General features: G+C 45.1%; 2 protein-coding genes across 3 annotated transcripts; one reads left to right on the forward strand and one right to left on the reverse strand.

The window, feature by feature from the left end:
- Positions 1 to 26,875: 26,875 nt before the first annotated feature.
- Positions 26,876 to 43,211, reverse strand: LOC126522646 (toll-like receptor 6). The gene is made up of 3 exons (XM_050171404.3): positions 43,066 to 43,211; positions 34,425 to 34,532; positions 26,876 to 30,566 (listed from the first exon to the last, which is right to left on the reverse strand). The coding sequence occupies exon 3, from the start codon at positions 30,507 to 30,509 to the stop codon at positions 26,970 to 26,972; it is 3,540 nt and encodes a 1,179-aa protein (XP_050027361.2). The 5' UTR covers positions 30,510 to 30,566; positions 34,425 to 34,532; positions 43,066 to 43,211; the 3' UTR covers positions 26,876 to 26,969.
- Positions 43,212 to 51,339: 8,128 nt separating this feature from the next.
- Positions 51,340 to 109,996, forward strand: por (Protein-serine O-palmitoleoyltransferase por). Of its 2 annotated transcripts, none has more exons than XM_055066519.2 (12): positions 51,340 to 51,388; positions 70,429 to 70,627; positions 75,376 to 75,571; positions 77,186 to 77,229; positions 77,303 to 77,603; positions 78,241 to 78,351; positions 83,770 to 83,870; positions 83,933 to 84,012; positions 85,875 to 85,938; positions 86,603 to 86,688; positions 97,644 to 97,751; positions 109,743 to 109,996. In XM_055066519.2, the coding sequence occupies exons 2-12, from the start codon at positions 70,429 to 70,431 to the stop codon at positions 109,839 to 109,841; spliced, it is 1,389 nt and encodes a 462-aa protein (XP_054922494.2). In that variant the 5' UTR covers positions 51,340 to 51,388; the 3' UTR covers positions 109,842 to 109,996. The 2 variants fall into 2 exon arrangements, with proteins under 2 accessions (XP_054922494.2, XP_054922493.2); XM_055066518.2 differs by lacking the exon at positions 51,340 to 51,388 and adding an exon at positions 69,884 to 69,919.
- Positions 109,997 to 126,608: the final 16,612 nt, after the last annotated feature.

A 126,608-nucleotide genomic window follows, 5' to 3' on the forward strand; every position in this document is an offset into this window, starting at 1 on the left:
ACCTGTAGAGGAAAAGAATCAACTCACACTGGACGAAAACGAATTAGGAAACGAACCAGTACGATGCGAAAATGAGAAGGAAAGCAAGGTTAAACGTAAATAAAATAACAATAATAATAATTGAATTCACAACCTGTTCCCTTAAACTCCGCCCTTTCCTTTAAGTATTATTATGTTTAGTTCTTTTTATTTCTTGTTTAGCCAAGGCCGACAGCGTTGTTACACATTATTTTACTGTCGAATTCCGTAATTCGACCTCGGTTAATTCAACACTTCGTTTAGTTCGAACACACTGTAAGTTCTTGGCTAAAAACCACACTTTGCTATAGACGGAAAACTCGTTTAATTCGACCCCAAGATCATGCTGCTTAGGTTAATCCGACTCCGACTGGTGCCCTCTCGTGAACTTAGCGGTTACAAAAAGCTTGAAAACACATGAACTTCGGCAGACAGTGCTACTGCTTCCCTAGCCGCGCAGCTGCCTTATTTAAAAATATTTTTATATTTTAGTGACCGACGCTCCTACCGCCCGTAACGGCAATTCGTTCCCGCTTGTCTCTTCGACTTACGCTGACTGAGTCACCCGCTTAAAGAACAATAAACAAAAATACGTTACTGACTTCTTCAAGATACAATAAAAAAATTGAATTCATTCATTTTGTCACCGTTTGTTCATTCGACCTTCCGGATAATTCGACAAAATCTTGCGGTCTCGCAAGGGCCGAATTAACGGAAGTGCTGCAGTTAATGTATCATCTGTTTCGTGCGCATCTTCATTTATAGGTTTCTTATCATAAAAATTTGGAGGACGCTTAAGCTTTGTCTTTATAAGAGTGGAACGCGATAGCATTCAAAGATTCCTGAATGTTTCTCACGCTTCCCGGCAACTGGAGCGTATGTAAACGTAATGTTTACCTGGAAACCCTTGCCGCGAACGCTATGCACGAAGGCGAGCTTTGTGGTGGAACCACGGCCTCTTGCGTGGACCGCGATGCGGCCGAGGAGAGCGCCAGCTGGAGTTAATTAATGCAAGGAACAGGGCGCGCCGCTCCGTGGCCCCCAAGACACGCATCGCGCAGGCGCGCGCAAAATGGCGGACGCCGCGGCCGGTCTGTGAACGCCGTGGTATTTGTGCGTGTTTAGGGGTTGCTTTGAGTTTTCGCGTAACAGAATTATGTTTCCCCCTATAGTCAAATTACAATCCATGAGCTGTTATGTCTGTAGGTTGTGTGCAAGCGTAGTTTACGATTTTTCCGCGTATATTAACTTGAGAAATTCAATTAGTTCAGTCAATTTCTTGCATCATATGGAAGGCCTGGGTATATGTAGTTCGAAAATGTTTTTAGCCGTATTTTTTTGCGACATGGCCACCTTAACGCTGTCGCGATGATACCACGTCGCTCTTGACTCATCCCCAACAGTGGGCTTCTGACATTGTCGAAGGAAGGATCATCACTATCAAACGCAGGAATAGGATACAGGGTAGGTGCAGGGGGAAGAGTTCAGCGATGCGAATATGCCCAAAAGCGGAAAATGAAATCAAAAGAGAAAGATTTTACAATTCAAAACACAGTGCGCTACTGTTCCAATGCATATTAGAATGTCTGAGAACACATTGTCAAAAGAGAAAATTTGTCAGGGACGACTGTGTACATATGTGTAGCGTGTAAAAATAACACAGAGACCTTAGAGGGGGCGTTTTCCGTTAGCATGCCACAACGTCCATGCAGAGCTACATGATGGCGTAGTCATCCTGCCCGAGGCATTGTGCTTTAAGGATAATAAAGGAAAGGTTCATGGTTCTCCGGTTGAGAAAAAGTAAAACACAGCTGGAGTGTTGGTCGCATAAAGGCAGGAAAAATACATTAGTCTTTAGGCCAACACAGTTCTTGCAGGTTCAGTGGTTTGTTAACGACATGTTAATGTGCTTGGGGGCATCAACCACTACCCCGTTTCAAAGGAGATGCGTATAATATCCATTCATTAATTTATCGAGCCGTTAATCCGTCCGTCCGCCAATCCATTCAAATCTCTGCACATAGAGAGAGTCGCCGTCCGGGAATAACGGAGCTCTTCTGGCAACTCATTGCTCCGTGAAGCGAACAGAATGATAATAAGCGTAATGATGATGCTCTCGACTGGCGACATACCTGAAGCTCTATCACCGTAAAAATCGGCGTGCTGCTGAACAGGAATAACAGTAAGTAATCAATTAGCACGTCTCATCGATTAGTCGTATATGGAACGTAAGCCACTGTGGGCCGCCAGTGCTCACAAAAAAAAGAAGAAGAAGAAGAACAATCCCAGAGCATCGTTGCTGAACGGACGCTCGAAAATGAGAGCCCGTATGTGGTCTATATGAAGAGCTTCCGAAAACTTCAGCTTATCGAAGATCTAGCAGGCCGTGGAGAAATGCACGCCAAGCGCCTCGGTGCTCGCGTCGCTGAGAGTTGCGTTAAATCTTGCCTTGCCTCGGCGCGCCCCCTGCATGCTCGTTTCGCCCCTCTTTCCCAACGCGTGAGATGCCCAACGGCTTCTCACTCGCGGCGTGCTACTTCTTTTGCTGCTCCTGCATGTTGCCGAGCGGCTTTCTGCTCACTCCTCGCGCTACGGGCAAGCGTCTGCGCGAGGTTATACCGCAAGAGCTTCGGCAGCACGATCCCGCACGACCAGATGCCGTTACGCAGGCGCCGAGCAAGGCGTCTCCGTGCAGGCGCGTCTGCCAGCTGCCAGAAGGCAACCGCGTGTCTGGCCAACGCTCTCGAAGGGCGCAGCTTGTGGACGCCACGTGCAATTCGTTTTAGAGGAATTTCCGGCGCTGATCTGATAAGGCGTGCACGCTTTATGTCGCGCTCTCCCATCCGGAGCCAACCCCTTCACTTTTCTCGTAATTATGATTATAATAATAAGTGTGCCGTTTGTTGCCCATGCTGAACGTGCCCTCTTCAGTGTAAGGCGACTTGCAAAAGTAGTGCCTACACCGCAACATGTCCAACAGCGAAAATAATCTAGAAGGGAAGCCAAGAACACACTATCACGTTAAAGAAAAGTGTCGCTGAAATTATGGACACATATGAGACAATCTCACGACAGCTACATCGGGCCGCACTGTGTGCCTGACTTTTCTGCAAGCATTAGGATACGATTTGACCGGTTTCTAAGGGCCGACGTTACATTTGCTTAGATTACGTTAAGGACTTTGTTTACTTATACGTACCTCTGCTACCGCAACCCTTAGTCGAGCTCAAAGGACGCATCAGTGCTGCAGTGCAGGCAATTGACAGGACTATGCTACAGAATGTATGGAATGAGCTCGATTATAGTCTGAACGTGTGTCGTGTCACGAAAGGAGCACATATTGAACATTTGTAGATGTTGTATAAACTTGGTGAGTTTGTGCTTCCTTTCGTTTATCTTTAATGTGTGTACGTGTAACATCTTTGAAAATATAGTATTTTTAAAACGAATGAATCATTTATGCTAGCCCTGTATATTTGTTTCTTTCTTTCATGGTATTTGTTACAATAGCATTCAACCCGACATTCACCAGTTGTTCATAGTCAGGACTGGTACCCCATTTTGGTGAGGTGTTTGTCCTTACCACCCTTCTAAAGTGAAGCCAACGTTTCCGCACACAGTATGAACGCTGCCTTTTCTGTGTGCGACTTTCATTGTGCCCTCCATTCTCTGGCTAGCCCTGTATATTAGATACATAAATAGCACTGGCGCAGGTATCAGTGAAACTGGATCAGTTTGAGACTGTAATCCCAAATATTGTTTTGCATATTTTTCAATGGTTTAGGATAGCTAAAGCTATATATATATATATATATATATATATATATATATATATATATATATATATATATATATATATATATATATATATATATTTACACTGCGAATGAAACGTTTTATGACTGTGCCTTGCGCGCTCTGCAATTGCCCCAATTCTGACGAATAAATCCGTCGAGACCACAAAGCCTGCATGGTCAGAGCAACTTCGGCGCTTCAATAATATAGCATCTGTCTAGCATATATCGAAGAATTCATACGGACCACCACACCGAAACCGACACCCACAGGCGAAACTTTGCCACAAGTTCGCAGACAATTGTCCGGATAATTGCTCTCGCAATCAAGGAATACTCTTATCACTTCGGAGTATCTTACGTTGTAACGCTTCTAAGCGACAGTTGCATTGAATGAATTTCGGAAAAACTTTCGGTGCAATGACACGTGGCTCGGCGTCGGCGTGGAATGTGCTCGGTTGCACGTTGCACGGTACTTGGCACCTCACCAAGCGGAACTCCCATATGGCAGGTGGCAAATGTCCGTCGCCCCCACACCTGCGAAACGTACGCAGCGGGTGCTACGCCTCATACTGATTGGCTACAGCTTCTAGGCGTCCGACGATTGCATGGTGAGTGGCGATAGAGACATCGCTTCGACTCGGCACAAAGTAATTAGCGCTATACATTCTTGGAAGAAAAAGAAATTATTCCCGCCCCACGCGCAGCGGGAGTCGATGGACGCGAAGCTTTCTCGGCGGCTCCTATCGCACTCCCAAACATCGAGACGTTGTCGGCATCGCCGGTAGAGGTGGGATTGCAAATGTTCTGGGTAGTGTACGAAACGCAACGATTGACCTTTAATCGCGTCTACACCCCTTACAAAGACGTGGCCAATGGCACCTACCAATCGCGACGTTGGTAGACGTCGTTTAGTATCCCACCGAACTATGCGAACGCCATTTGCGCCGCGTATAATCCACGGAAACTACGCAAGTATTTCGTAACAACAGTCCTTCATAAGACAGGTCATTAGGGCGGCCGAGGTCAGCGGGGACCTGGACTAAAAGGGCTCCGACCATTGCACGAAAATACTTTTAAGCAATGAAAGCTTTTCTCGCTCTCTCGCTCTCTCGCCAAACTTCTCGCTTGCGCCAACGGTGCTCTGTCTTAGTTCCCTCTCTGCGCCTCAGCTGTTGAGAACAGTAAGAGTCGACTGAAATATGAATTGTTGGAGCGAAGGAAGGAAAAACTTACAATGATGCGAACTCTTCGAGTTTAGAATAATGTAGAGCTTAGTGTATGAAGTGCTTAAAGGTTAAGGTACAGCAGAAATGTATAAGGTGCATACAGTGGAATCTAGTTGATACGACCTTCACAGGAACCGGAAAATAAAACGTATCATCCGAAAATCGCATTATTCAACTCAAGTTCCAGAAAGTATGAAAATACGCGTACTAGGTGACAAACTCAACAGCAGAGGTTCGTGTGGCGTCGAGAGATACTGCTCCGCATAGAAGTTATGCGGAGCAGGATACCAGTAAAAGCCTACTTCTGTAGCCCTATTAATGAATTTCACGTGAAAACGCGATCGCAGTAACCGTATTAAAAGATGCTGCTCCTGTGGGACGCTGGCCGGGGAAGCGTAAAAAACGCATTATCCCGAAAAACGTATTAGGCAGAATCGGATTGACGGGATTTCAGTGTCATGATGCCAGAAATATTTAAAGAGCAGGCCTGACGTCATGTGCCAGCAGCTACCTCTGAAAACGATGCTGATATCATCGCCATCATCATCATCACCACCAGCATCATCATCATCTCACTGCCCTTCCATAAATAAATTCTTCTTCCTCGTCACAGAGAGAAAGAAACAAAAGTTGTTGAAAAGGCAGAGTGTTTAGCCGGTATATGTTCGCCTACACGCTACTTAATCTTGTCCTCTCCTTCCCCCAGCCCCAGTACACTGTAGCCAACCGGGTTCATTCATGAATAACCTGCTTGTCTTCCATTTATCTTTCTCTCTCTCTTATGTGAGGGACAATAAGAAATAACAGACGAATTAAATAAACAAATATGTGGCAGTTCCGTGGTGTTTTGTCGTTACTATAAGTTTTCTACAGGATGAAGGCATGTTTTTAGTGCAGAGCATGGGTTAAATCAAGAAAAAGAAAAGTTAAACAAACTTCTTGATTAGTAAAGAAGGGTGAGAAAGAGCTTAGCAAGCAAGTCTATTTCATCGAGGTGTGAAAACAAGAAGTTCTGGGTTGTGCACCTTGTTTATGGACAAGACGAAGGGTCTCGCAATCATTTTAAGATCAGTGAGCCTTTATATATCTTTTTCATGTTCGTGTGATCATCACGTTCATCCACCATTTCCACTAGAACAACCGCGTTCATCAGATCGCCGAAGCAAAATAAGCAGTATATTGCGCCTTGTCAGCATTTATTTATTTATTTACTTATTTATTTATTTATTTATTTATTTATTCATTTATTTCAAATGCTCGCAAGGCCTCAAGGCTTTAGTGAGACGAGTAGTCAAATGAAGTACAACATGTGTAAAAAAAGTTAACAAAAAACGCAGTGCACGGCCGGCTTGCAGTTTATGGCTACAGCTTAGAACGACAGAAAGCTGAGCTAGTTGGTAAAGGTTCTTAATGCAAAAAAGGGTAAGGCGTGCAGACACGGACACGAGAGAAGTGGAAAACACGAACACCGCCGTTCGTGTTGTCCACTTCTATTCTCTTGTGTCCGTGTCTGCACGCCTTGCCCTTTTTTGCATTATGAATGGTTACAGCTAGTGTCAACGGCGAGGACAAATAAAGGATTCACACAGGACGAACAATGAACTCCAACAACATCTTATTCGCGAGAAAAATGGGCTACAATCCACGCTGTGAAGGTCGTTCGCCAGTGAAGCTGTGATATCATCTGATCCGATAGACCAATGTGACGTAGCCTTGAACTGGATCCTGCACGACGCCGTTGTGCATGTTGACGTTGCTGTTGACGTCGCCACTCGTCGTGTTCACGCTGCTCATCGGGAGTCCTAACTATGCGTGGACTTTTCATAGCGCTATCAGAACACAAGTGAAATCAGTTGCTAGGCGGGTTCCTTTAATATGAAAGTGTAGTGACGTCACTGCCTGCTTCGTATGCTACAGCAGCCGCTTCCCGGCAACTGCAGCTTATGCAACCGCAATCTCTACCTGGAAACGCTTGCGGTGAACGCTATGCGCGAAGGCGAGCTTTCTGATTCTTTTTTTTTTCGTTATCCCCCGCACGGCCAGCGCCGCGGATGCGCGGCGGCGAGCGCCATCTGGTGGTACCGCAAGGAACCCAGTGGCGCACGCGACGCAAGCGGCGTGCGCGTCCCGCTGTGATTGGTTGAGTTTGTGCGCGCAGACATGACAAATGCATTCGGGGAGGGCGGGGGGGGGGGGGAGGGAGTAAGTATAAAAACATTTGTTTAAATACAAACTGAAAGCCCTCAAGTCCTGCTATCATGCCATGAGGACCACAGAGATATAGAAAAAAGAAAATCAAAGCGCGAGGATACCAAAGATACCACAGGAGCGAAAGATAATTTAAAAAAGAAAGACATGAAACGTTGCATTCGGACGCCCGGGACATCAGACCGCGACCCAATCAGTCAAAATTGCACCACATTAGAAAATGAAAGCAGTTTCTGCTCGCAGAGACGTCGCCGACCACTACGACGACGACACGTGAAGCTGCAGAGTACTTGGCAAAGAAAGACAAAAAAAGAGCGCATGACTACTCTCTTTGAAACAAAGTTATTTCGCTTTCTATTAGCGAAATTGATGACTGGCTGACGCGCGCGGACCCTCCTTTTTTTCATACGATACGCCTCAACCAGACCGCGCGCTCTTTGATCTTCGTGTTGGAAAAGCGCCGAAGCATCCTTGAAGTCGTTGGAACGATAGGAGATGTGAGCCGCACATTGTAACAGAGGACTCCCGGTCAGGCCATGTGGCGTTGGCCTCACTTCTTCCTCGAAACGAAAATTCGCCAGTCTCCGGCAGGAAATTGATCCGCCACCCCACTCCTACCGCCCACCAGGCCCACCCCAGAACACCGCGCGGCTTGTCGCGTCCGTCTAGCATGCGAGGTGCTTCACGCGTACAAGCAAGCCGGGTCGGACACAGCGGAGGCTCCGCTGTTCTCCCGCGGGCCCGCTTGTGCGTGAGACCGCGCCCACATATGGCGTCTCACGAACTTCCTGGAAGAGAGCTGGCGTTGCAACGCGCCTCTCCGCGTTTGTGCGCAAGCCGCCGCTGGACCTGTCGCCTCGAGCGCCCGGTCCGCCTCCCTCGCTCACGCGTCGCCTTTTCCTTTTCCTTCTCGCTTTCCTAGGCACTTTTTTTTTTTTTTTTTAAGATCGCCTGTCCGTGTTTCGCCTTTCCCCGTTGCCGCGGAGTGGTACAAGGTGCTGCATGCCCACCTATGTAGGCTTCTCTCATGACTCAAAAGCCATCGCTTCCTCATCATCCACAGCGGTCTGCCATCGAGAGGACTGTGACGTGCAGCCACGGTGCGGTGCCGCCGGCAATGAGCGAACGATGCCAAAGCGCTCGACTGCTGTTGCTGCTACTGTTGCTGCCGTACGCAATTGGTATTTCTGCTAGTTGCGGTACTGTTCAGCCCATGTGCTGTCCGTGAATACAGAGAAGAAAAATAAGGCAGTGATGATGTTGATGACGACGACAACTGCGACGACGACGGTCAACGGCTGATGACAATGATAACAGTGATGACCTCGTCTATCGTTTATTTGCGTGTGTCGTCTGTTCGCGCCTAACGTCCAACTTAATGCCGGACGCAGCGCAGTCCGTGAAGGTGGTTTCCGTCGGCATGATGACGCAGAATCTCAACTACGAAACTCGCCCACTACGGGGTACAAACATATAGGCCTTGAATCGGGCGCAGAAGGGAACAAAGGCCAACTAGTAGCCGAAAACAAAATGAAAGAAAGTGCATACGAGAAGTACAATGTCAGAAGTGTGTAAATGACAAGTCAGACTCTAAATCTAAACTATCAGAGATGTATTACGTAAATGAGCGATAAATTGCCACTGTAATAATGTTTTCGGAGTATAAAGAAGTTGTGTGAACTGTATAGCAGATAGATAATTTTAAAAATGCGAATATGGAAATTGACAAGGTAAACCGGTTCGTTGGCAAACCGGTTTGCCTTGTCCCATAGGGCCAAACAAGCGTCTTCATGTTGTGCAATGCATACAGTATCAACATTACTGTAGTCCTAAACTAGCAACAAGAGAGAGAGAGAGAGAGAGAGAGAGAGTGATTGTGAAGAGGAAGAGGCGCTATTTTCTGCAGCTCTTCAGGGAGCACGCCTCAGTGTCTTGGGGAAGGGGACGTAATGACCTTGCATAGGGTACCCCTGATGCAAAGGAGACTAGGCCTCCCTCAGAATATCGCTAACGCTTCGGGCAGAGACGATTTGCACTGACGTCAGCCTAGCCGCCATGTCGGAGGAACAGCACAATGGTAAGCTGCATGCGTCCGTTATGCCCCAGCAGCCTTCCGACAGCATCGCCGTGAGATTGAAGCAGGTTACGCACGGCAACGAATGTACTACACTGACTTCATCCTAGTCGCCATGTTGGAGGACCAGAACGGTGGGAAGATGCGTCCGTGACGTCACGTCATAGTTATCAAAGCTAGCGTCACGGCAAAGCGGCAACCATATGGGACACAATACTGAAGTATTTCCAGCGTGCCATCATACGATATTTGGGGGGTACGATGCTCTTTGGGCGCGCAGTAATGCCGGAACTTCTTTCTGGGTTTGCTGGCGAAAAATCCCTAAACTTACTACAAACAATTGACAAAAGTGCAACAGGAAAGCAGAGATTTGCAGTCATTAACAGCGGTCAAACGAGGGATGTCTCTATAGAGCCAACGTTTCGACAAATGGTAGAAGTGGGTGAACTTTTCCGAATACGAATCGAATACGACTAGTATAAGTATCGAATATCGAAATATCGAATATTCAAACGCATATGCATGTGTTTGCAGCAGGAATATTTATTTCAGTAGATTTAGGTACCAAGCCCGTACCGACTAGTGAAAGAAAGAAATACCTTGCTATCAAAGGAGTATAATGTCATTAATTGTCATTAAAACAACTGCAAAAATAGCCTCTGAATATTTTTAGAGCCTGGCTGCAAACAAGCTTCGCGAGAATTAATGGCTGCTGTACGACTAGCTTTTCGAGAACGCTAAATAAATGGGGGCCGACAAAATTAGCTAAAGATGTGGAAGAATGTAAAAATAAATAAATAAAGCTACCAAAGGGTCCGTGTGCCGTAGGCACACATAATAACGCCCATTGTCAGGAGAACATCATTGGTCGTAGCGTAAAAAAAAAATACTTCTGCATAACTAGACTACCAAAAACACTAATGATGACTGACTACAAGCAACAATCGCATGTTTTTATGTAGGCCTCCGCAACAAAACCGAAAACAAAGCTTGCATAACTCATTTTGCTTCTGCATTACTTCGATTTCATTTTTATTGCCTCTTCTCAAATTTGAGATACTTTGTTTAACAGGTGGAGAACGGTAATTAGACTAACGTACGAACGTAAAACCTGCACATAAAACTGAGGTTCTTATAAAAAATTTTCAGATAACCACTCTCAATAATTAAACAACCATAGAATCTGAATCTATACTCTTTCGCATGATGCGTATACCGTCCTCTCGCCTTTCGTCGGCACGGAGGCTCCGTTCATTAAGTCGACGGAATAGCGCATCTGCGACTACTTTCACGCAGGAGGTATATATATACACGAGCCTTGTAGCTATGGCATATCACACTTTGCTGTAGCACCGGCAGAACGACAGGGACACAGAGAGACACATTAGACAAACACACGCGCGCGCTATGTGTGTTTGTTTATGTGGCTCCTGTCGTTCTGCCCGCGCTGGAACAAAGTGTAGAATTCACGCAGACGTCGACCGCATGCTTGGCATAGTAAGCGTTCTGCAGTCATTAACACCTTCCGAGAGTATTGTGTTTCTGTTGCAGAAGAGTGGAACCGTGCCCAGTATACCGCGAAACATTCTTCACGACTTTGCAATACCACCGCCGAGTCATTCTGGTATACCGCTCTCGGTTCGCCAACACAAACATGAAGGTGGAACTGCCAGCATTACTAAGCAAGTATACATGAACAGTTTTCTGCCGTTTTACTACTGAAGCACGACACTATACAAACCTCGCTGGCAAGAGAGTTTTAAGAATATCATGCGTATACGTTGTCAAAGAAACCATCGATCTCCTAGTTTTCTCGATGGTGCATGTCCGAGACTGCAACCCATCATTTCACGTACATGCACTGGGTCTACCGTCCTTTTTTTTTAATTTTTATTTGTTGTGTACATGTTCATTGTCATACTGTTGGAATCGGTCATTGAGGCGAGTTCATTGAGCCGCGAAAACGTGCTTGCAACGTTCGTAATGTTCAAGGGCGTTTTTGGCGCTTCGTTCCGTAAAGCTGAAAGAGCGCGTCTCAATGATCGATTCCAACATTGCGGCAATAAGTATATACAGTACACTGGAACGACGATAAACCTTCCTGCTATATTAAATGTTAAACTTCTTTCCCCCAAATCAAAGCTGTTTCTGAGTTACGGGCGAAACTAAAAGGTTTATATAATGCCGCGAAGGCTGAAAAGTTTTCAGTTTCGTTGCCGTGTGTAAGAAAGGTCCGATAAACTATGATTTTTGTGAGAACAGAAATCCAGAAAACATCCTTCGAAGTTACTCATAATAAACTCCGAAAACGCAAAACTCTGCTTAAATTGGTGCAATAACCCTGTGGAACACTATTCTTGATAACGTAGCTTCATGCGTGGACCGAAAATATTTCGCGAAAAGTTAACCAGCCACCTGGTATCTCAAGATACTGTCAACGCACCATGTGTTCCCGTTTTCTTTCCCTAATTTTTTTTTTCGATTACAATGTTGAAGCCCGTGTAAATACAAATTGTATCATCGTCTTCATTCTACTGCGTTAATTAATGCGTGTTCTATTTTCTCCCTAGCACTTTCTGTTGTTGCTTTTTTTTCATCGATGATTGCCCTTGGATGTATGGCCCCCTCTTAGTGCCAAAATGGAAGAAGCGAAATAAAGGCTACAGAGGATTGCTTTGTTCTCCCACTGTTGGTCAGTTGATAAACGCACCTTAAGCGCGAGAAGAATTCGTACACAAAGGAGGGCAAACGAAACGATCGTTCATTTTTGGCGATAATTTACGTGAATACAATCGGGCGCAAGACTATACCTGAGTTCCACGACAAATGTGAATTTATTCCCTGCTAGCTGCAGGGTGCTCCTATTTTAATGCATCACTCTGTAGGTCGCAAAGTCTCGACAACGTCGCGAATTGACTGCGTGCCTGCAGGCTTCCGGGGTATTCAGGGATTTCATTTTTTTTCGCATGACCCGGCCGTGTGTCCCGTAAGCTTTTGTGGCCGACAGTTATAGCACACGTGGTCTAATCGCGCGTAACGACCAATTTATAGTAATGCTAGGCGCGGCGAGTTCCGTGTGTACGTGTGTACGTGTATATATATATATATATATATATATATATATATATATATATATATATATATATATATATATATATATATATATATATATATATATATATATATATATATATATACACACCGTGCAGCGTGGAATTGGTACGTTGACATGCCTGGCCCGCAACCACGCGGGACGTGATACGTGCTAGATATCGTTTGACCGCCTTAAACGGTATAGTCAAACTCTTCCGCCAGTTTCTTATTTATTATGATTATTATTATGTTCTTTTATTATTCTTTTATTTTTGATAGAGCTCGAGAATATATGGCTTCACGGAAAATGGCCACCTATACTTGTCGACGCGTTTACAACGAACGCAATAAAAGAAACGCTCTGTGGTCCGAGCGCACGGCCACGTGCCATATTTTATATGCTATATATATATAGTAGCGAGGAGAATAAATACGGAAAGTCCGCGTTGAAAATGCGGTGAACGCCCCATTTCTCCCGCAATTAGATCTCGTAATGTCCAGTCAGAACTGGAAATTATTCTTAGTGCGCAATCACTGCTGTTTCTTTTTTGTTTTTTCGACGATTCCATTGTGAACAGCGCTAAAATTAGCTTGAATCCACCAAGTATACATTTCGAAAACCAGCTGGACCTTCGCTGAGAGAATTCTAAAAATAAATAAGGCGCAATGTGGTTAGCAGGTATCTTGAGTAGCGCAAGAATCGATTCTTACAATAGCGAACACGCAATAAAGAAAGACGCATCCGAGGGCTGTAATTTTTTTTAATACCGTCGCGCGTGCTTATGTTTTCGACAAAGTGGTTATCAAGTGCTTCGCAAAAAAAAAAAAAATTTGTTTCACATTTTACGGCCGTAAATGCATCAAAAGGGATTACGTACGTATGAGGAAAATTGAATTGCATTCAACTATAGGTAGGGGGGAGAGGGTTAGAGAGCGAGAAAGTTGTTAATCTTTAAGGCAGGGCAATGCATAAGCAATTTCAATGCGGAAGATTTCAAAAACAAGTATTTTAATGACGTACATCAGTTATGGTGGATACGGTGCCCAGAATTCCGCGTTTCAGACAGTATCAGCGTATGATTCTCCATACGCGTTCGCGTCCAAACTACCGTGGTGAAAGGGGCACACATCTTCAGAACGGATACAGGAGGAACGCCTTCCGCATACATCTCTGCTGCACCCGATGCTTTCAGAAGGGTCTCCTATAGCCCGCAATGAAGTTTCGAGCCTTCCCCTTACATTTCTCGGAAACACTGATTTGCTGAACGCGCAGTAAATGCCCCAGTGACACTGCAATTAAGAGACGCTCAGGCGCAGAAGTTTCTGGCCTAGATCACCAAAGAGAATTATTGTACAACATTTGTCCAATTTTACCAATCAATCTTTGTCAGAAAAGGCCCTATCAGGACCTTGGGCGGACCCTTGTCGTCGGCGTGATGTTCTAAAGGCCCTCGCCAAATTCTTGCACGAGAGCGGTCTGGATTCGAGACTTTGAGGAGAATTTGCTGTTCAAGTCCACTGACAACTATTTTCGTCCTCTCTTTCATTTTTTACTCTAATTTGTCTTACCCAATGCTGGGAGTAGCAGGTCACAACTTCGATTTAGGCTGACCTCCATACTTTTCTATTATAATTAACCTACCTCTCTAAATCGTCAGACTGTATTCGCCGCCACTGTACGCACAGTTTGAAGTATCTCTAAAGCAGGACAATGAGCGCAAGCGCATAAAAACCTTGGCAAACACGCTTTTCCCATTTTCCTTGCTCATACCTAACCTCGGGGGTTGGCTTTACCGCAGAGCTCTGCGCATCCACCAGCTAACCATTCGGAGTTCACGAAATGCTCGACAACGTGTAAACGTCCGGCTTATCAATGAGTCGAACGACATCCCTGCTCAAAACACAGCCTGCCCAGCACAGGTGCCTCTGACGTAGTCAATGTCATCGCGTCTGATTCCGTCACTGTGCAAAATCCTTACACAAGTCCTTACACAAAATCCTTACACAAAATCCTTACACGCATCTCCTCAAGCCCCCCCCCCCCCTCCCCCCTCTTATTTATTTTTCAGCTCGTTTCCGCCTGACATCGTTCAACGATTTCTTCGTCAGTGGTTTTCGGTATATGAGCACCTTGCTGTCTTCCCATTAATTTCAGTATTTATTGCCTACATGTCTGTCTGTTTCTTTCTTCGATGTATTTTTCTGCTTAGGGTTCATCCGTGCGTTGATCGGCCTTGTAGCGGAGTGACTTCCAAGTGCTGTCCACTGCACGAGGCATATTAGAGGTGCCTCACCCATGAAAGTTTTATGTGATCTTGGAATAACTATGAATAAAGCAACACGCAGAAGACATGTATTGGGTATCCCTCAATGTGCGGGAGGCACCGACAAAATTGGTTTCGAAACGAGACTACAAGGAACATGAACCAATATAGGCAGGCGGCTTCAGTACTTCGGTAAATCTGTGTGGAAAGAATAACGGCGCACCGTTGAGAACTGAACCAATCATTATTAAGTAAGAAAAAAAAGTGTGTTAAACGTAAAGTCAAGGGATCAGAAACAGCTTACTGTACGTGCCTTATGGATAAGAATCCAGTGGCGGAGGTGTGCCCTAGAACGAGAAATAAAATCGGCAAGGAATGAATGCGGTGTTATGAAAATTCGCAGGACAGTGTTCTACTGTTAGTACTGAAGCACTAACGACATTTTCCTTACTCCATTTTTTGCTTTAAATTGAAGTACTAGACCTCGAAAGACTAAAGAAAGAAAACTGGCGAGCCTCAAAGCCCCCTGCATAATTTACTGCGACATATTTTCTATTAACCTGCTTCGATTTCGTTTCCCAGGAAGTCTACATGCGTCTGCGTCATGACTCGGAACGTGGTCACGTGGGAGCAGATCATCGCGACGTTTTGGCCAGAGTGACCTAGTTCTGGCATTCGCTCCGGTTCGCTGGGCCCGTCGTTGCGCAGCGCGATGTTGCAGCCCGTTAGCTTTAGAAGCAGGCTTCTCATAGGCGCTCAGACTGTTTCAAAGACAAAGCTCTCAAACTGACGAAAAAAAAAAAAAAACACGACACCAAGTTCAGCTCCTCAAGTAATACCAAATGTCGCTGTTCCGTACAACGCATATGTGTACGAAACGGATCCACTCAAAATGTCATTTTGCAGCTAAATTAAAAGTTGTTACTTCGTTTGCAAAAAATTTCCAAAAATCCCGCTCGTGAAACAGCACTATATGCTCTACATCCACGTACAATAGGGCTGCTTTGGTAGTTCCAGATGTCCATTTATGGTTTGCTTTATTTTGGCATGTCCAAATTCCTAAAATCATGAGGGTCCAAATTTAAGCCTGCCCCCATCATCACGCAGGTTTTAAAACGCAACAAATTAGCTCACCTAACGAGGGCATTTATGTACTCGGCGGATAATTAAAAGTATCGGATCCTTTTTCAAAGTTTCCTTCCAGCACTTGAAGAGACAGTAAAGTGGATTGTTAAAGGTACGATAGAACAAAAAGCTTCCGATTGCACCTAAGCGCTTCTAATGTGTTGCGAATGCGAAAACATTATGTCCACTTGAACGCCGCTGAGCGGTCCTTCGAGTTTTGCGCTGAGAGTAATATTTTCGATACTCTGCCGTCCGGTATCAATACCGTTATGACACCGCTTCGTTACTGCCGAGGTTGCGGCCGCCGACGATGTAGATGCTTCAGACTCCGTATCGGAACGTGCTACCCGAGCCAGCAAGCAGCAGCAGCAGCAGCAGCCTGCGATACCATTGACGTCCTGCGCCACGAGAGATCGAGGAGGCAGCAGCTAGCGGCCACCAAGGCCGGCAGGCGCACGCGCAACAGCCAAGCCCCGTGCGGGTGAGAGAGATACGGCGCGCTGAGGACGTGGCGTCGCGGCGATGCCCTCTCCCTTCACGAAACACCTGGCGCGCTACCACGGCAGTAGGTGTTCCGATTCGCCTGGTCTTCTCCAACGAGGCGCGCTCGTGGCGTGGCGTCGCAGCCAATGGGAATTTTGGTGCTGTTTGGCTGCTACAGATGCTAGCTTTCTCGCTCAATTAGCTATTTGATGCTATCGCATCAAATATTGGACGACGACTCAACCTCCAGCCGAAGTCCATGAAAAACAGCCTTCCTGAACGATTTAGGGGTGAAAAAGGGGTGTTTGAACCGAATAATTTCTTCAAACAGGCTCGCAGCGTCTTAAACCAGAGGCGGAACGTCCCAACGCCAACGTCTCAAAGCGCTAGCTGTCACGGGGGAAGAATACGAGCCCGCCGCGGTGGCTTAGCGGCTGTTGTGTTGCGCTGGTGAGCACGAGGTCGTGGGACCAAATCCCGGCTTCGGCGGTCGCATTTCGATGGAGATGAAATGCAAAGGTGCCCGTGCCCCGTGCATTGGGGTCACGTTAAAGATCCCCTGTTGGTCAAAAATTAATCCCGAGTCCCCCACTACTGCGTGCCTCATAATCAAATCGTGGCTTTGGCACGTAAAACCCGAGAATTCATTCGTATGAAATATTAGGACGCTTAACTTACCACCGGTACCGATACCACAGGAAACATCTGTGCCACACGGTGGTACCGCCGATACACCGGTAGCATGGTACGCAGGTTGAAAAAAAACCAGGTGATCCAAATTACTTCGGAGTCCCCAACTACGGCCTGCCTTATCGATTGTTTTGACACGTAAATCTTCATACTCTAGCATGGTACGACCGGACCAGATCTATCTTCGGGATTGCCCAGGGAGCAAAAGTCGGCTGCAAGTGCTCCAGATTCATCTTGACTCAGCTAGTGCTAAGTTAAGCTCCAAATTAGACGTCTTTTGTAGAGCTTATGTTAAATGTCTTCAAGACTTCTGCTGCAAGACCTGATGGAGACGTAAAAGCGCTCGTACATTTTTAAAGTCGATCTCCAAGTCATACAAGCAAAAGTTGTGCGCTATTTTTTTACCTCCGGCTTTGAACGATTTGCTCGACAAAACCATAAGTGGAATGATTACATCGGTATGTTATCGTCATATAACAATGCTCCACAACATACAATAATCAACCAGTGTACTGCAAGGCTTATGCATGAAACGATTTCGCAAAGACCGCTGTCGATTACAGCGCGCGTATCAATACCTGCGAGTTCAAATTCACCGCGTCATCCGACACTGAAGGCCGGGCCATAGTTTCATGTGCCCTTGATCATAATACAACAAAAGAACTTTCAATAAAAATGCGTGAAGTTATTAGGTATTTGTAAAAGGTTCAATAAAAATATTTGAATAAAGTTTCACAAGAACATGGCGTGGCACAACAGTAGGTGAACTACTGTGGCGTGGCCGCTTCCAACCATAGCTCTCATGTACATTGCTTCCGCATGACTAGTGCGCTTTTTAACGTGTTCAACGGGTCTGTTCCACGCATGCATCGCATAGTCTGTATTTCTGCGTTCAAGTAGCAGCTTCATTTGGGTAATTGATCAAGGTTTTACCTCTTTTGAAAGCTCTGTTGCACGATTTTAGCTCCATGATCAACTTGGTCAGTGCATGTCGGCTATTGTTTCGAATTTCCTTGCGGCATGTCTAATGTCGCGGACACAACTTAATAAACTCGCATGGTTGAGATTACATTTTGCTTGGCGTAGGATCACTCAATGCCGTTGGTATCGATTCTCCGTGCTAAAATCGTTACGTCGGGAACCGATTCTCGCTGAGTTCCCGCGTAGTTTCTTTATGGTCGAAGATTGGCTACTTTTTTAAGCTGGTGTTGTAACTATACAAACGAGACCTATACCATTTATTCAGAAGGACCATCTGTTGGGCTAGTTGGGCTAACATTGTAAATTCCAAATACAGAGCAAAATGTACACATACACATAAAGAAGACACGAAAGACGCGGACAAGCGCTACACCACCAACTGCTTATTCCAATCGACGTACCCTCCAATTTTAGAAAGTGAGCCACGCACAAGTGTCACGCCCCTTATCCCATGCGAAAGTGATAAACATAACCAAAAACTAAAAAGGTGAACAATACTGCCGCCTGCTTTAGATAGCAGAATTCAAGAAGTCCAGTGCGGCATTGTGCAAAAGAATAGATGCTTCGCTTATACAGATGGGTGAATTTTTGCGGATATGAAATGCTTCTGAAGCCACTCGAGCCGTGTGGTTTGCAGACTTGCCTAAGATAGTAGTCTCAGAAAAGAGTGCCTCGCAACCACACGAGATGATATGGTACATGATATATGACAGTGCTCGTCCGCGTCTTTCGTGTTTTCTTTATGCGTATGTGTATTTTTTGCGCTGTGTTTGGAATTTACAGTACCGTTTATTGACATACATTACTTCGTTGACGGTCTGAAAACTGCATCTCCATGCGAATAATACATCTGCGTCCCTCCGACTAATTGCATCGAGACGTAAGCACGTGCATTCACAGTGTCCAATGCGTTCGTTTTATTAAGGAGAACAAAAAGCAACGTGGCTCACAACAACAAAATGAGACGTCGTGCGAACGCTGTTGCTGCCCGCTGTATAAAATACGCTTTGATACCAATACAGAACAGTCGCCACAGTGTGGCTACACTGAAGACGAGGAAGACGACGTGTTCCCGATTGCTAAAGGGTAGCCGTCTTGGCCACCGTTGCCCTACGTGTAAATATTGTGTAAACAGACTTGTGCATCAGCTACACGTAACATTATCGGCGGAAGTGCTGGATATCGATCCACGTGCCTCTCGCACAAAAGAAATAATCCTCTTTTGTAGCGCTCATGGTCTCGGAACAGCAACAGTATGACACCCTGCCCAATACAAGCACTCTTCTGGATCAATGCTGCCCGGTGCAGCAAGGCAATCGTTTCAGCGAAGAATACAAACCACTGTGAAATAATTTCGAGCCGCGTTTCACTCCAGTTGTAATGGGGAATGATGACACTAGTTCTCAAGAACTTGGATGGTACTTCGATCCTGCTCCACTCGTTTTAAGGACTATAAGATGCGCAGCTATATAGGAGCGTATACATAGTTATGCATGCTTGAAGGTGCATTATGCGGCATGTTATTAGCTACCGCCCAAGCTGTCAAAATGTTCATGACTCCTGTTCGTTTTTCTAAGTGCTTTCAGACAGTTGCGTATTAATTAAAGACCTGGGGAAAATATAAGACATCAGGATGAAAGACTCCTAGCAGCTTTCAGTGTTCCCAACAAAACTGGCAGAATGCCAGTCGCTGATTGCAGGATCCCCTTGGAGAACTAGGAAAATGTGACCACATTAGAATCCAGCTGAGCTCCGATCCTGCTTTTCGATGTCACCTTGTAAGCAAAACCTTTATGAATTTACAATATGAGCACATTTTTATAACACGTACCAAGTGTAACTAAAAAGGTACACTTGGCACGAGTTATAAAAATGTGATATGCATGTTAAAATAACTTCATTATTTTATTGACATATTGTGGCTTCATGTTTTTTAGTTGCTGTATACACAGTAGGTTCAGTTATAACTTTTTTTATACTATGGCGGTTTACAGCTTGCAGTTCTTGTGCATGCATGCTGCTGCAGTAATAATTTCTCTGAAATGCATAATCACCCAGTGTCATTTGTTGTTCTGCCTTATCTTTTCTGGGGCTTTGAGTCCTGCCTTAATGCAGCCATTGTAATAGCCAGATTGTGTATGTTAGTGTTTTTAGCTTTGAATTCTTTTTGCTATCATGCTTTTTTTTTTCAGATACAATGCGCCTCTCTTAAGAGGGTTCGGACTCAAGATCCTTCACTGCGGGCATCCTACCCAGTATTTTCAGACAGCTTACAGTGTCATTGAAGATTACTTTATAGGGCTCCTGTTTGAGTGGGCATAAGTGAAATGACGCTTACTCCCAAAATTCGGGGTGTTCGGAATGAAGAAAAGGATGGTGGACGCATTTTAAAGGGAAAACTGCCTTCCACCCAGCGTAGCTACAGTTGAGTGGATGGCAATGTTTTTTTTTATATAAAATTACCGCTCCCCCTTGCTGTCCCATAGAACTGAGTTTCCACAAATTTTATTTATTAATTGCAGAACTGTTCGTATGTGACAATGATTCGGATGTCAGCCAAAACTACTGATGTGTGTTATTTGCCTTGTTTGACTAGATGGTTTGGTATCCCAGAAGCTATTCGAAGCAACTCCACGTGGGAAGTCGCCTGGTCGAAGAATTGCAGTTTGCGAGCGAGTAAGAAGTTGGCATATTACGTTACGCTTATTGTGTCGTTAGTCTTTTTCAGAAATTTAAACTATACTAAGGTTAGTGACTAAGCCAGCAGCATCGTGTAGCATGTTTACATCTTAATAAAATTGACTGTTGGTTCTACATAAGAATTAAGTGCATGGTATATGAATAATATGGTTCTAAACTCTACGTATATCAACTGTCGCATGATCTTCACATACTTACTGACAATTGCCAGATAACGCCCAAGGGCCATCTAAGCATGCTGTTGCAACATCATGCTTTAATATGGTCATATGGAAACTTGTACACATTATGATATATTGTACTTTAGACACAATAAATTTTGGGAACACCAAGACATGCAGTTCTTGCACTTGTAATTGGTTTTCAGGGCCGCTTGCCAACCAAATGCAAAGTAAAAGAAAGCTACAATAACTATTAACTTCCAAGCAACAAAATAACATGGGAGATGCTTTTGTGAATCTGAGTAGGCATTTTAAATTATAGAGTGAATTATACCGGTCTTCTGGCGTTATGCTTATGCCTGCACTCGTATATATTTGACCCCTGAATTATAATGCTTATTAGTGTTGTATCTGTTTTTTATGCCATTGTTCAGTCTTGCGAGTACAGCTACTGCAAAACGAGGCTTGAAACAAGCAACTATGCATCGTGAGTGTTAATTCAGGTCCTAAAATATTGTAATTTCATAACTAGCATGGAATCAGTCCTACATCGCTTGAAAGTGGTGTGCGCATTACAGAAACTATAAAGTACGTTTTATGCCCTTGACAACTGTCAATGGGGAACAACATCTTTTTATCTAGCGACTTCACTATTTTTTATATGCAGATATTATTTCTTAATCATGTTTATGCTAAGCATTCAATTTTTATTTGCTGGTTTTACTCTAAATGAGTCTGCTCTGTTTTTTTTAACTGGCACAGATTCTTCAATATCCACTGGGCCTGCCACCAGCTCACATGCCTTTCTTTGTCCTTCTTAGTCCGGTACCTTAGTCTTTTTGGATGCGGATGCAGGGTCAGTTTTTCTAGACAAGCCATTCATAATATATGTACTCTAGTCAGTCAATGCAAAGCATGACAAGACATTCATTACCTATATATAAATTTAGTCACAATCAATGCAAGGCAAGCAGATGTACATAATTTGCACGAATTAAATTCTTTATTTTGCCGATTTTCCTGCCTCTTAAACATTGTTATGAAATGCTGGCTATAGAAAAGGCATTTTACAGTATTTTCCCAGGATGTCTTTTCAATGTGCCTCATTCAACACCCTTGTGTGTTGCATGTGTTTTTCTTGTGTTAGCAGTATACACGAATTTGTAAAGTGCTGTTAACTTGCAAAATGTTCTGCTGTTGCGAGACTATTCGTGAACAGTTTCATTTTGTTGCAGAAGTGACATGGCTGCCATATGGGCACATGTTTGCGTGTCATACGGAGGCTCTCAATGTTGTACCTTCACAGATTTTATTCCAACCTGTGGGGTGCATGCTAAAGTGACTGCTTTTAATAATGTATGGCTTTGCAAAAGCACGCACTTAGCCCATAACACTGAATGTTTTTCAGATTAGTAGATTTTGGAATGTTTTGATTTTGAAGTTAAAACCGGTCATATTCAATACATGTACCCTGATTAGAAACCCTGAACCATGACAGTGTTTCCAAGAATAGCACACCAGTACCAGTGATCTGCATCAGCGCACGATTAACATGTGAATTAATTAACCTTTCTTTTGCAGTGCAGATTTCACATTTTCTCGGGAAAGCAAAATAAGCTCTCATACGTGAGTTCTACGCATAGTCTAAAAGACAGCTTGCCAAGACTTTCCCAAGACGAATGCGGAGGGAGCATTAGCTTCACTTCACGAGCGCTTGTGTAGTTCTAGGGGTATTACTCAGCTTGTAAAAGCCGGATTGTAGACAACCTTTTGGCTTGAACAAGGCCAGATATAGACGTCTTCTAGATGGGTTTGTGCTACCTGGGTGGTGCCAGAGTTGCGAATACTATGGAGTTGCAATGATTCCTTCATCCTTCCACATTTTCGAACACCCGGAATGGGAGGTAATGATGGCTGATGGCACCCGTCGGGCAGATGGAATGGGAGCCCAAGATTCTGGAATGGAGTTGAAATGGAATGGGCACAGTCCTGCAGCACTAAACGTTGACTTTAAGCGAGACTACAACACCGGCAAAATTTGCCAGTTAGAATACATTACACTTGGCTAATTTATTGTATTTCACAAATTTTACTCAATACCGGCGCTTTCAGTGCCACGTATACGTGAATGTAACACAAAATTTTACACATTCTATGCTTCTGAACACCTCGAAACCTTCCTGCACTACAATGTTGAAGTGCATTTAACGGAAACAACTTTTGGTCGTGAAAAACGATTCTGCTTAACGAAAGTATTCCTTACGAAACAAAGGTGGAGGCCGAAAACGACTTCGCAAGCAGTTGCAACGAGCGCGAGCCCATGGTGATTTGAAACGCGCGCCATGCCTTTGCTGCCACTGTCGAGTATCCAGAAGCAATAACAGACAATCAAAGGTATTCTGGTCAAAAATGGTGCCCGTTAATACGCGACTAAATGTGAAAGAAAAGATTGTCTTGCAAAGGAATATCAATGCGTTTCACTTATGTTAGTAATCAAAGTGACAGAATATTCCATAGATATAGTTGGTTGCATAATATCGAAAAAATAATTCGGGAGTACTAAATCCTACCGCGCGCTCTGATGTATCCTCCGTGCTATTACGTTTTCACGTGTTGGGACGACGATCTTGGCTTCAATTCCGTTGCGCGATGCTCCCTTTTTCCTTCCTCCATGTTCTGGCGTCACTGGCTTCACAAAGAGTGACGTCATGGCCTCCCATCAGTTTTTCCTTCTTCTGCCTACGCCAGCAAGTCAAGCGGAAGCACTAAAGCCTACCGCGCGCCCTGACGTGCCCATCGATAGCCTATCACGTTGGGCCGATTCATCTGGCTTCAAACGTGTTGTACAACACTTATACCAGGGGTGTGACTGCCCAAAGACATTTTGGAGTAACCTTTGGAGCAAGTAAAGTTGCGTTTTGGAGCAGTTTTGAAGCAGACAAAATTGAATTTTGGAGCAGCTGGGAGCAGACTAAATTTCATTTTGAAGCCTTTTAGAGCAGGCCAACCTGAATTTCGGTGTGATACTGGAATATGGCAGCTCACTTCGAAACCACGATGGAACACAAAATAAACCAACACGAGCGTTGTACTGCAAGTGTCTTCAGCAACGTAATAAGCTGAATTTTGAAGCAAATTATCCTGATACTCAAACCGTCCAGTACATGCAAATTTTGGTAATAGTACCTGTAGATTTTTAATTAGTGGTAGCAACCACAACATGTATTCTGTAATAGCGAGTTCAAATTTCCCACAAGCAACCCAATACATGTTTTATAAATACATTTTTGTTTAATAGCTCGACAGTGTGATGGAGGCGCCTGGGAAGGCGCTTCACAAACAGATAGTACGTAGAAGCCAGAGTTATGAACTACTGTGGCTTACCGAAAGCCATTTCTACATAATAGAAATAGTTTCGCCTTGCCGCAAGCCAGTCAGAACGCGGGGCGGTGGAAGCGCGCTTTTTAGCTATGGCGTACTAGAATAAGGTCGAGGCGCGGCACGGCGCATGCTTTCCTGCAAAGCCGAAAACCTCGGCGGCACTAAGATCGACTAGTTAGGGAAGAATACATCATTCCCGCGCCGACGCTCATGATGATACCGGAAAATGTCCTCAAATTATGCAGTCTAGTCGACGCGGTAACACCATTTATGCACCTCCACATGTCACCGCAGACCTAGAAAGCCGCAATTAATCGACTCTGGGCCGGTATGACGTAAAACTATTCCAATCTGTTTTCATTCCAAATGCCCCGTTAGCTTTCCGCGATACGTCAAAATGGCGCAGGCCCCTCCCACATGGGCCGAAAGACAGATTGGAAGTTTTACATTATACCGGCCCTGAGGGCAGAGACGCCCGCCCGCTGAACACGCTGCAACGCGCGCTTCCCCAATGCAGGGTTCTTTCGCATTTCATGAAACCGGAGTTTCGGCGAACACTCCATTTCCATAATGTAATTAATGCTACACCTTTGTATGTAAGCAGACGTACCATCACGAACAAATGAAATGTGAATAAGAAATCACAAAGTAGAACACCTTTCTCAAGTAATCAGTCATTAGCATAACATGATCTCACGCCGCCAATTATCCGGTTGACTAAGGTGGCATAGGCCTCACACTAAGCTCGAAGCCAAATTTATGTCGACATTACATATTGGCGAAAACAGATAGGAAAGAATGCGTTCTATAGTTAGCCCAAACTTTAACTACCATATAGCCACATATTTTATCACTTTTTTTAGGTGCGTGTTTAGAGGTTGTTTCACTCTACACAAGAAACAATAACATGAAGGCACAATCAGCATAAATTCAAACGCAAACCATTCAGACTTACAACGCGTTAGTTCATTTCCAGTTGAGCTGAAACTGAGAAGACGTGTAACAGTGGCTTAATTCAGACTTTGGAACGTACACATGGCACACATCCATGCTTAGAAACTAGCTACCAGTCAACGTCCTGCCTTTCGGACTCCTTAGTGGCCGCGAAAACCTGCGAAAAAATTAACGCATGCGCTTTACTGCACCAAAAGCTCAAATCATCACAGGCACGATCGAAATAGCTCTGAAGGCCAGTCAGTATACTTAGGCATATCGTAGCTTTTACTTCGACAGGAGATGGCGGGTGTCTGCGTGTATAATTAAATACGTACGCTGTCCCGTCACAGTTGCTCCTTTACGCTCTTGGTATGCTTCACCGCGCAACACTTCTATTTTGCGGCGAAGCTGATTTTCAAAAATCGGCATTTTGCAACGTGGCACGTTCTCTGCGCTTTGAAGCCACCAGTTAGGATTACAAAGGTGGAATCGACTCCATTGCTGACAGCGGCAAAATTATTTCAATGAAAATAACAGCATCAAACAGCGAGAAGCTTGGCAGCGAATGTAGCAGCTAAGCCTAGCGTTCCCGGGAGGGGAGTTCGCGGCTGTGATACAATGAAAATGGCAGTGGCTTTCGGAACTGCAGTCACGGCGAATAAGTCGGGAAAAGCAGACGGCGAAAAGTTTTGCGTCCGAAATTCCAGACGTTCTTAAACGTTGACCCTACGGGGTACGTGGCGGTGCCGTGAAGGCGTCTGAATTATCGGGCAAACCCAAAAATTTGTCGTTTACTGTATTAGACATCAAAGGCGTTCCTTACGGCACGCGTTTATTCATGCAAACGGTACTAGAGCAAAACCAGAGGCCACAGTGGGAACAAGATAATGAAGCACGACGTGAGGGGAAGAGTTAAAGGTTCGTTCGCTCGCAGCGCCCTGTCTACTCTTCGTTGTTTTTTCCTCGGCTAAGTAGCACCGCACCGCTTGGCATAGAGTTACTATACTGCCGCTTGGCCTACCAACCGTATTCTTGTACTCTAAATACAGCTGCCCTTGCCGTACCGACAGCAGCTCCAACAGCCGGGAGCGGCCACGCGCGCGTCGACCACTTGCCGGAGGAGCCGAAAATACTGTTAAGCGCGAAAATTGCGCGAAAATGTGCGGGAGGCGCCGTCGCGCGGTGTTCGGAATGTCAACGACTGCACTTTTTGGAGAACGAATCCCCTCGCTGTTCGCAGCCACTGCCGGAGCACATATGCTGAAGCCGTTCTAGCGCAGCCTGGCGACATTTCGGTCAATTTTCCGCGTTTGTCGCAGTCCGGCGTAGGTGTCTCACCCCTGCTATACTTACCCAGCTCAAGACGAGCGCGGTCTTTCTCCACGACGTCGACATCGCTGCAATCGATGCCATGTAAACGAGGCCACAGGTTCGTGATCGTCTACACTGGCGACACGTCTTTTATTAATATATCACAGACTCAATGCTAGCAGGACGTCCGGTGACCCACCAAAGCATACCTCCTAAACAGAAGGCGACTACTTTGTACTCTACACCACTACGGCTTAATGACGTCAGTCCACGCGGGGACCTGCTACCGCCGAAAAACAAGACAAAAACAAAAGGCATCTGTACAAAAGTAGATCCGCAGCGGCTCTATGTACAATCGGTCTTAGGCCACTTTGGTGCGCGTCTCGGTGGCTCTGCCACACACACACGTCGCCCCTCCCGTCCCCGAAAAGGCCGCGGCACTGAAACAGTGGTTTGGAGACTTTAGGAACGTAGAAATCGACCCTAAGGCAAAGAGAAGACTACACCGCGCGCCCATCAGTTCAGACCAGCTTGACGGCGTTGGCGCGCACCGCCGGCTCGGGGGGGCCGCCGCGCTGGAGGGGACCCCTCTGTGGGTCCGGCAGCGCGTAGCGCAGCTTCTGCCAAAACCTGCGCTCGCCCCAGCGCAGAATGAGCGCGGTTCGAAGGCACTGGCGCGCCTCGACGTCCCACTGGTCCTGGTCGCCGTCGTCCAGGAGGACGGCGATGAGCCTGCGCGCGCTGCTCGCCTGCGCCGCCTTCAGCTCGAAGCGGCACCACTCGCTACGCAGGAACTGTTCCGAAACGACCACGACTGTCCGGTGGCTGCACTGCACCGCCTCGACGACGGCCGCCTCCGCGACGCAGCCCGGCACGGCCAGGTCGCGGTGACGCAGGCAGAGGCGCAGCGGGCGTCGCTTGCCGCTGCCGCTACAGCTTTCCAGCTCGGTGGCCAGGACCTGGGACACGAACGGCTCGTCCTTGGGGCAGTACGCAACGAAGGCGTCGAATAGGCGCTCGGGCGACTCGGAGGCACGGTCGAAGAGACGCAGGCCACAGCGGCTGTGCAGCCACAGCTTCAGCTGGCGCCGGTAGCAGGCCGCGAGGACGGCACCCAACAGGAGAAGGACCACAGCCGAGGGCGCCGCAATCAGCAGCGGCACCAGGCCTGGCGGTAGCGGGTGCGACGGTTGCGCGTCAGCCGCCGGCGCCTCGGCCCAGCCCGTGCCGTTGGCGCCGCCGCACGACGAGGCGTCGAACTCGAGCAGGAAGGGGCCCCGCCGGCCGCAACGCACCGAGGCCGCGTCCCGCAGCGGGCTGCCGCGGGCCCATGTCTGGAAACGGCTCAGGAATGCGCAGCCGCAAGACCACGGGTTGTGACCCAGCTGCACGTGGCGCAGCAACGCATTGGCCCGCAGTTGCCACACCGGGAACTCGAGCAGGTAATTGTTGTCCAGCCGCAACACCTCGAGCAACCGCAGCGCCGCGAACGTCCGGTTGCTGAGGCTCGAGAGTCGATTGTGCGAAAGGTGCAACTCGCGCAGGCTGGTCAGGTTCTCGAACTCGTAGCCTTGCAGCGTGGTGATCTTGTTGTGGTCGAGGTGTAGCGCCTGCAAGCCCACGAGACCATTGAAGGTGCGGTTGTGGAGGCTCTGGATGTTGCTGTTGTTGAGGTACAGGGCCCGTAGGTTCTTGCGGCCGATGAAACTGTGGCTTGACAGGTGCGTCATGTCATTTCCGTCTAAATACAGTTCAGTCACATCCATTGGAATGCGCGCAGGAACGGTGCTGTGGGCAGTGAAGCTGCAGTCTACTATGTTGCTGTTCCATGTCTGGTCTGAGTAACAGGTGCAGTTTTCGGGACAGACCATCTCACAATCGCAGGCATCAAACTCGCAACAGTGGCACAGTGCAAAACAGTGGCTTTTGTACTTGCAGAGAAAATCGGACGAATTGGCTTCGGTGAGTAACAAGCGAGGTCGGCGCCGGCCAAATGGCATCTGGCAAACAATTTTGGCTAGGTCCATCACTTGTGGATATTGACCATCCAGGCTGTTGATTCTCTGCAGCCACTCCATGCTGCAATCACAAAAGTAAATGTTTTCGGCTATCCAGAACTCTGGCAAGGCTGATTTCGTAGGTTTCAGGCGGAATGCATTGATATCCAGGTTCTGTAGACGATTCTGGGTGAGGTTTACCTTGGTCAGGTTATGCTTTATCATGAATGTAAAGGGATGAATAATGCTGATGCGGTTGTTGCTTAGGTTGATTACTTCAATTTGATTTGGAAAGGAACCGGCATTTATTTCACGAATGTGATTACTAGACGCATCAAGTATCTTGAGATGCATCTTGTCCTCCAACTCGTAGTAGTTGCCTAAAGCTTCAATAGCATTATGGTGAATGTCCAAGTGCTTCAGTTGGCGAGGCACAAGAGCATAGTCAAACCATGCAATACTGTTGCACGAGACATTGAGCAGTCTCAAGTGTGCCAAGTTCATAAAAAGCCCATTGATGTCTTCAAGGAGATTGTCATTAAGTAAAATCACATTAAGGGCTGAGGCATCATCAAATATGCCATGTTCCAGGCTAGCTATCTGGTTGTTGGACAAGTCAAGTCTTCGGAGTGAATGCAGAGACTGAAAGGTGCCTTTGGTCATGTTGCCTATACGGTTCCCAGCCAAACGTAAAATGTGCAGGTTTGGCATTCCAGACAAGGTGGCATTAGATACACTTGCAATACGGTTGTCTGACAGGTCAAGGCTAATGAGGTAATGCAAGTATTGGAGTGCGTCAGGAATGTTTGACAATCTGTTGGATGACAACTGCAAGTCTTGCAAGCTGCTGCAGTTGCGAAAACCATCTAAATGAATGTTTTCCAATCGATTGTGGTCCAGAGCCAAGTTGATAAGCACATATAGGCCATTGAGGGTGAAAACACTAAGATGGCTCAGCCTGTTGTCGCTCAACATAAGTGTGTGAAGGTTGTACAGTGAGGAGAAAGCATTGTCATCGACATTCTCAATCAAGTTATGCTCCAGATGCAAAATTTGAAGGCTATACTGGGACTGGAATGTGCTTCCGTTCACTTGCCTTAGCTGGTTGCGGCTAAGGTCCAGAATAACAAGGCGAATGAGGTCTGCAAATGTGTCATGCGTGATGCCATCACTGGACAGATGATTGCGGCTCAAGTTCAATATGACAAGCTGCTCCAAGCCGGAGAAAGTACGAGGTGATAGAAGGCTGAGTGTGTTGTTCTGCAAGTAGAGCTCCCGCAGATCTGTACCACCAAGCAGGCCTGGGGGCAGCCCTCCACTGAGCTGGTTGTGCGAAAGGTCCAGCAGCTGCAGCTGGCCCAAGCCTGTGAGGGCAGCTGGCGCCAGCCGGTCCAGCCGGTTATGGCGCAGCCGCAGCGAGCGCAGACTTCCCAGGGCAGCCAGGATCCCATCATCCAGTTGACGCAGCCGGTTGTGTGACATGTCCAACTCTGCCAGAGCACCAAGGCAGCCCAATCCAGCCACTGTTTCGAGAGCATTGTGCGTCAGGTTCAGCGAGCGTAGCTGCCGCAGAATGCACAGCCCTGTTGGTGGCAAGGCCACCATGTTGTTGTGACCGAGGTCCAGCCGCTGCAGCAGGCTAAGCCCCTCCAAGGCCTGTGGCGCCAGCGCCAAGGACAGTGCCCCCCAGTCCGCATTGTAAGTTCGCACAGTCAAGTTTCGCAACTCAGTCAGCGCTGCAAACGCTCTCTCGGGCACCTCGGATATCTTGCACTGCTCCAGGTGTAGAGCACGCAAGGAACGCAGGCTGCTGAATGTCGCATTGCCCAGGTGGCTCTCAGTGAAGAGGGCACTGCACAACACTGTGAGGCTAGTTGTGTGGTCTGGCTGGATGAGGCTGAAGTTTGTGCTGTCAGGGCCAGTGCGAAGGGCTTGCAGGCGACACCGCAGGGCCACCTCAGAGGAGGGCTGCCCTGTGCGCCAGTCACAGTCATCAGCTGAAACGTAGTGCGCCGCCCAGGCCTGGCCCACAAGCACGCCTAGGAGCAGCACACTCCACACCATCGTCACAGCCGACCCATGGGGTCTTCACTGCTACCGGTCATCTTGCTCCTGCGTATGCTGCAATATAAAGGGCCACATCATCAGTACTTTGCCTTGCTTGTGTTCATTTTATCTAGATTTACTGATGCTGAGACAGCTCAACTTGGCCATTTCAAGAATGGAGGTATGAGCATTAGACAAGTGCTAATGATATTATTACGATATGTAAAATGAGAAGCTAGAGCATGTTTTACAGTGCACAGCAGCGACGAAACACACTTGAGAATAAAATGGAAGTAGTAGCCGTACTTAAATTCATGTGCAACCATGTAAATGCAACCATGTTAATTCATGTGCAGCCATGTGGAATTCATGTGATTTGTAACAGCATCAGCAATGGGTCACAAAGCCCTCTAACTAAACTTAGACATTAAAATTTGAAAATTTTGTACTGTGATGCTTCAATGCTAGGCCATCTAAAGTCTGCTTTCCAGACAGTAGTCATTTATAACACTACTAGCACAGAACAGGGCTCTAACGAAGCTCACAGAAATAATTAAAAAGAACCAACTCTGCAAGTGCACATCTTGCTTAACATAATGACTTTAACGTCTCACCCCAACTCAACATGCCCACTATGCGCACAACCATTCTATTACAGCTGCAAAGGTGTTACAATGAAATCCGATCAGCAGTTTTCACAATGGCCACGCAGTCCTGCAATTAATGGCAATATGCCATTATATCTATGGACAAAGAATGTTTTTTCGTTCTTGTAGCGAAGACCATTGTATTTGTATTGCTTGCCTGCTCATACCCATCTTTTTTTGACAAGAGGCATGTGTCTTAGAGCTCAGCATTTTCAGAAATTACATTGAGTGGGTGTGCTTTTTGATGTTAATTTCTTCCGCAACATTCCAAATTTATTGGAGCTTTCATTTACGACGTAATGAAATTTGGAGTTTCGCTATCTTTCTATATCCATCTAAAATTTTAGTTCACCCACAAGCCGAAAACGGGCTTCACTGTAAAAAAAAAAATGAGGCAGTACAACCAGGCCTAGCAACATTTTTCTATTTACAGTTTATTGTCATTACAATTTACTGTAATATATATGCACATTTATGAATTTTCAAATTGCACATTGCGGCATGTTCTTTCCTATTTATGGAATTAAGCATCCAGAACACACTGGATACAAGAAAGGCTAGCTGATGTACATGAAAGGACGGGCTAGTCTAAGGAATGCATCCTTCAGAAAATTAAGGGCTGGATGCTTTCTTCAACAGCATATGCTTGACGATCTGAAAACCCCCTTGCCAGCAAGGTACCAGTGTCATGCCTCCATGCAAAACAGCAGAAAACAACTGCTCATACGTGTCAAATGCAGCTTGCAATTTGGCTGTCATGTTTGAGCTCAATATTGAACCTTTTTGTAGCAATCCCATGGGCGCTGCCATGTTTGATCACGTGGTGACGCGTCCATTGCTTGCCTCAACTGATTCCATTGACTCCCCGTTTACAATGGGTGTCTATGATGCTGGTGCGACTTAGCAGACCTCTGTTTCGGGAGATATCGTAGAAGGTGACTGGGTGGACGACACAAAGCTTTGGCCACAGCTTCAAAGAACATGCAAAAGCGCTTTGGACACTGATTAAGCTAAGTCCAAATGGCGCGAGCAGCATATATGATGCTTGTTTCAAAAGCGAGACTAAATATGTATTTTAAGCTATCGAAACTTTCCGCTCATGAATTTAATCAGGATTAGTGTTTTGCTTTTCGTTTTTTATTTGCCAAATATTTTGAAGCAGCGGCTTGTCACATTTCTAACTCAGTAAATTTCTTTGGTGCTGTCACTATCTGATTACTTCTGCCTAATCGCTTATGGCTATGCTCAGTTCCAATAGATTTGTTCTTGCTGCAGGCAAGGCTTGAAACATGGCCGTTTTGTACACTGTAATACCTTGTAGCAAAGATGTATTATCGCTAGTAACTCGCTTACTCCTGTTGTGGACCATCACGAAACATTCAGCTTTGAACATTCGTGCGCTATCGGTGCAGTCCATCATATATGGTGCGCATATATTCAAGTGTGCGCCCATTCACTTATTGGCCATAGAGTGGGTGTAAGATTCCATGCCAGTTGGGGTAGATGCGTGTAGATGCTGTGCACGAAACTTACTATGACAGGAAGCAGCGCTACTCCCTTTTAAGAGCGGTACTCACTCAATCTTGCCGATGTTCCAGGGCTGAAGCACTTTCTCTGAAGGTTAGTGATACAACGCTGGCAGATAAGCAAATTTCAGTATCCTCCAAGAAAGCCATACATGTCGAAGTGCCAGAGTTGCAGCAACGATCCACGAACTTGGCTATACAGATTCATTCCATTCCTTAATGTGCCTGTCACTATTTTTGCAGGCAACTACTGCCCAGGTCTTCAATCCACATTATTCAATCTGGCATGAATGGAGCACAGTGCGTTAGGGAAAACTCAGTTGCATTTCCGATAGCTGATCGCACAGAAGCAAGGTGGTGAAAGGGGCAACGGTTTCTTACTCGTGTGCTGTCGCTGAGGCTACAAGCGGCGCGGCGCCGAAAATGCCATCTCGTTTCTCCAGAACAAATAGCTTCCCAAAAAGGGTCAATATGAGCGAGCCTGATGACAGAATGACTGGCTAACGAATCATGAGGAATGTTTTGCGGCATGGCACAGCTCCAATGTTCTGCATCGGCAGTGTATTACTCTCGGAAGCTGTTAATCCCTTCACAGCAATCCTTCTTGTCTACATTGTCAAACACATAGCTGATATCTGTGCAAAGGTTGTCGTAGATGCATCATACAATCAACTTGGCAGTACACGCAGGGGCATTGCAAGGAGATGGTACATCATGCAACAGGGTGGACTCAACTTCTAGTCCCTTAATTATCGTGAGCAGTTCATTTGAATCTCCCTCCAGGAACTCCAGGAACTTCAGTTTGATGAGCAGGCTGTGCGAGGAGTTTGTTGTCACAACGAACGTCTTTCAGCTTCACACTTTCTTTCACAAAGGTAGTTACAGCACAGTCACATGATCATAAGTAAAAGCCCAGAAATTTTGTTTTCGGATAAATCTGAAATGTCAATATGTTTTTACTGATGAATGCTTTTTTCAGATCTTACTGGATTAATCGAATAACTTAGAATCCTAGCAATGGGGCGTGTGTTTCAGACCAGAAAGTATGCCACAGACTGCCAGTGTTTGGCATCACCTTGAAATTCTTTTACAACTTCAATGCATGCAAGCACATAAACCTAACGAAGTTCCCAAACTTGGAATCATAGATTTTACCACAACATTCCCACAGCCAGAGAGGGACAAAAATAACATGCCATGCAAAGTACCGTATTGGCAGCAAAGATTCACCATTTTTGTATAGCCATAAAAGTAGAGTTCACACCCATTGAAAGTACCAACTATATCAAAAAGCCCGAGTAGTACATAGCTGGATAGTTCTCACGCTTTCAATGGGAGGCACCAATGTACCAATGTAGACGTTTCATTTAAATAAATAATCGCATGGCAATGTTTTATTATTACCTGAAGGCAAGCCGAAGTCACTCTGTGATAAGTAGACATACTGACGACATTCCGATCAACTGCCAGTTAAATATAAGCCTTCTGCTGAGTAAATAGAAGTGATATACTGCAGAGAGCTGTGTCATATTACTCACTTTTTGCATTAAAATAATTAACCTGATTACTCACCTGAATTTTGAAAGTCTTATCTGTAAAGCAAAGCCAAAAGATGCCTATGATCATGCAGAGCTTATAAACACAGCACCTGGACATTTAGATCACATAATCATGATTGTGCAAAATGTTACCGCAAAAGCAGCACATATTTCAAATGGAAGACAATACACGCCTCTTCTGAAGAGAGTCGATCTGCTCACCATCTGTCCTTTCGAAGGATGACGCTATGGGTTTATTCGTCTACATCAGAAACCAGAAGGCGTCACACCGGTCACTGAGTCCTATGCAAAAATGCAGAGTCAGCTTCCCTGCACAAAAAAACAAAATTGGCACACTTGTGATTCCTACGACTCTGAACTTGATCACTCCAATAGTTGTAAGTGTTTAGACTAACTCCAAAGCTCCCAACTCCATGTGAAACTAAGGCCATACCGTATAAACTCCCTGAACTGTATGCAACAATAACGCAACAAAGATGACAACAATAATGGAAGCATGATGAGGGATGAAACTTCTTTCATCCTTCACAACATGGTTTTCGTAAAGGGCTTTCATGTGAAACACAACTAGCTATCTTACTTAATGATCTCCACGTTAATCTTGATAACAATGTTCAAACCGATGCAATCTTTCTAGATTACTCTAAAGCTTTTGACACAGTGCCTCATAACCGCTTGCTAATAAAATTATCTAGATTGAACTTGGATCCTCTTGTAGTACAATGGATAAAAGAATTCCTTACTAATCGTTCCCAGTTTGTCTTTGTCAATAACGTCTCCTCCGAACCCCTCCGTGTCACTTTAGGTGTCCCTCAAGGCTCAATCTTAGGACCGCTTCTTTTCCTAATGTGCATTAACGATCTTCCGCTGCATGTATCTTGTCCTATTCGTATGTTCGCTGACGACTGTGTGATTTATCGTACTGTGACTAACATCTCTGACCAAGCATCTCTCCAGAATGACCTTAATAACGTGCAGGACTGGTGCAACCGTTGGCAAACGGCCTTGAACCCTAACAAATGCAAATTTATTTCAATTTCCCGCCGTCGTAATCCTTATCTGTCTACTTGCACAATTGCAAACGTCCCAGTAGAATCAGTTCTAGCCTATAAGTACTTAGGCGTAACCCTGTCCCACGACCTTTCCTGGAATGCGCATGCGACTAACGTAATCTCGTCAGCAAACAAGTCCTGGGTTCATGAGGCGTCATCTTCGTCATGCTCCACAGCACGTCAAACTACTCGCATACAAATCATTTGTCAGACCACAACTGGAATATGCCGCCGCCATCTGGAACCCTCATCAAACGTATATCATCAATGCACTCGAGTCGGTTCAGAATCGTGCGACTAGATTCATCCATTCTTCATATTCATATAACATCAGCATTTCACACTTAAAGACACAATCTAGCTTGGGATCTCTTGCTTTTCGTCGTCGCATCGCCACGCTCTCTCTTTATCACAAATTTTTTTACAGCTCACTAAGCCGCCCGCCTTACGTCACGCCATCATCTTCACGCATGTCACAGCGCACCAGCCATCAACTCCAAGTTTCTCGTCCTCGAACACGAACTGTCACTTTTCAATCATCATTTTTTCCTCGAGCTGCCAAGGACTGGAACGACCTACCCATTAATGTCGCTGCCATCACATGTCATTCACAATTTCTAGAAAGTGTTGAAACCTGTATTTCAATGTAACACCTGCCTTTTCTTATGTTCACATGTTAACCACCCCTTATGTAATACCCCGAACGGGGTCTTTAAGGTAATAAAATGAAATGAAATGATAGGAATGTCCTGCGACTTTTTTTGTGAATGCACTGATACGTAGGTTGGACTGGCACAATTGACAGTCGATGACTGCGACAACTCCCTATATCCTGCAGATGAAGATGACAAAATCCAGGCTAAATGCCTAGCTGTCATTTCCCAAGAAAACTGGCCTGAACACGAACTCTTGGTGGCCGAGCTGTGCGTTTTGGAGCAGTTCGGGTGCCATACGAGGCATTCTTAAGGTTTTGGCGGAGCAAAACGCAAATGTAGCAGTTTGGCATAATTGACACAGCTGTACAAAGTATTTACTTACTTTAGTTAGGTTATACTAACTTTCACAGAAACTAAGCAACAACAAATTTTAATGTTAACACATTTGTTCACCAGAGAAGAGTGAAAATAAGTTTGCCATGAATACCGCGCATGACTACAAGGGTGATGCACTGTTATCTTCAGCAAGATTTATCAGCAGCAAAGAGCTAAAAACAGCAAGTGCTTGGGGCACTGGTCAAGCACCTGCACTCTGACTTATCCAGAAGTGGTTTCCTGATTTACAAAGGTGCATGAACGGTCACTGCGAATGACGACTCAGGATATCAACCTTGGCGGAAACTACTGCTTAAGTGACCAATATTACTGAAATCACAAACCAGCCAAACCATCTTCTTCAAAAAATGATCCTTTAATTATTGCTCCTTGAAGGACCACAGAGATGGTTCATGTTCAGGGTTCAGGGGTGGGATAGGCCTAAGGTCATTATGGAGCAATTTTAGAAGCAAGTAAAATTTCATATTAGAGCAGATAAACTCTTATTTTTGAGCAGCCTGGTTGCACATTAAATTTATCATTGGTGCATTATTATATTATTATTACTGGAGCATGAACAGTCAGCTTATGCTGATTGTTATTTGCTGTCTAAAGATTTAAGTATGATTGATCATAGTCGCAGACATATGACAGAACACAGCTGATTACAAGCAACAAGGAAACCATCCCACATTAGCAAAAGAATAGTGAGACACAGTATTAGCGAGACTAAGTAGAGTGATGGCAAGCCAGAGCGACCAGTCAGCTGCACCAAATTTTTGCCTCGTTCCTTTCACAGTGGCAGCTGTGTAAGAAAAGTTCACCATGCAAGGGGATGCTGTCTTACAAGTATCACAAAGGTCCCATGTTCTGCAGTTAAGGGCTCATGAAATAAAAGAAGTTTACGGCATTCAGCGCATGCACACAGCTCTTGCACTAGGAAAGTTTTTGTTCTGTTCTGCCCAGCCTGTTCCACATTGCGAAATTCCACATGTGCGACGTCACAGGTGCGGTAAATGTGCTGTCGGCCCCAAAGTTTGTGCAATTTTTCAATGCTCAAGGAAGCTGAACTTCTCTGCAAGATTGGGCATGTGGCGTGAACAGGGAACCAGTAACGATGCACACATTCATGATAACCTTCTCTTGTTTAAAAGATTAATGCAGTCAAACACAAACAATTTTCAGTTTCTAGTTTGTTCTTGTTTTCACACAAGTGGAATGAATAAGTCTATGCCAATAATCTTCCACTATAGGGGCTCGCAATACAGGAAAATCACAGGCGCTATGAATGGTGCGCTTGAGACAGAAATTCATCAGATCTGAAATTATGACTTCGAAATGCAGCCATAGTTGTATATATAAGAACTAAATGGAGACGTTTTAAGTTGCCCCTGTTTTCAGAAAGATCTACGCGGCGAGAATTTTCAATTCAAGCTTTGAGTGACATGCTCTAAAGAAAAGGTAAATGTTTTTGCACATGTGTGTGGATTCACACACTGTTGGTAACATGACAGCAATAGTACTCAAGCCTGAACAGTTTTAATTGTCCTGCAAAGTCCAGGCACTTATGCCAGTGGAACTAAAGTAGCCATGAATGCTTGCTGATCAATGTCAGCTATGTGTGTATGCTGAGTTAACAAGGTTTCTGTGATAATAATATTACCTCAACTAACACTTTACCCTTAAATAAGTTAGCCCTAATGGCACAAGAAGCGCTATAAAGTATTGTTTTTTGCCTTGCTCCAAGCTGCACCCGCGCATGGCGGCAGTAGGAACTCTTATGACTTAAGTCCGTTAAGAGTCTTTAAGTGACTTTACTTTGACTACACAACACTCTCTCTATGCAAGTATGACAGCATGGAAAAGCCCATGTGCACTGCCCAATCTCTGAGGCAATATCTTTACATTACCTCTGAAATTAAGAACACCCGGCACAGTGCCAGTGATCTTAGAGGCTATGACTTTCCAACGTATTGAAACAATTTCTTGAGCGAGAACTGTTCTGGTGCATGCAGTGTGACACAATTTGAGTCATTTTTCACTACTGGTGCAGCAATTTGCATAACAAAATGGTACAATTGGGACAGGCCTGAGGAGTCGGTGGAATGTCGAATGCAACCTGTGAAAAGGTTCCTGTAAATGTTTACGAATGAAGCTACCCTGCTTGAACAATTGTACTTTCCATGGTGACAAACTATTGTTTTCTTCAAGCTCGATGGAGATATGCAATAAAGGCAGTGACGATGAGCTGCTGAGGTTTACGCAAACTTAGGAAACGCTTTGGAAATTTATCCACTAATTGAAAAAGTGTAGCGGTACTGGAAGAGATGACATAATTCCGCTTGTGCACTGCACGTCATGCTGGTACATTCTTGCCTAACCCTCTCACCCTAAATGATCACTATCTAGAGTATGATGGAGGGTGAGTGAGGAAGAACATTGTTTGCATTTTTTTGTTGCCAAAGCCATGTTTGTTTCCAATATCAGTTTCTGCAAGGTGCCATCATCACTGCTAGCAATATCACCCTCTTTGGTATCCACACACAGTAAAACAATTTGCAGGTTCAACACAATGCAATATCTTATAATCCTACAGCCTTGTCTGTTTTCCTTGTTTGTTGTCCTTTCCTCTGTTTTAAGATTAATTAACACTTTCTCGTACATTGCCTTGTTCTGCAATACACTTCCCTTATTTTCCGAATCTAAGAGAATATTGTCCTACTACAGTGCTTTACACAAGCAAATAATCATGTTTATAAACCTGGTGACGCTCGGGAATGGATTCATGGTATAGACAGTGAAGAGAGGTTAGCAGCATGCTGGGGCACATAGGGGACTCAATCTACAAGTCTTTACAGTCTCTGTACGCCAGCCACTGCAAGTGGCATGCAGGTAGGTGCTTGATGTGATGCAGTTGCTTACTGCAGCTCTCCATCACCACACCACAAAGCCCTTTCTCATTTTGTACCTGTACTAGGCGCATAAGGGCAACTACAAGTCTTTTTTTCTGGCACACTTTGAAATAGTAGCTCTTTTTTATGGCAACAGCTAAAATCTTGAAATTGAGTTCACCATATCCATCCATTCATCCATACATTAAGCTACACTGACGACAGCACCGTCAAGTCAACATTGGCAGGCTACATCTTCACCCATGGCTTCACCCTTTCAATGAAGCCATGAAAGAACGAAAATGACTAAAAGGAAACGTGTAATTGGAATCTTGAAACCCAGTCATAAAAAAATATGAAGCAAATGCTCATGGCAAATAGGCCCTCACCACGTGATAGGCAAGCGATGATTCTAGCCGCCGAATGCATGGAGAGTATAGGAGAGACTAGAGTGGTGAGTGGGTGGCGAGGGCTGATAGCAACCAGGTCGTCACTAAGACTTAATATGAATTAATGCCTTGAAAAGATTCGGCAACCATGGAGGGCCAATTTCCCAAGAGTCAATGGATAGGTAGGCCCTGGAAGGAGAGGGGGGAGGCGTCAGAGAAGGATGGCTCCCCGAGGCTAGCTACCTGATGTTATTGCTCCCTCCTAGATTTTTTTTTTTCTTTACACCATGAATAAGAAGAAAACAAATTGTTGCCCCGCCATTGCCAGTGCGATTCAAGCTCAGCTCACTGCAGTAGTGTGCAGTTTGGATCTGGATGTGCCAATCACCGTGCCGTGGTGCAATTTTGCCAATTTTTTTTTGCACACCACATAGGCTATGACAGTAGTGGAATGAATTCTGGGGTTTTATGTGCGAAAACCATGATTTGATTATGAGGCATGCCGTAGTGGGGGACTTCAGATTAATTTTGACCACCAAGGGATCTTGAATGTTGCCCCAATGCATGGGACACAGGCGTTTTTGCATTTCACCCCCATCAAAATGCGGCCCCCACGGCTGGGACTCGATCCCACGACCTCGTGCTTAGCAGCGCAACAACACAGCCTGTAAAGGAGCATTGCATTGCAAAGGAGTTGTTCTTCCAGCTGTCATAAGACAAGCTTTTTGTCCATGTTTCTGGCATTTCTTTTGTACGGAATGCAGAAATAAAGAAAGTAATGGTGGGTGGTGTCAGCTGTGAGAGCTTACAGCTAATGTCTGCTGTCTTTCATTTACTTTCATTTGGGTGGGCGGCCTCAGCAAATATATGCAGCAGCCTGCCATTAAGAGACTCTTCGGATGATTCAATAGTACGCAACTACATTGATGCCGTCAGCAATGCTACAGACTTATGCACATAACTTCAGTGATCCCTCTTTTCTGTCATCATCCCCATCTCTCTTTCCCCTTTTCCCCTACCACAAGTGCAGAGAGGGTAGCAGGCTAGTGAGCTGGCTCAGGCAGTCCTCTCTGCCTTTCTTTGCTTATTTTCTCTCGTTCAAGCCTGTCACTAACAGCTTTTTTTGTGTGTGTGCCAAAAGTTTTTCAAATTACAGTGCACGAACAGGCATACACAAAATTCAGTGAAATTTGAGCTGACAACAACGAATAAGTGGATAAAAGCCCATGTTAATCGAAAGTGTACAACACGCAGCAATCAATCGGAGTGGTACTCATATGCAAAGGTGATGTGTAAAGTACACTGAAGAATTTATTCAGGCTTCTACCAGTCCTTGAGTTCATACCATGCATGCATTCAGTTAGACAACTACTTTGGCAGTGGTACAGCCAGAATTTTTTATTTAGTTTTTTTTAGGGGAGGGGGGAGGATGAGTGGAGGATGAGCCCCCTCCCTGGCTACGCTACTGCACCTCAGTGTGTCTACTACTGCAAGTTTTTGTTTTACGATATAGAATAGCAGTTAATGCATCATATAACAATATTTTTCATATCCTTTATCAAGTTGTCCACCTCCAGATCGAATCTTTTAAGGCCTCTTAGAGGAGCCATAAACAATAGTTTGGGAATCATTTTACAACATTGTATTTAGCTACCCCGCTGATAAGGCCTGCAATAACAATGACCCCTTATCTGACCACCCGTCAAGATATTTGAGGCAGAGACAAGCCCACACATAACAGCCCCACTTCAACATACAAAGCCCAAACGGCATTCCAAATTGAGGAAAATTAAAACCTCCTATATTTCTGGCCATAAAGAGTATACATACACGAAAAAAAAAAAGCGCTGTTACTTGATCAAAAAATAGTATAGATAAAAAATTTTAATTCTGGGGTTTTACGTCCCAAAATCACGATAAAATTATGAGGCACACCATAATGGTGGACTCTAGATTAATTTTGACCACTTGGGGTTCTCTAAGTATACAACCAAACTAAATATACACAAGTGTTTTTTTGCATTTTGCCCCCACCAAAATGTGGCCACCGTAGCCAGGATTTGATCCCGCGCTCTCTGGCTTAGCACAACACCACAGCCACTTTGCAAATTTGAATTTTGAGGCACCAAACTCACCATAGCAAAACTAATACACGGGTTGTTGCATTCCTTCTCCCTGGGAATGCAGCCCTAGAATATTACTCTATATGATGTTCTAATGGCGAGTTGAACATACGAGCTTTTGTAGATTCCTGCGCGTTGTTTTTTTTTTTTTTTTTGGCAGAACTTCCGTTCCAACACCGACCAACATTATTACCAAGCCAACGTTGGGGGTATGACGTATGTCATGCGACATAATTTACTGCAGCTAACTAGAGGAAGTAACAACGTAAGAACGGTGCAACCCTTAATGCAATGTGCCCTTCTGTCCGAAATAGCAAATACAACAGCACGTGTCGGCACATTGGGCATAGCAAACAGCAGATTCAGCGCGAAGAGAGCACGCACTCCCGAGCCATCGCGTGACACGAGCGCATGTTAAACACTCAGCGCGCGACGTGCTTGGCGAGAGGGTGGAGAAACGGAACCTCGTTTCTGTGGCCCCTCATATTAGCCTAATTGAGGGATCCGCGTAAAAAAGCCCGTGCCAACGACCGCGTTTGGGAAGCCACGAGAGCGCAAGCTTCATGCACGCCAGCTATCGGAGAGCAGTCAGCTGTCTTTGTCAGACGCCTCCACACCCGTCGTCACGCTTTCGAGATTCGCTCAATCTTTGTTCCGAGTTCCGACTCGATCACGACCGAACAGCCGCATGAAGAAACTAAACGCTACCATTACCGCTCGGTGGCCCTTTAGGGATATTATGTCGAATGTCCTTTTATACGTTTGCCGTACTGGTAGACGCTAACCACAACAAACAAGTGCAACAGTCCTGTTTTATTCCGCGTCACAGGTTACGATCAGTTGCGTGCAGCGCGTGCAAATGTTGATCTTATCTCTGACCGTTACTGCATGTCTTCCTAGTTCCAGTTCCGACTTTCACTGGCCAAAATTTTACCGCCGCAGCGACCAGCCGCTTTCCAGGAAGTAGCGCCAAGCCACGCTCGCTAAGGCTTCAGTTCGGTACGAAGGGCACGAAAGTCGTTCTTTGCGAAGCCAGGCACACCGAGGCCAACGCCTCACTGAATAGTTGCAGTGGGACTCCACATGGCTTCCTCAATGCACTCAATCTCACAAGACTCAACAACCACATCGAGCGCATGGAAGACGCTCACATATTTCAAAACTGCGAGGAAGCTGGACGTCGAATGCGCGCATGCCGTGGCCGAGCGCTCGCTCCGTCTGGTCCGCACGCCTAGACCGAACAAGAAAGGCCGCCATTGTGACGAGGTCGCGGAAAAAGCGACCACCGCTGGGCCGCAGGGCGGCCGCGTACCGCTGGCATAAATCGCGCCGAGCTGGGCTCGAGTTTGCACTCACCATTTGGCTCGGCTTGTATCCGCTATCGCCGCACGCGTCAGTACACAACAGCAGACTCCGACAGTCCCACCCGACAATAAACACTCCGACATACTCCGACGCCGCCGCCGGCGGGGAATGACCCGCGCGCAAGCCGATCGACGGCGCATGCGCAGCCGCGCATTCCGCACAGACGCCGCGGTCCGCTATGCCGCCGCGGCGCGCGCTATGGCATGCAGCGGGCGACCAATATACGCACGTTCGTCCGCCGCAATCCAAAGTTCTCCGCGCTTGGTCGTAGAGACGTTCTTTCAATTATCTGTAACTATGCGATAGCGCCTGCGGGGTTTCCATTTGGCCATCAGCGCCCGGAACTGGACTACATCCGCCCTCTCACCTTGGTGACCTCATGATGGGATTTGGGAGAGGCCAGTGAGGGCCAGGGGGTCGGCGGGTTGGAATGCATAAGCCACGTTGTTTCAGACGGCCCCGCTCGGACTAGAAACCACGCGCCGCGGACGCGAGCGGTTTTCCAGTATCAGTCCGCTTGTTCTCATTTACGGAAGTAGGCATTCTCGGGACTCCGCGCGTGTATATATAACCGCTCGCCGATCGAATCGCTCCACAGTAGATGTATGGCTTGCCTTCCAGCTCCCTGCGAAAAGAAACAACAACAAAAAAAGCATGGCAATTAATGGAAATTGCATGCGTTACGGAAGTAGTACAGGGAGCGGGCGCGTCGCGCGCGGGTGTTGTGCAGAATCTCAAAATCAAAGTGCAATAAAATAAAAAGTGCGAGACAATGTACTTTCCTAATTTAGTAACACGTTCTTGGCGTCACTATAGATGAACGAATTCAAAATTGACCGCCGTGGTTGCTTAGTAGCTATGGTGTTGGGCTGCTAAGCACGAGTTCGCGGGATCGAATCCCGGCCGCGGCGGCCGCATTTCGACGGGGGCGAAATGCGAGAACACCCGCGTACTTTGATTTAAGTGCACGTTAAAGAACCCTTGCTCCACCAAATTATTCCGGAGTCCCCCGCTACGGCGTGCCTAATAATCAAATCGTGGTTTTGGCACGTAAAACGTCATAATTTAATTTAAAATAAGAACTGCTAAAATTCAGTGGACTGTACTTTTAATTGCAACGTGTTTTCGCATGCCCATTTTAATCATGAACCAGTGTGCAATGCGCGTCAATGCTTTTTAGTTCTGACATTTCCGAACCTCGTCAAACTGACTTGCGCTTAATTGTGCATTCAGTTTCATCAGCAATTCCGCATCGCACTCGGTCCTTTGTTGGTCGTAGCTGCTGTCTCGGGAAATTTTACGGGTTTTCAGCTATCACACACAGGCCTCTCGGTATAAAGCTATCCTTTGAGCGGTCGCTGCTACTAGCAAAGGTAATGTGACGTTGTCTCTCTCGTGTTTTACGTGTCTGGGAAAAACGAAAGTAAGAAACTGCAGAGTCGTTTCAACTGGGCCACTCTAAAATCTTTCCCGTGGCCCAACGGACACAAGTTCCCGCTGTAACGAAACGGGCACCATGTAAAATTCACGAAATTCCGGGCAGGTGGCGTTCGTTATAGCTGTAACAATACTATCTTGTTATTTACACAAAAGTTATATAGTACGCCGCTGAAGAGTACGCATTAGGGTTGGCCGGTTGGTTGGTTCGCGACTTCGGCAGCAAAAGCAGCCCAATGGGGCGGACGTGAGGAAAGTACTGAAAACGGCGCTGACTCACAAACAAACGTTCATTGTTCCAGGCAGCCTTATGTAGTGCATCCGCCCAAGAAGAAGAACTGGAACAAAAAATTTAAAGAATAAACTTCGGTGGTTAGTCTGCCCCGTTGTCCGTTCCTTCCTCACGTGCTGACCATTGCGCTGTTGTTCCTGCTGAAGTAACAGTGGAATAATATGCGAAGTTTGTTCGGTCGCGCTGCATCTTTCAGTGTTCGTCTCACCTCCGAAACTAAAGAAAGAAAGAAAAAGGAGCAGAAAAAACGTGAGGCGCGAACGCGTGATATATACAGCGAAATATATGCCGTGGTTTCTATTCTGTAACGATCTAGTCAGTTCCACTCATCATATTCTCCGAGCATTCGTCGCGCTGAGTTACCAATTGCGGCTATATATATATATATATATATATATATATATATATATATATATATATATATATATATATATATATATATATATATATGTAATGGCGGTGAGGACAGGTGAGGTGGGGGTGTTCAAGCCAATGCGGAAGGGCGTAAAAGAACGAAAAATATAACCGATCGTTACAAAATACGGTAACAGATTTCGTAACGATCCATTTCTTTTTCGTATTTTGTCGCTATTCTGCACAGTGCCGCGTCGTACATCAGAGGGATATACGACAGTCCGCGCAATGCATAAGAATAATATAGAAAAGCAACAGGATCCTTGCATAATGCATGCCCCCGCTCGAGTTAAAAAAAGAAAAAATTATATCGGATGCATCGTATAACGCGATGCGGCTCAATATATAATACGGAACGGAACACTGGAGGTCCTGTATCACGTTTGTGCGCACGCCCAACGTCGCTCCGTAAATTCACCTTGCTATATTGCGCATTTCGCGCCTTTGATATAAACGACTAAAATGCAAGGGGATAAGTTAGCCACGTGTGCAGCAAAACCTCGTTATAACGTAGTTGAAGGGGAAGGCAAAATTATTTCGGCCTATTCATCGCTCCGTTACATCCATTATTCCATGCACTGCAATAACGATCTCAATGGGAATTTCAAGGAGAACGTCGCTTACTTCACTGGCGAATGCGATATCGCGTTTGTACTCGTTTCTTTTCGAAACTTGCGCTGCACGCAAAATGGCCAGCACGTTTACCCCCGCGCACTTGTCGTTATAAGCTGTACCAGAGCTGTGCTCAAGTTCGCCTTGTACAATCGCCGAGCTAGTTCGGTGCACTACCACTTCTTTGACTCGTGCGGAGTCGGCCGGGCACCACCTGCACGAGCCTTATATATAATAGAAATCTCCGCCTAGTGCGGGGAATGTCAGCCGGTCCTCACGTACGAATCCAGCAAACTGCATAAAGCGAGCGGCGGCTTGCAGAAGACCGCCATGTTCAGCAAGGTCATGAATTTGACGAGTTGATGATTCATCGTCTTGGAAAACTAGCGCTAACTAACGGGACGACTATAGAAAGGGTGGTAAAAGACAGGCACGGTGTCAACGCAACTGAAGCTCTTATTGGGGCGAAAAAAAAAATACTCATATATATATATATATATATATATATATATATATATATATATATATATAAGCTTGCAGGCGCATCACATGATATTAGCGTCACACAAAACCAAACACACACATGAAAACATTCACCTGTCACGCGCACACACACAAACGCATGCGATAGCGTTCCTTTCTTCTGGTTCCGTTGCTTCTCCAAAATGTGGACCGTCAGGGTATATAAACTGGCACGGAACAAACAACGAACTGCAGCGCCTCATCAGAAACTAGCCCAGTAAGCGCAGTCTAATCGATTGGACATCTTGGAATAGAGCACGCTCTGGTGGCCACCGAGGTTCGCGCGGCTTTCTCTATCTACATTTATAACGAATGCGGTATATATAACGGATACGTCATCGCTTCCGCCTTGCTGGTTCGTTACCCTTTAATGAGCTTCGTCTGTACACGTCGCAGCAGAGACGGAGGAGCCCGGAGATATATTTGAGCACAGAAAGGGAGGTATTTGCCGGTTCAGCGAGGAGGAAGTGGCTATCGGAAGAGGACCAGGGAAACGAAGGAGAGGGACACACACACACACACAAGACAGAAACGAGCAGATGAAAAAAGAAAAACGAGCGGCGAGCGAATCGTCTTCGCTTGGGCGGCAGCGAAAAGATACGCTCGCAACAGTCGGGAGACGCTGTTGCTCGATCGGCAGCCATTTATCTTCATTTCGCTCGCGCGAAGCAACAAGACAATAACGGAAGAGAAGCGACGAGAGCGCACATCTCTCGCACGAGCTCCACGGCCCGCGCAGCGTTCGAGAAAGTATATATGTGCCAAGCTGCTACACGAACGCAGTATCCAACACGAAAAGTTCGAAGTATATACATATGTAGATGTACGCACACACGGACCGAGTATAGTGCCCCGTTTATCGTCTAGACTCTGGGCACGAACTCCGCGTGAAAGATAGGCCGAATGTTCCGTGGCCATTTTTCTTTTCTTTCCTTAGATACAGAGTATAGCTCCTGCGCGAAACCGGTGTATTCTGTCGAATTGTATAGATACCTTTACTACGAATCAAAATAGAATCCCGGCTATTCAGGAACTACTAAGAATGCGCTGTGCGTGTGTGGACACCTGATATGAGCCATTCGCATACGTGCAGAATCGCGGGACGTCACTGACAGGATATCAGTGATGTAAATAAATGACGAGAATTTTTCGATCGGGTTTCTGGGGCAAACGCCCGCACTATATACTTTCTATATATAAATAGTTTACAACGTACAAGAACAGAGCTCCATTTTAGTCTCTGTATACGTGCAGGTGTTCTGCAGTGCAGCTGACATGCTGCTGCTTTCTCTCTTTCTCTCTGTTGTTTCCTTTTTTTTTTTTTTTTTTTTGGAAACCAAGGTATCACATTTCTTGGAGTAAGCGAGAGCTATATGCCCATGATGACAGGATTATTTCTCAAGCACTCAATGTAGCAATTCTATCACGGGTACACTCCGTAAGTATTGTGTAGAGCCTTAGCGTCATGCAGGTTATATCATTCAGAGCTGACATCTATACAGGGGTTTCTCTCTCTTTTTCTAGCTGCACCAAATTGTTTAAAAAATTGTCTGTGGTAGATAGCACAATCCTAACACTTGAGCTAAATTACTCGATGAGACGGCTATGGTATTGCGAAAAGTCGAAATGCCTAATTGAACAATTGATATAGCTACACGAATTAACTTTTTTAATGAATTGCGGTACATATTTCAATCTACGTATTGTAGCTAGTAAGATGGCAAGGCATGCCCACTTGGAACGAATTCTGAGGATGCCACCGGTATCGAGATCTGCGCCGTCAAAGTTGCGCTAAAGATGGACCGTCGTAAAGCTGTTATGCAGTGAAGCACCAAGGTAAGTGGAACGCCAGTGCGTTTCATCGAACACATTGAAAATTAATATCTCGAAAATGGTGTAGTCCCGAGAATTAGTTCCAAGTGGATAGGCCTCGCGAACGCACCGACTACAATTCGTAAATTGAAATATGTGCCGTAAAGTATTTAATTAAAATATAATTAGTGCGATTACGTTAATTGTTTAATTACAAATTTTTTTTCTCGTCGAAGTAATGGCCGCCTCATCGAGTAATTTAGCTCAAGGGTTCAAATTGTGCTATACATATACCACAGGCAATTTTTCAAAAAAAAAAAAAAATTGGTGCGGCTAAGAAAAAAAAAAAACACCCAGTGTATATATAAAGAAATAAATCGCACGGTAGCCTTCGTTCTTCCTGGTCAGCCCGTTATTCACCGACGCGCTACAGCTGCGGAAGGTTTATTTATATGCCACGGAGAGCGCAGAGAGATCAACGTTATTACACTAACTGCTCTGTAAAACGAAGAAAAAGAGAGGTATAAAAAAACAGCACTGCATAGAAAACCGCACTGCAGCTTTTGGCCTCTACGCGCGCGGAGTGAAAGATGTGGCGGAAGTCACGTGTCATCTCTCTTTACCACAAGCAGTGAACAATCGCCGAAATCAGGGCCGTATACGTATCAAGCTAGAAGGTTGGGGCTCGGGCATTCTCGTGCCTGCCCATGAGCGGCAGGGGCGAGCATGCATAGAGGCCCCTGCACACAGTCACGCGGAGGAGCCGGCCGGAGTTGCCCAAGGCAGCCATCGCATGGCATATCCGGCTTCGCGAGAAAAAAAAAAAAAATAACGATGCGTGACTTCTCCTTTATTTCCCTTCCAGTACGTTAATTGGAATAATACGCGAAAACAGGTTCTTTATTTCTGTCTTTTTTTTTCTGTGCGCGGTCACTTTCCATCCGGCTCCTTCAATTGAAAGGTCTCGTAGGGTTTATGAAAACCTTTCTGCGAAAGCAATGTGGCTGTGTGTACTTATTTATCTACTTATTTGACGTTCCTTCAAGCGCAGAGGCATTATAGAGGGAAGTTGGTTACATACTACTATATGTAAAACAAGAACAATAGCAGAACGAAATACGGCATGTTATGCAATATTAGCGCATATACAATAAATACAAAAACAAATGAATCTTGAGCAGTCTAGACATCGTAACTCGAAAATAAAACAGGAGCACACCGGGTTATCAAAGTCTCTGCACCCGCCGCGGTATAGTGCTGCGGCTATGATATGGTGTACACCAGGATGCGTGCCTCTTTACATAAAAGCCATATATATATATATATATATATATATATATATATATATATATATATATATATATATATATATATATATAGATAGATAGATAGATAGATAGATAGATAGATAGATAGATAGATAGATAGATAGATAGATAGATAGATAGATAGATAGATAGCCATGGCTTATATATATAGGTTCATCAAGATATTCCGTCTGCTCAAAGGACTGCAGGGCTGAGCCACCAAAAGATGACTTCGTGGCGCAGGGCCGATAAGCAAACTTCGCTGTACACATATTAAATGCAACGAACTTACGTTTGACTCCATTACGAAACAACTGTGTATCTGTTAACCAAATGTCTCGCACGAAAATCGACGGTTGGAAACTCTCCAGTGGCCTTCTGCCCTGACCAAGCAGGCCGCGCATATGTAACCGCCGTGTCCATGGGCCCCGGAACGCTTGGTGTATACGGACGAGAAATAAGAGTGGGAAGGCGAAAAGAGAACAGCAGAAGGATTCGTCAAGCAACTAACTTAAGTGTGACACAAGGAAGGAAGTCTGTGTACGGGATTTAGAGAGAGCACGAGAAACGCCATCATCACCAAGCAGGTAAACTCGCGCGTCTGTTTGGAATCTACCGTGTATCCCACATATACGCGCGGATAAGGCGCATAGGTTGGGCGTTGGCTGACTTTTTTTTGACGGCCAAATGGGAACGGCAGGTGGCACAGCGTGAAGGGGCGTTTCTTGCAAACGCTGGAGTTGGCTCAGTTTTCTTCCTTGGCTGAAATCAGGATTGCTGATAGATCAGTGAGCCTCCGTACTATGTACGTTAAAACGAGTCTGGGCTCTAACAGTCATTGAGACAGTCGATGAGTGAGACTTTGTTTTTCAATTGTTCATGTTTGTAATGTATTTGTTTTACCTGCCATGTATATAGAAAAGTTCAACTATAAATATTTCTTGTACATCTGATCTGCATCGTTTCCTGCCTGCGTTTGATCAACAACTGCCGATCATCGTCCGAGAAGCTTCAAGTTCCAGCGGTGAAGCGAGGACAGAGAACGAACGAAACATTACTGTGACGGTAAATGCTGTTTTGCAGAGACACGTCAAAGCACCGCACAGATGTGGCGAGAACGTGTGGACGTGCAGAGCCAGCCATGGAAGGTCAGTAGCGCGCAGCCTGCGGGGCCAAGATAGAGGAAGAGATAACCCAAACACCGCTTGGCTGCTTTTGTACTCTTTTTGCGTTCTTTTGCAAATCTTAGTGTCCCCTATTCCTAAAACGCTCTTGACTCGATTCCTTTAAGCACTTGCACTTACAGCACAAAACGGAACGCGGAATTCGTTGACTAGGCTAAATAGCCGCCGTGTTCACCGTACTTCCCTAACCGACTAAAGGTGTTCGTTTCAATGGTTTTCCGGCAAGTATACCCCAGGAGCCCTAGGGGGCCTTGGAAGTCCACACGAGGTGGGTGGCTGGGAGGGGACGGGGTGGAGTTGTATGAGGGTCTTTTTGCCCTTTCGACACGCTAAGCGGTGCGCAAATTTGGTCCATATGCGGAACGGGCCCGACAACAAGGCTCTCCCCTTCGACAAAACGGGGAGCCCTACACTCGACGCGCACACGTGGACGAGGCGCCGAGGGGTGGGTCACCGAGGCAGGTCGAGATTGAAGACGTCCATCAAGTAAAAAGAAGAAAGAAAAAGCAAAAGAGAAATTGAAACGGCGAACGTGCGGAAATACATCTGGATCCCAAATGGAAGCAGAAGTGCAACAATTGCCATTTGTTCAAGAGACGCCGCAATTGTGTTGTCGCCAACTGCCTAACGTATTTTCTTCCTATCTCCACTTGTGTCGCGCCGCAGCTGCAGGTTCAAAGCATACGAAATATAGCCAGGTCTGCCGATTACGGTAAATTACCACGTGACCTCCGGTAAGCGGCTTCTCATTTCTAAATTGCCACCGAAAGAAACCGCTCGTTCATGTATGTCGTTTCTCTTGTTTCTTTACGAAGGAGAAATGTACGGTTCTAGAACAAAGCCGCTAATTTACACACGCAGTCGTGTGGAGAAGAGCGAGAGACCATGCGAGTTCGACCGCTGAACACGTTCACCGAGATTTTCTTTGAACTGCATAATTATACGCGCACATTTCTCCTACGGCCAAGATTACAATCACGCTCGCGGCGCTGATCCAGACTAACGTTCGGTCGAGAGCTCACGGGCATGCGTCAGTGCCTCAATCAACCTCTCCATCGAGAATTAGTCCTACGCCGGCCAGATCTGCATTTCTCTGGTCTGTCCCCCCGCCCGCAGAGCCAGCGCGGTCGTCTGTCGCAACAAAGCAGTCCGCGCCAGACGCCGGCGACTTCTGTCAGCCTCGTTTGCGGCCCTCTCGCTAAATGCCCCGCAGCTCGGCACAGAGAATGGCTCTTCCGGAGACGAGCCCCTCTTGCATCCGAAGCCGTTTATCTGCGCAGGAAACGGCGTCGGCGGGGAGAAGGGCACGGCGTGCCGTAGCTCGCACCCTCGCCTCTGCAATTAGGCGTGGCAGCTGCGGCGGTGTCCGGCGCGGTTGTTCGGAGCGCACTAAATGGCCGCGCGCTCTTTCTCGACGAGGGCGGCCCTGCGCTGCGGGCGAGGATGAATACATCTTTGTTGTAGTCGTGACGGGCTCGCTCTTCGCTGCGGTGGCCTCCTCAGCCACGACGCAGAGGAGGCGAAGAAGAAGAAAGAAAAAAGAAACCCGGTTTTCCCCGACCTCACAGAGTCGGGAGGTAGAAAGAATGGAGCTCTTGCTTTTGCCTGCTGTGTGTGTGTGCGCGCGCACGCACGCACGCGCACGAAAATACACACGCACATAAAAACACGCATGTGCGCGCACAAAAACAAGCACGCACACGAACGCAGATGCACGCGCTCACGCAGAAAAGCGCGAGCGCGCACACCGGGATATTTTACAGCTGCTACGAGCACCGGAGCGAGATAATTGTTTCGCGCGCTGTAAAACTTTGCACTCTGGGAGCTCCGTTTATCGGAGGTGAAGGAAATGCTCGTGGGATTAGGAACGATAGGCGTGCGTGTGTCAACACGTTTCTGAGAAGCCTGGGGCGTGGGGCACATTTCGAGATGTGTCGTTTCTCAAAATGTGAGAACGCATGAAAAAATAGCCGCTTTTATTGCAACGGGCAGGGCAACGGGGGCGATTTTTCGACATGTCAGCGCTATTGTTGTTTTTGTTTCCTCGGATACTTTTGTAGCTTGTAAGGCAGCACAACGCCGCGTAACAACTCTTTCATTTAATAAGGCAAAGTACTACGAGGTCACCGGAAATGAACCAGACATCCCAGAGAAACGGCTTTCTCATGACGTATGTGCCACGTCTTGGTGACGTAACGAATTTCAAAGTATTCTTTTTTGTTTTTGTTGTTAGTATTGGGTCCATCGTGCCGCAGTAAAATGTTCCAGAAACTTGCTAAGTTCGGTCTTTCGCTCCTTTAGAATACAAGTATGCAATGTGGCCCATCTTTACCGATAAAAGATTAACTAACTAAAGGCCCAACCGGACGCCGTTACGGCGAGCTTGGTAACGTCACGGCGAGGTTAATGACGTCACGGCAACCTTAGTGCGGCGATTTCAAGGTGGCGGCGCCACCCGTCCTTCTTCATTTTTTTTTTCCTTTCGCTTACCAAGCCTCGATCATCTCATGGCCTCTGGCTGTAGCATTCTCCTGCTGAGCCCGAAATCGCGGGTTCGATTCATTTCTATGCTCGTGTGCACTTGAATGTAGGTGCACGTTAAAGAACCCCAGGCGATCAATATTATTCCGGAACTCCTCCACACTTTACCATAGCCTCCGAGTTGCTTTGGGTCGATCCATAAATCAGTCAAATGAACCTTTTTTTTTTATTGTACAAGGGTGATTTACTAATGCAGCTAAGCATACTCTTTTCTCTTTTGCACCATTAGAACACTCGCGAAAGCACGGTCAGTGCCTACGACGGCTGCATGTACACAAGCCTCACGATGGTGCTACGTCGATGTAACCTTCACGTCGCTTACTACTACAACAATTTAACGCTGAAAAGAAAGAAAACGAGCGCGAACAAGGGCACTAGTGTACCACTCTAAATGCAAGACTAGTTTTCAGCGCTGAGTTAACTGCTGAATATTGCTGAAGGCAGGAATTAGTGCGTATGTAGTAATTATTTGGTGTACACCTACATACTGGGTGTTTCTGCGAATACATTAAGCAATTTTCGAAAATCGCCTGTGATAGATAACACACAATTTTATTCATTGAGCTGACCTACACGAAGAGACGGACATTAATTGCACGCGAAATCGAAATGCACAATCAACTAATTAACAAACATTCACCAATTAAGTTTTCAACTAATGAACTTGCGGCGGATCTTGCAATTTACTAATTGTAGCCAGTGAGACTGCAGGGCAAATCCACTTGAAAATAATTCTGTGGATGGCACCATCTTAGTTCGAAATATGCGCCATCAAACTTGCGTTGAAAATGCATTGTCGTTCCACTCACTTTTTTGAACAAAACGCCATTTTATGCGTCGAAGCACAATAATTACTGGACCACCAATGTGTTTCTTCGCAAAGTTCGAGAATTGATGCCTCGAAACTGGTGTCCAAGTGGATTTTTTCCGAGTGGATCCGCCTTGCGAACGCCCCCCCGGCTACAATGCTAAAACTTAATTAGTGATTGTTGTTAATCAATTGCTTATGCATTTCGATTCGTCGAGTTTTGTCTGCCTCTTCGAGTAGACCATCTCAAGGGCTAGAATAATGGTGCCTGCAACAGGCGGCTTTTAAAAATTGCTTAATGTCTTCGCGGTAACACTTAATGTTCGTGCATTTACAACTGGGGACGTATTCTGAAGCAACCCACTTCGGCGATACTATCGCCGTAAGGCGCGCGCTGATTGCCTGGTTGAGCAAAATCGGATGACGTAGTGCTCAACCGACCAATCAGCTCGTCCGATTTTGATAAAACAGCCTAATCAGCGCGCGCCGATGGCGAAGGCGTGGCCAAGGCGATAGTGTCGCCGAAAGTGATCGTTTCAAAATACGGCCCCTGATCGTTTCAGAGCGCCCTAAAGGTGATCTTAACTCGCTGAAACACAATGCAAGCTGTATTATGATAATAAACGCGTATAGTATAACCATTGTGAGGCTTCCGATCAAAGCCTATCGAGATCACCACGGCACAACCAACACCCTCCATTATCTTCTTATCTAGCGTTCTACCTTATCCCTCTCCCGTTCCCCAGTGTAGGGTAACAAACCGGATGTTTCCGTTTTAGTTATAACCTTCTTGCCTTTTCCGTTCCTTTCGTCTCTCTCTCTCCCTCTCTTATGCTCGCAAACTTGGTTACTTACGACGTTCGTATAGTGCTGCCAGAGCGCTGTCAACCGTCCAATCGAATACGCTACAATAAATAAGGAGATAAGCGAATAAGGAGATAAGGGATGAAGTGCATGGACATGACGAATGCTAGACTTACAAATAACATTTATACATGAAGAGCCCTACCCCAGGAGAAATAACAAATAAATAAATAACGGCATAAGGCGTAACACCATTTGACAAAGAAAATATCACCGAGCCAAGCCATTGCGAAGATAGCTATAAGCTCTTTATCTGTTAAAATCACTTAAAGCGCGCTCGTTCTGTCTTTCTTTCTTTATTTATTACGCGAAAATATGCGACCATGGTGAAGTCTGCGATAGTAAACAGGCGAAGCATCCTATACGGGTATGCACAGTCTCCTATCAAATGTTCGCAGGCCACAGCTTGTTCGAAAACGTTCACTCTCAAGCAAGTGGCGGGGCTTATGGAGTAATTTTGGCAGTCGGAAGCTATGGGTGGTGAGAAACAGTGTCCCTTATATTCTCTCTCTTCCCAAAAACCTTGGGACTCTTATGATCCGATACGTGTCATAGGGCCCGAAGTCAATGTGTTCGCGCAAGCTGTGGCCTGAAAACTTTTGACCAAGCCTGCACGTACAGGCAGGGTATAAAGATTTAATGGATACGGATTCCACGAAAAAGTCGAATATTGGCCCAGTTTTAGCTTGCAGACATCTAAACAGTACAGTATATATCACATATGCATGTAGCACATTTGACATTCATGGAAGTGTGCCCGCAGGTTCAGGAAATGTTCTGCTTCTTGTATACCATATATCACTCGTCCCGCAAACAAGTTGTCTCTGCATGTCATATATCTTTTTCTGTTTAAAACAGCCCAGCAGGAGTGTATGGTGTGGACTACTTATCATGCTGTAGCACTGAGAACCGACGCAGCATAGACGGGATCTAGAAGCGCTGTCTTATATCCGAAGGTTTATTACAGGCACGTGGCAAGTGTATATACGAAGCAGAAAGCGCCAGAACGAGAACGGAGGAACACACAAAAAGCACATGTTTTACAACAGCGCTGCACGCGTGAGTAAATATGATCTAGAAAAGCACGTAGTACATCCATCCTTTGTTAGGGAAATGGAGGGCTGGCACGCACTCCTATTAATAAGCACGCGCAGGTGCGGGCGAATCAGTTTGCCATTTCCTTTGCGAATGATGGATGTACCATTCCTCCCGCCTCTCCCATACAAACATGCGTACATAGATACATACATACATACATACATACATACTTACATACATACATACATACATACATACATACATACATACATACATACATACATACATACATACATACATACATACATACATACATACATACATACATACATACATACATGGAACATGTACTTTCCATGTACAAGATCATATATATTCGCACATGTTTGATCTAATGCTGTTGCAAAAGGTGCTGGTTATTTATTACGGTGGTCTCGTTTTGGCTCGTTCTGCTTTGTATATGGGGTCTTTTTTCTTATACCATATACAATATCTTTAAAAAATCGTCTGTTTCAGATAGCGTAATTGTATCCATTGAACTGGATTACTCGAAGCCGCAGACATTTCTCGCACGAAAAAAAATCATACTCCGTTAATTAACGGCACCTCCCCCCCGCCCGAATTACCATGTTTAATTATTTACTTCGCAGTTGCAAGCTCTGCGACTTATTGCAATGGACGAATTGCAGCTGGTGAGTTTGCACGACATATATGTACACTTAGAACCACTTCTAAGGATCGCATGGGTTTCGATATATGCGCCGTGAAACTTGCGGTAAAAATGCACTATACATTGTTCCAGTTACTGTTTTAACATACTACCGTTTTATCCAATGAAGCACAAAAGCAACTGGAACGTCTACGCATTTCGTCGCACGCTTTAGGAACCAATTAATCAATGTAATTGCACAGTGAGTTTTTGTATTTCTGTGAATGCTACCCGTAAATGAAGAGTGGTTTATGTTGTCTGCATTTTGTTGTTTTCCTGTTCCTGTTTTTCGTAACTTGTATGACAATTACAATTCCTGCATTCATGTCAATTTTTCGCCGCTGTGCGAAAGTAACTTTGTATAAATAGTCCCATTTATCCCCACATTGTTTATATTTATATTGTTTTTTCCAATACATGTGTTCATCTTGTATTTATGCACGCATTGCTACGTGTTGCCAAAGAAACCAATAAGGGACACATACCTAGTCAAGCGGATCTTATGGCTTTTTGTCTCTGCCCCTGTCATCTGTACGTTGTATAGATACAAAATAAAGTTCAAGTTCAATATTTCAGGACTGGTGTCATCCTGAACATTCGTTCCAAGTGGTTATTCCTCGCGAACTCACCGGCTACAATTCGTAAATTGAAATATGTGCCGTAAATTAATTAACTAGAATGTTAATTAGCAAATATTTGTTAATCAGTTGATTATGTATTTCAGTTCCACGCGCCAATAATGTCGGCCTCTTTGAATAATTCAGCTCAATGACTAGAACTGTGCTATCCACCACAGGCAATTCTTAAATTCTGTAGTCTAGAAAACATACATACATACATACATACATACATACATACATACATACTTACATACATACATACATACACATACATACACATACATACATACATACATACATACATACATACATACATACATACATACATACATACATACACACACATACACACACATACACACACATACACACACATACACATACATACATACATACATACATACATACATACATACATACATACATACATACATACAAAAGCACCGGGCACTTTGCTACGCTTCTAACAAACTCACCTATTGAAAGGCAGCCGCTTGTGTAGTCCTTTCTGTTCATGCCAGTTATTTTCTTAACAAAACGTGGTTTTACGCATTGAAGTGCAAAAGTAAATGGGACACCAACGCATTTCTCCGCAAAGTTCGGGAATTAATATTTCGAAGCTGGTGTCATCCTGAGAATTCATTCCAAGTGGATCCGCCTTGTAAACTGCACGGCTAGAATTAGTCGATTATGCAGTTCAATTTTTTTACAAGTAGTGTGCGCCGCTTCGAGTAGACCACCTCATAAACCAGAATTGTGCTGTCTGCCACAGGTAACCTTTAAGAATTTTTGAAAGTGTTTACTGAACCAACCTGTACATTTCGGTGCTCACCAGGTGGTCAGAATCAGCGCACAGTTTTTGACTACAGTTGCCCTCACCGCATGCAGGGGCAGTTTTAGTTCAGCAGCGTGTGTTAGCCGTATAGGACAAACCCGCATCCTTAAACGAGGAGGCATAGGCGGAAAGTTTTCATTTTTGCGGAAGCGGGGAGGAGGGGGGCGACCAGCTTTCCGACCACACACACACACACACACACACACACACACACACACATATATATATATATATATATATATATATATATATATATATATATATATATATATATATATATATATATATATATATATATATATATTGCTGTTGATTCTGATTTCGAGTGAATCCGGCTTGGCCTCATTTCGGTTACTGAGTGAAATATACAGGGTGCCCAACTATGATGCACAAAGATTTTAAAAAAAAGAGCAGTTGCGTTACTCGAACAAAACCGAGTTCATATTCTTTCCAGTACAGTGAAGTAGCCGCCAGTAATTCTTTCATTCCTGAAATTCAATTCGACAATTGCTATTGAATATCTAAACAGACAAGTACTGTCCTAATTATTAAGATGTCATTGAGGCATTTGTAGGTACCCTCATATGACATCTAACTGCTGTGTTTTTAGCGACGTACTAATTGCGTGCAATTTTTTCCGACTGGCAAACAAACCTCACGAAATATGAAAAATACCACGTGACTGCGCTCCTACCCGCATCATAAAGCAGCGCCCTCAATCAGCTGATTGAAAGCAACTGCATTGCCTGTCACAAACTCGAAGAGACAGCGCATCAGCTTGATAATAGTACGTAAGGATGCATCAACAGCAGGTTTCGCGGCTTTGCAGCTGTTCCTTGCTCTCTACGTCACACTTATTATCCGTCTCTCAAGGCCAACTGATCACATTGATAACAAGAACCCCTTGATAACGCGGCCGAAGAGCCGCTCTGACCACGCACGAAACGCGAAAAGCAATGTAATAGGCACAGCATGTTTAAAAATCCCGCCTTTCCTCGTATCGCATCGACAGAGTGCGTGCGCATCTATATTTCTCACCAGAAACTTGCTTCGGACCAAAGCCAAATTAAAGTGACGGTTTTAGTTTTCATGAGTGTGCATACGTGCTGCAAAAACAGGTTCATGCCATAAAAAAAAAAGTGAAATAAACAGCCCGGGATGCGACCCACGTGTTGAGAAAAGGCAAAACCTGCGTTCAAGAAGGTAAATAGCCACGTCTAAATGAGCCGAATTGGCAATCGGGACGCCTGCACAAAAAGCCAAGAGAAAAAAATACATAAGATTTAAGTGTGCCCTTATTATCTATGAATTCGTAAGTGCCGTTGAACACCATCTGCTGCCCAGAGGATGTGTTCGAATACGGTTTCTTCTGCAGCTACGGAGTACTGAATCCGCTTTATCACATCTTCAGTGGATTTCTTGATGATCGACGCTCGAATTCTAGGCATACATCCGTTATCCTTGTCTTTAGCTAATCTGACGTACGTCTCGATCATATAAGCACGATCTTTCATGTAACTCCAAAGAAAGAAATCCAGTGGAGAGAGGTCACGTGAGCTAGCCGGCCAATTTACAGGCCCGTACCTTCCAATCTATAGCGCATGAAAAGTCGCATCCAGCCATGCAGTTTCGTGCTCGGCTGCTGCTGTGTGCTGGTGCTCCATCTTGCTGATAACACAGAAGTGGAAGACGTGACAGCGGGACTTCGCTGAGAAACTCATCCACCACTCCTTTAAGGATTTCGTCGTACGTAATGCTGTCCAGTCAGTGTGTGATTGAAGAAGACGGGTCAGATTTTATAACACCGGTGAAAATTCCGCACCACACATTGAACGACCACTGGTACTGGTGCCGATTGCGCCTTACCAAGTGTGAATCGTAGTCACTCCAATAGTGTGCATTATGCGTATTTACCCGGGCGTTTCTGTGAAAATTGGCTTCATCTGTGCACATGATGTCGCACAAACGTCCGGTGGCTCATCGGCTATTGTGAGGACTCAGTTCAAGAAATCTAGGCGATTCTGCAGGTCCTTATATATCTTCCAAGCATTGGTGCTGTTTAAGGTGGTACGGGTGAAAGGCCGTCGTTTAGAATCCTCCAAACTGATCACTTGGAAATTGGTACCAGGGCGGCCACGCCCCGCACGCTAGAATGAGGGTTTGAGGCCATAAATGCTACAACATTCGTGCGTAGGCTAGGGACTCAAACATGGAGTCCTACGCCGCTGTTTCTTGAACCTGCGGGTTTGTCTCAGGTTTTCATCGTTTCTGATGATAGTTGAAGCGTCTGGTCTACCGCCGCACTTCCATGCTGATATATATTTGCGGCCTTCCTCTCGTTGTCTTTTGCAGCTCCCAAGGCAAAGATCACTTTAACCTTTTGCATAGAGACGGGGACGAAACAATTGCGCACCTTTAAACATTTGCACTGGCGTTGTCAATTCGCTTTTGGGATGATAGGTATCGTGGCAAAAAAAAAAAAGACCCATCTGTGCGCTTTATCTACGCTGAGACAACAGCTATCACAGCTTACCAACTAACACCAAACACAGCTTACCAGCAACTAACCCCAAACGCGACGTGTTACTTTGGCCGAGGCGCGGCAGATAAGGCACTAGCTCGATCACGATGTTTTACAGCAAAGCTGTATACGGCTAGCCGATTCGTCCGTCCACTCGTCTGTCGCCTGTACGCCGAAAACTCCTCCGGCACAACCCCATGCGAATGCACAAAAAAAAAAAAGCGAGACGTCAACACTAGCTGCGCCAGTGTTGACGTCTTTGCTCTCCGTCGCAGCCAAACGGGCGCGCAGCAGTTTCTCTCCGGCTCCGACCAACACCACCTAATCTAGGTGGTGTTGCTCCGACACGGGTAGGCGACGGGTCATACGTACGCCCGAGTAGTAGGCAGCTTTCGATCAGCAACGCCGCGAGCAGAACCGGGAATGAGCTCGTCTACGCCATCCCGACGCTGCAGCCCGGGCGCAAGAACAGGCTCGTGCAGCCGAGCGCAAGCAGCAACTGCGGGCCGAGGATCTGGCAGTCTACTAAGCCGTCGTTTACCGTCGGGATTAACCCAGTGATAAACAACGGGCCGCACGTTTCAACTTCGCTGGTTAATCATCTGTACAGGGTGCTTGGGCGGTGATCTTTTTTTTCTTTATTTCCTTCATTTCGTTCTGGCTAACTCACAAGGAGCATGTTCGAGGATGCGTGTGGGAGCGTAGTCACGTGGTATTCGCCATATTTCGCAGGGTTTATTTATCAGTCGGAAAAAATTAGTACGCAAATATTACGTCGCTGAAAATAGCAGTTACATGTCCCTTGCCTGCGTCTACAAATGTCTCATTGAGATTTTGATAATTACGATAGTACGTCTTGAGTTAGATAATTAGTTACAGTAACCTAATTAAATCTCAGTAACGAAAAAAATTACTGGCAGCTACTTCACTGTAATGCCAACAATATGCACTAGGCTTTCTTCGAGTAAAGCATTGCTTTTTTTTTTTTAATCTTGGTGCATGATACTTAATTGGGACACCCTGTATATTCTCTGCATGCAAGTGATGATGTTCCCATCCATAATAAATGTTGTAGATTATAAGAAGTGTTTTTTTAATGAGTGGTTAGTTTTGCTTACTGGAAAGAGAAGGATACTGAGACACATATCATTCACGTGCATTTTACTCGCCGTTGATAAAAGACTCTGCCGAAGGGGTCACCAAAGTCTACAGGCTTTTTTCAGGGTCAAAAAAGCACGCAAAACATTTTGAAGCGAGGTGAACATACATCAACATATTCTATCTCTAGGCATAAGCTATTCATACCTTTAGAAATAATTGTTAATTGGCTACCTCCTTCTCGTTAAAGATGTAATAAACTTTGTCCTGTGCATATAGTTATACGTTGTGTATGTGCATGCTGTTTACAGCGGAAATTTAGAACAATGTTGAAGTGAGAAAATACGGATGAGGCAGCCGCCGCTTGTACTTCTAATAAGCTTGTTCTCCTATTATCATTATTTGCAGAAATAAAGCACAGTATGAATTAAAATCCGTGCACGTCCATGCCAACAATGATACAGGGAGCTATTAGGCATAATACAATCTTAAGTTAAAAGGCCGAAGGAAGTGAAAAGAAACGTCAAATGATGTGGGTGACAAAACTCTGGCAATGACACGTTAGGTTAGGGGGGTGGGCTTAGGCTTTGGCATCGCCATGGGCAGGGGGGGGGGATGAGACCCCCCCCCCCGGAGTTGGCGCTTATGCAAGGAGGAATAAACTTTATTTGTAAAAATGAGCAGACGGTGGAGTCGTCCGAAGTGCGCGGCGTCATATATAGTCCAGGATGCCGTGGGCCTGAGCCAATAGCTTGGCCCTGCTCAACAGACAATGCTGATCTTCAGGGTTCGGGCTCCTTAGCTCGGCCTCCCACTGCTCGACGGTTGGTCCTGTTATGTGTGGTGTCGGTTTGCTGTGCCCACACTCCCGTACTACCACGTGGTAGAAGGTGTTCGGCGCAGAGCAGAAGGCGCACTTGTAAGCGTATATAGCTCGCAGGATACATGGCGTGCAGCAGGGTGCCGTGCGGGAATGTGCCGGTCTGTAGTTTGCGGAAGATCACCGCCTCTTCTAGTCAGCTTGGGATGCAGGGGTGGGTAGGTCCTCATAACCAGTCTGTAGTGGCTCAGGATGTCGCTGTATGTTTTCGGGACGCCATCGTGTCTACCGGGCTCGCGAATCCGGTGAGCATCCTTAAAAGGTGCAAAGATACCTACTCTGGCGATAATCGCAGTTCGGGACAACTCCACAAGAGCATGCGACACCCGCGTATCTTTCATATTCAAATTTCCTTACGTGATAGACGCTTCGGCAAAAGCTTATGCTGCTTTTTTCCACGTATACAAGTACGTTTATAACTTTGTTGTATGGTGGGAGGGTACCCACACTTTTTACGATGCGGGCGCGGTAATTGCTAATCCGGCGCTCGTCCCGTAAACTTCATTGTGTGCTTTGCATCTTTGTTCAGAAGTATGAAGAGAGTATATACTGAAAAATAAAAATAAGGAAGGAAGGAAGGAGGGAAGGAAGGAAGGAAGGAAGGAAGGAAGGAAGGAAGGAAGGAAAACAAGAGACGAAAGGCAGAGAGGCTAACCAGATTAAGTGTCCGGTTGGCTACTCTGCACAGGGGGATGGGGTATAACGGGCAGAAAAGATGAGAAAACAAGAGAATATTAAAAAAGAAAAGAAAACAAAATAAGTAAGCGTTTGGTGTACATACCCATAAATAAATGATACGCTATTCGAGCGTCCGTGCGTTGCCCAGACTTGTTTGTCTATGTACTAATTTGCGCTCCGCGTTGATTACTTCAAATATGTACCAACTTGACCGACAATGTACGCTGCCAAGGTATCTATGCTCTTGAGTGAAAAAAAAAGGGGGGGGGTGGAATTGGTAAGAAAAAAGGACTTTTGTTTCTCAGTATGAAGACGAAGGAGTACGCCGACTGAGTTTTAGAAAAATATAAACAGAATATGACAGCCTTCTTGAAGGAGCGCTATAAAAAGAAAGACCTAAATCACCTTAGATTGAGAAAGTATTCTTCCTAAACTTTCTTTTAGTTAATTTTGTGGCAAGGTGCTGTTTGCTAGAAGATTAAATAGAGGTAAAACAATTAATTGCGGTGGATAATTTTGTTTGACTAAACAATTTTTAGGGCTCCACAATCTTTTTTTTTTTCTTTTTCCAAGTCTCATGGTTCAAACAGATTATTTTCTCTCAAACCATTAAATCATGTTGCCGGTCGGTTTCACCTTTTGCCGAAAATACATAAGAACAACCCGCCGTGGTTGCTTAGTGGCTATGGTGTTGGGCTGCTAAGCACGAGGTTACAGTGTAACGATGTCACGGGATCGAATCCAGGCCACGGCGGCCGCATTTCGCTGGTGGCGAAATGCGAAAACATCCGTGTACTTGGATTTAGATGCACGTTAAAGAACCCCTGGTGGTACAAATTTCCGGAGTTCTCCACTACGGCGTGCCTCATAATCAGATCGTGGTTTTGGCACATAAAACCTCGCAATTTAATAACAAAGACAACCCCGGTCGTCCCATCCTTCCTGGTCCTTTAAGTAGTCACAGAAAATGTATCCAGCATTGTGAAGCCCTAATGAGTAATATCCTGGCTATTTTTCAGTCTTTCGTAAAATATACTACTGAATTTCTGTAAGATATAATTGATCTAGATATTCCCAAAGGCTCGCTATTGGTAACACTTGATGTAGCATTCCTGTATGTTATAGTAGGACACAACTTAAAAAAAAAAAACAGCACTTGGCAACCAAGGCACACGGACCGCAGCGGGGTTGTGTTACTCCGCCAGCTTAATCACATAAGCAAACAAAATCGTGGTCACGCGACCTTTTCAAAATGGCGTCGTACTGGATACCTCCGTATCGTCTGCTGTTCCTGAAGTGATGACGTGTGCAACAGACATGGACAAAGTGCATGGAGTCTGAGCATTCCACTTCTTAAAAGTCCGCGGTACAGTTCATTTAATTGCTCATCACGTTGTACTCATGAAACTTCAATGCCAACTTAAGTGAAACTTGATAATAAATAGTTGCAGCGAAGCAAGTGTTTAATTTCAGTTCAATAAAGAGTTAGGCTTTCACCGTTCCACTACAATAGACGAGTGAAAAGGTATAAAATTACGCGCTAATAATTTTATTTTTCTGGTTACCGCCTTATTTAGGTAACAGGAAACATTTGAAGTATGAACTATTTGCAGCCTTGTGGAGGAACTATGGCTGGCGGTTATGAGGGCATGGGCGGGGCTTCACTGCAGACCTAAGCTGTGTCCGACCATAGTCGCAAATCGCGGCTGCCCCGTGGATCCGGCGCAATAATGGAGAGTTCGCCAAATCGCACAGGCGCGCCCACTGGGGAGCCGCGGGGAAACGATGATTGGATGAAACGGCGCATTGGGGCGCCCCGGGGCGCACCAGTGCGATTTGCCGAATTTGCCGATTTACCCAATTCGCCGTGATGTAGGTGTAGAATCGGAAATAATTTTTTTTCTCTTGTTCGGTGCAAACATGCATAATGAGTGCGTACACATCATATCACATGGGCGAGTTTTCCTAGTTTTCGTGACGTCGCGTGATGTAGACAAGCGTTGTGGTTGTAGCCCGAAAATGTTTTTTCAAATCACGGTGGGCCAGTGGCCGAAATGAAATGGACGCAAATTGGTATAGCTTTACGTTATAGCGCTCCAGGCAAGCAGAATAACTTTATTTGCCTCGGGAGACGGTTAAGTATCGCGCAGACCGGCGGCGTACACGCCAACACGCCATTTTTATTCCAAATCCGCCATTTGCCCTCCGTGATAGGTCAAAATGGCTCGGGACCCGCCCACTCGGGCGCGGCGGCCGACCATACGGGCTGGACCCAAGCCATTCTGACATATCGCGGAGGGCTAATGGCGGATTTGGAATAAAAACAGATCGTAATAGTTTTACGTTATTTCAGCCGTTACGAAGGCATGTCTGCAGCAACTGGGCTTTCTATTCTGCCTTCGCATTATCTCCAACTGCCTATTTTCAGAACCTGCCCAGTAGTCCTGGCTTAGCTGGCTGTTAAACAATATTTGGAAGAAAAAAAAAGAAAAGAAAGAGAAAGGGAAGAACAGCAGCAGGCTTGTCACACCATGCAGAAACACAACCCAATTTCCGGCGAAGCTGCTTCTTTAGAGCGGCTGCAATAAGAACTTAAGTTGCCTGTAATTAAATCACATACTTTAAAACATTGCCCGAATATGACATTGTCCGTTTCCCATCGTCCCATGGTTCTCCCATGGTTGCGGGATAAAAATGCGCAGTTCGTAAAACACTTATAGCGCTCCGAATCACAGGTATGCGTAAATTACTGCAAATATCGTAATTAGTCGACGCACCTCGAAGTTCGCCTACACATTGCCCATAACGCCTTTCCTTCTTTTCCTTTTTTCGACGAGTACAAATAAGGCGTTTTGTTTAGGTCGCACACCAAAGTATCTAACTATACGACCCTCGTATATGACACATGAAAATAGGAGAAAGGAACGCAACAACAACGAGGGTATTTGCAACACTCTTAAGCCAGGAACGTGAAAGCGCCGCTACAAATGCACTTTACATGACCTCTATTTCCGCGAGAAATAAACTTGGTGTACCACACGGTTATATCGCGAGACATTGGAAAGCACACCTGATATAACGGCCGTATAACACTTTCGCACACTTAAGATTTTGTTTCTTTTTTTTTTTTTTTTGAATAGGCGGCATTTAATCCGCACGCATTTACTCTCGCACAGAGATTTGCCGCAGCTTTACCTCGTGTTCGTTAAATTTGTTCTCAGTGACATTTGTTGTTACGCCAGGCCAGCGTGCAAATCTCTTGCGCCGTTCGTAAAACACGCTCGCAACCTTCCTGAACACTTATAGATACGTAATTTATTGCAAAGGCTGCAATGAACCCACACACTTGGAAATTTGCCGACATATTACCCCTTTTCTTTCTTTCTTTTGCCAAATATATACAAGGTGCTGTGTTTAGTTCACTGAGGACAACGGAGAAACAAACTATATACAGGGTGCTTCTTTTTTTTTTAGCTGCTCCAAATTTTAAAAGATTGCCTGTGGCAGCTAGCAGCATTCTAACAGTTGATCTAAATAACTCGATGAGGCGGCTGTTACTTCTACCAGAAATTAAAATGTCAAATTTAATAATTAGCTTAATTACACAAATTAACATTTTAATTAATTACTTTCTACCACATATTTCAACCTACGAATTATAGCCGTCGAGTTCGCTCAGCGTATCCACTTGGAACTAATTGAAGCCCAAAAGTAACTGGAACGCCGATGTATTTTGTCGGACACTGAAAATTAATATCTCGGAACTGGTGCTGTCCGGAGAATTCGTGCCAAGTGGATACGCCATGAGAACTCAGCGGCTATAATTCGTAAATTGAAATATGTCGCGTAAATTGTAATTAATTAAAGAGTTAATAATTTAATTACGTTATTCATTCAATTGAAAATTTTTATTTTTCGTGGACGTAATTGCCGTCCCATCGAGTAATTTAGATCAAGGGTTAGAATGGTGCTATCTGTCATAAACATTTTTTTTTAAATTTGCTGCAGCTAAAAAAAAAGCACCCTGTATATACGAACCTCGTATGACGAGAAAACGAGGGTTCAGTAATCATTTGCAACGTTTTTAATTAAGTCAGGAACGTGAAAGTTTCGCAACACATTAAAGTTAACACTGCAACTATTTTCACCATATTTGAAGCTGGTGTCTTCTACAGTTGTTTAGGAATCTGGGAAACATTGCGGATAGCGGCGGTATATGACACTGTGGAACGCTTGAATAATTAATCTTTTTACAAAGGGGGTAATCAACCAACATAGATTATACATTTATCGTTCGTCACTCACAGCATGCTTCCTACCGAATTTCAATGAAGTACTTACATCGTGCCTCACATAGTTCACCGAGGAGACCGAGGAAGAGCAACCTATACATGCCTAGTATAACGCATAGAAACTGAGAGAAGATGAGTGGAGAAGATGAGATACAGAAGATGATTTTAAAGCGAAAGCTTTACTGGCCGCGAACTTCCGATTTCGCCGTGGCGGTGCTCCGAGGAGGCACATGACGTCACAACGCGCGCCTCGCCACGGATATTTCTCTCTCTCTCTCTCGCTCCCTAGCCACTACTGCGCATGCGCCACTAGTAGCACCGAGCCACAGATGTTCCGCCGCTGCGCACGCGCCTTTCCGCTTCCGCCGTTTGGTATGACGTCACGCCGCGTTCCTCGACGTTGCGCTTGCCTCCGCTCGCTTCACCAGCTGCGTCGCATGCCTGATAACATGTCGGAGGATTGAAAAAGAGAGCTCGCGTGCGCCGCAACCACAGTTGAGGCGGCAGTATGGACGGCGACAATTCTGATAAGCAGGAGTAGGTCTGGAATCGACATCGGAACGAGATGAAACGAATCGCCCAGGAAACAGACAAACAGCGCGCCGAACGACTGGCTAAACACCGCAACATAGCTAGATAACCAGACTAACCTGGACTTGCTATCAAGATTAACCAAGGCTAACCATGCTATGCCTTAGCTTTCGCTACATATATCCTGGCATAGCCTAGCTGAGCCACTGCCAATCTTGAAAACGCACAGTTAATAGACACACAGAGTGGCCCCCATTTCCTCTAAACATGAACTCTCTGCTAATTTTCGTCCTCCCAGGCAAGCGGGAAAACGTTTTAAGCATCTCATATATAACGCCTATATATATAAACATGGGTTGCATCGCATACGGCAGACATCGCCAGCTCCTGACTGGAAGCTCACCATTATCATTGAAAAGGAAGGTGTACAATCAGTGCATTTTACCGGTGCTGACATATGGGGCACAGACTTGGAGACTGACAAAGAAGCTTCAGAACAAGTTAAGGACCGCGCAAAGAGCGATGGAACGAAGATTGCTACGCATAATGTTAAGAGACAGAAAGATAGCGGTTTGGATCAGAGAGCAAATCAAGAAAAAAAAAAATGGCTGTGGCTTAGCTAAGGTTAAGCCCAGGATGCGAAGCATACTAGCCTTTATTTTAGTTGTTGAACCACTGTTTAGCCTGGTGAACTGCTGTTGCTTGGCTATATTTGGTTCGGCTAGACGAAGAAACAACTCATGCAGGCGAGCGCACGAGCTGAGACCCGGCTATGTAGCTACGCGGCCGCAAGCGAGCGCACGAGTTGAGCCTCCGCTTTTGCAGCTGTTATGACGTCATATGGTAGCTACGCGGCCGCGCGCGGCGCAGCAAGGAAGAGCGTGGTTGTGCGGCTAGTATGCTTCGCATAAAAGAATGGAGCTGTGCAGGTCATGTAATGCGCCGGTTAGATAACCGTTGGACCATTAGGGTTACAGAATGGGTACCAAGAGAAGGAAAACGCAATCGAGGGGTGGAGCGACGAAATTAGGAAATTCGCGGGCGCTAGTTGGAATCCGTCGGCGCAGGACAGGGGTAATTGGAGATTGCAGGGAGAGGCCTTCGTTACAGTGCACTAGAATATTCTAGTTCACTATACCTTCGTCCTGTTGTGGACATAAAACAGGCTGATGCGTGATGATGATGATGATGATGATGATGATGATATAAGGTCTCAGTCCGGCGGCGGCTGCGTATGTGCGGCTGAGCGCGGCCGCGCGGGCCCTATCTTGAAATCGATTTGCGCTGGGTACAGAGTCTAGGTGCACCGAGGGCTGACGACTTCGTGTCCGCTGTGTTTGCGCCGCTTAGTTCGCGTTGAAGCAAGATGCAGCACCAACTGAGCAATCAGCTCACTGCTGCTGCCGCTATTCCTCACGCCAGTGTTTTGACCGTTTTGACAACGGTCATCGAGTGAGATATGTTCATGTTTGCCTGCGTACGCGCGTGACACCATGCTTGCCAATTTAGTTAACGAATGTTCACAAGTTTATACGACCCATATAACTACTATCTTTACTTCATATAGCTGTCTAATAACTTGCTATCGCAATCGTTGCTTCGCCTTTCGAGCGAAACTGTGACATTTTTTTCCCTATGAATATAGCCTTTAGGAAATTGTGCCAACTGCAATATAGAACATTTATACGACATTTTGCTTGCAGCTGTCTGTCTTATAACCTTCCGTCTTTTATGCTAACAATAAAAATGCGCACAGCGGTATTTTCAAGCTTGTTTAATATGTCAATCGCTGCAGTAGCTGGAGACTTCAGAAGGACACTCAGGGCAGTGCTCAGGGATACCACAACAAGGTAAATAGGCCGCACCACCGTGCACAGCACCTGCACTTGAATTAGGGATTCTTCTGAACCCGTTGCTCTCTCGTCGTTTTGCCTAGTTTTGCCTAATGAACTCTCATAGAATAAAGAACCCAGCCGCCCAGGGCAACATGACCGCCGTGCCCTCAGAACATAATAAATCATAGCTTTTCTCTTCTTTTTTTCGCATTTCTGGTACATTTAGATTAATTCTACTCAATGTGCCATTCGGCCCTTTTTTTCTTACCTAACGTGTGCCTGGTTTTGTCGCCTTTGCCCTTTCCGAGCGGCAACCATGATAGGCGGGATGGCCGCGTTCATTCGCAAAATCTGCAAAGCAAAGTTTACTTTCATGGATTTCATGTCGGCGTTATTTACAGACCATAGTCTTCCTAGTTGCTTGCAACTGCAGCGACGTGCATGCTGTTCGTTCTTGCCGTGCTGCAGGCAAAGTAGAATGCTTATTCATCGGTAATGACTGTGTGTCGTAACGACCGCGACAGATGGATTTCGACTACGACGACGAGGACCAGCTGCCCGACGAGGAGTACTACTTCGACGATGGCGAAGTCGTCGCTGCCCATGATGTCACATTAAGCGATTTGTACACCAATTGCGTAGTGCCGAGCCTGCGCGATGGACTACGCGCTGCAGTAGTTATACTGCCTGCGTGTCTGCTTCTCAGGACCGTCGTCAGCACCAGTGAGTTTTAAGCGTCACTTCGCTCAGCCTTTTTTGAATGGGAAAATTTTTTATATGACTGCGGCTTTCGCTCACGGCATGAGTTGCGAAGTCGTTGCGTGGATTGTAGTAATGGGAACACAGGAAACTGGCCACTGTACTGAGGGGGGTGTCGTGTCGTGATGAGTTATTTAGGGCGCGCTTTAGTAGTAAATTTAGCGCTACCTATGAATGACCATTGGAATAACACATACTCACTCTTGGGGATTGGCCAAGAATCGGGTAGCCCAAAATAATATAATATACTATGTAAAATTCAAAGTGCATTAATCACTGATGGAGAATAGGTGGGTTAGAAACAAAATAACTAGAACTTGATGTGTATATTAGTGAAAATAAAAGGAATAAATAAGAACAAATGAACTGACAGGACGCGCGCAAAAAAACAACAACAACCTAGAAAGCGAAAAAAATTATTGCTTTCATTGTGAAAGTGCAAGGCGATTAAAGGAGGGGGCGTATCAAGAACCAAGCTGTAAATAAATGCAAAACAAGCTGGCTTGTGGCACCATTGACGAAACTAAAGTCTACGTAGCAATAAAAATGAATGACTGTTAGGAACGAGTGGCCCTAATATTGACAAACTTACCATTGCACTTCTTTCTTGGCAGCGATGGCACCAATTTGTATATAGTGAAATGAATGTGCCACACATTAACTTTAAAGCAAGCACGCAGAACATCTGAAGATGGCCATAAAGCCAGCTCAGATATCACACACTGGTTACTTTAAAATCACAGGCTAGAATGGCACAGTATTGAATGACAGATCATCATTTACCGGGTAACTACCCCATAAAATTTTACTGGACCTTGCTGGTGGCATTGAAGCCAAGAGCAAGTATACATTATTTCACCTAACCATTACCGTTCCCTAACTATTACCTTTCCATTTTGTAATACCTGCATGAACCAAATCTGTTTGTGTATCTGTAACCATGTATTTATTATGCCTGAAGGCATGCCTCCACAGTAAAACTATGTCACTTGTTACAGCGAAGCTATGTGTGCCTAGGGTTCTGTGCATTTTTTTTATCCGTGAACAAAAACTATCATAATCAATTGCTCATACCCCTGTAAGCATTCATGCTCCCGTTAGCAAGCAAAAGATGCAATAGCTCATTGCCCCATAAGGCAGAGACTACAAGCACTCAGCAAAGTGAAGCGAACAGTGCCGAAATTCTTTCTAATCATGCATACAACATACAGAACAGCATGTTGAAAACTCATCATCAATGGCTCATACCCCTGTGAGCAGTGGCTCATACCCCCATAAGCAAACAAAAAATGCAATGATTCATAGTCCCGTAAGGTTCATGTCTACTCGCTTTGCGTGAATTAGTTGCAATGACACTACCCTTGTTGTCGTTGGTGATTTCGATGTTAATGTGTCGGTACTTAAAAGGGAGCGGTTTACGCGTTCTGTATTGCAGACATATCCCTTGCGATGCCACACTGATTCGGCCCAACCGACCACACAGCGGTGTATGTGCATAGATTTGATATTATCAAAGAATGTGAGTGCAGTTGCGGGTGAAATAATGACCACCGATCAAGACAATAAATGAGTGTGCATAACTTTTGTCACAATGACCACCCATCAAGACAATAAATTAGTTCATACTTTTGTTCAAAATTATGTGTCACCTCCATGTCGTGTGCTAAACAGCTTCGCTGGTCTACCATTTTCACAAAGTGAAATGGCTCACAATTTTTTTTCCTTGTTTTACCAAAGAAAAATTAAATTAAATTATGGGGTTTTACGTGCCAAAACCACTTTCTGATTATGAGGCATGCCGTAGTGGGGGACTCCGGAAATTTTGACCACCTGGGGTTCTTTAACGTGCACCTAAATCTAAGTACACGGGTGTTTTCGCATTTCGCCCCCATTGAAATGCAGCCGCCGTAGCCGGGATTCGATCCCGCGAACTCGTGCGCAGCAGCCCAACACCATAGCCACTGAGCAACCACGGCAGGTTTTTACCAAAGAAAGTTTAAAAAACAAACATTGTTTATCCAGAAATCTTCATAGACTCAAAGGAACATTAGATATATATTAAGGCATGCGTCAGCTAGCTGTGTACTGATTCCTTAGAACTTTTAATCTTATGTGCTACTTATGTGCTCTTTAATATTATGTGCTAACTGACCACTTTCCTGTTATACGACCTATTGGGCTGCTGGAACCAAGGAAGTCACAAATGTAGCATGGTGTTCTAGTTTAAAAATAAAGAGGTGGAGAAAAACATACAAGTTTTTTATTTTGCATGCGAGTATAAAGGATGTGAAAAAATAAACACAGCCAGGGAGGGAGGCATTGATGAGAGCCGAACCTATGACATTTCCTCTGCGAATTGACCTAAAGTGTTGATTGCACTCATGTTCCTATTTTTATTGACCTTAGTGCATCTAAACACTTAAACGCGCCTTGTGTCATTTAAACCTCGGAGGCGCTCTGCGCACAATTGTGCACGCAGAGATACTGCATCAAAAGCAAAAGCACTAATGAAGATAATGATATTTAAAAGTTTAGACCTGTGCAAAAAAGAAGTTGTGGGATTTGTATAAAATCTTGATGTAAGAGCCACACTTTGACAAATCTAAGAAAAGATAGTTCTTTACGTGCAAAAAAGAAAACAGGTTCATCTTTGAAATCATTGTGTTTTCAAATTGCCGTTCAGATATTTTCATGCAAAAATGAAAGTTCAACATTTCTTTTAACTCCAGTTGCACAGAAAATTTGTTTACAGGCTCTTGCTCACTGTTGTGCTTCAGTCTACATGAAATTTTGTGTTGGTTGAGGCCGCAGAAGTGTTTGGCATTTGTCCATGTGTTGTCGTGATGCTGTAAGTGCGACCCCAGTAGTTTATGTTCTGTTGCTCAAATTCAGTATGAGTCTTTCCATCTACACATGAACTTAACCCATTACATTCTGCAAACACACAGATGAGGAGGAGGAATAAATGCTTATTGTGCAAAACAGCAAGAAAGTGTTCTTTCTTTGGCCATCCTGTGGCCCGCGCCCGGTCCACCAGACTTTGCTGACTCTCCAGGCTTGGTGCCTTTAGCATTTCCTCCCACATTTCGTCGATACCTTGTGGCAATTTTGAAGCTTCATCTTAAGTGTTTTTCTTGCGGTGTGGGCACACGAACACCATGTGTTGAAGGGTGTCTGGTACATCATAGAATTGACTTAGACATGATATCTGTGTGGGGTGCATTTGGTGCATGATAATTCCATGGACATATGTATTTGTTTGTGGTCTGCAGAGAGCGGTGGCTTCTAACTTGCTTAATTTTGGATGTGGTAGTGGATACCGTCATCTTTCCAGTCGGTAGCATTGAAATATTGTGGTGCATTTTATAGGAATGTCCTCCACCCTCGTTGCTTTCTGGAGTCTGTACGGCCACACAGACAAATAATTACAGCGAAGCTGTGAAGGGCTGCTTTTCCCACTATCGTGTCCGCGTGTAGAAAAAATTATCATCATCAACATTGGCTCCAGCGTCGTCTTCTCCACAGCTATCGTGTTGGTGCCCTTCGGCACTACCGCACAAACGCGCTCGTCGCTGTCGTTAATTAACTAAGAAACACATAGACATAACCAATAATTGAGAAAGACTTCAATGAACCGTCGGGATTTGTCCAGTGATAAACACCGGGGCCGCACGTTTCAGGTTCGCTGGTTAACCATCTGTACGGAGTGCTTGGGCTGACAATTTAAAAAAAAATTTTGCAGTTACACTGGAGTTGTGGTTATATGCGAATTTCAACTTGAGGTGTGGGTTCATGGCAGCATGAATTTTGCCTTAAGCTACTATGGTCAAGGCAGCGCAGCTTGTGGTGCTGTGGAACTACCTTTAGGGCAAAGTTCACCATAAGTGTCATCGAAGAGGTGGGGAAGAGAGCAGCTGGCTGAAGACATGACATGGATGATCCATGCATCCACAAAAATAGATTTCATAGCTGACCTTCCTGTAGGAAGTTCTCGCATGAAGTCCACGTTCTATAAGCTTCACAAGACTCACTGAATAATGGAAAATTCTAGATCTGCTCTGAAGCTGTACAATTTTCATTTTCCTGAAGATGCAAGAAATGTGGTTAAAATAAATTTTTAATGGACGGAATTTTTCGGCACCTGAAGAAGTTGAATTCATACGCCCCCATCTTTCACTTTCATTCTATTAATCTTTCACACTGTGATCCTATGTCATCTTATAACTACATCCCACTCTAATATGAAGGTGCTGTCTTCTGCTTCACCCTCTCCTGTACCACAACCTCTACCCACTACAGAAACATTTTGAAGTGTTTTTCTACCTTAAACAGTACTTGTCTCCCTTTACCCACCATCTTCAATCTTTGTCCTTGTCTTGCCAACACAGTTCTTGCCTCCTTTCACTATTATTATAAAACTCTGCTTCTCCCCCTGTTCATTTGTAGGCGGTGCCCATGGCCTTAGATCTTGCAGCTTAGTGTGGTTATTCTCAACTTTGTCCTTGCTTGTTTTCTCGCACATGGACCTTTGCATCTTCACTTTCCTACATGTCAGACACATGAACATTGCTGTTCTTTGCAAGGGTTGTCTTGTTTCCATGTGGCTTTGCTGGCCATACCACTGTGCTTTCTGTTCTGGTCTGTCAGTTTGACTGGTGTATGACACCTTCTCATCTGCCAGAATGCCTTACAGTGACTTTGTAAAATTGTAGGACTTCTACCAGTTGGCAGTGCGTGGGTGCACGCGCTGTCCACACTCCTTGGCATATGCTGCCTGTACAGCCTAGTCGGGCATCTGACAGCCTACGTGGTTGGCCTGGCACTACTGGGAACAGTTGTGCTGACAGCGCTGCCCCGACATCATGGCCTCTCGTGTGCCACTCTGGTTGCGGTCTTTGTCATTGCCTGGTGAGTGACACAAATGAGCTACATGTTTGTAAACTAAAGGGACGCTCCAGTGCATTCTGTGGTAAGGTGCCCATAGACATACTTGAAGGTTGCATTTCGGCCCCCTTTTTTGCGTTCCCATCTTCATTGTTGCCCATTATTTCTTACTGCACAAAATAACACCATACCAGCTTTATTTTATGCTTTTATGCCCGTTTCCCTGCTCATTTCTTTCTCCGGCGGCCTCAATACTTGTCATTGCTATCATTAGTTAGTGTTGTGAAGAAAAGTTTCAAATCGGGTAAACCATCCGTTTTATTGTGCAGCCAATGTGAAAGATGAAAAACGTTGAGAGGCTGAGAAAGTGGGGAAACAGCAGCACTACAAAATAATGGCACCACCTTATAACTGCGCAGAACTATATACTGTAGATGACGCATCATTAAATTATAGCATGTAGTGTAGCCAAAAAAAGTAGACAAATACATAGACTCTTTAAGGATTGGTGGTGACCAAGCACTTTGAACAATAATCTTTGGCAGGAAAGTTATGACAATTTGTCTGGCAGCTATTAATCCTGCATCTTGAGAAAGCTCAGGTCAGCAGAGTTTGCCATAAATATGTTCACTGTGCCGGCAAGCTCATTTGCAAGCTTCGCTGAATTGGGACAGCTACATCTGCCAACAACAAAACTGTCGGCAGTGCTGTCACATATCTGCGACACTGCATTCTGCAGCATGCTTACATCTGCTCAGCACCTGAGAATGTTCCAGATAATACCATGTGCTTCTTGATTCGATGGAGGTGGTCAGATTGGTGCAGGCGCTGTAATGTGCTCTAGTGCATCACTTTGCCTTGCAAGAGTTAGAAAGAAGTATTGAGGTGTCTGTTACGTGGTAGTGATGATGTTATGTTTCTTATTGGATCATATTGATGCATGCGTCCTTGTAGAGCCTTGTGTCTGATAGTCGAGCACCAATTTTTGCGCTGGCTGTTCTAGACATGTAAACAGTCCTCTAAATCACCTTTGCTGCAAGTTACACAAGAGCTGATAATTCATTTAGCCTCCTCCATTTAGCATTTTTAAAAACAGGCTAAGTTTCTAATTCGATGGCAATGTTCAGAGTAGACTACGCTAGAACCTGTTGGCGTGCAGTTCAAGTCTTCTGTTACTTTAGAATAGGAAATTCTTAGCAGTTAAGCTAGTTTACACTTGTCTGTCAGTGTGGTGCCTTCTTTCAGAAATGCTTGCTATTACTAAATCTGTGGAGCATGCATGTACATGCATACATTCTCACAAAAGTAATGTAGCAAAAGTTCTAGAACAAGTGCTTCTTCAGTCACTCATGCATTTGTATGGCATCATGACACTTGACGAAGACAATGGCTGCTGTGTTGTTGCACATTTTCCCTGTGTACCAGCCTCCATCAAGCCCAGTAATGTAAATTACAAGATTTGTATATGTATTACATCCTGTAAATAGTTTTACACCTACTTTACTTTCATGTAACAGTTCAAATACAGCTATAAATTAACATGTTTTATGTGAAACCTTCCAACCATTTGTGGCAAATAGCTTACATCGATGTTTGAGCTGATGGGATTAAACAACTGACTTGGTGTTTTCTTTGCAGCGAGCTGTGGCTTGTCGAGCCCAAGTCTTGGCACCAGGTTCGAGGTAAAGCAGCAGCGGCAGTTGCAGTGGTGATAATGATGATGTGGCCAGATCAGCAGCTCTCCCTTGGATGCAGGCTGTCAACTGGTTCTATGCATGAAGCTGGTGTCCTTGGCCATTGACCTGGACCATGGCCGGCTGGCGACACCAAGCCCTGTAGCCATGCTTGGATACTTGCTGCATGTGGGCTCAGCCCCGTTTGGTCCGTGGATAGGGTATGATGCATACGCGAGAAGCCTTGAACCTGAACTTTTGGCGAGCCTTGGATTCTGGTCATGGCTGCGTGCCCTGGGTCAGAGCCTGGTGCTATGCTATACCTGTCTGACTGTCTCCAACTGCTGGTCCACATGGCTCCTGTCCAACACACTAGGCCTGAGGCAAGCAGTATGCTCCAATGTTTTATGCTCCATGCTTTTGTTAACTATGAGGGATAAAAATGATGGAATGCCATGCTCCTGTTGTATTTAATAGACCCAATATTGGTTTGTTGTGTAATACTTTAACAAGGGGAACAATGGTGAAGGTTGGACAGTCATTAATGGCAATGACGGAAATAGAATAACTGTGTGCTGTATATTTTTTGACAGCAAATACCTTGAATGTTGTTCACCTCTCAAAAGCTGCATGACGATTGTCACCTCACAACCGTGGATTTGGGATTGGTTGGTCTCTTGCACTGCTTTAAGGACTTTCAGTTGATATAATGTGTTTGCTGATACTTGCCGACATCTCTTTGCAGTACAAGTTGCATCTTTTCTTTTCGTTTTGCTGTTGCTGAGTCTTGCCCCCATTGTCAAATATATATCTTCCACAGTTTTCTGCTAGAGTGTGAGCAGTGTTAGTTCCTACTTTTTTTTTTAGCCAACTTGAAGTTATTGCCTTTTCAGTTGTGCTCCGCCAGGTCCACCAGCAAGCGCTCAGTGTGCCTACGTTGGCGACAAAATTATGTTTTTTAGGAGCAGAGGTAACAGGCAAACTCTGTATTGAACTGAACTTGAGAAACCAACTATGCAGGTGGCTGGCTGCGTACCGGGATGCACTGTCATTCCGCTTCAGCCACTACTTTGTCACCTTCCTGTCGGAGGCCAGCGCTGTCGCATCGGGTGTCAGTTATGAGGGATCCTGGTAAGCCTCTGTCTATGCACTTTTTACCTGAAGAGGTTTTATGCTTCCACTGTCAGAAATATTACAGCCTGTAGGCTGTAATCTTGTCACAAATTGATAATCATCATAAAGCCTGTGTATATTTACTATTATTACTATCGTTGAAATGTGCGCCGGCTACTTTTCTATCGGGAACACTATCACACGCTTAGGTGTACTTGGCATACCCACAGAAACGTGCCATACATGCAGCTTTAAAGAAAGGAAATATGTGCACACAATGTTCACAAGGATTATTGTTGTGTGACAAAATTACCCTGTAAATGTCGCACAGTGTTTAAGAGGGCACAATCTGAAAAAGATATGCAGATTTCATGCGCAGTGGAAATTGGTCTAAGCGGAGCTTCCTTTGGTGTTCGTGAGAAATGCTATTCTTATTCAGTGGTCGTTTTCTAGCATAAGCCACACAACAAAGTCGGAATGCATTTTCAACAGGAAACACATTGCTCAACATAAACTTGTGGCAGTCCAATACTGCGTACCTGGCTGACAGAAACCAAAGTCTGTCATGCACATTACACACTAAATGCAAAAAAAAGTTTTCTTTAGAATTGATACAGTGTTGAATTGAGCCCACAGGCCTACCACCACTACCACATGGCCAATAGGTAGATTTAGAACAGGTGTACCGAATTCTCCCTAGTGAATAGCTGCGCATGTGTTGAAAGCAAACTGTTTCCTGCGATTCAGGCTTGCACTCACTCTAGCCCAAAATTTCAAATTTAACACAGGTATCCTTAAGCTTTGTGTAAACAAACATAACAGCACTCATCGAAGCGACGGCTCTTGCCTAGCAGCAAATCTGACCTGATTCCTTAGTAACGCATAACGTTCACGAGAAAAATTATAACGTAGGCTGTCGCTTTCTCTCATGTCGCATAAATGACAAATATTGAATGATAAATCACCGATATTTTCAAGATCATTTGTTGACACCAGAGCTCAGGCCTAATGTGGGGTGATTGCATTTGGTGTACCGTAATCTGGATTACCTTGGCTCGTGATGGCACCTCCATTGTGTTGTTCTCACTTTCACCTCATTGCCAATTGTTATCTTTCAGCTAGAGTTTTAAATGTGTAACAAGTGTACATATCGTAATAATCTACGATTGTTCCTCTTGCTGTAGTTTTGCAATTTCCTTGTGCAGTTGTATGGGTGGTGCAAGTGTACGACGCTGACATTAGCTGGCATCACAAAGCGGTCATTGGTTGGGACACCTGTAGCACCAATTTTAAAACTCCCTAATGAGGATAGCTTTAGCCCTGACCCTTTATGACACATAATGCAAGACAGCAGCCAACTCTTAGCCCAACTCTTTCTCACCCATCATGCCAGCATCTGAAAAGGGGGGGAGGGGGGGGGCAAGGAGGCAATGATAACTTCACTTTAACATTCTACTGTTCAGGCTGCGGTTTTTCCACAGGGCAACAGTTGTCATCATGTTTGCCTGCATTTGCTTTCTCTAGCCCCTGCATGCCAGGTATTTTCCTGCCAAGAATACTATCAGTGACTCCTGGAAGCAATCGGCAGTCCTATATTGTGGCCACTGAGACCATCCTGGGGCTACTGCTTGAAAAATTGTAGGCCTGCCATGCTTTCTCCACTGACCATAATGCTACATTCATACAGACATTATTGGCGGCCTTCTTGGCTGTTGCATGAGGCGTTCAGGGTGCAGTAGTATTGAGTGTCAACAAAGGTGCATTGATGAATTGAGCTCACGCCAGACACTTTATCATGGGTTCTCTGTAAACTCCTAGCGCAGTTTGTGCATTTATTTTGCAAACATTTCATGGAGGCGTAGCAACAATGCAAAGATAAGACTCTCACAAGGAACATAAGAAATGCATTTTAAAAGTGCGAGTTCATAGACCCTTTTCAAAAAATTCACAAGTGATATTCTCTGTACTGCACATTGGCCCAACTTATGGCAGTATCAGTCATCGTTCAAAGATGACAAAGTGGTAGCTGCAGGTGGTATGGCTTGTCTCTTGCGCATGGTTTTGTCACGAGAGCCATGTCTGCGTTTTTCATGTCATGGACAGGCAGAGTGTGCTCTTATGTGCTGTTTGCAAAAAATGACTTTGCCACCATTAGTTGGGCAAACTGCCTCATGTGAAAGCTAGCTTTACAATTATGAAAACGATCTGTTCTGCTCATTGTATGTGGAAGGAAGTGTTCATATATCCTCAGGGCAACACGTCTGTAATACAGTAGACTACCGTTAATTCGACTGCGGTTAATTTGATTTTCTGTTAATGCATTCTGGATTGAAGGTCTTGGCCGGCACTCGTGCACTTCTACGGGCCGAAGCTTTCATTATTTCAATCCTAAAAGTACTAGTCTTCGCCAGATAGTTAAAACTTGACCAGTCAACATGCATGCGCCCGACCCCTACGGTCGCATCTGGCAGCATCTTTATTGGCAGTGACTCGGCAGAGCTTTGGGAACATGGAGTGCATTGAACACATGTCTCCAGTTGAAAGCGCCTATTTTTGGCCTGCCCCAGCTAGGAAGATTCTTCAAGCAATAATTGTAGCTCACAATGTCTGATTACGGCATTCACCCTATTCTAAAGTGCGGCTTTTAAAAGCCGCGTTAATTGCACTAGTATGCTTTATCACATAACAAAGTGTATTGCGGCGAAGCTAACATTTGGGACCTGCCCCCCCCCCCCCCCCTCCATTGTGCAACACATACTAACCATACCAACCACATACCAACCACCTTTGCCCATTTTTCATGCTAACAAATTGAGTGTGCATCAGAAGTCCGGTTCATTTAAGAGCTTTAATGTTATCTCTACGTTAGTTTTCTGCTTTGGAAACATAGAAAGCAGGCATGCATTTGATTCGTGGGCATATTAGAAGTGGAGAAATACTGCCAAATTAACTGTGTGTTGTTACGCTTTTCTACATATTATTTAATTCAACCCGTCATATAATTCGATCGGTCCTGTCATGATCGAATTAAAGTCAACTGTAATACATACCAAGTTTACACCTTGGAATTGCTAGGACTACAGGAAGTGCTAACCACTCTTACATGTTGCATGTACGTGGAGACGTTCCTAATTTTACTTAAACTATAAAATAAAACATGCATAAAGCACATGGAGATAGATGTCTGGGTTGCCGCTTGCAGTGTCAATGGGTTCCCATGCACAAGCACTATGCTCCATATCATCAACTCTCTGCAGCGCAGTGAAGTGTAGGGCTTGTGCCACTTGTTAACGAAAGCCAGCTGCGTGTTCCATAGAAAGGAGGCTGATTTGCCTAGTGTGTGCCACAGATCCTGCCATGAAGTTTTCATTCAGTCAAGGTCACGCAGAGGGTGATCAGTGATGGACTTCTGGTTTGCTGGCACAACCCATAAGCTTTCACTGCGCTGCATGGATTTGGTGAGGTGGAGCTAAATCCTTTCGTTGTTTTTGAAATTAATGCATGATGTCATTTTGCACTTACAAATGGCTAGACAGTCTCCAGTCATAGGTGCTCTACGTGAATGTAAATAACTTTAAGAGAGTAAAAATTTGGCCTTGTTAGTATAACATACTGCAAGTGAAAAAAAAAAAGAACACAGACAGAGGGAGAACATGACACATGTGTACTTGCACTAAATAACTTTGTTACTACACCTGTACTACTTTTCTAGTTTTTTATATAACTCCAAGGATGCTAATTAACTGAAAAGCTTGCTCAGCATTACTGCGCTCTCTTCTGCATGACTAAATATGCATGGTTAAAAATACATTTTTGACAGACGGGCTCAACTGGTGCCTGAAGAGGACAAAGTCATCAGAATCACTGCATCAGTGCATTCCCTCGCAAAAGACAAGTGCTCACAAGTGCAACAGTCTGGATCATGCTTAACCACATGTGCTTGAGTTTGTTTCTTTTTTTTGTTTTGGCACATTTTCGCTTTGGATTGAAGCAAAGGATTTTTAGCTCTTCCACCCACCTTACATGGATGGCTGTCTCACTGAGTAAACTGGGTTGGTCTTGGAGACACTGCAATTAAAGCTGGGCCAATTTCGGATACAGTAAATTTGGTGACTTTGCTGTGACGCATTACCTGTGCTTGATACATATCCTCACAAGGGTTCTAATATGTTTTGTAACACGAGCTGTTCTTGGAGGCAGCGTGTCATCCCAGCACCCATGGACCTCAGAATTCACGAATAAAGTTAACGAATAATTATACCCAGCAGCATATTTCAGCAGGTCTACTGGGTAGCTATTGCTTGACTTTGACTTTTATCGTCTGGTGGTTTCTGCGCAATTTTGAAGCGAATAGCTATCTTTGGCTCTTTTGCCTGTTTTCATGGTCAGTAGTTGGTAGTCAGGAGGTGGCCTTGCACCTACGATACAAAAGCACCAATGCAAAGGGCACGTGCTGTTGGCATTTGTCACCAAATGCCAATTGTAAATTTATCAGATTAGAAAACCTGTGATGTGAACCTAGTTCTCGCAAGCCTATAAGTTCTAGGTATGGTATTTGCTGTGGTAAAATAAATACCATTTTGCCAAATTTCATTAAGCACCCATGGCTGTTGTGTAGGTAGCGAGAACAGGCAATGTCTGACAATAGCCAAATTTCATTAAGCAACCATGGCTGTTGTGTAGGTAGCGAGAGCAGGCAATGTGTGACAATACGAAAGTATAACTCGGCACCATTATAGTCATGCCTTCCTAACATTGTCTATTAAGTGCAACAGAGTTGTGCGTGTAAGGGAATAGTCAGGCCTGCCGGCACATGCTGCTGCACAAGAGCTTTGGGATGTCTGAAGGTTTAGATGCTGTGGTGGAGTACTTCGAAATGACAACCGTCCTCTTCTCCCACCGCCCTGCTACCCTGTGGCAGCTGGAGGAGAGGGCTCTGGCACTGCTACACACGTACTGGTTAACTTCTCTGTTCCTTGTGGAATTAGACAATGAAACAGCAGGCACTACCTAAATACCTTCACTGCAACAAACATACACCTACAAGCACATCATTCCTTTATTAAAGCAAAGAACTTTCTAGAAGTTTTCGGCTATTCGCATGCATGGACTACCATCATCAATGGCTTCTGCTGATTTTTTTTGTTTCCATTTTTATTAAACCTTTAGTTGAAAACTAAACCAATCAAAAGACTAACAGAAAAGAGACGTGGCACACACACCATTCATTCTGTGTGCCACATCTCTCCTCTATTAAACCAGTCTTTTGACTGGTTTAATTCTCAAGAATATGCACCAGCTGACCTAGATCGCAACTCTCCTTCAGTTGAAAGACAGTGCTGGCGTCTTCCGGTCTTTTGTTGTCCGTGTCAACTTTTGGGGTCCTATAATCATGAAAGCCATCACTGTTGACAACAATGTTTTACTTCCTTCCAGGGCTCTGCAGCTGTGTTCCCCATTGGAAGTGGAGCTTCCCCGGTCACTGGTGCAAGTGGTGGTGCATTGGAACCATGCCATGCACAATTGGCTTAAGCACTGTAAGTTTGATAGGAGGTGGGCAGCTGCTGCAGTGGATGCGGAAGGTGGAATCTGTGTGCAGACGTGTTTCAGGTCACCAGGCCACACCTGGGCAGCCTTGGAGCCCTGCTGTTGACGTACGCGACCAGTGCCTTGCTTCATGTGAGTACCCTATTCACTCGAATACCAATGCACCCTCAATAGCTACACATGCTTGATTTTTGCGGACAGAAAGGAAAAATGCAATGCCTTTCTTTGTAGCACATGCAACAATTTTGAGACTTCAAAACATGAAATATACATTGCTTTTGATTATAAGAGAAACAGTAATGGGCAATTTGTTTCCACTTGGTAAAGCAAATTAATTGCTTCCAAGCCACAATAAACTACGCAAATTGTGCATTATCAGTTTCAGCAGCCTTCTTATCATTGCCTAACTTACGAAGCAGGAATAAACAGTGCCACAGTTCCTATTACTGCAATGACGTGTGGATTGGATTGTATTACTGCAACATTTAATGCCAATGACCATAGGTTGTCACTGTTGCAGTTTTGGTTCGATACTCGATTCTAACATGTCGTTTGTTAATAACTTTTTTTTTTTTTTTTTTTACAAAAGCTTGATGGTCAGTTATGCTGCTACATTGGGCAACACAGTAAGTAGCTGCATAGCAGACAGTCGCGCGAGCCAGAGTGAGTGCCAAGACATTGCGATGTCTTGATCCCACGTGATCATTTTTGCTGTCATAACGTCATGACACATACACCTCCTGGTAAATGAAACAGAGACTGGTTTGTAGAAAGCCATTACAGTAAATTACTTAGGGCACTGTGAAGTATGCCCCAGTATCTTTTCTGGGATTTAGAGGGCCAGCACTGTCACTCAAAAAAAAAAAAAAAAGAAAGGGGAGAATGAAAAGCCTGAAAATGTCATGTCAGTACTCCTTGCTTTAAGATGAGATGGTGGTTGTTGATGTTGCATCAGCCATATTCATCGAAGGCAGCTGATGCTATGACGTATAAGAGCCATGGCACAGCTAGTCTCACAGACAAATTTTTTTGGCTGTGAAGCGAAATCTACGTGGGCAGAACTTCTGCACAGGTAGTCGTATGCAAAGTAGTCCAGGCATCTTTGGCACCATTTTCAGTTTCTCCAATTTTGCATAGCTCCTTCACTTTAGAAAAGACAGACATGGTTAACTCGGCCTGAATTTCTGAAGCTAATCGGCGTTCATAAACATCCCATATGTACTGAGCTCTGAACAGTGGGCAGCACCATCTGTATGGGAGTTCCAAGTGGCTGTATGACCTCGGGGTCAGTGAGAATGTGTCAGTGAGAACCGACGCTGCTGTCACTAGAGCCAGTGCAGCAGAAGCCAGCTCACTCACTCATTTGTGTATGCCAATGGTTGCAATTTTGCAGATGGGTTCACCTCATTTCCGCGTAGACGTTGCATGCACTTGTTTTGTGTACTGCGACAACTGTTTGGTGCTGAATTTGGTCATCAGTCTCTCAGGAGAGCTAACGCGCAGGACAGCAGGCGACGATCACCAGAAGACATGAGCGCCATTTCTCTTCTGAAGAATGCATAAAACGTGCGACAGCGACGCTCTTGAATGTGTGAAGACTGGAAAGGGCAAAATAAACAATGTACAATAAGGTATAAGGCACCAACTTGTCAGCGTTACATGTTTCTTTTTTCTTTCAAATTACGTGCTGTAGAAAACAAAACTGTTGTGTTCTTTATCCTGTGTACGAAAACATGAATGAAATTGCCGATATACTTCAAGCAGCAGTGCCATGTATGCACTTCAGTTCTGTAGCCTTCACTTTCTAGCCAAAAGAAGTTGTCCGCAAGTATATAGCCCAGCTGAACATTAACATGCACTGGCAGCTGTGCCTCGCATGTTCTGTTCTGCAACTTTCAACTAGCAATACCTGAAATTCATCATCCTTCAGCATATATCCTATAAGGGGTGCTACAGTCAGTACTACAACATCTTTCTTCTGTCTCCCCTAACAGGGCCTCAACTTCCAACTGGCTGCAGTGTTGCTGTCACTGGCTCTTTACAGCTACGCTGAGCATGGTAAGGGATTCGTAGCCTGAGATGCCATTGAGCCTCGTTATAACAAAATTACATTTGACATGAAAGTACCTTTTCTTTGTATCTAGCACTTGTTATTAGCATACTCATTGATATCAGGGGAAGAACAAAAGAAAAAGACCTTGATCATGCTTATGCTAAAGAAACACAAGTGTGTTGCTTCTGATGGTCTAGCAGAGAATCTCCTGCCGATTTTGACCACCCTCGGTGGCTTAACGTGCCAATACATGGCACGTAAATAAGGCTAAATTACAGATGCATATTGCACCGTCACTAATATTCAACGCCGTGACCAGTGTGATCGGATGAAATTGGCACATTGGCTTGCAGTTGTGGGCCAGCCAAGCCAATGCATTTCCATTCAAATTGCCATTCCAAGTGGCTCTAGCCGAGTGTTAGAAATTATCATTACCAGGGCACCTGTGATAAAGCTCCAAGTGAACAAATATTCGCTTCACTGTAACATACAGTCTTGGATCTCTCATTTTCAATTTTGTCATTGCTGTAGAACTCTCATTGCAATGAAGCATGATGAACCAAATCTTAGATTCGCTTGGTTATGCCAAATAATTTGTTATACCTGTGTTCATTAATATCAGAGATAGACTCTAGTGGTGACACTGACTGATAAGCTTCTGGCATGCAGTACTGCGGCAGAAGCTGAGCCAGGTGTATGATGCGTGCATTGGAGCCCGTCCCTGCCGACCCAGCTGTGACAAGCACAAACTGCGGGTGAGTGCCTGTGCAGCTTCTGCACCTCAGCATTGAAGTTATGAAATTTCATTCCTTAAGATGGATTAGCATTGATAGTATCCTTTGCCTGGCCACAGCCCATGTCGGTAAAGTGATTTCTGTCATGCTTGCACATCATGTCAGAAAGACACTGTTGACTTCTGCTAAGTTGACCTTGATGGGTTGATGGAATTGGCTGAATTATCTGGAGGATCAAAGTGAACGAAGAGGCAGAAAAAGAAATGCAAAAACACACAGCTCTTTCATTTCTTGGTATTTGGCCAAATCTAATCTGTCCCCAAATCTAACACATGCCCATTTTTTATGGTTTCATAGTAGAAAACAAATCTACAGTGCATCCAACTCTATAACAAAAAAAAAAGAAAAATATTTAGCATGCCTCAGATACTAGTAATGAGAAATAAAATGAAACCTGTGGAATTTGCCTTCAGAAATTAGACATATATTTACATGTCTGTCATTGTCCATCACAGCTTTTTATTGCTGTCTATGGGCCACAACAAGTTGCCCTTCTTTGAGTCTGTTGCACTGGATATTCCACATTTCTCGAACCCCTCCACTACAACCGCAAGTGGGAGGGTAGGACATTCCTAGACTAACCACTTCACCAGTTTGTCATAAAAAACTTGCAAGTCTCCAAAGCACCACAAACACTTGAAATTATTCTTTTGCCACATTAGCATATAAAATAACAACCCTTGAATGAGCTTTCATAAATAAAACCTGAAAGCAGAGCCTCGTCATTGCCATCCTTCGCAAAAACTTGTATTGCTGCTGTTGTGATGACAGTGGCGATGATGCTAGCTGTGACAGGAGGTTGTTGCTATCGCTGTGAATGCGCTTACAGTTTTGTGCCCATTCGTCATGTGCAGTTAATTCGTAGGCCAGCATTCTTTGAAAAACTGTGTGCTTTAAAATCTGGCAAATACGTAATCATTCCTTGTTAGGTGCCATTTTTGCTTAGAAGTCAGCTGAGGGCAGGCCACGAATTTGTGATTTTGGTGGAACTAATATGTTGTTTACACATCCACTGTCCCCTAGCACCACCAAGACAGACACTGCAGCCATTGCAGTCACAATTTGGATTATCATTGGGGTCAAACTTGTGCATGCTGTCCAAATGAAGTTCAAATTATCGGTAATGGGCCAACTTCATGACTGCATCAACAAAAGTTTTGGCCCGCAGGAATGTATAGGTGCCAGCCAGTACCTTTGTTGGCTATCTCATTAACTGCAGTCATATTAACTGATGTATATTGTACTAGTACTGGAAGCAGAGAACTGCTTCTGCTCTCCTGCAGCTGCCAGAGGTGCTGGAGTGTTAAAGAGGCTGTGAAACACCTTTTCTTGGAATTTGATCAAGCATGCTGAAATAAGTGCAATGCCTTTTAGTGAATATATTCCTGATGAACTTGAAAAAAGACCTAATATATGAACACATACCTGCCAAGTCTCCTGGATTATCTGGGGAACTCGCGGATTTTGACTATTTCTTTTTGGTTGTACGGTGGACAGGAAAATCTGGAAAGTGTAGTTGGGCCATGCTTCTTTCCGCGTCGTGCGCTTTGTCTGGCCACATTGTCAAAATATAATCCAACCGAACCCGATCCCATTCAGTTCTAAGTCCATTGCGCATAGCTTTGTTACACTGTATACAGTAGGAGACAAACCCTACGTGTGTTATTTTTTTACCTTTATAAGACTGCAGTGCTGCTCTCTACACTGGTGGGGTTGTTGGGTGCCCTAGTGGCTCTAGTCATTCAGCTAGCGAGTGAATGCTGCGTTTCATAACTAGCAACACTAGACTCTTCATCGTTCCCCTCGGCATCAGTAGCTTCGATGTTGCGTAGGCCTACTGTCAATCATGGCTATATGCAAGGAGTGCGAGTGCAAAAAAGTATCTTGAAGTATTTTTAAAGCAGTACACACCAGAAGTGATGCTAGGTTGTGATGGGGGTCTAGTATCTCATTCAATCCCCACAAACTACAGGTACATAAGTTATATATATACTGTACAGTCAAACCTCGATATGATGAACTCAGTAAAATCAGCATTTTGCTTCATTATAGTTAAATTTCATTATATTGTTGTGATACAGCAGGAGCTTATGAGACATGGTGCAAATGAAGATGAGGATGGGCGTCTGGGCTTGGCACGAGCTGGTTACCGTCTCGGCCTCTGGCTGTGCTGCTTTCGTAAATAGAGTGTAAATAGCCTCTTTTGTCTGTGTCTTTCTGCACATAACATTTTGGTGGAGCTTTCCGATCTCCGTCCTTGCAGCGGAGCTCCGTAGCGGTCGCTGCATCAAGCTTGCTACCATGCCTCCCGGAGATGAAACCTCATCATCGTCGGTTGTGACTCATCAGACTGCTCCACTTGTGATGCTTATCCACGCTTGCGACCCTGGTCTATTCTCTGGCTTGGGTGGCACTGACGTCGAAGTGTGGATCAACCTGTATGAATGCGTCAGCAATAATAACAGGCAGGATCTGAGATTGTGCTTGCTAACGTCATTTTTACCTGATCGGCACCCGTCGTGTGTGGTACCAAACCCACGAAGATGAATTAACAAGCTGGGATGTTTTTAGAGAAAAACTCCGTGCACTGTTTGGCAACCTCTTGGGGTGTGCAGTCGCAGCAAAAAAGGCCTTTGCAACATGTGCTCAGAGTCCCACAGAACCTTACGTCTCATATATAGATCATGGCTCTTTGCCACAAAGTTGACGACAAGATATCTGAAACAGACAAGGTGGCCCACATAGTAAAGGGTATTGCAGACGATGCCTTGAACTTGCTAGTTTTCGGCAACGTTTCAACCATCGATGCCATTGTGAAAGAATGTCGCTACTTCAAATAAGCTAAGAGCCACCTATTGCGCCCCACATCGTGCGCCTGCCCAGTACCACTACTGCGTCGACTTGTGAGGACTATCCCCGCCAGCCAGTCCCTTGTAACAATGTAACTCGCTTCATATGCCACGAGCTTGAGGCCGCTTATTCGCCATCCTACTCCGTGACACCTACCAATCCATCACCAGCCACACTTGCTGTAATCCAGGCTGTTGTCTGACAAGAATTTGATAACACGTGTCTTAACTTTGTGTGCTCGTTGACCCATGAGCCCAGCGTGCAGCACTTTTCTTGCGGCCCTGCTTGCCCCCGAAATTACTTTCCAGCCACATCCCACAAACCGTCTGAGTGGCGCAGCTGTGACGACAAGCCCATCTGTTTCCATTGCTGCTGCATTGGCCACATCGCTTGTCCTTGTCGCTACCAATGACCAACTCTATCTCCATCATACAACAGTGCCCATTTCCACTACTCTGCACCTACTACTCGTTATGCTTCTCGCTATGGTCGTACTGCTGCTGGCACCCCTGCTCCGAATGTTCATCACGGCCGATCACTGTCACCCTGACGTCAGTTTCCGTCGCCCCAGCCCCATCGCTTCTTGCCACCGTCCATGCCCCTCCACACCCGGTCGGAAAACTAGGAACTGCAGCTTCCGGAGGTGAAGCTGCAATGTCGACCTTGCCCTCAAATCCTCTGCTTACTTTGCCTATGAAGCAGAACCTTCTCGAAGATGACGTTGAAAGCATTGCTGTCACTGTGCTGATGGACACAGGTGCACACCTTTCCATTATGAGCGTTGACTTCTGACGATGAATTAACAAGTTCCTTACTCCTGCAACCACACACATCGTCCGAGTTGCGGATGGTGGTTCTGTTCCTGTCATCGGTATGTGTACAGCATGCGTAAGCATCGCCGGCCATCTCATTACTGTCCTTTTTACTGTGATTGCCCATTGCCTGCATGACCTAATTCTCAGCCTTGATTTTCTTGCAGTGAATTTGGCTCTTATTGACTACTCTGCCAGCACCCTCTGCCTCAAACTACCTATTCTTTTGGATACTTGTAATGCAAACCACAGTCGCTTAAGTCCCACTAGCTTCGTTCAGCTGCCACCAGAATCATTATTATGTATTGAGCTGTCGTCTTCCTCGTCTGTTCCTGATGTAGAGTATCTCATCACTCCGCTGCCCGACATTCCACTGCAGTATGTCACCGTACCTCACACAGTTATGACTGTCACGGCCAACCGGACTTGCATTCCTGTCATCAACTTTGGTTTCACCAAGCAGATTGTGCCTCAAGGAATTTGCCTCACCCAACTTGAGCCTTTAGGTGACCATCACGTGGCAGCTTTCTTTCCGAACGCTTCGTCTGAGCCTACTAGGTTTCCAAAGTCAGCTTCTTGTGCTGATCCCAACATTCAGAAAATGATTGCAGCGGACCTCTTACCTGCACAAGCCAAAGACCTCTATCATGTTTTGTCTTCCTACAAGGATGTTTTCAACTTTTACAGTTGGCCCTTAGGCCAGACACTTGCTGTCAAGTGTTGTATTAACACTGGTGATGCTGCTCCTATTCACCGTAGACCATATCAAGGATCTCTATTGGTACGCCAGGTAATTCACACTGAGGTCAGCAAGATGCTCGACAAAAACATTATTGAGCCTTCTTCGAATCTGTGGGCGTCACCGGTAGTGTTGGTGAAGAAGAACGGGACATGGCGCTTCTGTGTGGATTACCGCCATCTGTTGAAAGTGACTAAGACGTGTACCTGCAGCCGCAGATCAACGACGCCCTTGACTGCCTCATGGTGCCAGCTACTCTTCTATTGACCTTCGTCTGGATACTGGCAGATCGCTGTCAACAACATGGACAGAGAAAAGGCCGCATTTATAACACCCAACAATCTTTTCCAGTTCAAAGTTATGCCCTTTGGATTATGTAACGTGCCGGCCACTTTTGAGCGTATGATGGACTCCTTGCTTGAGGGTTTCAAATGGTCCACATGCCTGTGCTATCTTGACATTATTTCCTTTCACCAACATTCGACACTCATGTTGAATGTCTCTCTACCATACTTGACGTTGTGCTTAAGTCCAGGCTGCAAACTCAACTCTTTGAAACGGCATTTTGGCTGCCGCCAAATTATGGTTTTGGGCCATCTTGCTAGTGCTTCCGGAGTACAACCTGACCCTGACAAAATTCGCGCCGTCCGAGACTGTCCGGTTCCCAAGTCAGCCACAGACATTTGCAGTCTTGTTGGGCTGTGTTTTTACTTCCACCACATTGTCCAAAACTTTCCCGCTATTGCTCGACCTCTCACTCACCTTTTGAAGAAAAGTGTACCCTTCTCATGGGGACCTCCACAATCTGCCGCCGTCTCTCGTCTCATCACGCATTTGACCTCACCACCAATCCTCACCCACTTTGACCCTAATGCCCCAGCAGAATTGCAGACACATGCCAGTGATCTTGGTATTGGCCCTGTCCTAGCCCAGCATCAGTGTGGCCAAGATCGTGTTATCGCTTATGCCAGCCGGCTCCTCTCTCCACCGGAGCGCAACTATTCTATTATGGAATGGGAATGCTTTGCTGTTGTCTGGACGGTTGCCAAGTTCCGTCTTTACCTTTATGGCCATCCCTTTTCCTTAGTAACCGATCACCATGCTCTCTGCTGACTTTCCTCCCTCATGGATCCCACAGGCAGGCTTGGTCGTTGGCCTTTGAGGCTCCAAGAGTTTTCACACACTGTGATTTACAAGTCGGGACGCCTGCACCAGGATGCAGATAGTTTGTTGCATTACCATGTCGACAGCTCCGATGTACCTGACATTGAGAATTCCGCTTATGTTTTTGCCATGTCACAGCTCCTCCGTATCACGGATGAGCAGTGTTGTGATTCTTCACTCAAGGTACTCATCGGTCATTTCGAACCCGCACCTGACACTTACTTACGCCCCTTCGTTCTCCGGAATGGTACTTTGTACCATTGTAACATTCATCCCGAAGGTACCGATGTCTTCCTTGTCCTCCCAAAGCACTTCCATGTGACCATTCTTAAGTAACTTCATGACGCAGCTACCGCTGGACATTTCGGCGTGTCTCGAACTTACAACAGAGTACGTCATTGCTTCTTCTGGCCTGGTCTTGCATGTTCTGTGCAACGTTACGTCACAGCTTGTGAGCCATGTCAGCAGCCATCCCTGCTTCCTGCTGAGTACCTGCAGCCACTTGAAATCCCAGTAGAGCCATTCGGTCATGTTGGCTTGGACCTCCTGGGCCCTTTTCTGGCATCTGCATCGGGAAACAAGCGAGTTGCTGTCGCTGTTGACTATATGTCCAGATATGCCATTACGCGCACTCTCCTAACCAGCTGCGCTATAGATGTGGCAGATTTCCTGATACACAATGTCGTTTTGATGCTTAGAGCTCCACGTCAAAGGCTCACAGACTGTACCTTCTTGTCAAAGGTCATTGATGACATCATGTTGCCCTGCTCAATCCAGCATTAGCTTACCACCTCCTACCATCCACGAACCACCGGCTTGACCGAGTGGTTGAACCGGACACTTACAGATATGCTGGTGAAATACAGTTAAATCTCAATATAATGAACTTCAATGTAACGAAATTCTCGATATAACAAATTATTTAACTTTTCATAGCTTCTTTTTCATAGAACATCATGTATCTAGAACCTCAATATAACGAAGTGTGTTTGTACGCGATTTTAATGTAACGAAATTTCACTGCTGAAAAAGACAATAAATGGACAATAAACAATTGTCTAGACAATTGCCGAGACAATAAATAGAAACTTCCACGGATGGAGATGGTCAAATGATTGAATTACAAGTGGCTGCTTGCAAATGCACCTCTCAAGTTGGGCGCTGCGCGACAAGAGCAACCGCCGAAGCGGAGCCACATCATGTTTCGTATAAAGAACAAGTGCGATAAGATCCTATTGCACCCTGCACACTGTGTGCTTTAGGTGCGAGTGAAAGCATGCGAGGCTGAAAAAGAAAGATGGCTTCTCGAGTGCGGCCTTCCCATGTGAAGAAATGGAAAGAGGGGGAGGGGACAAAGCTCGCGGTAACATCATCAAGCGCGTGCCAGGCGGCAAGGGCGGGGGTAAGTTGACACACGTCTCAATTGCTAGCGTGCATCTCGACCAACCGTGGCTACTCTAAGCTCTAAGGCTCTAAGCGTGGCTGAGCATATACGCAGCCGCGCACCCTGCTTTAGAGGCAGTCTGTTGCCTGTGCAAAGAGTGGCTGTGCCGAGACAGTGCGACACCATGTAAGCTGTCTTACCACATTATTGGAGGTTGTGTAATCTTGAGTTTTGGTGACCTGCTGGAGCGAGAGGCAGACGGACCATTCGCTCCCCGCTGCCAGCGCTTTTCCTGATAGCGTCGTCCCGGTGCGGTTAACGTTATCAGTTGCGGGGGCGGAGTGCATGCGAAAGCATGGCTGGCCTTGCTTAATTCATACAGCTGATGTGAAGACATCTTTGATGTGGCATGAAACCGTACCATTCGTCACTGGCTCCCAAATTTATCAAAATTAATTGTTTTCTCATGCAAGTTTGCTCTTTCAATTGCCTGATAAATTCGGAAAATCCGATGGCCCCTTTTCATGTAAGAAAAGTCGATCGGTGACTGTACTTAGTTGCATAAAAGGTCCAATCTCAATACAAAGAAATTTCAATATAATGAAGCAATTTTCAGATTTTACCAACTTCGTTATATCAAGGTTTAACTGTACGTTTCAGCCGATCATCACAATTGGGACCTCGCTCTACTGTACATTACCTTCGCTTATAATTCTCACCTTGACACTGCCGGCTATTCCCTGTTCTATCTCTTGTATGGCCGTGTACCCACGGTTCCAGTCGGCACCTTGCTACCATCAATAGCGACCTCGACAAGTGAATATATGCATGATGCCATCGCTCGTGCTGACTGTGTTCGCTTATCAATGTCATAAGAGAACCAGAAGCGTCGCTACGAGCTCTGTCACTGTCAAGTGCACTTTTCACTGAGTGCCCACTGCTCCTTTGGATGACTTCCTGTCGAGTAGGCCTTTGTGACAAACTCCTGTCGTGTTACAAAGGCCCATGTTGTGTGGTTCGCCAAGCAACTGATGTCACCTATGTAATCGTTCCAGTCACCCTCGCAACGTCCTCCGCTCCGACCACCAGTGATGTTGTCCACATTGCCAGGCTCAAGCCCTACAACTCTGTGCTTCCCTCAGGTATCTAGCGGCACTGGGATGACGCATTTGCCGCTGGAGGCTGTGTTATGATACAACAGGCTTATGAGACATGGCGCAAAGGTAGACGAAGACGGGCATCTGGGCTTGGCATGAGCTGGTTACCATCTCGGTCTCTGGCTACACTGCCCTTGTAAATACTGTGTAAATAGCCTCTTTTGTCTGTGTCTTCCTGCACGTAACAATATTCAAAATTCGACCTTTTATGCAAATGCTGTAAGTACAGTTGGCAATGGATTTTTCTTACACTTAAGGTGCCGCATTTTCTTCCCAAATTATTCGACAATCTGAAAAAGTAAATTTGAATGCGAAAAAAAGAATAACTGTTGAACTTGAGAGTAGGCGATGAAAGATACGATTTCATGCGGTGTTGCTGATATCTTCACATTGGGGGTACAAAGTGAAGCCAGCCATGCTTTCATGTCCATTTCACCCCAGCGGCTGATAGTGTCACCCACAGTGGGACGACGCTATTATGAAAAGTGCCAGCAGCAGAGAATGAATGCTTATTCTGCCTCTTGCTTCAACATGTCTCCGAAACTCGAATTATGCAACCTCCAGCACTAAAGGTGCGGGCAGACAGTGCATGATGCCACATCATCTCAGCTCATGAAGTCTTTGGACGCACGGCAGATTACCTCTACAACAGCGCGCGCAGGCTGTGTATGCGCTCAGTCGCGCTCACCGCCATTCGCAGCCACGGCCACGCTAAAAAAGGAGATGCACACCAACCTGCCCTGCCCCCTCCTTCTCCTGCTGTTGGGTGCACTTGATCGTGTTACTGCGAGCTTGCTTCCGTACTCCCCCTTCTCCTTGCTCGCACGGGAAGAAGGTGTTCATGGAGCCACCATCCCTCTCAGGTCACCCTTAGATGCTTTCACTCACACCTAAAGCATACAGCGCACAAGACGAAACAAGCTCTTATCACACTTGGACTTTATGCTAAACGTGATGCTGCTCCGCTCCAGTGCGGTCGTGCAGTGCGTGATTTGAGAGATGGATTTGCAAGCAGCTGCATGTAATTCAACCATTTGACCATCTGCATCTGTGGAAGTTTCCATTTATTGTTTTGGTATTCCTTTGCGATGGCAATAAGAATTTGTTATGTTGAAATCGTGTATAAACACGGCGGTGGCGCCCGCCCTATCCATGGCAGTCGTAAATACGAAGGGAAGGATCTGAGTCACGGCATGAGCGAGGCTGCCATCGGCTGAAGCAGCGGAGGAGATGGCCATAGCCCTCGCGGTACTCCACGGATGTGTAGAGGATAGCCTGATTTTTAGCGACTCCAAATCAGCGATTCGGAACTACTCCAGAGGTTGGTTGTCCGCAGATGTGGCGCGCATGCTTAACGTAAGGGCCAAGGACTTCGGGTCCGGCACGATTACAAACAAATCTCTCAAGTGGTTCCCCACACACATCGGGGAGCTTGGCACTAACAACAACAACGACAACAACAATACTAACAGCCGAAGGCACACCGACACCCTGCCCAACCACAACGAGCGCGCCCACCTCGTCGCGAGGCACTGTACCCGCCACGACGTGGTCACCCAGAAGGCAGCCGCTGCTGTTATTGTGCGGGACCCCAGCGGAGGAGTGACAGTGACGGCTACACCGTCTGGCGCTGCCGCTGTCGTTATCAACACAACCCAAATCGCGGTGGACGGAGCTGGGGACCACGGGTACGCCGACCACGATGTCAAAGAGTTTCCGGCGACGTACCGAGAGGTGCTTGGTTACTACAGGAAGGAACGAAGGAAATATCCACAGCCCCACGGGCGGCTGGACAGGTCCTAGGCGGTCGATCTGAGATGGTTGCAGACAGGCACTTTCAGCAAGCCTTACCACCTGCACTGTCTGTGGCCCGCGCTGCACCCGTTGCCCGACTGCCCGTGGTGCGAGCACGAACGAGCCGATATGGCCCATGTGCTTTGGGAATGCCAATGCCATGAGGAAGAAGGACCAAGAGGAAGGGGGAGGACAACAGCAGGACCCTCTGAAGCGGGGCGCCTCGCTGAGAGATGGCAAGCCGCCCTCCTCAGCGAGGCACCTGAAGACCAGGAGTGGGCCGTCCAGCGGGCCAGGGCCATTGTCGAGGATCTCGGAAGATTTTTCTTGGGCGATGGATTCCCGGCAGCCTAGCCCAGGGCACCAACAGCAATAACTGTTGGACAAATAAAGTTTATTCCTATCCTATCCTATCATAAACACGCTTTGCTATAGTATTGAGATTCAAAATACATGGCGTTCTATAGACAAGAAGTTGGAAAAGGTTAACTACTTTGTTATATCGAGAATTTCATTATATAAGGAAGTTTTTTAATATCGAGGTTTAACTGTACTACAGTAACAACAAAAATGGGATCACTCAGCAGAACAGTCACGCGTGGTAAAGCATTGGTGTCAAGGCGATTCTTATGCATTTGACTTGACAGACCATAGTGACTGTCTGTAAAGTCATTAAAGCAGTAAGTGTCACATGAATTGAAAGTTCCTGTTCTAATTTCAGCATCTACACAACAACGGTGTTTACAACATGTCCTGCTGTAGAATGCAACATAATTGCCTACTAGAGTTCTTTGCTATAGTATTTCAGGAACCTTTGTGAGCTACAGCTTACTTTTTCAGATGCATCTAGAGCCGCTTGGCTCATTTGGGGTCAACCATCTCAATCAGAATTCAGCCATGAGATATAGCAGTGTCTTGTTTCAAAAAAATTCATTTAACTTAAACCTTAAAGAAGATGGAAAGCAGCATTAGCTCTGGCACACAATCGCCTTGACTGCAGCAACCATCATTTGCAGGCTGACCAGTGGGGTGTTCGGAGTGCCAACCTGGCCCTGGGCCTACTAGCGGCATTCCACCTGGCCTACCTTGGACTCATGTTTGACAGTGAACCCTTGCAGGAGCAGGTGGGGTGACCTGCTTATCTTTTCATCGTGCTGGGGAATTTACTGAATTCATCGAGAAGATGAAAGAATAGAATGAAAGAAGTGGTATGGGCATATGACAGTATCATTGCATCATACTCAACATGAAAGATTGAAAACATCTTAATCTTTGGTAGCTTCCCTTGCTTGAAGACCAAGAGTGGAGGTGTGCTCTGCCATTGCAGGAAAGGGTGACGGTGCAATCTCAATAATTGTGCCAAAATAGCAGCACAGTTTGTTGAGTGATGGATAAAAAACTGAAATGTTTGTTTCAATAATATTTGCCAAAATCAAGCTTGTTTCAATAGAATAATGAAACCGTATTATATATTGGACTGTTTTAGGAGATAGCCCAATTTGTTAAAGGAACACTCGGAAAAGTGACCAGAAATTGGTCATCGTCATTGGCTGCAGCAGAACTTAGTGCTAACCAAAAATGGCAAGACCTTTCAGGCTGCTATTCTCGTTTCAGTTGGGATGTAGGGATGCAAACTAACACTGCAGTCCAGTCCACATGGCAATTTCATAATGCTAGAGGAGTCACAAATCCAACTACATACGTCAGACTAGCATTTCTAGGATGGAACAGCTCAATCACCAATGAACCTGAAAGCCGCAAGCTACCGGAGACTTTTGAAAGTGACTGTGAAAGCAACAAGTTCAAATCCAATTACAACAAGCCAAACTGGTCAGTGTAGTTGCAGCTTAATTTGATGTTGCCCAAAGTATAGAGGTGAGCTTTATTGCACTCTGCAGCTGGGCTGGTTGGTACAGTGCGCTGACCTGGTGTAATAGCAACGTTGTCTGACAGTAATGATCAAACAAGTTTCCTGAGTGAGGCAATGCATTAAAAACTTCAATTATATGATGGGAAATTATGCACATCTCATCTCGTATGATGAGACATGCAAAACTGCAAACCTGGCGGAACACGCGCGAGAAGTGCCACCAGCCCCCGGATGCACATGCAGAAAGCTCCAGCTGGTTTTCAGGCTCCCACTAGTCTTCTTGCTTCTCTCACATTTGCTGCCCTCTCGTTGTTCATTGCCCTTCCCCCTCCTCGCGTCTCTCAACCGCTCCCTGCCTTCGTCCTTTCGTTGCCGTCTCATTGCACTTTTGCTCCCTCTCTGAACTTCTTGTGTTGACTGCCCACCCATGATCCATACATTTTCTTTTGGGGATAGTTTCGCTTTCGCATGATTCAGCATCTGGCGCATCTGCGTATACGGCTGACAGAGTTTCCGGCACTGTGCAGAGCTCGCTATCTTCCTACAGTGCCATGAGCGGTGTTGGCCGTATACTTCGACACACCCAGTGCCGAATCTCACTGAAGGGAAGCTATCTCCGAAAGTGACCACCCAATATACCACCTCAGTGCGTATGGAAAGCGCGAAAACATGTGCGAAGTTTACTTCATGTTGTATTGACAGCTAATAAAGGACGAAGGCAGAGAAAGAAAGCAAAAGCAAAAAAAAAAAGACAGCAACAACAGCAACAAAAATAAACACACAAACACGTAACCAAAACGACAACACGAGCGGCACCAAAATTGAACCAATTAGCCACCTGAAGGCAGACAGATCATATTGAACATGTGTTCTCACGCGTGCAGTTCCCGTTTATGTGTGAGCACACAAGACCTCTCAGGCATCTGTCATTGGGTTTCTGGTTTTGAACGGGCCGTCATACGAGATGGCATGTGCAAAGATGCATTGCCGCCGCAGTTGACACCGCTGACTGCAACCTTAGATGACAATGATGCCACAGACGCCGTGCCTATGCCTACATTTGCAGATGAGCTACTACTTAGCATGGACAACATGCGGAGATTGGTCTGTGCAGGTTGTAAGTGAACTCCTTGCACATGTTGCTGCGCTCGAAAGAAAGCTCCTGTTGCGTGGTTCAGAGAAAGTCTAAAAGAAACTAACCGATTTTTTTAGTATGTAGGTGAGACAAGAACATTTTAGTGTGTTGACAGGTGTGGATTGCAGTACACAGTGTGCTATGTCCCTCCTATAAAACTTAATTGGCAGTTGCACAGCAGTAGGACTAGCGGATTACCTACCGCTGGTAGGACTGGTAGGACTAGCGGATTACCTACCACAGACAGTGCATGTCTCAATATACGCCGACGACATTTGCATCTGGGCCTCTGCGGTGACTCGCCCTCAGCTGAGAGCCAGGCTTCAGTGGGCGGCAACCATGACGGCTTCTTATCTCCGAAAACAAGGCCTCAGTGTGTCTACTGAAAAGAAATCGAGGGCTCGACGGAAGCCCGTCTGGTCGGGATGAAGCATTGAAGAAATAAAACGAAGGACACCGACCAACATTGAAGAACTTAAAAATGAATAAATCTAAAAGACGTTTCGGCTTCACTACGGAAGCCTTGTTCACAATGGGATGACGGAAGGTTCATGGAAGCTTATGTATGCTTTAGAACGTGACGTAAGCAGCGCGTGTATGACGGGGGGAGGGTTCCCTCATTTCGATTAAGCGTGTGACGTGTTTTTTGTATCTCCAGTGATTCCAGATACAGACGCGATTTTTGGTTTCTTTCTTGGCCGATAATTTTCGAGCGATCCCAGTCGATATTGTGGCCCGTTGCATCCGTGTGCTCGGCAAGGGCATTCGACACTGTACGTTTCTTTTCGACATCTTTCTGATGCTGCTTCAGTCTCTGTTTGAAGTTGCCCGATTCACCGATGTATGCGTAGTCGCAATCTGCGCAGGGTATCTTATAGACCACGCCGGGAAACGATTCTCTCGGAAGCCTGTCCTTGCCACCGACGAGCGCTTGCCTCAGCTTACATACGGGCACGTGCGCCACCTCAACGTCATAACTGCGTAGCACGCGAGACAAGGTTTCGCTTATCCCTGGAACGTAAAGTATGGCAGCACGCTTTCTTGGTCGGGGATTGGTCGGACGAGATGGATTGGACAGACGGCGCTCCACAGCACTCAAAAAGGATGTGGGATAGCCGCTTGCCGAGAGATCACCTCGCATGTGGTCCAAGTCAGTGGAACGGCTTTCTGCTGTGGTGCAAATGCGGTTCGTACGGTTGAGCAGTGAGGCAGCAACCGACCTTTTGTGAGCGTCTGGATGAACGGATTGAAAGTTCAGGTAGCGGCCAGTGTGTGTGTCCTTACGGTACACGCTGAACGAGAGTCGTCCATCGCGTCTGGTGACAAGTACATCTAAAAAAGGGAGTCTGCTGTCGACCTCTGTCTCAACTGTGAATTGGATGGCCTTTTCTTGACTGTTTAGGTACGCAGTGAACGAATCCAAAGCGCTGCGCCGAATCAGACAGAAACAGTCATCCACATAGCGCAGAAAAACTTCTGGCCTAGGACTGAAGGACGCGAGAGCATGCCTTTCCAAACATTCCATCGTAAGATTGGCAGCAGTAACAGAGACGGATGCACCCATTGCTGTACCGTGGACTTGCCTGTAGAAGACCTTGTCGAAACAGAAGTACGTGTTTCCAAAGCAAAAACAGAGGAGCCTCTTGAGGTCGGGAACGTCAATGGGCGACCTGTCTGGCAAGGTCCTGTCAGATTCCAGAGCAGAGGTGCATGCTTCCACAGCCAAGTCAGTCGGAATTGAGGTAAACAGCGATACCACGTCGAACGAAACCATCACCTCGTCGTCTAGCGACATGTCACGAACTTTTTCAATAAAGTCACAGGAGTTGCTCACGTGCGTGGAGCTCTTCCCGACTCTTCGACTCTCAATTCCGACTGACTTGGCTGTGGAAGCATGCACCTCTGCTCTGGAATCTGACAGGACCTTGCCAGACAGGTCGCCCATTGACGTTCCCGACCTCAAGAGGCTCCTCTGTTTTTGCCTTGGAAACACGTACTTCTGTTTCGACAAGGTCTTGTACAGGCAAGTCCACGGTACAGCAATGGGTGCATCCGTCTCTGTTACTGCTGCCAATCTTACGATGGAATGTTTGGAAAGGCATGCTCTCGCGTCCTTCAGTCCTAGGCCAAAAGTTTTTCTGCGCTATGTGGATGACTGTTTCTGTCTGATTCGGCGCAGCGCTTTGGATTCGTTCACTGCGCACCTAAACAGTCAAGAAAAGGCCATCCAATTCACAGTTGAGACAGAGGTCGACAGCAGACTCCCTTTTTTAGATGTACTTGTCACCAGACGCGATGGACGACTCTCGTTCAGCGTGTACCGTAAGGACACACACACTGGCTGCTACCTGAACTTTCAATCCGTTCATCCAGACGCTCACAAAAGGTCGGTTGCTGCCTCACTGCTCAACCGTACGAACCGCATTTGCACCACAGCAGAAAGCCGTTCCACTGACTTGGACCACGTGCGAGGTGATCTCTCGGCAAGCGGCTATCCCACATCCTTTTTGAGTGCTGTGGAGCGCCGTCTGTCCAATCCAGCTCGTCCGACCAATCCCCGACCAAGAAAGCGTGCTGCCATACCTTACGTTCCAGGGATAAGCGAAACCTTGTCTCGCGTGCTACGCAGTTATGACGTTGAGGTGGCGCACGTGCCCGTATGTAAGCTGAGGCAAGCGCTCGTCGGTGGCAAGGACGGGCTTCCGAGAGAATCGTTTCCCGGCGTGGTCTATAAGATACCCTGCGCAGATTACGACTACGCATACATCGGTGAATCGGGCAACTTCAAACAGAGACTGAGGCAGCATCAGAAAGATGTCGAAAAGAAACGTACAGTGTCGAATGCCCTTGCCGAGCACACGGATGCAACGGGTCAATATATAGACTGGGATCGCTCGAAAATTATCGGCCAAGAAAGAAACCAAAAATCGCGTCTGTATCTGGAATCACTGGAGATACAAAAAACACGTCACACGCTTAATCGAAATGAGGGAACCCTCCCCCCGTCATACACGCGCTGCTTACGTCAAGTTCTAAAGCATACATAAGCTTCCATGAACCTTCCGTCATCCCATTGTGAACAAGGCTTCCGTAGTGAAGCCGAAACGTCTTTTAGATTTATTCATTTTTTAGTTCTTCAATGTTGGTCGGTGTCCTTCGTTTTATTTCTTCAATGTCTGCTGAAAAGTGCGCATTACTTGGTTTTACGCGGAAACAAATGTCATCATATCCTGTTACCATCAATGGTCCAGCTGTTCTCTATGTTAAGACGCATCGCTTTCTGGGCGTCATCATTGACCGCAACCTCTCGTGGAGCCCTCACTGCGTCTATCTGAAGAAGAAGCTAGTCGCTATTGCTCAGGTCTTCAAATTTCTATGCAGGAAAAACTGAGGTACACCAGTCCATTCTATGTTGCAGCTGTACAGGGTTTTGTTTCTCGGACTCCTACGTTACAGCCTACCAGTGTTGTCAAATGCATGCAAGACGAACTTTCGTGCCTTGGAGAGCATACAAGGTCAAGCCCTACGCACGTGTTTGGGGCTGCCTCGGTGCACGTCAACAGCAGCAACAATTGCCATCGCAGGAGACCATACAATCCAGACACATGTAGCTGTCGACTCTCTCAGAGCGCCATCTGTCAAGGATCCCCGATCACCATATGGCCTCCCTACCAGCCGAGAGACCTCAAGCGACCTTTTCACGAGTGAATAACGCTCGTCAAGAGTACATACCAGCATCTTTTACACCGGCGGCGAAGCCTTCCTCCCCCCTGTGGTGCCTGCGACAGCCTCAAGTGAATTTTGCTATTCCTGGAATTACAAAAAAGTCCAATCATCCATCGCCGGCTCTGAAGCAACTTACACTCCTATTACTGCACCAGACGTATCATGACCGCATACATATATATACCGATGGTTCGACCTCACCTACCAGCTCAACTGCCGCATTCGTCGTGCCAGCCAAGAACGTTACAGTTAAATTCAAATTGTCGCACACGAATACATCTACATCGGCAGAACTTGCAGCTCTCCATGCCGCTATGATGTACATCACCGAAAAGCCAACAGAAAAATGGGTCGTATTTTGTGACTCTAAGGCAGCCCTTCATAGCATCAAGTCCGCATTACGTCACAGAACTTACAAGCAAATGACATCTGAAATCAGGGAACTGCACCACCTTTCTCTGGAAAGAGGACACCACATTATATTTCAGTGGATTCCTGCTCACTGTGGCATCGTCGGCAACAACCTAGCTGACAAGGCTGCCCGGTGTGCCCACGAAGATACCCAGACACGTTCAATACCTTTGGCGAGGTCGGACGCTGCCAGGAAACTTCGCCTACTTGCGCGCAAGAAGTCCCAAGATCTCTAGATTTCAAGTGGCTTCAACTGCAGATTACGTAAACTGGACCCCACGCTACGACTACAACTGCCATCTAGTCTTTCCCGCGGCGAAGCAACCTTGTTGTGTCGCTTGTGGTTGGGAGTGGCGTTCACGAACGCATACTCCTACCGTATGGAAATGGCCGAGAGCCCGATGTGCGACTCCTGTGGGTGCGAGGAGACCATCGAGCACCTATTGTGTACCTGCCCTCGCTACGATGTCCAACGCCTCTCTCTGCGGGCAACTTTACGCAGACACAGACTCGAGATCGTTCACCGAGTCAAAGATACTCGGACAGTGGCCACAACCGTCACTGGATCGAAAAGCGATTCGTGCACTAGTGCAGTACTTGAAGTGCACGGGCTTAAGAGACCGCTTATAGTGTCATTGTGTACGCTGTCCCTCCCACACGTACTCAGTACTAACTCTCTCCCTTTCTTCCTCTTTCTATTTCCCTTTCCCCCACCCCCAGTGTAGGATAGCAAACCGGATGCTGTTCTGGTTGACCTCCCTGCCTTTCCTACCCTTGCTTTCTCTCTTTCTCTCTCTGCACAGCAGTATTCTTTTTGCATTTGCTTTTTTAGCAGTTTTGGTTTCGGAGCCCTCCAGACTATTAGCCTACAGTTTTTAAATTAAAGCTCCTCACAACTGTGTCACAGGTAACCGTGTGTTAAAGACTTAAAGGGCCCCTCACCGGACCCGATAGCAAATTTTGGTTATATGCTGGAAGTTGTTACATGTCCTCTAGGGAGCGCTCTGCCACAAAAATTTGTCAAATTGGCTCATTAGTAGCCAAGATAGAAATATTTCAGTGCCACGAACTCATGATTTCAGCAGGCAGGCTTCACTGCCAAGCAAGACACTCTCTCCACTCGCCCCGTCTAGCCTACACAATCGAAATTCCTTTTCTGCGTTCTCCCATACCAGACCTTGAGAATCGCATGACGCACACGTCACAGGCCCCGCCTTCAATTCTTTTTTCTTCTCGCTTTTTATTTTTTTCTCAGCGCTACGCATTTCTGCTGACGGCGTTGCACACAAGCTGTTGTCTCTTTTCCGCAGCACACAATGTTGTGCGCTGTGCACAAGGAAAGATAACTAGCGATATAATTCAGTGCTACAAGAATACTGAGGCAGAACAAGCAGATCGCAGAGCATGATCATGCACTGGAGCACGGCAAAAAATGGCATAGTTTCGGTATCTACACACGTGACTGCACGACCGTGCGAACAAGCAGACGAAGTGGAAGTACATTTATCTTGCTTCGCTGCGAAGTAAATAAAAAAACATGCAGACATTTCGTTTGTGTGTTTATTATTTCTCTAAACTTCAGTTCGTCAATTCAAAGGCAAGACGCACAGATAACAGATTGCACAGATAACAGATGTTGTCTTGAATAATTCTCGAAGTCGCGTGTCACCACGAGCGACGTCACACTGCGGACACGACTATCTAGGCGCAGGGGCACGACTACGTCACCGTCCGGTTTGGAGTGAGGCGGCCGCGAGGAGAAGGAAAAATGGCATTTGGTTTGAAATTTCAGATCTTTCTGCGGCGCGTAGCGATGTAATACTTTGCAGACACAATCGTTATCGCGCAATGTATGCTCTGTGCCTGTCAACTCAAAATGGCCAGACCTGGGGAGGGGTCCTTTAAAGACATAATTTTTGTTGGTCAGATTATATGATGCCTCGATTATGCTATGGTTTCGCATGGCCCCTAGCAAGTTGTATAATTGGAATTCCAGTGTACTTGAATAATCCATTTTGCCAGCACATGCTTCAGAACTTAAGGGGTCTTCAACTTATAATTAAACTAATAAGGTGTATATAAGCCATGGAAACCCTGTCACCAGCTCATTGCATGCATATTTAATGTCATTTTGAGCAAAATTAAGTCTAAGCAGATGAGAATTACTTAGTTCTTTATCCATCTTGTATATAGAGAAAGATTGCTTGGCATTGCCCAAAGAGGTTGCAGCAGGGGAAGATTGCAACATTGATTTAAACTAATCTTCAGTTCTAGAACACATTTAATGTTCGACCAGTTCGATGTGTCGCTGTCTCAAAACAGGAGCTAGCATATATGTTTTATTAGTTTGGTTCTCTTGGATTATGAAAGCATGGTCTTTTCACACAGATAGATTAAAGGGTTCTTCACTGAGCTATATTTTCTTATGCTCAATCCTTTTTATGGGTGGAAGAATTATCCCTGCACAACTGTATTTTGTTTATTTTTTCCACTTTGTGAAGATAAATGTGGCAACCCAGTTTTTTAGGTATTTAATGTCACTAGTGGTGGCAGTGGGTGGCACTATGGTGCGACAAGCACTTATTACTGCCCATCTGTAACCTTTGGTAAGCTTTGGGCATGCGCATACCATATTTACATGAATCCAATGTGCACCTTTTTTCCAATAAAATGGGTCCGAGAATTGCCTGCGCGTTACAACTGGATATGAAACTGAAACTATGGTCACGGTGTTGGCAGCAGCCTACCGTCAGAACCATCAGATGCATTGTCATCCCCATCTGTCAGAACCATCAGATGCAGTGTCATCCCCATCTGTCAGAACCATCAGATGCAGTGTCATCCCCATCACAAGATGGTATCAGACCAAGTCATTGTGAAGATTGCTCTAGGTTCATTTTGCACTGCTTTCATTTTTGAAACCTCGTTTAAAAAAAGTTTCCCTTTTGTAAGGTAAAATCTGCTCGTGCCATTTTTTCTGATCACAAATACGGAGGGCTTGCTTATACCTCTTTTATAAATCGGGCACATCTTACATTTAGGCGCACTTTTATTTTTCTTACTTTAAGCCCACGAAAATTGGGTGCGCGTTACATTCAGGGGCAAGTTAATATAATCACGTAAACACGGTACATATACAGCCACCATCGGACAACACGAACAATCGGGACATATCTTTGTGATGATAGTACTGTCACTGTATGTAGTTTGGTGCCTATCAGCTCAGTTTAGATAGAGAAGGTACTATGAACAAAACTACTATGGCATGGCATGAGCCAGACTTTGGTGGTGGTTGTCAGTGCTGGTTTATATATATATATATATGTCCAAGTTTGCCAGACCACTATTGGTCATCCATGACATCTCCATTTCTTTACTGGCTGCAAGGGAGACATTTAAATATTCTGCATAAAATCACTCTTGTAAGTCAGGGATTTCTTGGGCGGTGTTATCTCAGTGAAGGGCACACAGGCAAAGGGTTCAAGGCACTTGTTGCGACACTTGTTGCAAAGGCAATGTCACTAGTGCATAGAGACGATGAGCTTGCAGAGTGTTCAAGATGCATAAGTGCAGTCCTTGCTGCAGCGACGTGGTTAGCCATGCTTGGAGGAAATGGACCACCACTATTGTCCTTGTAATATTCTGAGTGCAAATGGTGATTTTTGAGGCTGAATCGAATACGAATTGAATAGTACCAGAAGTGAATCGAATTTAATCGAGTGTCGAATAGTTTTCAGTTAATGAACAGCCATTATCACAATTAATATAAACCGATGTTCACATCCTATTATTCATAGAATTAGCAAGTTCCTGTCATTACATAGTACGTTATGAAGCGTTGTTTAAGAAAACCACAAATGGAGCACTGGGAACAAACAGTAGTTTCTTTGCATGCGTAAGACCCTTTGAAGAGTGCGAATGATCACTGTATAGCCTGTAAAGATTAGCTACCTAAGCGACATAACCTGCTCTGCTATGCAACTTCTCTTGTTTTATGTCTATACTATGCCAGCTGGGGTGAAAATTTACCTTACTTTTGCTTCAATTTTATGTCTAATTGGACGCAGTTCACATTTTGAAATATTCGAAAAGTATTAAAAAATATTCACATCTACATATAATGACTCTTTGATTCAAAGACAGAACCTAATAGGATACTATTCGATTTGTTATTTGAAAGTTTCGGACATTTGCACATTTTCAAAAGATAAAAATTTTTAGGCTGGGGATGACAGTGGTTCCACCAACCTGATGAACCTCCTTGCTTGTCTTGAACGTCACTTTATGCAAATGGCAAACACACACATGACAGAAAACCACACACAGATAATCAAGAGATAGCTAAGAGGGTCGTGCAACTTATGCGCCATTAGAACAGTCAGTCTGTGCAGACGCAGGCTCACCCATTGGCGGACTGAACGACTTGAGTTGCTTGCTTATGAGTGCAGTTAAAAAACAGAGAGAGCTGCGAAGAACACTAAAGCATGGCATGAGCCAGACTTCAGCAGGCGGTTACCAGTGCCAGTTTAATACTATATGGGAAGCCCCAAGGTCGCAAGGCCACAATTGGTCATCTGCTACAATCTAAAGAGGCTTTTAATTTTAGTTAACACAGGCTGTAAGGAATAAACTTTGAAGGGTTTGCAACCCAGCCAGAGATCTTCAGCAGCACCCACGGGAGAAATAAAAAGGCACTTAAGGTGTGTTCGTGTTAACCCTTTAATGGTGGCACATATGCAGTCGACTCTCATTACAACGGACCCTGATAATCTGATAAAAAACATCCGTTGTATCCGAAGTCCATAATATCTGGAAAGCCTCACTTCCAAAACTTTTGTCACGACGTCTAACAACTTTATTGCAAAGAGTGAGGGACGAACTTCCCAAGTAAAAAAAACAAGCAAGAAAAGTCGCAGTTTCACCCGAAAGGTGAAGCATCGATTGCAATACAAAATTAAGCAAGCTAAGTGCGGCAGCAGCAGCGAGCGAATTGACCTTCGTGCTGTCTCTCGCTTCAACATGAACTAAATGCACATATGAAGCTACTGGCACTGGGCACACTTTGTCCACATCGCGGCCACGGGGGCCACGCCATAAGCAGCAGCGACCGGAGTAGAACCCCCCTCTCCCTCGTCTCTCCTAACCCCCCCCGTATGCCTCGCATGCGAAAGAAGACGGCGCGTTTTCACCCTGCCTTCTTCCCTTACACGCGCGATATTGAGCCGCAATCGTCAGCTGACCCTCGCAAGTCGGTTGTCTGCCCATGTCAATACGGCAAAAGTATGTCTTGTACAATTTTGAAAAATATTGCCGCTAACTTCGTCCGCTTTAACTGATCGTCCGTTATAGTGTGGTCTGTTCAAAGCGAACTTCTTTGCAATAATAAAATAGCTAGAACAAACTAAGGCTGAAATATGGTCCGTTATAACGAGCGTATAGAAATACTTAAAAAAAGGTTTATTTTCTATTTAAAAGTGCAAAACACATTGAGGATAAGCATAATCAATGAAACTAAAAGTGTTTTGCAGAAACTTTTTTGCAATAGGGGGGAAGCACCAGGCAGACAACTGGAAGCATACATTTCATTTGCCTTACATCCATGTGTGACACCACTGCAGCCAGAAAGCTTGCCTAGGTCTTTCTCCTCTGATCATGCTTTCAAAAAGAAAGCGAGTTGCGTGCCAGCTTCTTCTTCCTCGTCATGTGTTCATGCTCTGAACCAACAAATGATGCTTGCTGCCTGTGATTCAGTGTTGGCTGAATACATTTAGCCAGAAACTCCGTACTCAATACCAAAACTCAACAAGAAAAAAATTTTGTTTTTTCTGGTATGTTGCCTGTAGGAAAGACTCATCAATAAATGTTTAAGTATGGTGGAGGCTGCACTTTTATCACTCAGAAACTCGCACTCTCCAGCAATCACTGTCAAGAAGCCGATGTTAAGATCAGCAATGTCTTTATGATTCTGCGCAGGGCTACAGCATGCAGCACACCCTGGGAAAATGGTCAGAGTTACAGTTTGCCAGCCACTGGGTGGCCCTGGCAACTTTTGTCGTCCACCTCCTCATCTGACCACCTAGTTGCCAAAGCTGCACCACAAGTGATGTGCCACAACATCAACACAACCTCAACGAACAGGCTGGTGGTTCCTGCTCACAGTTCGCAGATGAACATGCAAGATCTGCATTCCGAACATATAGCAATAAATGGAATATGCGTTTGATTAATTCTGGTTGCAGTTACTCACCATTTGATTGCTTCGTCATCGGTGTCTACATGTTAACTGGTCAGCTGTGAGCTTAGTGTAACACCTGCAAGAAGACACGTATTCATATGTCAGCATGCATATAAGCATGCATGCACACACAAAAACGACATGTTGCTTGGTACAAGGCTCCCTTCCTTGTTAGACGTAACAGCGAAACTGCACCCACCAGTAAACAGCCATGTTAACAAGCAGTCTGCTACCATTACAGTCCAGGCTTTGCTGGACTTAGGTGTGCCGTCTCTGTGCTGTGCCACCATAGAGACCAAGGTGTAAGCTTCCCAACTGATTTGATTCTGTGACCTCTTGAATAGGCGAGTCGGAGATCATTACCACCTTCTCCTACTAACCAGTGCTTTCTGTGATGTGTCACGTGAAGGTGATGTCAGGGTAGTCCATAGATGATGGCTGCAAACCGAGGTGACTAGGCTAATCTAGGCCACCAAGCTGATTGTCCAGTAAGAAGAACCCAAACAGGCAACGTCCAAGAATGGCCTGTAAAGGGAAATGTCATGCATAAGGAATCTACGTGAAAAATTACACAATCAACTTAAAGGGTACATTGTTTGAGTGACAAATCTGCCTTGTGTACTACATATTTATATACATTTTACGACATGGCAGAATTGTTAAGTACATTGAAAAATAAATTGCTAAGAACTCGTAGTTTTGATTACAATGTTAACACACTTGGTACAGTGAAGTTCCGTTAATTCGACTTTGGTTATTTCGAATTTTTTGTTGTTAAATCGATCTCGGCTGAAGGTCCCGATTGGTGGCCACACATTTCTATGGGGCCAAACTTTCGTTATTTCGAACCTAAAATTGGCCTTTGCCGGATAATTCGAACTTGACCAGTCAGCATGTATGTGCCTGACCCCTATGATGACCCCTTTAGTTTGTTTGTTTGTAAAACATTACTGGCAACAGGTATCAAAAGGTCACTAAGCGGCCAGGAGCCCATAGGCCCTGGCAGCCTCCTCAGCCCGCTGGACGACCCAATGTTGTTGGTCTGGGTCCGAGCAGCCTTCCAATCATTGGTATTTAAAATTGCGAGCCCTCATGGTGGGAGGTTGGCCGGGCAGGCCCATATCATATGATTAATGTCCGCTCGTCTGTCGTGGCACTAGGGGCAGACTTCAGAGTATTCCCCAGGATAAATTCTGGAATATAGCTTTAAGTTGGCGAAGGTGCCCATTTGCAATCTCTGCCAAGTGGCTTCTTGTCCCTTACTTAGAGATTTGTCGCCTGCAGAGTATAGCTTCGAGCTCAGGCGATAGTGGGTGGTGATCTCCGGGAAGGAGACCATCCGATCCCTCACCGACGCCAGGTCATCATGGCCAAGAGCACGGTCGGTAAGATCTCGCGCGACGGAGTGGGCCACTTCATCCCCGGGCAATGAGGAATGCGCCGGTGCCCAGATAATCATGACAGGGCGCCGACATGAGTTTCGTTTCATGATGTTATAAGCCTCGGGGGAGATACGCCCTTTAGAGGAATTACGAAGAGCTGACTTGGAGTCGCTGATTATAATCTTGCAATTGGAAGAGGCGATGTGGCAGCGCCTGTTTCGGCGGAGCTTAAGGGATAGTGAATGCGTTGAACACACGTCATCTCGTGTCAAAAACGTATATTTTCGGCTTGCCCTAGGAAGATTTTAAAGCAGTGACCGTAGCTTACGATGTCTGATCACAATATTTACCTGATTCTACACGAGCCTTTTTCAAATTTTGGCCAAAAATGTGCCTGCTAGGTGCAATCTAACACTACCAAAATCGCCTTCGTGTCGTGTCTATGCTTTACCGCATAACACGGTATTGCGGCGAAGCCGACTTAAAAAAATGTGCGGCAAAGCTGACTCTAGGAAGCCGACCGCCGTTGTGCAATACATATTGTCCTTTAGCAGTGTGTTCAACGGGGCTGGTTGGTTCATCTTTCGAATAAAAACGGGAACAGCGCAACACAGGACGAGCGAATAAACAGGACAGTCGGGAACAGCGAAACAGAGGACGAGCGAGTAAACAGGACAGGACGTTCTGCCCTGTTTACTCGCTTGTGCTGTGTTGCGCTGTTCCTGTTTTTATTCTAAACATATTGTCCTTTGCCCATTATTCTTGCTAAAGAACCGGGTGCACATTACATGTCTACTTTGTTTAGGAACCTCAATGTCATTTCTGCGTTAGTTTTTTACTTTGGACTCGTAGAAAGCGGGTGCGCACTTGATTCGGGGGTATGTTAGAATCGAAAAAATACTGCCAAATGAATCAGCGGTGTGGTGGTGCTTTTCCTTCTCTTGTTTAGTTCGACCCGCCGGATAATTCGATCAATCTCGTCGGTGCCGTCTTGGTTGAAATAACGGAAGTCAACTGTACTAACAGTACCAATAGCTTCTGGGTGGCTCAGGAGTTGTTCTAAGTAGACGCTCGGCCATAAATTACCTGGTTATTTGACCTTGTGGAAAAAACTCGCGAAAGTGAGAATACGCGTCAATTCACAATTTTTGCAACAACGCAGCATCAATACCAACAAGCTCCTTCAGTCGCATGCAAGTTGGCAAGTACAATGTCCAAGTTCACTCATAGTAAGCAGAAGAAATAGCTTTGCTACAAACTCATGCTATGTTACTTTGGGCAGCCATACCTTTCTCTGTTTTCCAACCTGTGTCCCTTCACTGCAATTCCCTACTATCATTTTACTATGATAAATGTATGCTGGTTCCCGCAATGCTTTTCAGCAGATTTCCTTCCACTGATGAAGCTAATTTACAAACAGGTTATGTGACAGTTATTTTAACTTTTAGTTTAGCTATTTTCAGGACATAACATTAGAGGAAATATTTTTAAAAATGCCATACATGCTAAAGATCAGTGTTGGTGTTCGTATATCGTACAGGCTGAGCAACACTCTCAACAAGTCCGATTTATCTTGCTCATAGTTATTTCAGAGAAAGAGGGAGATGATCATGTGTGAACACAAAACAACAATTCTAAGGAAATTTTGCAAGGAAAGCACATGACACGACTGCAGCCCATGTCCTCTCAGAATGATGCCATGCCAAATTATCGGAAAGTTTGTGTATACTACCCAGGCGCGTACCAAAGGGGGGCCCGGGGGTGCCCGCCTCCCCCACTCCCAAAATTAAGACACATACCCTCCCCCCTCCCTGCCAGAGAAAACGCCAGTTGTGTTAAACTTTCCTTTTGCTTCATTATTTCCTCAAGTAACGGCTCGCGGTGACGCTGACAGATTCCCGGAACCATATACCCGCGATATGGGTTAGATAAGATGGAAAATAAAATAATACGAGACAGCGTCCATCATCAAACCCTGCAATAACCCTTAAACTCTAGGCAATATGACTGTCACCCGTTAACTCGTTTGGTTATTCCCTAATTGTAGAGCTCTTTTCGTGCAAAATTGCCAACTGGAAACAAGAGTCGGAAGGAGTTCAGAAATGAGGTGATCGACTAAGGGAGAAAGCCAAGGCAACAGCCAAACAGGAAGGAAAAGCGAAAATTAACAAATTTAACCGTTGTTTATGAAATTATTTATGGATCAACATCTGTTTATTTAAAAAGGAAGTAGAACAGAAAAAGCAAGTGGAGAACAAAGTGTTCTGAATGACGCTTCTACAGTTATCATTCGAGCCGCCTAACGCAGCCACTTCTCTGCTGTGCTTATGTAGGTGTTTTTCTAACCTTCCGCGGTGGGCGTAGTGCGTCTAGAATCGCAGTGCCCTGTGCCCTACGCGGTTGTTCAGGACTGGCAGCCACGCATCGTTACGTAACTTCCTAAATATCAATACGAGTCTGTTGTGGCACTTGGTAGAGCATAAATGAGGATCCAAAAGAACTGTGATTGTTCCGCAGATATATATTTCTCTATATAATTCTTTCAGAGCTAATTAAAAAAACGCTACTATAGTCGGATACAACTTAAGTCTGCAATGAAGCCCCGCCCACGCCCTCATAACCGCCAGCCACTGTTACTCCGCGAGACTGCAAATAATTCGTACTTCAAAATTTTCCTGTTAACTCCATAAGGTGGTAACCACAAAAATAAAATTATTAGCGCGTAATTTTATACCTTTTGCCTTGCCTATTATAGTGGAATGGCAAAGCCTAATTCTTTATTGAACTGAAATAACGTGCTTGTTATGCTGAAAATATTTATTGTCAAGTGTCACTTCAGTTGGCAGTGAAGTTTCATAAGTAAAACGGGTTCAGCAGTGAAATGAACGGCACCGCAGACTTTTGAAGAGTGAAATGCTCAGACTCCATACGCTTTGTCCATGTCTGTTGCATACCTCATTGCTTCCGCTGATGAAAAGACTCTTCAAGAAGAGCAGACGCTCCAGAGGTATCACGTACGACGCCATTTTGAAAAGGCCGCATGACGACGATTTTGTTTGCTTCTGTGATTGGCTGCCGAAGTAACACAACTCCGCGCGGTTTGTGTGCCCTGGTTGCCAACTGCTGTTTTTTATAGTTGTATTCTACTAAAGTAATCTTTATTTTACACTTCGGCTTCTTGACTTGTTCTTGGCAGTGTTCTTCCTGCGCTTCTTTCCTGCGCAAGTCCATTTTACGTAGTTCCTTGTTTGCCAAGTAAAGGAGAGGTGTATCGCACAGGCGTACCTGTAAAATACACCTTATTTCATTTCTATTTTATGTGTTTACACGTTTTTATGGCGAATGGTGGATGTTATCCACATTTGTACTAGTAAAGTACCCCCCCCCCCCTTCATTTGTATAGAAGTTACCTTGGGTTGCCCCCCCCCCGAAAAAAAATCCTGGGTACGTGCCTGATACTACCCGTGATTCCCACAGCTATTGAATGATCCCCACTTGTAAGATGCAAAAGACAAATTTTTGCAATGACCAAAACTTTTGACATCATTTGGGATGTACTACAGCTGTCCTTGCAATAGAAATTCATAATGCAGTGACAGATTACTGCACTGCCGTCCATTGTCCTTACTTCTGTCATTACAGTAAAACAGAAAATGTTATTCTATTGTAAGCCTGATGTCTTGCTGGGACAAGGCTATTGCTGTTGTTATATGAAAACAGTGAGCTGTAGATTCTCAGTAGTCCTTAGTAGTTCTCTCGCTGAAGCAACAAATTAGAGATGTACTGGTGAACAAAAGAGACACAGGAACAAGGAGGAAGAAGAATGATACGAATTTACGGGCCTTACTTTTAATAGTAACAGTTATAAAAAGTCAACAATGAAGGCAAGGAATGCATTGCATGCCTTTTGTGTAGCCAAATTTCTTTCCTCATTTAAAGGATAGCCACTGTGCCATGTTAGCAGTGGAAAGGAGAACTGTGCAAATGCATGATGGACAATTGAAGTTGATATGTTTTCGGTTGTGCTCTGAAAACATTGTAGTGACATTGTGACCATGAAGTTCATTGTTCTATCAATAAGAATACACAAAAATACTGGAGGCTTCCTACTTTAAGGGGTTGATAACAACATGCATTTACTTTAATCTCCATAGAAGACTTTGCTTTAAAGGGAGAAAAACTTGCTGCATGTTAGCTGGGACATCCAGTAGATGTGCAGAGAAGCGCATTTAATAAGAATGCGCTGGCGGATATGCCACTGTCCAACTTAGAGAATTTGTAAAAATGCTCCAGTCAATTATGTCAGCTTATGTTCGTGACATCATAGGGGAGGCCAACTTGTTCGATATAGCAACCCCGCTAGTTCGACCTTGGTTAATTATACTTTTTGCCCAATTCAAGCATGGTAAAATGTCCCGGCAAGGAATCGTACATTGATATGGAAGAAATCTCGTTTAGTTCGAATGTGAAAGCATGCCACTTCGGTTTATCCCTCACTGGTGCCCCATCATAAATGCAGCTGTCACTAAAAGCTTAAAAACACAAGACAGTGTTGAGGTATGTGGGCGGCTAACTGACGAGGACCTCTAGGGTTCTTGTAATGCTGTATTGAAGTAGTCTGTCAATAGACAGTTATAGTATAGCATATGCTAGCAGTGCATGTTTGTTACAGTTTTAGTTGCCCTGCGATATCTTTGGATCTCAGAGGCCATATGCCGTCGTTGGGGCTATCCCCCGACTGGAGCAATAGGTGGTGCTGACACCTTGAATGTTTCTTTCATTGGGTTTCGACTCGTTCAAAACGACAAGTGATCTCGAAAACTTCACAAGGTTTTCTGTAATACTCTGTCGTTGAAGTGGCCTGAGACTAAGCGAAACCCGTTTACACAGTCATTTGCGACCAACGAACTGAATTTTATAAAAGCAACGCCATATTAAATTCAAAGCGGGCAGCCGGGATCGTCGCCGTGTTTCCCGCAAACTGTGCAAACCATGCAAAGACGCTAACACTAAATCTGAGAAATAGCATGCATAAGCTGTACACTATGGGTCGTTTAGCGTTCTGTGCATGCGCAGTATGCGCAGTACCGACCCGCTATATTATAACGTACGCAATGGTATAGCGTACGCTAAACTATAACTGTCTAATGACGACAGAGTACTTAAAGCAATGAAAAAGAAAAGAATTCGTTCACTTTGCCAAGGTGTGTTAATTCGACATTTCGGATAATTCGACCAAATCTTGTAGTCCCGCAAGGGTCGAATTAACGGGAGTCAACTGTGTATCGGCGTTCATCAGAATGGAGGATGGGAAAATGACTAGAATGGAGTGCCACATGGTAATATTCAAGCCTAGCTATAAAGGAAATATCCAGGAAAGGCTGATGGAAAATAAGTTTTTACTACGCAATAGACAAGCGGTAATTTCTTTCTGCCAAGTGTGCATAGACTATATAGTAAAGCGAGTAGCGAGGGCCAAATCGTGATGAGGGCGTCAATATATAAAAACTACCAGGAACCAAACAGTGCCTTGAAAAGTTAGACAACCACTGAGGGCCTATTTCCCTCACGACAGATGGGCCCCTAAGGAAAGGAGGGGCGGCGACAGAGGAGGTTGGCTTGCCTAAGGTAGGTGCATGACGTCATGCTCTCTCAGCCTTCTTCCTACCTCCATGTCTGCCAGAAACTATTTTTCGGAGAGCGGAGACACGGAGGGTAGGTGCACTGTGGTTTTGTGGGCGGAGCTTGTAGTCCTCAAGCGTGCCTGGTGTGATGCCTCTCTGGGCACCATGTGCAACTGTTTCTACCATGATGATCTTCAGCTATTAAGCACTGATCCAGTAATCACAGCCCCAGCACAAAACGATGACGCCATTACGGCACTCTGGGAGGAACTCGGTCGGCTTCTCTATGCTGTGTGCGAAGTGTTGCCTACTACTCGTGGTATTGTTTCCAATAAATGAATTTCTTCCTTGTTAATGGTTTCCATCTGACCTTGTTCATTCCGTTTGTAAACGTCACATAAAATTTAAGGGTCAGTCCTCTATTAATCTTCGATTACGTGCGTGTACGTGCTTCTTCGTATTGTTGCTTCTGTGTCCATTTCTGAATAATCTGTAAAATATAGAACATATTGTGCTTATATAAACTAAAAAGAATCACTAAATCAGTTTAGAAATGCAAATCCCTTTCTTAAAAACTACATATTTGTTAATTTCGCAGTAACAGGATGATTATTGGTGCAGAAAAGGAAGGGCAAAGTTTCATTTCTTTATTTTTAAATTTTGCGCTGAAACTCCAGTGCTGGTACGTCACTATGACGTCACAGATTTTGCCATTAGGCCATTTAGGGCTCAATGAATGCTCTTGAAACTCGCCAAGTTCAGACCTTGGCTCCTGTAGATTACAATGTAGTCTTTACTTACCGATATAAACTTAAATGTGCTCGAACAGGCGCCTTCAAAAACCATGACGTCATGGTGAGTAGGTGCAGGAACTTCAAGGAAGCGTCACCATCCATTCGGTGTGTCTTTTGTGCTTTATCAAGCCTCCTCTCACGGTAAGCGAACATTTTTTTTTTTTTTTGTCTTGCAGAGGCGAAATTTACCAGTACAGTCAAACCTTGGACGAAATGGTTTATAATGAAATAGATTTAACGAAGTAAGTGAAATTACCCGTGAAATCCCCATATCCATTCATAGTGCAGTACATGCGATAATGAATATAACGAAGTAATGGATATAGCAAAATAATTCTGGCTCCTCCTTCGACGTCGCTATAACGAAGTCTTACTTATACCCAAGCTTATTTTACAGCTAAGCTGTTAGGGGGCCCGGTGAGTTTCGCAGCCGTTTTCGTTCGATGGTGTAGGCCGCTGTGCGCTGGCGTACTCTCTATCAAGCCAGCAACGCAACTTGCATCGAAGTCTTGAGTTCTTGCTTTCAAATGTAATTATCAATTATTATAAAATTAAGGTTACTTTGCGCCGTATTTCGCTCAAATAGACAACTTCATTGCCCGGATTTTTAGCCAATAATTCGTAATTTTTCGTTTCTCGCGTCACGCTTTACCGCCTCCCCTTTCTAGAATTGAATTCTGGGGTTTTATGTGCCAAAACCACGATGTGATTACGAGGCACACCGTAGTAGGGGAGTTCGGATTAATTTTGACGACCTGGGGATCTATAACATGCCACCAATGCACGGGGCACGGGCGTTTTCGAATTTCGCCCCCATTGAAATGCGGCCGCCGCGGCCACAATTCGATCCTGCGACCTCGTGCTTAGTCACCACGGCAGGTCTCCCATTTCTGGGCCAGCTTGTAGTTTGTGCGGCTGCGGCGGTAAAAGGCTGTGACGGCGTGGTCAGTGTTGTGTTAATCGAAAGGGCGTTGCTGAGAACGCGCAGGTGCATGGCGTCGGTGACGAATCATACCAAGAACAGCCAGCATAGTAGTTATATTACTAATGCTTTACTAGCATCGACCACTGCATTGTCAACAACGCAGCGTCTGTATGACGAGGCGGCGTCGGTGATGACTAATTTCCAAGAATAGCCAGCAAGTAGTTAGTAAAAGAACCCCAGTGTTTTCTACGAAGGGTGTGGGAGCCCGCTTATACCGCTTCGCTGGCTTTAATTTATCAGCTTTTCTTTCTCGCGTCACTCGAACCTTTCATCGTAAACTATGCACAAGGTACATGTCTTCTTGTCATATATGTGTATACTGCAATGTACTATGCGGGGAAATGACAGTGTAGCTATAGTTGAATGAGTAAAGGCAAGGCGCAAAAGACCAGGACTGAAGAAGAACCCAGACGACAGGACCGGCGCCACTAACAACTAAGTTTTTTTCCGCAACAAGTCTGCCTTACATAGGTAAATCAAGCCGAATGACACACGAAACATTAGGAGTAAAAACAGCAATCCATCGACCACTCAGGAATCATATCTGGCACAAAAGATCAAATCAGCAAACAAGAACCACACGTGGAGCAGCACGGGAAGCGATTCATCGAGCACAGTCATTACCAAGCCAACGGGGAGAAAAAACGAGACATAAAAAGTACCATCTACGCTTCACTATTAAAATATCCAACACATAACACCATTCAAACGCCTAAGGACCAGTCAGTGATAAAACCTGCACGATTATATGAATAATGACCAATAAATAACACGTAAAAAACATGAAGAAAGGGCGTCTAAGTACAGCGTCTGCGTCATAACAAAAATCTCTAATAGTCACTCACCGAAAAAATGGATAAAACGTGTGACTGCACGAAAAATGAACCATGCAACAAACAATGAAATGGGCAGAACAGTTGAACGATAGTCTAAAGAACAGCGTCTGCGTCAAAACAAAAGAAAAACGAAAAAAGGCGACATAACCAGCAAGAGCCACTAGAAAATCCTCAACAAAATAAAAACTAAATAAATAAAAGGAAGACAGACGAAAAAACCTAAATGAAAGCACTCTAGCATGAGCCCTACATGAAATGTTCTGAAAAAGTGGTTTCCTTGTCACTAAGCACAATGACAGCCTGCTGACGCATTTGTTTCCCTCTTGATGAAATAGGCTTCCACAATATCTCGCTCGAACCTGTCTTTTCCAAACTTCAAAAATTTAGTTTTTTCGAACTGAGGGCTGCAATTAGTGCAGTCTCTGCAATGCTGTGCAAGGAAGCTCCCTTGATTGTTATGCAGATTACAAGAATGTTCAATTGCACGCTCATTGAAACATCGACCTGTTTGTCCGATATAGGTGCGAGCACATCTTAGAGGACACGACACGTGTCCTGCATTCAGTGAACTTCTTCTGGTGCTGAATTGAACAAACCGGGCGTTTCTCTCGGTTCACGGCACAAAGCTTAGACAACTTGCAAGGCGCCGAGAATACAACCTGAACATTATGCCTGCTCGCCAGTTTTTTAATGTTGTGCGATACCTTGTGAAGGTACGGAATTACCGCAACAGAATTGCGTGAAACTGGCTCCCTGATAAGAGGCGGGTGCTTGAGTTTTTGGAGCATCGTTTGGCAGACAGCTGAAATCAGACATGGCGGGAAGCCTGCCTGTTGTAGTCGTTGCAATTGAGCACTAAAGCTACTTGACACCAAATGGAAACAAGACTTAGTTAAATCAGTTTGAAGAGAGAATTGGTAGCAATTGCACGCTTTACAATCTTGGAATGAGCGCTCTCAAACGGTAGTAGGCCTTTAAAGAAACGCGGATTGTACATCCAACTGATGCATTCCTTTGGAAACACTAGCCTGATATCCAAAAACTAGAGCTGACCACTTTTTGGAACTTCCTTGGTAAACCTGAGACTCTGGCTGTGGTTCGAGAAGACAGTCATGGTTCTGTCAACGGTAGAATCTAATGCGTGCTCAGGGACATCCTTCAAAATGACCAAGAAATCATCAACATATCTGTAAATGGACACTACATGAGGATCACGAAGATTATTACTGGTCTCAGCTCCTACAACAGAAAGAAAAATATCGCAAAGGACACGAGCTACACAAGAACCGATGCATATCCCTTTCTTCTGCACATAAAACTTTCCTTCAAACAAAATGGCAGTTGAGTTCAGGTAGAACTCTAATAAGGAAATGAAATTGTCAGCGTTTACACCTGCAGCATTCTGGAAGCGGATTTTACCAGTTGATTGGATCTTGTCCCTGGCCGCCGCTAAGAGACCTTGGTGAGGAACCGAATAGAACAGATCTGCAATGTCAATGGAGAACGCGTTGTATTCATGAGGTGGCAAGGTGTCCAGATCCTTCAGCACAACCAGAGGACTACGCACCAGGAAAGGGTCGTCGCTCACCACATTTCCCAGGTGTGTCTGAAGGTATCGGCTTACAAGACGTTGCCATGTTCCCCTTTCTGAAACGATGGTGCGCACCGGACATCCAGGCTTCTGTGTCTTCACAGTGAAGAAGATCTCAAGAAACCTACATTTTTCATCCTTTGACATCTTGTGCAAGTTTGCTAAATGGAAGTTGAAGAGCTAGTCCTTTTTGCTTCTGAACCTTGAACGGCACTTGTTTGAAGTTCTTCTTTATAGCAACCAAGGCCTTTTCACGAAAAACACCAGTCAGCATAACAGCAAAGCCACTCTCCTTATCGGCGTGTAGCACTACAAGGTTGTTATCCTTCAGAACCTGTGAAATCCTCTGGAGGATAGTCTTGGTGGAATGGATGCACCACTCGCCATCAGGCAGGAAACTCTGTCACTTACAATTCTTTCTTTTTCTTTCTGGTTCTTTCCGCGGCTAGCTACTCTTCTCACCATGGCAAGCAATTCTTGGCGCTGGTATCCTTGTGTCAGTCTGCACTTCGGTCCTTTTTCGAAAAAGCGCTCTACTTGTCTAGGCACAGCTGCATCTCCTAGCACGGTGACCTGGCCGGACCGTGCATCGTGAGGCTTTTTTGAATGGGATATCAGGCGATCGCCAGCGCACGATGCCAAAGAAACTCAGTGGACGTTGCTGCCAGCCGCCTTATCTGCTGTAACCGCCTGTTTTCGCTTTCCAGTTCTTTCTTGAGAACAACAAGCACACAAAGGTTTACCAAGGAAGGTCCGAACAGTGGTCAACTCCAGTTTTTGGATATCAGGCTAGTGTTTCCAAAGGAAGGCATCTGTTGGATGTACAATCCGCATTCTTTGAAAGGCCTGCTACCGTTTGAGAGCGCCCATCCCAAGATTGTACAGCGTAAAATTGCTACCAATTCACTGCAAACTGCTTTAACTAAGTCTTGTTCCATTTGGTGTCAATTAGCTTTAGCGCTCAAGTGCAACGACAACAGGCAGGTTCCCCACCATGTCTGATTTCAGCTGTCTACGAAACGATGCTCCAAAAACTCAAGCACCCGCCTCTTATCAGGGAGCCAGTTTCACGCAATTATGTTGCTGTAATTCCGTACCTTCATGAGGTTTCGCACAACATTAAGAAAGTGGCGAGCAGGCATAATGTTCAGGTTGTCTTCTCGGCACCTTGCAAGTTCTCTAAGCTTTGTGCCATGAACCGAGAGAAACGCCTGGCTTGTTCAATTCAGCATCAGAAGTTCACTGAATGCAGGACACGTGTCGCGTACCAAATCCCTCTAAGATGTGGTCAGACCTATATATCGGACAAACAGGTCGATGTTTCAATGAGCGTGCAATTGAACATTGTCGTAATCTGCGTAACAATCAAGAGAGCTTCCTTGCAGAGCAGTGCGGAGACTGCACTAATTGCAGCCCTCAGTTCGAAAAAACTAAATTTTTGAAGTTTGGAAAAGATAGGTTCGAGCGGGAGATTGTGGAAGCCTACTTCATCAAGAAAGAGGGAAACAAATGCGTCAAATTCTCTCTATTGTGCTTAGTGACAAGGAGACCACTTTTTTAGGTTTGATGTAGGGCTCATGTTAGAGTGATTTCATTTAGGTTTTTCAGTCTTCCTTTTATTTATTTCGTTTTTATTTTGTTGATGATTTTCTAGCGGCTCTTGCAGGTTATGTCGCCTTTTTTCGTTTTTCTTTTGTTTTGACGCAGACGCTGTTCTTTAGACTCTTTATAGTTCAACTGTTCTGCCCATTTCATTGTTTGTCACATGGTTCATTTTTCGTGCGGTCACACGTTTTATCAATTTTTTCCGGGAGTGACTATTAGAGATTTTTGTTTTGACGCAAACGCTGTACTTAGACGCCCTTTCTTCATGTTTTTTACGTGTTACTTATTGGTCATTATTCATATAGTCGTGCAGGTTTTATCACTGACTGGTCCTTAGGTGTTTGAATGGTGTTATGTGTTGGATAGTTTAATAGTGAAGCGTACATGGTACTTTTTATGTCTCGTTTTTTTCTCCCCGTTGGCTTGGTAATGACTGTGCTTGATGAATCACTTCCCGTGCTGCTCCACGTGTGGTTCTTGTTTGCTGATTTGATCTTTTGTGCCAGATATGATTCCTGAGTGGTCGATGGATTGCTGTACTTTACTTCTAATGTTTAGTGTGTCATTCGGCTTGATCGGCCTACATAAGGCAGGCTTGTTGCGGAAATAAACTTAGTTGTGAGTGGCGCCGGTCCTGTCGTTTGTGTTCTTCTTCAGCCCTCGTCTTTTGCGCCTTGCCGTTACTCCTTCAAGTATGAACCAAGTAGCCCAAGCAAGAGTTTTGCTTGAGCGTAGTTATAGTGTCGCATGCGCGGCGGCCCCGAGGGCCGTTCAGGGGACCAGTGGTGTCGCCTTTAGCGACGGAGACCCAACCATCTTGTGTTTCATGACTCAAATTTCAATAAATAAATAAATAAATAAATAAATAAATAAATAAATAATACTGTCCGTCGAAGGGACACAATGGATGTGTTCTTTTTGCTGCGGAGCGAAGTGTCGTGAGTTCGACTCCCCTGAAGTGGCTGTGGTCCAGTGGAGGTGAGTGGAAGAATGCTCTTTTGCCCTTAGTGCACGTTTAAATACCTCGTGACTTCAAAATAAGTGTAAAATCCAAAATATATTGTGCATTTGTTAATCTCGAGGGCAGCGAAAACGGGATCAAGAATTATTCCCGTAGTCATCTTTTTTTTTTTTAGGAACAGGCCCTTTTTGTTTTTGGTTTATGAAGCAACAATTTCTTTGATCGTGTGAGACCAGTAAACTACTTAGCCCCGCCCCATCCCACGAAACTCTCGCCGGAGAGAGGCAGGCGTTGGGAAAGGACTGCTGTCCTTGCCGAGCGCTCCACAGCAGCACCTATACATCCTTCCAACGTCACGCCTTTCTCCCTCCTACCCTCTCTCTCCTTTACTCTCATCTGCCCCACCCTGCTGGCGCTGAGCCGTGCTTCCCACATGGGTTGCAGAAGATAGTGCTGGCCTTTCCTCCTTTCCCCACAATAACCACTTCTCTCTCTCACACGCCGCGAATCTCACGAGCGATAGCACGCGTGTTTCGCAAAGAGCTATTCAAGATCAAGCAGGGGGGCGACAGATGGAGCAGCACATTGCGGTGTAGAAGCTACATAAACATGTATAAAGTGCCTCAGAAAAGCTGGTCAACGTTTCGATAGATGGACCTATATTTGTCAAAAGGCCAAGATAGATCAAGGATAGGTCCAACTACAGAAACGTTGGCCAGCCTTTCTGGGGCACTTTATTCTTGTTTATGTAGTTTCTTTACCACAAAGAGCTATGCGCCGTGCAACTTGGTTGCGTAGTAGGAGCACGTGACACTTTGCATCGGCGCCTTTTCATCGACAGCGAAATTCCGACCGCCAACCACGAAAGCGGCCGGAAGAGCCAAAGAAAGTTGTTCGCATTGAAATGGGAAGAAAATGCATTTTGCTGTTAAACAACTTATTCCACCGCCGTGTGGCGATTCAGTGTTGGCGTTTTCTTTCTTTCTTTTTAAATGCTGAACTCGAAATGCGCGTGGCACTGTGAAAGCTCGAACTGGGACATTGCGACGCGATTCGCGCATATTTTTGGTCAGTCGATCGAAGGGTAGCAGAATTTAGAAAACAGCGGCCGCCTTGCCCACGAGTGTAGATCGCGATTGCGGGCGGCGAAAGACGATGGAGCGAAACGAGCTACTGTCACGCTGCGTTATTGCACTAACGTGGTAAGACGCGGTAAGACGCATTGGCACGTGAAAATATCGCGGTTGCCTTTAAATCAAAATAAATAGTAGGTGATAGTTAAGGCAGCCAAAGTCCATAGCCTATAACCGAAATTCCAAAAAAAAAAAAAAAGAACTAGCACTTTATAGAAGGTTATCGACAACTCTATAGCTTATTGGTCGAATAAATTCTTATGTGGAGAACCAAGTTGACAACCAATGTCTATATTTGGAATCTAATATAAATTATTTTGATAGACAATAGCATACTAGATTTGTTGTATTGGTGTTCTTACAACTTGCTAGGACAGAAAGCTTTATCTAATTAATTCTAATACATTAACGGCGAATTTAAGACGTACTTCTGTTAATCTATCATCAGGCACTGTCACACTTATCGCACTGTATATGAACGAATACAAATAACTTCGAAGTGTGCACCTAATAAAAGTTATATGCGGAAGATAAGTACCCAATGTAAATTCTTAACGGGCTAGAATTAATCAGATATTGTACTATAAAGACTTATGTAAACTCCTGTCAGACTAAAAAATATCTTATACATTATCTACGCTTTCTTTAGGCTTATACAGATATCTATTGGAACTTTCGCTGGGGTAAGAGGCGACGGAATTCTTGAACTCTTGATAGCCAGAGGTGAACACGAATCGTTGACAATTAATGTGACAATGCGAAAGCGCCGGAAGCTGTCGTACAAAAGTCGCAAGCCTTTAAGAACGTAGCATGCTGATTAATTGAGGCATTTATGTCAATATCACAGCTGCTGGTGCAGCTTATTAGCCGTGCATAGGGATGCCATTTGACTACATCATTGCGACACCGGCTACTATAAAGAAGAAAAAAACGTTTTATAACGAACGTTAGCGAATGGACAGCATTCTCTACCGTTTATCCCTGGCGCCAGGTCAACTATCCTTTCATCAACCTCAACTAGCGCAAAAAAACAAAACATAATAAATTATAATAAAACATAATAAGGAGATCAATGAACCAAGTTTGTTAAGCTATAGTATGACTAAAAAGGCTTTCTAAGGGTCCATTTAGTGCATACATGTCCCCTGTCCATCCCCTTTTCTTTGTCGTCTGTCTGTATTTAGTGCTCATTAGTCATGATGTTTAGCTAGGTTCGCACTCTTTCATAACGATCTGCTAGTGTCTGGTCAACGATCGGTAGCAAAGGTGGCTAGATGCCAGCTCCAATACCGCCTATTCAAATGCAAGTAAAACACTGAAGTGCTTTTATAAGACAAGCCCTAGAACGATTTTAATGAAATCTGTTAAATTTGAGAGAAAAAGTTGTATTCTAGTGACTTTACCAAGCAGAATTCTAAATATAGGGCCTACGATTTGTTCCAAGAATTTTCGAAAATTAGTAAGTTTCAGAAAAATTGAAGCATGAGGCTTACAAAACGGTAGCTCTGTAAACTGCATCCGTTAGAGTATACAAAGAGAACAAATTTGATGAGTTTAGTGCCTGCGTAAATTTTTTCAAATAATTAAAATCCATATAAATTTAAGATTTATTTATTAAGATTGTTAATTTAAATAATGATTAAAATCAAATAATTAACATCCGCTCCCTATGGTCGCTGGATCATAACTTTTT

The sequence above is a fragment of the Dermacentor andersoni genome, chromosome 6 (assembly GCF_023375885.2).
Source record: "Dermacentor andersoni chromosome 6, qqDerAnde1_hic_scaffold, whole genome shotgun sequence".
Classification (NCBI taxonomy): Eukaryota; Metazoa; Arthropoda; class Arachnida; order Ixodida; family Ixodidae; genus Dermacentor; species Dermacentor andersoni.

Excerpts from the sequence above, each read along its gene's own strand:
- LOC126522646 (XM_050171404.3), bottom strand. The coding sequence starts at position 30,509 with ATGGTGTGGAGTGTGCTGCTCCTAGGCGTGCTTGTGGGCCAGGCCTGG.
- por (XM_055066519.2), top strand. The coding sequence starts at position 70,429 with ATGGATTTCGACTACGACGACGAGGACCAGCTGCCCGACGAGGAGTAC. Across the intron at positions 75,572-77,185 it reads GCGGTCTTTGTCATTGCCTG|CGAGCTGTGGCTTGTCGAGC; the intron begins GTGAGTGACACA and ends TTTTCTTTGCAG. Across the intron at positions 78,352-83,769 it reads GTCAGTTATGAGGGATCCTG|GGCTCTGCAGCTGTGTTCCC; the intron begins GTAAGCCTCTGT and ends ACTTCCTTCCAG.